The sequence below is a fragment of the Aplidium turbinatum genome, chromosome 12 (genome assembly GCF_918807975.1).
Source record: "Aplidium turbinatum chromosome 12, kaAplTurb1.1, whole genome shotgun sequence".
Taxonomy (NCBI): domain Eukaryota; kingdom Metazoa; phylum Chordata; class Ascidiacea; order Aplousobranchia; family Polyclinidae; genus Aplidium; species Aplidium turbinatum.
Window position 1 is genome coordinate 1,210,959 of NC_137483.1, and position 141,567 is coordinate 1,352,525.

The following is a 141,567-nucleotide window of genomic DNA, read 5'->3' on the forward strand; positions in this document are numbered from 1 at the left end:
GTAAATAAATAAATCAATTATTACGTCATAACATTGTTGCATTTGCACGTCTGGCACAGCAGCAGTTAAATCAAGCTTGCTGACAGCCTAAACAGCCTGCTACTGCGACTGTTTAAGTTAGACCCATGCTAGGTATTATAGTAGCTATTGCCGTGCTGACTAAACCCAAAGATCTAAACTCTTAAACCAGGGGTGTCTAACCAGTGGCCCGCGGGCCACATGTGACCCGAAGGAAGGTTCTGAGTGGCCCATGCAGTATTTTTCGAAATGACTTATATTATCAACTTGATCGTCCAATTAATTTATGGCGAACTTATATTCCAAAAAATTTGCATTTATTCTTTGCTTTTTTGTCCATTACTCTATACATAGTCTCTATGCAGGGATGCATAACTGTTCAAGTTACTTTTATTGCATCACAATGCACATTGTCACGTCCACATCCTTTTCAAACAATCGTGCTTGTGCTTTAAGAATCAAGAGTTAGTCAGTATTATTACTTGCTTCATTGAGGCTCATCTGATATCAGAGACTCGCACAAAACGTATCTAGCAGTGAAACATTTTCTGCACTCTGCGGTGATATTAAAAATATGTCTCTAAAGAAAAATGTCAGAGGATTCACAGATTGGCAGTTTTTGTGACCTCATTATTCGGCAGCACTTACTTGTGCGGACAAGTTGTTTCGCGGATGAACCACGTCCCAGACAGCCACTTTATCTGGTCCAGATCTGGTAGAGTCTGGTCAGATCTGTACCCGATCTGGACTAGGTGAAATGGCTGTCTGGGGTCAAATCCTCTGTGACATCACTAGTTTCTGACAGCCATGTGGAAAACTCGCTTCGTATTGCTACATCACCTACCTCACCACATATTGTCAAACTTCTTAGAGAAAAACAGTGCCAAACTTCACATTAAAATGTCGACGTATGACTTTGTTGACTTTAATATGTCTTGGTATATTTAGTGTTCTTATAATTTAAAAAAAGGATATTACACACTTCTAAGATTAGAATTTTGGTGTGAGGGCTTTAATTATAAATTATACCACAACCGTTTTTGAGATTACAAATTAGTAGGACTCAAGTGGCCCGCGCAATCATTCGGAAATTGCATGTGGCCCTTTGGCCCAAAAAGGTTGGACAGTTGGACACCCCTGCTCTAAACAAAGCAAATTAGGCTAATAGCAAGGTGTTAAAACGCAGCTTCAACTAACGGTATCATCGAATTAAAGTTTTAGTTTGTGTACTGTAGAGGTATATTCTATTGCATTCATTTAATTACTGTAGAAAGTAATAGTGGGCCCAAAATGAGTTGGAAAAAGATAAAATATTCCGAAGATTATCTGAAGTATGGCTTTATAGATAACACAGTGAGTGGTCAAGTCGTACAACATTGTATGCTATGCTTTGAATATCTGGGGAACGACGCTTTGAGACCAAGCCGTTTGCAGCGTCATGTTCAAACAAAGCATCCTGGTAAAAAATAACTATAAAAATATAAAAATTGCAAGTAATGAATGCTTTCGCCAATCGTCCACTGCGGAAGTAGTAGAAAAGTCTTACGAAATCGCTTACAGGATTGCTTAAGAGAAGAAGCCCCACAGCATTGGTGATAAAACCGTGTATGTTAAAAGTATCCAGTCTTGTGTTGGGGATAGACGAACAGCAAGAAGCTTGCAGAGATTTCTTTCTCTGATTTTAGTTCAAAACACGCATTGATGAGCTGGCAGAAGAGATTGAATGCCTAGTTTGCGAAAAGATATTTTCATCACCACTTTTTGCCATTCAGTGCGATGAGACAAGTGATGTTGCCAAATTGCCTCAGTTGTTGGTCTATGTTTGCTTTGTCGGATTTTCTTCAATTAAAAAGGAGGTGCTGTTTTGCAGATCTTTAGAAGCGACTAATAAAGCAGAAGATGTATTCCAAGTTGTCGCCACATTTTTTGATAAAAAGAGTATGAAATAGGAAAAACTTGTGGGTGTCTGCACTGACATGCCCGGGCAATGCTTAGATGTCGAAGTGATTTATTGCCAGGATAAAAGAGAAAAATCCCAATAGTGTGGGTCCCACTGCGTGATCCACCGTGAGGCTCTGGCAGTGCCGGATTAAGGGGGGGCGCACTGGGCTGAAGCCCAGGGCCCCCACTTTTGGGGGCCCCCACCTCAAAGAAAAAAATCTACTAATTTTTTTAGTTGCACAGCTGGAGATTACTGCTTTAATTCGTATCTCAAACAAGCAAGGGTGGCTCACCCAAATGTGCTGCGGTGCTGCAGCACCCCTGCTCAACCCCAGTTATTCAATTTTTCTTCGTTTTTTTAACAAAAAACATATTTATTTGATACTTTCATATCTGAAAATGGTACGGACTACGGGTCAAAGTTATGATAATGCTGCCAATATGAGTGGCAAGTATAACGGTCTTCAAGCTCTTCTGCGCGAGAAATGTAGTGTAGCTCATTATGTCCCTTGCACAGCACATTCACTTAATTTAATCGCCAGCCTAAATGTCTTGCAGAAACATGCCGTTCTGCCGCTGAGCTTTTTGAATTGTTGCAAAGCCTTTATTCATGGCTCGTCTCGTCTACTCATCGTTGGCAAGTCCATCGAAAATTCCTAGATGGTTTGCCTGTTTTGAAGACATTATCTGATACAAGATGGTCAGTTAGATATGATGCAGTTCTTCTTCTATCGAGTCTTCTAAAGTTCGTTGATAGGCTACACCACAGATTGACACATTCTTCCGCAACGGAGTTATACACTGACAGGTCCCACCTACTGCACCGTGTTGCAAGCCGAGGGCAAACAAGAAGGTGATCCGCTGCATAGGCGTAGCCAGGGAGGGCGAAAGGGGCCATGCCCCCCCCAAATTTTCCAAGTTTGGATTCCAAAGTTGAGCCTTTTGTTGAAAATTTAATAAAGTTTGTAGAAATTTATATCGTTTTCCAAGACATCTGGCTATTAACACCCCCAAGGACTTGTTTTAGACACACAGAATAACATCAATAAATTTTGCAAATCGTAAATCGCACAAAATTTACGCGATTTACGTTTCTTTGAACTAATTTATGGAAGCAATTTCAGAATGGCTTACTCTGTTGGGTTTTTGTGTAGCTGAGTTTTTAGTGTTCTCTAATTTTAGCCGCAGTTTTTGCCCGTTCGTGTGTAAGAGTTATCTTTAATAAGTTAATAGCTGTTTATCTGCTAACAAATTTCCTACAAATATTACTCTAAAAGTGTTTTCAGAAAGCGCTATAATCCATTATTTGAGTGTAATTTTTCAAAAATTCTCCGGGGTGCATGCCCCCGGACCCCTAGAATACGCGTGCCTTCGGCACGCTCTAACCCCCCTACCACTTTTATTGCTTCAACCCACCAGGATACGCCACTGCACATCAAGTGGCGATGGCTTTAAATCAAACACTTTGTCGTTCTCTTCAATTCATCAAATATTTGGCTCCACCCAAAATTTTTTCTGGCTACGCCACTGGTCCGCTGTTTGGGGCTCGGTGCCACAAATACATGCAACTGGGCCCGTGTTGTAGCCCCACTCCACCATTCATTTTTAGCGAAAAATGTCACTTAATAAGGGCCCCCACTTTCAGCTCAGCCCAGGGCCCCATACACCCTTAATCCGGCCCTGGGCTCTGGCTTCCCGTACTCTGTCTACTGCCATGAAAGATAGTCGTGCAATAATCATACGAGCTTCGTCAAAGCAAGTGCTGTGAACACGAGATTGTTTGCCTGCTGTGCAAAGACATGGATTCCAATCATAAGAATCTGCTGTTTTATAGCCTACATCTGTTCGATGTCGAAACGTAATATGTCAGCACACGTCAGGGGCGTATCCTCAATGGAAGCAAGGGAAGCATTGCTTCCCCTGTCAAAATTGAAAAAAGAGAAGCTGATATTTTTCAGTAAAACGATTTCGTGATTTCTTTACCTAAATGGGATTTAGAACGGTTTTTAACTCATGCCCCCCGTATGATTTTGAACTCGGTTTTAATTTTAAAAAAGTTGGAAGCCAACGGAAGCGAAGATTCGTATTGCATCCGTTGCTCTCGTTTTTGCAATAAGAAGAAACAAGTTTGAAAGAAAGGAAAAAAAGCAGCGCAAAGTTTTCGCAATTTACGTTTCTTTTAACTAATCGCTGGAAGCGATTTAAAAATTGCTTCCAGTCGCGGAGTTGCCAGATTAGCCAAATTCCGCGAATTAGTTTTTTTTTTAAATAACTTTTCAAAATGCATAATAATCAATATTTCTCTAATATTGTAACCTTACCAGATGAAAACATATGCAACATTGTTCAATACATGTTTTATACTTGTTTAATACTCGTAATGTGGCGGATCAAAACTCATCTGCTACTTTTATAGGCTAACTTGCTATTTTTTGGGCTACTTTCAGAATTATTTTTGCTACAATTTATTAAAATCCACTACAAGTTATAAAATATATATGTAAATTTTATTATTTTTGATAGAAACAGGTAAATATATCCATTTGGCCTTTTTTGTCCAATATTTTCCTTGTTTTGGCCTTTTCTTTGTATTATTTTGGCTTTAAGACTTTTTCATAGTCTGGCAACTCTGCTCTGTTGGATGTTGTGCCAGTGAGCTCTGTAATGAGAAAATCTAGGGCACTGTTATGGTTATAATATCGGCCTTGTAAGCAAAAGTTTGAGCCAAATGTTGGCTTTACACTGTTATCCTGGCTGGATAGACTTTGGAATAAGACAGGATATGTGAGGTCTAAGCTAGACTTGACTTTGTAGCTGAGTTTTTGGTGTTCTCTAATTATAGTCGCATTTTTGCCCGTTTGTGTGTAAGAGCTACCTTTAATAAGTTAATAGCTGTTTATCTGCTAATAAATTTCATACAAAAATTACCCTAAAAGTGTTTCCAGAAAGCAGTATAATTCATTATTTGAGTGTAATTTTGCAAAAATTTTCCGGGGGAGCATGCCCCCGGACCCCCCTAGAAAACACGTGCCTTCGGCACGCTCTATTCCCCCACCAGTTTTATTGCTTCCCTTGCTCAACCAACCAGGATACGCCACTGGCACACGTGTATGAAATGAGAGATGAACTGAATTTATTTCTGGAAGCTCAGGGGAAGCGAGATCTTCTTTTGAAGGATTTAAATCAGATGATGGTTTCAACTGGAGTTAGCATACCTCTTGGACATTTTTGAAGCCTTTAATAATTTGAATTTGCTGTTGCAGGGAAGAAATCTAATCAGACTAATTGCTATGATACCATCCAAGTTTTCATAACAAAGCTGGGGCTGTGAGATTGCCGAGTACAAAAGGAAATTGCAGCTTCATTCCCTAACCTAGTTGCTGACCTAGACAAAAAAACAAATTGAACCCAAGGGTAAGCTATAGACCAAAGTAAAGGAACATCTTCGACTTTTGTACTTGGGTGACACCAAACGTTCAGAATGGAAGATGGCAAACAATCTGTTTCGTCTTAAAAAAGACATTGGAGAAGTTAAAAGAGTTGCAGAAGGCCACTGCCCGTAGTTACTTTTTAGACATTACTTTTAAACAAACATAAAAGATTCAAAATGTCACTTTAGACATTATTTTTAAACAAATAAAAAAAGAGTCAAAATTCATTTAAGTTTCACTTTGTGCTGTGGAGCTACATGTACTTGAGAGGTTACTGTTATTCCTTTATTCACTTGTTGATTTATGCATATCAGTTTGTATCTCTGTGGATCCTTCTCTAGTATCATGGGCCAATCCTATAGATGTTTGCTGGTAAACCTCTTTATTTTCTTTAAATCTGAAATAATTTGTCAAGAAATGTCATGTAGGAAGGCATTCATGCATCATAATGCAAATTGTGACGTTGCTTTCGTAACAATCAAACCCCAATTACCATACTTGCAGTTCAATGACGCATTTTTATTGTGATGGTCATTCTGTAAATTTTGAATTGAAACAACTTTCTAAAATCCACGAACAACAGAATATTCACAAAGTTTACAACTGTTTATAAATCACACTCTGCAAGTAGGAATGAGATTACTTTTTGTTTTTACCTAGCCCTGATATTAGGATACACCAAGATTTCAAGCTAAATCAAATCCCACGTCCAAGTTTTCATGTTACATATCGCGATTTTGGCTTCTCTGTAGCACCAGCTTGTCTGTTGGGCGTGGAATTGTTTTCTAATACGTTAAAATTGCCTATCGCATTGTTATATATTATACATTTTAAGACAGGGGTGTCCAAAGTCAGGCCTACGATTCGTTTTTGCATGGCCCGCGCCTGTTGTTTCCAGATGTGTTATTTTTGGCCCGCAAGCACACAGAAACCATATCAATTTAATTTAAAAAAGTTAAAGAAGAGAGCATTTTCTCACAGACAAGAGAAAAGCTAATCTAACATTTTCATTCTCGATTGAAGAACTGAAGAAATATTGAATCTCTGAAACAAGGTAAATCTGATGGATTAGATGGCATCCGAACAGAACAAATTAAACATTTCGTTAAAATAACTGTCTCGGCTCTCACCAAATTCCTAAGCTATGAGGGAAAGCCAAAATTATTGCATTGTTGAAACCAGGAAAAGACCCAACTGACCCTAAAAGCTTTCGTCCTATATCTTCGCTGTGTCATTTGTTCAGTTTGGAAATCAGATATTATACCGATTGCAATCTTTCATAGAAGACCATTTCATTAATGAACAAGCAGGCTTCCGACCCGGTAAATTCTGCACACGACAACTCCTAAATCTGACTCAGCATATAGAAAATGGGTTTGAAGAGGATTCCGTCACTGGAGCTGTCTTTGTAGATCTTTCTGCAGCGCGTGACACTGTCAAGTTGACAGTGTCAACCCAGAGGCGCCGGAAGCGGGGCAAGGGGGGCGAATGTCCCCCCTGCCCTCAATTTTTCTGTGGATGGGGGGAAGGGGGGGCAATGGTGCCCTTTTAAGATCATGTAAGCTACTGCACATTTTGCAATACGATATAACAATTTCAGCTATTAGCTTTTAGCTTAATTATAATCTTTCATTTCTGCCTCAAAATAATATTCACGACACAAAATTCTGTATCCCAGTAGGTGATTAGCCTACATCATCATAACATAGCGTGATGCCCTCCCGTGCCATTGTTCTTTGTATACCGGATACTTTGTATCATTACTCGATAATGAGCTGATGGATGAGCATTATCGCTATATCTTATCTTGAAACTTTAAAAAAAGAATTGGCCTTTCAGCAACAAAAGTGCCCTTTTTTCATAATCCTGCCCCCCCCCCAGTCAAAAACCGTTCCGGCGCCCCTAGGTCAACCATCCTTTCCTAATTTCAAAGATCCTCAATATCACTGTGAATTTTCAATTCTTTAAGCTGATACAATCGTTGCTTAGCAATCGCCGCTTCTATGTTTATTTTTGTGGCAAAAATAGTAGATGGAGGCAACAGAAAAATGGTCTGCCACAGGGGAGTGTTTTAACCGCCATCTTGTACAACCTTTATACAAACGACCAACTAATCCATCCTCGTACAAAAAGCTTCCTATACGCTGACGATATGTGTATAACAATGCAACACAAACACTTCACTTCCACGGAGAAAATTTTCAGCGATGGTCTGGATGGGCTGACAACATACTACATGGCGAACTACCTGCGTGCCAACCCCAATAAAACCCAAGTCTGCGCATTCCACCGCATTCCACCACCCGGGATGCATCACGCCAACTAAACATTTCCTGGAATGGAACAAAACTGACACATTGTATCAATCCCACATACCTCGGTGTCACACTAGATAGGTCCCTCACATACAAATCCCTTATCGAAAAAGTAACAACTAGGATGGCTTCTCGAAATAATATCTTACAGAAACTCGGAAACTCTGATTGGGGTGCCCTCCCTGACACAATACGGTCAACTGCTTTAGCCTTATGCTATTCGACTGCAGAATATGCCTGCCCAGTGCCCAGTTTGGGAATGCTCGGCATATGCCAAGAAAATCGATCCTATATTGAACCAAAGCTGCCGTTTGATTACAGGCTGTCTCAAACCAATCAACATCACGTCGCTACACATTCTGTATTGAATTGCTCTTCCCAACATCAGAAGAAGCGTGACCAGAAAAAAAGAAAGGTCTTGTTAGGACATGGATTTGAGACACTCAATATGATTATGGCCAAACTCCAGCACGCATGCGATTGAAGTCAAGAAAAATTTTCCTTCCTTCAGTTGTCTCAGTGATTCAAGATGAGGTTGCCGCCAATGTGCGGGTTCAACTATGGAAGGAGGAGCTGACAGCAGAGCTGACAGCAGAGCTGACACCGGCCAATATGGAGCTCACTCCCACAGAAGGCCTTCCTCCCAAAAGCGTCAACCCTGTGACTATTGGCGATGCCTCAACCACTTAAGAACTGGTACTGGAAGGTGTAAGACATTGATGCGACGCTGGGGATATTCTTTGGGACGCACAAGTTGTAAATGTGGACAAGAGCAAACGATGCAACATCTACTCGAATGACTTGTTCTAAATCAAGATGCTCTAGACAGGATTTAGCCGAGTTCAACGGTAGAGCAGAGCTTGCGTGATGCTCTGGGCCTACGTTATTGTGACACACGATGAAGAAGAAGACTGTCAAATTCACTTTCTTTGAAATTTAAGAAATATGGCTTAAATGAAATCAAAAAAGGCTTAATTTGCTACAAATCGAAATAATACAATTAAAAAAACACGCCAGGAAGGGCAGAAGAAAATTGTTCTTTTCCACCTCAGGGGAAACTGACAGGCTTATTTGAGATTCTCAAACTAGTAGCATAGCCTGTAGTTTTGAATAGTATAGCTCCATACGCTGAGCTGGTGATCTCATTCATTAAAGCGTCAAACGTGTTAGGTCAAATTTAGCCGGGAAGTTGATTGCGTTTTGAGATTCTACAGTTTTTTTGCTTATGTTTCGAACCCCTAACAAAATGAAATTGTTTGGGTTTCCAGAGCATAAAAAAATAGTTCGAAATGCCAAAATGAAACGAAGTAGGATGTTTCTGTTTCAAATATCGGTCTATCATGTCATCCTTATGCTGACATGAAACAATGATAAATCATTTCCTATCTAGTTTAGAGTTTCAACACAGGCAACGTATTCCTTGTACTGTAATAATTCCTGACTACTATCAGAAATTGCCACAACCAACAGACCAATTGACTCCGACATGGCCTTTGCGCAACACTTTAGTTAAAGTGTCTAGTGCCAGAAAGGTCACAATTGGACGGTAGCCTCTTATAACATGTTCTGATTGGTTCGAGGATTCAGTGGCAATGGATGAATTTCTTCACGATAAACTGGCTTCCTGAATTCAAAGCACAAATCATTCGACTATTGCGGGAAACATCAAGCCACGTTGATACAGATAAGAGTGGCAATAACACCAGCCACGACTCGGAGAATGAATTTTGGTTTGTTTACGTTTAATTTATGTATGTTGCTTTCGTTTTTTTTTTAGGTTTTCTCTTTTGCGTTGCGTTCGTCTACATACTTTCCTAATCATCACCTTTCGCTGTGGTCTACTTTTTGGTGTTTCATAGTATATCATGGTAGTACGCTTTTGAAAAATAAAAACAGAACCTTATAGTAGCCTATAACTCGTTGAATGAAGTGAAAAACACAACAGTACTATCTACTATCAACTATCTACTATCAACAGTACAGTACTATCTACTACAAAGATTATTGCTACTTGTCTAAAGTGGTGAAGTGCATTGCAAAAGAAAGCTCAAAACTATCTATGCCTGTTAAAAGTCAATTAATTTGATAAAACAATACATTGAGTTTCGCGTTTAGCAGCATAATCGTTGCTTACTCACAATGTATATATTAACGACCTATTTTAGCCTGATGTTGCACGCATTCGCAGCATCAGGCTAAAACAGGTCGTTAATATCTACATTTCGAAGTACTTTAATGAACTTCTGCTGAAATTATGCATGGCTTCTCAAGCAGCCACTTTACCTGGTCTAGATCATGTAGCCCTTCGGATCAAACTAGATCTTCCCCATATAAAGTGGCTGCCTGAGTATAGTTGTATACAATAAGTTGGGCCTGACTAGTTAAACTTTTCACAATCCAATCAAAAGTATGATTTTTAATTATTTTTATACCTAAGCAAGACCCGTCAACATTTAATGCAAGTATCTGCGAATAAATTTGTTATCTAAACAACACTGTTCTTAACTGCCATTACACGTGCCTTAAACTTTCATGAAGCAGTGGGCTGACTTGTCGAGCATTGAAGAAGCAAAATGAATAGCGGAAAAACGTGACATGTGGAAGCAATTGACAGCCAACACTCGATTCGAAAACGGCACATGATAATGAGGATTGGTGGTAAAGGAGTTAAATTCAAAGGGACACAAGTTACCACAGATAGTAGCCTACCAATAACCTAATCGTGGGATGACCTTTTGATGAGGACTGTCACGAAATTTGGCCGTTTGGCATTAAAACCCAGCACAAGTTTTCATGTTTAAGAGTTAGAGGGATTATTTTATGCAAATATACAACATGATTATACAAATTATGAGTAAATCTGAGCTTAGGAGATGACTTTCCAAGCTATTTTGCTGGCGACCCCTTTCACGGTTTAAATTATTATTCACTGTCAAGTTCACTTTCTTTGAATTTTCAGAAATATGAATTAATGGGAAGTCGAAAAAGGTATAATTTGCTACAAATCGAAATAAAACAATAAAAAAGCACGCCAGAAAGGGCAGAAGGAAGTTGTTCGTTTTCTAACTCACAAAAACTGATAGTCCTGTTTGAGATTCTCAAACTAATAGCATAGCCTAGTTGTTTTGTATGTTAGTCTCAAACGCTCAGCTGGTGATCTCATTCATATAATAATAATAATAATTTATTTGCATCAGACAAAGCTGTCCATATCCAAAACAAAACAACAAAATAATACACAAACTGCAAATGCACAAATAACGAACAACAACAACGAAATAACATCAAAAAATAACAAAATAATACACAAACTGCAAATGCACAAAATCTCAATAAATAGGCTATCTACTGTTACAAGTTTACAGACAATGGTACGGTAGCGTTACAAGTTAGAAGAACTGAAAGTATTGAGAACGATAAAAACAATCAGATGACATGGCAGCCATCAAAACTAGTTAATAGCATACATATAATTATTATAATGAAGACGGTAATTTGATATACCCAGTCCTTAAGAATGAGATTCGAGATGAGATACATATCATAACATATATCATTTCCTATCAAGTTTTGAGTTTTAACACAGGCACCGTATTCGTTGTAGGCTACTGAAATAATTCCTGACTACCATCAGAAATAGCCACAGCCAACGGTTTTTTACGGGGTCAGAGCGGGGTATTGTGAATATTTTTCAGCTAGCTTTAGCAATAATCACGTCTCGGATAAAGCTAAGTTTAGACTACATAGGCTACGTTTTCCATATGTTTTTGTTGCTTTGCGATTTTCGTGCGTACTGTGTTAAGTTATTTTGAAAATAGAGGGTATTCCCCTACAATGTTGTCAATCAGCCTGCTGATGTAGTTGACAGCACATCAGTTCTGTCAATGCGATCCTTGCAATGCATTTTGAGTTTTACTTCCTCTCCACAAATCACTTTCACAAAAAGAAACAAGCTCATATCACAAGTAATCAAACTCTAGCCTGCACTAGCTATCAGCACACTATGATATCAAAGTAGAACACTTTTGATGGTCATACACTGCAAATGGAGAAGCCAAAAAATATATTTTATTAAATATGGAGTGCAGAGTGATTTCCAGATTTTTAAAGCAATGCCAGAAACATTTAATTGCGCCGAGTGGGTTCTTGTGTTAAAATAAACTTTGTTGCCTGTGGACCAACACCAAGACTGTGCCACTGTAATTTTTGGACAGGTTATGTTTTTAGATTATTTTTTGAATAAGATTGCATTCTAAACTCGATGTTAGCAAACATTTCGAAAACTAAACTGTCTGTTTCTGGGCTCGATATTTTTTGATTATATTGACTTCGCATTCCAACCATTTTGCTCTTGACCTTGGTATCTTTGTTCAACAACCTTTCTTGTTTTCTAACCTTTGTAGAATAACTTTGAATTCTTTGTTTGCTTTTAAATAGATTTGTTTTTTTATTTAAATGTTAAAACTAGACCACAAGTCCTCTACTAGAAATGTGGCCTTGTTCATGTAGGCTACTGTAATGTCTATATAAAACAAGTCAGTGAAAATCATTAATAGCCTCCCTCTTAGGGTCATTGAAAACCTTATCAAAATTGCTTTCCTACTTTGCACTCAGCATAAAGAGCACTGAAAATTCCAGCATTGTAAACCACTAAGCAATGCATATTGATGATAAATACAGTATACAGGGTGAATGAGATCTCACAGATCACTATCATTTGTGACGGACTAAATTCTCTGATAATATTATGATAGGCTATAGTTTAATAGCTGTTTATTTTCTAATTTCATAAAATATTAATAGGCTAATACAAACAAAAACTGAATGTAATTCAATTTTATTTGTCACTAGCGAATTAAAAAGATAGAATTTTTGCATGTTGGCAGTTTTCGGTAGGCTATGGTTGTTTATACCCACAAATAATGAAAAAAGTGGATGCTATAAATTTGATAGAAGCAAATAAAATAGCACGAATAAAATTAAAAAGGTTGCAAAGTCACAACAATGAAAAATATGGACAAAGAATTCTTCGTAATAGCAATGTTTGTAATAATAAACCACCATTATAGTTGACAATTTATGGCTGGTTATGAACAAACCTGTAGGTTAGCTATGGCAGTTATTCACAACAACAAATCATTTTCAGCAAACAAATTTTCTTCCATTAAGTTGTATTTTTTCGTGTGAGACAAGATTGTTCAAATTGCAGGGCAAGTGATGGAAAGCCAGGTGAGCGTACAGTGCTGTTATAGGCAACCATGCATTCCATTTGGTGCTTTGTACAAGTTGTACGTGCGGATGTTCAAGAATGACATGGTCAGCAGATTTTTTCTCCTTGCCGCATTCGCAGACCGATGAGGGAGTCGAAACCCCACTTGTTGTAGGACAAGTTATCGTAAACAGTTTATCTCTCACTTATTTAAACGAATTTGTCTTGTTTTTTTATTAAACTTAATTGAATGATTTCATACTTGACCTTGCTGGATACAAATTTTACTTGAATCGTTTCACTTGTAACATATACGGAGGTAAATGAATCATTTTATGAACCTCCTCAATTTACTTCAGATAAAACCAAGCAACGTCGTAGACGCAATTACTCATTTAAATAAAGGCTAAAAGCACCTGGTAGATCTCAGTTCACGTGCAATGACTTTGAAAACCTTTTTACGTCCAAACTCAATAGTTTCCTGTGAGAGTTGAATTCATGACACGAAGAAGCTACTTCGTTTATTCTCAACTTCAACTTCCTTCAAAACAAATTTAATATTGTGAGCAGACAAACAACTTCGTTCAATAACTCCATACACCAGGGGTGTCGAAACGTTTTCCCAGGCGGGCCAAATTTCATCACGCGGAAGTGCCCGCGGGCCAACAATCGCTGTTAATCTTGTTTCGCCATCATTCAAGTAACGTTGTTTTGCTGACATTGTGCTGCATTTCACCTTTACACCTGGGTTCGAAATGAACTCGAACGTGGAGCATTGAAGATCGTGTGTCCTGGTCGGTGGTCACCCCTCGCCACCATCGTAGCTTGTCCAGGGGGGTGTCGTCGTGCCGAGGGCTATATGTGAGCGGGCGTCTCGACATGTAACGCGCTTTCGCGTAGTCTCGCAAAGACATTTATAGGAATCAATCCCCAAGCTACCATCAATGCAGCAACTTACAAAAAAATAGCTTTATTTTCAACGATCAACCTCAGTAGACCTACGTCATAAAACAATTTAGCCAACTTCAGAACTTTCTGACCTTGCGTGGCAACAGAAAGATCGAAGACGAACAAAAGTTCAGCAAGGTCTAAAATATAATGATGTCACAAACACGTTTGTTAGCCTTACTTGATTGCTAACAATGTGTTCTATGATCACAAATTCATTAGTGTCGTATTCGTGAAGAATCGTTACGATTGAGTTTTAAAAACAAGAACGGGACAAATAAACAAATTAAGTATTTTAAGTGTGGCTCTTCAAATTTTTTTTTCTGCTTCAGAGATCAACAACAGTCAAGACAATGTTCAATGACAATGACACATGCAAATGTCGACGATTAATGGGCCGCTATGAAGCAGCGTAACTCCGATGGCTTGGTCCTGCTGCGTCCGAAGAAATAAGGCTTTCTTGTTCAACCCTGAAAATTAACAATAAAACGTTGGTAAATTAACAATAAAACGAAAATTAAAGTACAAGAAAGGTAAAGGAGAATCCCGTACATAATCTAACATCGGGAGATAAGATGAGGTTATCATTATACTAAGACTTCGGCACTAACGAGAGCAAGGTCCCAGCTCACTTCCTTCAGTAATTACACCCATGCAATTTATTACACTTTGGGTAGAAGAGAACTTTGTTTTTCAACAACCAGCATAAGTCGGGAGTTGAACCAGGATTGCATGATTGGAAAGCGAGCGTCTTATCCGCTACGCCATCCCACAGCCCAAGACACAAAAACTGCTAGCAAAAATAGATGAACTCATTTAAACTATTTTATACTGGCCTCTTGATGTCGCATGCTTCTCGAACAGAAAATCGACATCTTTAACAAATATCTATCAGTTTTTAATATTTGTTATTCACCATTTAAACAACGTCAATCTTTAAATGGTTCACATCAAACTTTGAGATGCAAGTTGTTTGTAGAGACTCTGCTTGCTATGCGTTGAAATCGTTTTGTTTTATGTTATAAGTCAAGTTTTCAATTATGCCACACAGTGGACCTACAAGGAAGTTTAATTTAATCCAATCAACTCACGTGTTTGCTGGAGGAAGGCACGGTCTTGTTCCTCTCACAACGTACCATAGCATCCACATGAAGGTGCTAAAGAGGACTGACGTAATCAAACCGAGCAGGAGAATAGAAAAGAATTCATCAATAACAAAAGGACCACTAGGTGGGGCTGCAAAGGTGAAAAGTTAAGCAAAAAATATTGGATTTCAATTTGTGTTCACGAGAGGAATTCAAAAGTTTCCACATTTCGATTATTTTCGTTCATTTGCAGCAGGGGTGGTCAAAGTTGTTGGAAACCCAGGTGACGGTAAAAAAGATGCCCAAAGGCAGAATCGCCTTTCTGTTCGACAGTCTGCAGCCTGTGGTGGTAATTCAACAGAGTCAGTGTGATTTATTCAGCTATAGCTATGCAACGATTGTCACGTTTGGTCGTTGCAAGTGAATGGGTTGTAGAAAAAAACTCAAAATTTCCACAAACTTACAAAGTTTCAATATTTAATCTTTTAGAAATAGCTGTGTTCAAAAGATTTATTTGTTTAAAAGCAAGTCAAAAAATTAATTGTTTAATGAATGTCTTCTGCCTTTTTTCAACAAGTTAGATCTACAGTTTACAATGGTGCTTGAAAAACATGATCAAAAGTAAGAAAAGCGATCTTAACAAATCCAATCCGGCAGAATATAAAGCAAAAAGCATGCATGCAAGTTACAGGAAACCAAGACCAAATTTTAGTTTTAACAAGAAGCATATCACAGTGACTATCATAGGTAGCCTATAAACTGAAGTAAAATATCAAACAAAACCAGCATTTAGCCTACACTTCCACAAACAATCACGTTAAATTGTTCTTACTTGAGCTGGGTTCTTGTGTTGTTGATCTGTTCATTTCGCTTAGGCTACATCTGAACTAATGCTGTTGTCTACTTCCACTCAATGAAACAAAATTTGTAAACCTATTTTGCATTTTGAACTCCATCCACTCACTTCACAGCTGGCAAATCAGTTCTTCTTTACATTGATTGAACGTCTTCAGACGTTGCTGATTGGGATGTTAAAAAGTCGCAAAATGCTTGAGGCACAACAGGTCTGGCACAAAATAATAAAAACGCTTTGTAGGCGTTTTCTCAGTGGATGATTTGGTAAGCGCTTATATAATTTATTTCTCTGCTGCTGGTAGATCTGAGATCGATTCCAGGTCGGGTCAAACCGAAGACTTTAAAAACGGTACCGATTGTGTTCTTTCTTGCGTAACGCAGTGAGAATAAATCAGGTAATAATGTGATAACATCGTAAAACCTGATAAAAATTAAACATGAGCCCTGTCGCTAAAAGACCTTAGCTGTTGTAGAGCGACAATAAATAAAACTATATAACATTATTATTATTATTATATAATTTATTTCGCGTTGTTTCTCCTTGCGTTGCTTTGTCCTATCCTGATGACGAGACTCAACCGAAAACGCGCGACTGAAGTCTAACCTAGCATTGGAGCATCCCCACATGAACGAACTATGGTATTACATAGCCATGTGGTGTCGTCGTGATAGCGTGCAATCGACGTTCAGAAGAAACTTTGTTTGACATCCTCGCAAGAACACAGCTGTGTCAAAACACTTGCTGGCATGATTGAAAGCAAACACAAGGATTGTCATCTTAACTGCTTAATCTAGTTCTTTAACCACGGTCCACAATGCAGATTATTTTATTGACTTTAATGTGCTGAGAACGTGCCATATTTTAAACTGATTGTTCTGCTTTGGTAGGCTATCATGCTCGTCATAATTCAATTCAATTCAATTCAATTTATTTTTCTTTGTCAGAATGCAAAAGAAATGATATTGTGAAAAAGAAATACAGTAACAAAACTAACAAAAGGAAAAGGTGGCAAAACCTTAATGGTTTAAGACGTGCATGAATGGATCTAATATTTCGGTATATGCATCGATAAATATAGTTAAGCACGGCCACCAAACCTGATACTTTAAAATAAGTTGATGAATTAGTTAAGAATCAGTCGCCTCCTCGTTCCTGGAACAACTGGAGCGCCAATTCTTAAAGCAATGAGAACACGACTGAACCCAACATCACAAAAACAAACTAATATACACAGTTACACACACATATTGAAATTACGTAACGGACTATCAAAACAAGGACTATTTACAGATTTCATACAGAAATAAAGTGTTCGCAGCAACGATATTAAGTAGCCTATAGATTGCAGAACAAATACATAATATGGCAGCTCATTATCAACATAAAATAGTTAAAAAAGCTTTGTTTTTTTAAATTAATTTCCTGCGCATGTAAGAGCATTAGAAGCATGATGATATAGCAGCGTGTTTTTGGTATTTATAATAAGAGTTGAATCATCTTTTATAGCGTCAATGAGGGATGGAGTGTTTTTGGTATCGCTAATGAGAGGTGGAGATTCTTTGGTAGTGCCGATGAAGGATGTAGTGTCTGAGTTGTTTCAAGCATCTTTTCCAAGCCAACCTAAATAATAATCTTACGAAAAGTCAAGCGATCCTCTGAACAAACATAATAGCTTATAATAATAATAACACTCGCGTTTTGTCGCTCCTACCTTTTTCTAGACCTCTGCTATGTTTTTCATATACTGTTTTTTTGTTGTGATGGTCAGAAATAAAAGCAAGCTGAACTGAATTGAATTGGTTATAAAAGTTAAACTTGGTCATTAATTGTAAAAAACAAATTGGCAACTTCAGAAACCATAAGAGGTTTGGCGCGAAACCTAAGGCAACCAGCCAAAGCCAACCAAACCAATTACCAATATCAATATGCCAAAAGCGGAGCAGTGAGTACGTCTGCTTGGTTCTTTTTGCAAAAATAAACAGGAAGTATTGGGTGTTTTGAATTGTTTTAAAAAATGAGATATACAATAAATTATCTCATGTACTTTTAGGCTACATTGTTTGTTTGTTTATTGGCCGCTGCGAAAAAATATGTATTGTACAATAAATCAAAACACAATGTACAGTAAAACTGTTGAAAAGTTTACAATAAAAAAAAACGAGTAAAAAATGATGGTAGCATCACAGCAGCAGGAGGCTGCGAAGTAACCGTTCAAGGTCTTCAAGTCAAGCAGCCACCCTTAACTCATCAATGATAATTATAATTGAATATTTGAGACAAAGAGATAATAGTACATAAATAACAGTGAAGCTGTCCAAGATGATAAGAAATCAAAAAACTGATTAGTAGGTTAATTTAGCATTTGTTTAATATGAGTCAATAATTTTCTTTTTGTACATTCTTTTAAAAGTTGTGAATGAGGATTTGCGAATTTCATCTGATATATTATTCCAAATTTTTGCGCCAGAGTATTTTATTGAGCGTTGTAGTTTTGTGGTTGTGTATCGATAATAATAGTAATCTAGGTTGGTCGAGTTTCGAGTAGAAAAGTTGTGAATTTGGTTACATTTTTTAAAGTAGTTTTGAAAAGTGTCCGGTAATAAATTAAAACTAAACTGATACATAAACTTAGCAATTTCAAAGTTGTACAGATCTTTTAACTTTAGGATATTTAGTTGTTTATAAAAGGGTGTGACATGGTCAGCCCATTTGCCATTCACAACAGCTTTGACTGCCTTATTTTGCAAAACACCAAGCTTTCCAATATGTGTTTTGTATGACGACCCCCAAATTGTCAGTCCGTATATGAGGTAAGGATGCACAAGATAATAGTAAAGCTGAAGCATAGCTTTGTGCTTCTTTGTGTTGTGTCATTTTTTTACATTGGCATACACATTACCTTAGCCTATATTGTGAATATAACCTCTGAGGCTATAAGCCAGTGGTTCTCAACCTTTTTCAATTTGCGACCCACTTTTCATGCAAGTATTATTGCGCGAACCACAATGAGATATGACATTTTTATTATGGCATCTTTACTACTGGCGTACATACTGAAATAGTTAATGCGACACAACACATCTATTTGTTGCGGTACATTGTTGCATAATTGTTACGTAATGATTATGCAATAACTTCCCAATTTAATAGAAAACAGGGTGCACAATTCATGAAAATGGAAAGTCAACAAACGAAGTGAAAATAAGAGTGGCAAAGGCGCAGTACTGTTCAAGACCAAACTGCAGCTTGTGAGATCCATAGTAATGTCGGTATTTTTATAAAAATTTTAACATTCAGTAACATTTAGAAATGCTTCGCGACCCACCTGAAATAGCTTCACGACCCACCGATTTGTAGGCCTATACATGTCAGCTCTGTATTTTTTTGTGAAAGGTCAAGCCACACTCTTGACTCTTACATGCATCATGGACATAATGAAGGCAACAGCCCTAAAACAAATTGTAAAACTAAAACTCTCACATTAGCCTATGCATTAGGTGTTGTGATCGTGCCATATTTGAGAATTTCCAAAATTATGAACAAAACTTCTTTAGTCAGAGGTATATAAGGACTTCCAGATTTAAAGAAAAAGCTAATGACCTGTGTGAACACATTCCAAAGTTTCATCATAGAGTGCATTGAGGTCATTATGGATAGAGTTTAGTTGGTTACATTACAATAACTTGAAACTAACATATTTTTTTACATAATTGTAAAATGTTAAAGTAATGTTTTGCTAAGTTCCTTCTTTGAATCTTAATTTGTTTTTATAAGAAATTGCATTTGTTGATACTGAAGATATTAACAGCAATGTCAAGCAAACCAACTCTCCGCTATGGACACACAGAAGGCCAAACTGAAGTCTGTTGTGATGATACTGGCGAGTAAGTTGTAGAATGTTTTTTGACTGCAAAACCAAGCACAATTTATTATCAAGCAAGCCTCTATGCTCCTGGCGGCCATGGCTGCCGATAAGTCGTTAAATGGCCTCTGAAACTACCAGGCCGGTATGCCATATTTGGTCGCTGGCTTCCACAAGCCAACATTTCTCCATTTGCAACCTTTTTTCCACAAACAAGGCAAAGTATGAGCATCGTTGTCGACCTACAAAAACTCAAAGAGTAGCTCTACACCTTCTTGAGAAGCAGTGCATTTAAATACAACTGCAAATATGTTTCAGGTTCTTGTTTGTGTTGTTCTTATCTGAGTGAATGCAGAAACATGATATCAACTGACGGATTTTTTAAAGCTCAATTTTTTAAACGGATTTGTTTGTTTTGGCTGCTAGGAAGAAGTTCTGGTAGGCCATGTTTGGTCGCCTAATAAATATACGAGCTTAGAGGCCTCATCATGTAAAAATAGTTGTTTTTAATGTTATTGCAATTCAGTTTCAAATCAAAACATTTTATCAACATTCAATCAAATCAATCATTTTATTTTTCATCATTAACGAAAAATAAATTCAAATGGAACGATTTTCGAAAAAGAAAAAAAAATTCCAATGGAACATTTTTCTTGTTGTTGAAGGAGGCCTGTTGTCTGAAGTTTAATTTTCTAGTGACCTCTCGGTTGATGATTTAATTCTATGTTTTACGGTAATGTTTGTGCAGGTCATTAATGTATGCACTTGAAATAATGATCTTTGTGATATACAGTATATAACTAAATACTTTTAATAGAGTAGTTATTTCTTTTAATAAAAATTATGCATATAATCATTCCTTTGGTGCTGTAGATTTAACATCAATATAATGCTATTTATCCTCAAAGTGAGTCTATCCAATTTCATCCTCCTATTCTCACTCAATCTTATCGACATTATCTTGTAGGTATTTAATTTCCTGTGGGCGAGACGGAGAAGTCCGAATATGGAAAGGCATCGATGACGATGATCCCACAACTGTCACTGCTGGTGGGGAGGCGTACAGCGTCACAGTGAATGTAAGAATCCCCAGTCTGTTAGATTTTTAATAAAAAGCTACTCGTAGGGATACTGCTTCTACCTTCATTTTTTGCGTTTGTAATTTGTGCATATACCAGCACTCCAGCAAGGAATTGCTTAAAGTAGGTTCATTGCTGCTTGATTTAAGTTTTTATTGTGAAATGTTATTAATGTGGTGGTGGAACGGATCCTTTAAAGCCTTTTAAGTTTGTAAATAATGTTTAATATCTGCTTATTATACCCCCTTGTTGAATCATTCAGTTATAAAGATGTTTTGATTTGGTGATTTTGTAGAATATATCTATGCTATTTAGGTCTTTTATGAAATTTTTGCAGAAAAACATCATGTATGTTGCCTCTGACAACAATTCTGTGGACAGATACTTGCTCCCTGATGGAGCGCAGGATGGAATCCTTGCTCGGTTCACTGGAAATGTTACTCACTTGTGTGTTTCGGAATCCAGAAAGTTTGTTGCTGCCGGATCCAGGTATCATCCAGAACTTTCTGTTGCGGCTTCATTAATTTATTGTTGTTCACAATCAGAAAATTACTTGCATTACTTGTCCTGATTGCCTCAGGAAGTGACTGTTGATAGCAGCTAGCCTAGGCATTCAGTATCGGGTCTGCTACTATTCGGTGAGTCCGATTCGGTGAGAGCCTTTTCGGTGAGAGCCTTTTTCGGTAAAGAGCTCTATTCGGTGATTTTTTTGAAAATTATCGGATACCGTAGCCTAATTATCATTGCCGCTTTTGCATCGTTTTAACGTTGAAATAAGACCCTAACCACAACCCTAACCCTTATCAACTAACCACTAGCCCTTAACCCCTAACTCTTATCCACTAACCCTTAACCACTAACCCTTACCCACTAACACTTACCCACTAACCCCTTACCCCCTAACCACAACCCTTATCCCTAACCCTTATCCCCTAACCCTTACCCCTAACCCTATAACGGCAATGATAATTAGGCTACCGTACCCAATAATTAAAAAAAAATCACCAAATAGGGCTCTCACCGAATCGAACTCACCGAAACGGGCCATTCCGTTCATTATCATAGCTTTTTGCTTGTACAAAGTACTTTGGGCTACTGGGATTTTAGGTTTGATCTTAAAAAATGATGCAAAATGTTGCAACATGTTTTCAATGTTGCATCATAAACACTGTAATTGATCAGAAATGGTTGGAAGGTTAAAGGGTGAGTTAATTTTTTGTCTTTACTTCAGCACTTGAAGAAATCTATTTAATGTTTACTGAATTGGGATTTTTTGCAAAACAATGAACTTTGGTGAAGTGGCGAGTTAACGTTACTTTAATTTTGCAGTGACTTTGAGATAAAAGTCATGGATATTCAAACAAAGAAACAAAAATGCTTTCTTGGTCACCAGGCTCCGGTGCTGAGCGTAGCGATCGATCCAAATGATGAATATTTGGTGAGTTGTCATTTTAATTATCATTGTTGTGTTTGATATTAATTGTTAGTTATTTCAAAACTGTCGGCGCTATCTTTGTTTTGTAGTAGTTGGCAGTAAATTTAGTATGAAGTGGATACTAGCCGAGGTACAATGTACCAGCATATCTTCAGTGGTACAAAGAATTTGTCAGAAATTTCATAAATACTGTAGTGAAATTCTGACTTAAATTTGAATTAAAAAAAATCTTTGATCAAGGGTAAGCCTACAGAAGAGTTACCAATAGCTTGTTCCGTAGCAAAGTTTAGAAACAAACGTAGTTGTTTGAATCACGAAAACTACTCTTCTGTTTAATTTGGTTTCATTTGCTCAGGCGTCAACAAGTTGTGATGGGAAGCTGAAGCTATGGGACATGAATAAAGAGGTGAACGTGTGAGGCTACGTTGTCATGACTGTAAATATGAATATCCTTAGTTTTAGTTGAGTTCATATTGACAGACAAGTGCTGTGCTCAGTAGAGAACTTTGCAGACGTGCTAACCCTGTTTGAAACAACATTTAAAGACCAAATTTGATAATTATGCTTTATATGTATTTGGTTTGTTGTTGGTTATTAAACGACATGAGAGCTTGAAAATTAAATGACTTCATTTTTTTACTTACTGAAGCATTCAATTTTCAAGCTTTCATGTCGTTTTCACTTTTCCCAGTGTGGCAACCCACCACGTTTTCAGCAACGCAATGTGAATGGCTGCCCACCAACACAAACTATTGTTGTAACGTGTCGCGTTCTTTCTTGTTGGCTTATTAACTTTCACATGACTATTCTTCAGACTTGCATCCAATCTATAGACGTTGTGGCTCCATCAAATGATGTTGGAAATTCATCCAGCTTAGCCAGGTAAGGTTTTGACCAGGCATCAGTAATCCACTTCCGTTGTGGAGTGTGTGACACAAAGTTCCACGAGTTAAATACGGTTGATATATTGAAATAGATTAAACTCAAAATCCGTGATAAACATTACATTTGTATTGCTCGAAGTGAAACAGGTTGAGTTTTTAAAGATTGCGACAGAAAGGCAATTTTTATAAAATAAGATATGAACCAATTGTGGACACGTTTATTGATTTCATGAACCACTAGGTTGTGCTGGAGACCTGCCACTGGGGAGGATATTGCGGTTCCTGTGGATAACGGAGTCAAGATCTACTCTCGAGTTACTTGGTCACTTTTCCAGTCACTGACCACAACAGTAACAGACAAGGTGGGTCTATGGGCGCTGAATTTTACTGTGGCGATGAAGCAAGTCATGCTTTGAATTTAATATTTTATGCGTGTACAACTCCAAGTGTTCCGGTTGAACCTGCCAGTAGATGCCGCGAGAGAACAGCAAGTTACATGGTATGACGTAATGATGACGTAATTGCAGGCGTTTCATTGTTGTTCGTTCTCTCCGTGTGGTCGGTTCATTGCTGGATCATCCATCGATGGCTGGATCGTTGTATGGGACTCAGAAACACAAGACGCTCTGAGAACGTAAGCGACTTGCTCTTTCCATTGTTGCCATGAACCTTGCGCGCTGCTCAACGGCGCCGAAGTGCAGAGATACAGAACCTCTGAAATATTCAAGCCGGTTTTTAAAAGTCTAAATTTAAATTAGAAAGATTTCTGTGCGTTGCCTCACTGCAGCAAGTTAGTGGGTAATGGTAACATGTCGTTAGTCGTTGACTTCTGCTTCCCACCATTTTCGCACAACAAATTGTATTCGCCATCTCCTTCACAGAGTACGTCATCCTCTCCGAACTCCCATCTCATCGCTCATGTGGAATCCGAAGGAGAACAACTCCCTTGTTTTCTCTGACGTCCGAGGACAAGTTGGGGAACTGAAAAGCGTTGTCCCAAATGATGGCCCAAATGACCCGGCAAGTGGTGATGGCCCTTATAAGGCAACGTTGTCAGTGAAAACGTTGTTTTGTGAAATGAAGACAAGGAACAGCAGTTTAACTTACAGTATTTTACACTGAAAATGGTGCCACTAAAAGTAACCACAATTTTGATGTGATCGCCGTATTGTTTTTGCGTGAGGAGCCACATAGTTATAATTGTTTGCTTGCTAGAGAGGCGTTTGCTTAAGTGGCATTTTTAAATGGGAGCTTACAAAGTTTCACGACTTTGTAACAGCGCCACTTGTAGTGAGCACAACTTGGGTGCGCGTGCAAATGACGAACTTATTTTGTAGAAGACAGCCAACGAACTTGATGCTTTGTTTGATGAGGAAGATGACAACATGATGGTGGATTTGATGGCTGAAGAGGATAAAGATGTTGGGGTATGTGTCCCAGGACGCTTTTATTCCACCGCATGCTATAACGTTTTGACACTAACGAGTTAGTTTCAAACATAAATGTTTCTCTACCCCCATCTTGTAATTTCGTCATCCGATTGTTGATGACAGAGTTGGGCAAGCACGCTCCATGAACTTCTATGATATTGATGCTGATTCTGTTACTTTGCAGAATGATGGCGATCTTCCAAAGATGAAGAGAAAGTCTAAAACAGCTGTATTTGAGAGTGATGATGAAGATGGTGGCTCAGCCAAGAAACAATTTCAAGATGAAGATTTTCGTAAGTTGGTTTGAGGTTGTTGGTTGAAGATATTCGCCAAATATGCTGAATTATTCTCTTGAGGTTAGGAAGTTTATTCCTCACGATAGCAGTTTATTAGCGGCACCTTCTGATAATGTCTCTCTGGTAACATAACAATCCAAAACAAGTTCCTACACAGACAGTAAATCAACCATTTAAACGGTTAATTTGCTATTTGGGAGTGTATCTTGCCATTAATCTATTTGGGACGATAAAGAAATACCAGCTGCAACATACGCTGTACCTTACAGTTTCTGTTTTTATTTTTTTACCAGCAGCGTGTTTGCGGTGATGAGATTTGCAACTGGTAAACAACACGGCAAAACCGCTGCATTTAATGTAACACTCTGTGGCTTTGGTGATAAATATCAAGTATATGTTACAATCTTCAGCCCCAATACCATCGACACTGGAAGTTCTTGCGCGGGATGATCTGGATGCAGATCTTGCTCCTCCTTCCATCCCTCCTACAGCTCCTCCAAAACTATTTGAAGATGATGACGCCTCATCAGTGGCCACTGGAGGGGGTGTGTTGCCTAACCATAGGACCCTCCCCACAATCATGCAACCCCCCTTTCAACCAGGATCCACCCCTGTCCACCTGTCACACTGGTTCATGGTACGATGCTGTTATCGTCATTGAGTAATTGCAGCGTAATTAACTCAGCTTCAACCCCATTGAGGGTTGTATCTAATCCTGCTTTTGCGTGGTAAACCCAATTGACTCATTGGAGCGCTGGGGACACTGCCGAGACTGGTTTGCCACTTATCATCATCATTGTCAGCCATTGTTGTTTCAATGCAGGATGAAGGCCTTCCCCATATCTCTATAATTTTGTCTGTCTTTGCACGTTTGTGTCCAGTGTTTGTCGAATTGGTAGAGTTCGTCTCGCCATCTTGTTTTCTGTTTCCTTCCTTTGCGTTTATTGTCAAGCGGTATCCATTCAGTAGCTCTTCTTGTCCATCTGTTGTCAGTTGTTCGCATGATATGTCCTGCCCACTTATACTTATAGTGGTCGTCAACTATACTGACGACACAGCCATGATAAGCAGCTGACTTGAAACCACCAAACCAAAGAGAGGTTGCTGCTGAACAGAGCAACTTTCAGAAAATAACATTAAACTATTGTCAAGCAAAATATGCTGTTGAGACAATCCAGCGGAGATTTTATTTGTTTGTTGACAAAAAGATCTTCCATTGTTCCCCTGCAGGTGTGGAATGGTGTCGGAGTGGTGCGTTGCTATAACGACGACACTGAGAACGCGATCGACGTGGAGTTCCATGACGCGCAAACTCACCATTCCCTCCATGTAAACAATCAGGAGGGGTACACGATGGCCGATATGAATGACAAAGCTGTCATTCTGGCTGGGGATAGCTCGGATGACAGACCAAGGTGGGTAATCGCGATTTTTTAATTTTCATTTGTTTCAATTTAATTTTGAGTTACGAACTCAGTTCATTTTATTTGTCCATATTTTTGCGTTTCACGGACGTTTCACATTTGATTATTACCTCATAAAGATGTTTTTAACCATTTTTCAGCAAATTAAAGTGCATTCACTTTTCCTCGTGGGACACCAACAAGGAGTGGTCCATTGGAATGCCAGATGGGGAAGAGATCCAATGCATTGCCATTGGTTAGTTCTCTGGTTGCAAGTTTTGTTCGGTTTGTCTATGAAATTATTTGTATTATAATTGCAAACATATATATCTCCATTTCTTTGGTGCTAACTGAACATCGCCACTTGCCGCAGCATGGTTTCAGTCACAATTAATCTTTAACAAAATTTTGATAGTTTCCCAGAACTACTGTCATAAATGGTACGCGCACTTCCAGGTGACTGCTGGATTGCGACATCTACCGACGCCTTGTTAGTGAGGATACTATCACTGGGTGGTGTTCAACGACAGATCTTCAGCATTCCTGGTCAGGTGGTTGCCATGGCAGCCCACACAGATCAGCTGATCATCGTCTACCACTCTACCCAAGGTAATCCCTATGATGTCATAATGTTTGATTGGATAAAATGATGGTTTTTAAATTTAGACATTTCAATTGTTTTACTCATAATCGCTCTAGGTTGCCAGTAGGTTATCGCGCCTTGTGCCAGAGAGTTTAGTGTTTTTTCAATTAAATTCGTCTTTTTTGCCTGAATTGGATTTCAAGTGTTCTATGTAACTACTTTCATTCAGGTTTCGGGAGAACTCAATGTTTGGGTTTCATGCTGCTCGAAGTTGGGGCCGGTAGTGGGTGCAAACCTCGACATATAATTGGGGGTCAGCACTTCCCCATCAGTCGGGACTCCACTCTCACCTGGCTTGGGTTCACAGCTGAGGGGACCCCAGGGGCTGTGGATTCTTTGGGAGTGGTTCGCCTTTTCAACCGAGAATTCTGTAAAACCTGGAGCCCTGTTGCCAACCTGAAGAAGCTGGTGAGCCTTGTGCAACACTCTTCTCGTTGTGACGCGTTTAGCAACTGACAATTAGAGCAACGGTATCCGTTTACAGCTGAGGGTTTTGCAACCCAGTTGTATTTTTCCTTCAATTTCCTTGGAATCAAACGCTTTGCGGCTCACAAATGGATCGCGGTTCCACCGGTCTATCCATTTTTCAACCCCAGTTGTCGGTCTGTAATTGTCACGGCAACGGTCATTTGCTGCCTTTTTTGAAATATAGATTAGCATTCGTAGAGGGAAGTATGTTTTAAATTTGTGAGCTTGCCAGCCACAGTACCAAGATGTGCTGATCTTTATTGATAAATGTTCAACCTTCAACTGTGATCGCTCTGTATTTAGAAATAATTGTTTGCAGACGAAAAGCCGCCACGATCACTACTGGGTGGTGGGCCTCCACGAGAGCCCTCAGCAGATACGATGCGTTTTGTGCAAGGGGTCATCCTTCCCTTCCACCCTCCCCCGGCCCACAGTGACAGTCCAGCCCTTCTCCATCCCTTTGTGCGACATGGATGGAGACAAAGCCAAACTTGAGGTGGGGATCCATCATCTAACGGCACGCCAAGATCGAATTCGCTCTCGTTGGTTTCCGCTTGGTGACTTGGAGTTTGTATGAGCGACTGTTGCGGTGTTGCCATGACAGCTTCTTACATTCAATTGTGACAATTATCTTGTGTTGGCATTGTCACTCATAAAGTAAATTACGACGTCCACAAATGTTTTTTTTTTCATTATGAATTTGCGTGTCCTTGAACTCCACAAAGAAAGGTTCAACTCTCTTTAAACAATCACATATTTCATTACTGGTCTTGGTTTATGTGGACATCGTTATCTGAGCATTGTGCATATGAACCCACCCGTTGTTATCTTGTGATGTCACAATTACAGGAAGAGTACTGGAAGACGAAGCTATTTTCCTCATCCGGGGATTACCTGACATCGCGCGGTTACGAGCCGGATCCGGAAGGGCAGCGGAAGGCCAGTCTTGAGATCCAACACATCCTCATGCGACTGTTTGCTGTGAGTTGCCTGATGAATTCTATACGTCTAATTCTAGTCGTTATTCTATGCGCCATTGTTACGTCTTCGCTCATAACAATACGTCATCGCTCATAACCATGCGCTATTGTTACGTCTTCGCTCATAACATTACGTCATGGTCATCGCTCATAACCATGCGCCATTGCTTGTAACCATGCGTCATTGTTACTTCATTGCTTGTAACCATGCGCCATTGTTACGTCATTGCCAAAAACGCTGTCATTTCACAAAATGATCACGGAATCGCAATGGAACTTTACTGAGAGCTTAATCAAGTAGTTTATAATTATTGTCATCGGTTTACTGGGAAGGATTTGTGCTTGTCACTTATTGAAATGTCATTCTTTGAACTGATATAATTTGTGTAGAAATTTCTATCTGGCAGTCTCGCAAACTTATAGAGGATTTGAACCACTGATTCAGATGGAGTCACCGAGGTTTCAAGTTTAGTAAAATATTGGAGGTTAACTTCTAGCAATACTAACAACTCTCTCCTTGCAGCTGTGTTGCAAGTCCGACCACGAATTCCAGGCTATGGAGGTCTCTTCATTGATGCCGTCATCCTCATCCGTCCAACTTGCCGTCAAGTACGCTTCCCGTGTGAGGAGGATTGCTCTAGCTCAGAGACTGCAGGAGGTTGATTTATATGTGATGTCACACTTAACGTTATGACGAAATAAGTAAATTCTTGATGGAAACATTTAATTGATGATGTTGTGTAGTTACATGAAGTTTAGTGAAAGGCTTCGGATAATTTAATTTATGTCAAGGTGGCACAAGATAAATTGGAAGAAGAGCAGAAGGAAGAGGAAGAAGTTGAAGATGAAGAGGACTTCAGGGAGGAGATGCAGGCTGGGTCAGATGAATGGTTATCATTTAAGTTTGTGTTGACCAATCAGGTCGCTTGGCATTGTCACGTGGTACGCCTCAAGTGTTACAACGCATTACAAATCAACTAGCGATGATACTAGGGTTGCATTGTGGGAAGTGTTGTCTTCTGAATGACATCAACGTCACTTCCTTACCGGGGCTCGTGAAATGGAACCGCAGTATAAGCCTGCAAGGAACTTCCTTTCATCGCGTTGTTACAAACTAAACATCAGACGATTGTTTTTATATTGTTTGAAAATCGTAAAGGCGCAAATTGTGAATATATTACGTTAAACAAGGAAGTACTTTGGCCGGTCCCCAAACTCGGAACCTCCATTTTTCAGCTTGTTGTTAACTATTGTCTGTGATTGACAGTTATAGTGCTACCGCCACCGAGTGGTCGCCTCGTGCTTCTCAACCAAGCGCAACCAAACTCAATCAACCGTGCAAAGACGACGACGCGCCAACTAGCGAGAAAACAGAAAAAGGTAAAACAATTTGTAGTGCGCCAGGATGCGCGATTGAAGGAACGGTAAGAGCAAACAAGGTTGGTTCAACTCTCGGGTGTGCGCTTGAGCAACGCATTTCAAGAACAGCTCCCCATTCAGCGGCACCTCAATTCAGCAGGCCATGGCCTTAGGTATATCTCTCTAGACCAGTGCACTGCTCATAACCATGAGAGATATCAAGAGATGTAGGCGGCGCCGCTCCACGATCGACGGCGTGCCTTTAAGTGTCTTGTCCAAGAAACAGCCGCATGCTCTTCAGCGGTGTCGAACCGACTCCCTATTCAAAGTCGAACCGTGACTCTCACCACTCGGCAATGCAGCCGACTAATTTACAGCATTAAGCTTCAATGGAGTCTTTCTCAAGCCGTGGAGGGAGATTCATTCACTTGATGGCATGTTTGAGTCTTCTACCTGTCTGCTTGTCAATTTCTTGAACGAATAAAACTTGTTTCAGAAAAGAAGACCAAGCCAGCAAGATCTCTCTCCTCGCAACTTGCGGGAAGTAGAAGGAACCCGTTCAAGGTTAGTTGTGGAAAGATGGTGATCATCAGGGCTGGGAAAGCTGAAAGCTCATTCCTGACCGTGCCATCTGGAATAATCCCAAATCGGGTCTTAGTTTCATTTCCGAAACTTCTAATTTTTGAACGGTTTAATTGTTAAGTCACAACTACTATGTTTGTTTTAGAAGATTCAAGTAAGTGAGAGTTCCCTTAGAATTGCTTTTAGGCTAATAAAGAATGGCCAACCCGTTTACAGCCAGGGCTGTAGAGTCCGAAGGGTTTTGGCCAGAAGTCGGAGTCGTAAAAAATGGCCGAACGTTAAAAAATCTGGCAACACTAAAGTCGTAGTCGGCCAGTTTTAATTTACGAGTCAGAGTCGTGTACTTTTCGCCTAACTCCACAGCCCTGTCGGCAACACGCGACGGATCAGCTCATTGCAAGCTGTTGCAGAAGTTGGACTAAATCTTGTTTGTATGTGGCAAATCTTTTTACCGAACCCTTCTGGTTAGTGCGACTACTGGTGCGAATCGGGCGCATTGTGTCGTCAGTGATGTTCAACATGGCGTCATATTTGTTTAGAAATCTGTTGACACTTCGTCGAAAGCAAGCGGCTCTATCGTGCCACCCGGCGGAAGCGTGTTGGACGAGATGAAACGCTCCACACCAACCACTATGCGGCGCACCCCCATAACTTCCGCTGAGGTGACCAAGAGGATGAAGGGGAGCGCGCAAAAGAAGGTGGGAGAATGGGAATGATTGACATAAGTTTCTAATGTTCAGATAATATGAAACCTTCAGAAATAATTGATTAAACTACCATTCAACGTTTTAGAGGCAGAGAAAACTTTTTCTCGAACCGTAGAAAATTTCATTATCAGATCACCGCTTCAATGCGTGATGGAAATCTACAGATAAATCTGCATCAGGCATTGCAGAGTGCAAAAAACAGTGTTGCAGAACGCGTTTTCGAATATTAAATTCTCATCAGTGCATCTGAACAAACCGACGATGGATTATGATGATGATGATGATGATGTCATCAGGCGGTGATTTGATAATGAAATTTTCTACGGTTCGGGAAAAAGTTTTCTCTGCCTATAAAACGTTGAATGGTAGTTTAATTAATTAGTTTCTAATGTTTTGGAAGCGATTTCTTCATAATTAAATGAACCTATGGTCGATGCTGGCAAAGAATTGTGCAATCCTTTTAACAGTGTTATTTATTTCACATCATTTTCTAACTCTGATGATGTCACACTCCACTTTGATGACGTTGTCGAAACATTTCCAAACATATTTTCATCAGACGAATGCGTTTTCTAAAGTTAAAAACGCTGTGCAGGACAGTGGTCGCCCTTGAAGAGGCCGCACCAGTTGCAGCCCACACATTGTTTCGGCTGTACTCGCTGCCCTCTAGTGGTGTTATTGTTGTTATTCAGGCCACCCAATCCACACTGAAAGTGACCACCGCCCCCAAGATAAACTTAACTTCAACCCCCAAAGGCAAGAAAGCTGCAATGGTTGACGATAAAGACGATGACGTCATAGAGACAGGCGTGCTCACCGAAGCCGACACGAACGTCGAGAAAAAGTATGTTGAGATACGAATCTGGTAAAAAAAAAAATGCTGTCAAACAGATTTCATTCCTCACCATGCATGCCCCACTTTCCCCTGTCTCTCTGCAGCCCGCCTACACTTACGATGGAATCATTGCAATCAAATCCTCATGTTGTTGGGATAGCATCTTCCTCATCATCATTGAAAGATTTGAACTCCTCTCGTGTAACATAATGAGGAGTCATCGTTTTTGTAGGTTGCTCCTGGGTCGAGGATTTACATTTTCAAATCATCTTGCATATGTTTGGTTTTTCATTTGTTTGTTCGCTCGCTGACCGCGCGATGTTTGACGCTATCTCTTGTCTTAAGACCGATGAGCGGAGTTCTCCTCTTCATGGAGGAGCACCTCCAGTCGGTGAGAGATGAGGATCCAGATGTTGATGGAATAGAAGCAAGGAAGGTCATCATCAACAGGTTCCGGTCCCTCCCACCTGAAAAGAAAAAGGTGCGTTTCAAATCGATCCGAAATTGTTTGTTCTTTGTCCGCTGCGTCGTTCAGTCGTGAGATCACTTGCTAGAAAGGGCGTGGGTTCAACACCGCTCAAGAGTATGCGGCTATGTCTGTGGCAACACATTTAATGACATGCTTGAAGGTGGACACGTAGATTGACTTCCGTGCCACCTGCTGATTCTCCCACTAGATGTCAGCCTGGACTCTCACACCATCCCAGTCCACATCACGCGTAGTGGCCACCGCAAGTATGTGGGCCTGGAGGTCACACACTGACGTCGCATCAACCACACTTGAGATTTGCTGTGCCCTACAGATCGGCGATGTAGCGGTGCACCCCCTCATCCAGAGCGTTGGCATTGTCTCGATGCGTTCGTCGCTGCTTTGATACTTACGCGTCGTCCATGCCTGTACCCATCTTCCCCATCGTCCATCTCTTACGTCACTGAGCGGCAAGTCTGCTGGAGACGTGTCGCGTTGTTCGCGCGACCACCCACGTGATGGCGTTGTGGTCGACCGCCCGCGTTGTTGATTTAGTCGTCACGGTTATTTTGTCTAATGCGATAATTCAATTGCAACTTGTTTGCGAAACTGGTTTAGATGCAAGAACACTCCTAAAATGACGTCACAAGCACTTATAGGTGATAAGTGCTTTACAGTCCAACGCCTATTGTGACATCATCGTCACATTTGTGGTGTTATGGCAACAGTGAAGAAGGGGCCGCCTTGTCGAGAGTGGGCATCCCGGATGACTGCAATGAAGCGTTACTATTGTTCACGCTTGATCAGTTTGTGGCCACAGGATTTGCAACAAGCTCACAGGGTTGCTTGTGCAGTTTGTTAGCAAGTTTCTGCTTCGATTCGTTGAGGTTCTAAGACAGCCACAGACTTGCTTAAAATTGCCCCTCCCCTCCTCTTCCATCACAGACTTGCTTAAAAGTGCCCCTCTTCCATAATAATGATAAAGTTCAGGGGGGATTTGGGTAACATACTTTTTTCAATTTACTTTGAATTGAAGATTGGTTAGGGTTAATTGTATACACATAACATTCATGCTTGATACTCGACAGCTAAAGATTGAGTTAAGTGGACGGGAAGGCAAGGAAGTCAAGTGCCCATCATCAGGCATGTTAAGTATCCTGGCTGGACAGCGTGTGCTGTAGATAGGTGTCGAACCAAGAACCTTCGAACATTCCATTGCTTCACCTCTCAGCCGCGTTGCCTTGAACATAATCGCTTGAATCAACGCGGGCGCTTCATCAAGTTGAATATTACATGGCTTGATTGAAATTCTGTGCGAAAACGAACAAAAGATCGAATTCTCTTTTTTTAATTGTTGGTCATAAACAGAAAGATGAGGTTTATCGCGACCACAGAAACTCTTAGCTTTAAATTAAGCGCTTAATAATCAGCAACCGCGTCTGGCTTTGTGAGAAAGGTCGCTCATAATTATTTCATTGCAGCCTTAATACCTCAACTCTGGATTATGTCGTTATAATTATATCTGTAAACCGTGGAACTTCATCGCGACTGAATCAATGCGCGCTGTTCCACGTTCATATCAGGGGTGTGCAGACTGCAGACTTGTATGTTGCAGAGCACATTGCAAACCATCGGTTGGCAACCGCGTATGCTCTGCTTGCAGGGGCGATTTGTGAAATCCTTTCCACAATCCACTGACTACAGCAGCTAACGTTAAACTGTTTTGTTGTTGAACTTCCTAAAGTGGTAATGCACCCCCGCTATTGAGATACCGCCATTATCGGCTCAAGGACGAATGAGTCCACTGGATTGTTGGTTCAGTGTAACGTTGAAGCAATGTAAAGTTACCGAAATTTTTGTTAAGATGAAAAATATGACAACAACCTGCCAGCATCTGGCTTGATAATTTTGAAGCTAAAAGTGAACCGGTTAAAGCCAGTTATTACCGGTTTTAGTAATCGGATGTCGTCGGCATAATGGCTGCTCGATAGGATTGGTGAGCGAAACGCGGCGAGATCTTTCGACAAATTGTGACCAGATTGTATCTATTTGAAATGTTAAGTGAAGATTACAACAATTTTGGCTTTTCCAAGCTGAGATCAGGCAAATGCGAACGCGCTCACCTTTGTGCCGCTACATATCGTCTGTTGAACTGTGTCTGGATTTACTGGATTACGTTGCGGTTTGTTTATGCGAGTGACCGAATCTACTGCGAATCGGTTCGCTATCTTGAGCAGAGAATTACGATATTTTCCGTTTAAATCTGACGTTGATGGCATTTTAGCGTTTCGATGTCTGGCGTTGATGGCATTTCGCGACCACTGTGCGCTGAACAAAGGCGCTCTGGCACTTCTTTCCTTCTTGTGCCATCTCAATATGTCACGTGAGTGATAGGCTGTATGTTTGAGCGAGACGATTATTCAATGAACCATATCCTCATTTATGTTCACTTTGGTGGTAAATGATTTATATCAACCTTATTGCTTCAGGAGTGGAATGAAAGAGCGAAATTGGGATGTGGTGGTAAGCCCTCCAGTGGTCCGAAGAGGAAGCTTGAAGAGTCGACCAATGAGAATCCTTCAAAGAGCCAGAAGATTGAAGCGGACACTCCTCCAACGAACAAATCCAAGTCAATACTTTCGGCCTTTGCGTTCAGTGAAAACACTTGAGGCTATCATGAGATGACGCTGTTTGTCGCCCCCAAACATCGAAGTGTGACGTCACTTCACAGACCAGTCATCGCCCCCACACCATGTTTGTTGCATCCCCCCGGGTTGCAAGGTTTAGGTTTCTATGCTTCCTTGGCGCCAACATCTTTGCACTTCATGATCCTCTACTTCAGATGATCTTTCGCTCATGATGACGTCACTGGTAGGTATTCGGTCCAAAAGTCACGTTCCACGACTTACCAGGATTGCCAAATGTTTTTAGCTAATAAGTTACGTGACAAGGAATTAATGTTTGATGGACACTTAGATCCAACATTGACGATGATGTTTCTGTGTCACTTCACAATCGAAAAGCGTTCATTGCAATTTCTTGTATGCGATACTGGATAATTCTCAAATCGCTTAAGTTTATACATTACAAGCTTTGTACACACATCTGGCAACACTTTCGCTGCAAATGTAAGGTATAGACAAATAAAACCTAACAACCACATGGCATTTAACATAATGTAGTAGCATGGATATAAACTAAAAATTACAAACGTTTTCGGCCATGCTCATGTGATGTTTAGAAATCGTTTGTAGTTTTAGTTTATTTCAATATTATATTAATGACGTTTGGTTGTTCGGTTTATTTCTTTGGTATAAGAAAATTAACTCTTCACCAAAATTGTGAATGTGAGGTAACTTGCTCTGAAGTAGCTTTCGGACCTCACACCATATGCTCACACGCGCAATCCACGCGTCGCGGTAACTCATGGACCTCGTCCTTTTCGTTTATTATTAAAGTTTCTTATCAGGCTAATTATCGTAGTGCTGAAGAAATAGTTTAATTTCACCCACAACTGGTATCAGAAGTTGTAGTTTAGTAACAGGAGGTTCCAGTTGGCGAGAAATTTTAAGACTTTTGACGGAAATGTTACGAATATTGTCGTAGTCAAGCAGCCTGCGTCATATTGGCCACTGGTCCCCCCATGATGGCTTCGCATTTACTAAAATTGAACCTCTCTTTTGGGAAACTCCCATGGTCTGCTTGGTGCAAGGATCTGATCTTCCAACCGGCCTACATGGCACAACCGTCGCGAGTTCAACCCCCCCATTTCGGCTGATGGCGCATGGTCGTCATGACAACGTTTGTCTATTGTCTCTTACAAGCATAGTTACAAGCATGGAGTTAAACAGGGGCTCTTGCTTTATTTGGGCGGAAATTTTACCAATATATTTTGGTTTGTGTTTGGAGCTGTGGAGCTGCTCATTGTTATGGGGTCCAAACTATTTCTTGATGAGAAGATCAAGCAACGCTGGTTCGACTCGCGGGGTGTGCGGTTGAGCAATCCATTCCATTACAGCTAGCCTATCCATTCAGCGGCCTCCACTGGATAGAATAAAGATGTTCCAGTTCAAAGAGAGCCTTCACATGACGATTTTATCTTGTGCACTGTGGTAAAGAAAGTGCGCAGCCGAACTTGTAAATAATTCGTTAAATGAGGAAACTGATGCGTTTTGTGAGCTACGAATAGAGACTTCAGAAAGCGAAAATATATTTCACGTGTAGATCAGTGGCAAAGTGAAAACTTTCCGCCCTTCAGCAAACAATCGAACGAAAAAGAAAAACATTTAACATCTCTTCCCTTATACACGTTTCGAATACGTCGGAAAACTAGTTTTTTCCGACAGGATTACAATGCAAATGATCGGATCAAGGTTTCTCATGGGAAACTAAAGACATCTCAGATTAGCAATGGTTAAACAAGAGGCAGCCTTTCAAAACGTGCACAATCCTGTTTTGACTGGATTACGGTGGTTTAACCGAAGTTCCACATCACCTGTTCCCATAAAAAAGCTTTTCACGCTTTGATGATTTTTAAAGTCAAATAAAAACCGCCGACATTTTACAGGGGTGGTGCATTAAAAATGTGTGAAATTTTTTGGATCTGTGCTGTAGGCTAGTTTTAAGCTTCAATTGAGGACAAGGAATTAGCTGAAGTAACTAAAGCCAGTTCAATGGCGACAGGTTTGATGCAACTATAGTTACAATGCCAAATCACTACCGAGAAACAAACCCCAGGCCACATCATCAATGACTCTACCATAATAAAGCCACCTAATGGAGTGGAAGGTTTGCGTGTCTGGTGTCTTGGATGATAAAACCTAAAACTAGCAGTGTAGTCCGAGAACACCGCAAATCTGGGGGGTAAAAGGCTCTCGGTCAAGAGGCTCACACGATAAAGATGACCTTAAACTACATCGCATGCACGTCGTAAACTTTTGTTGGCTGTGTTTCCGTACTCTAATTTTAACTTTCATTGCTGTTGCATTCCGAAAAATAAATTTAATGAAGTTATTTTTAGTAAAGAAGTTGCTCGATCGCGCCATGGCTTGGTATGTTGCGAGCGATCCATCTGCTATTCGCGAATGGAGAGTGACTCATTACGTGAGACAGGGTCGCTTTCAGTTGAAGACATTCAATTCTGATTTGAAATGATTTATCTTTGTTAAATAAACGAGGAAATCTCAGGTAATTCGAAAAGACAAAAGCAGGTGTCCCATTCATCTCACAGTGTCGCGTCATAATAAGTATGTTATTACACGACAGTATGTTTTATTTAAACAACGGATCATCCCACAAGATTAGTCGCCACTCGAAGGGGGAAAGTTTGTTTTTTTGTTCTTATTCTATAATCCCAGTCAGGAAACGGGTGAAAGTTTTAAGGATTGCCAAACAAACAAAGCTTTTTATTATCAAATAATAGCCGCCAGGAAGGTTGTTTAAATAAAACCTTGTTTTTTTCTTTCTTGTTACTCAGCTTGCAAAATTTCTCCGTTGTACATTGACTCAACTTCTGCAGCAGACGTTGAACCAATGCAAAAGCAAACGATTTTGCTGCTTGGTGTAGATTGACCCCTTCTATTATTTCCCAAAGAACACAAGCTTACATTACGTAACGCAACCCATTCTCAAATTGTTGGGTTTCCTCACCGAAAGCAGATTATTTAAAAAAAATCAAACTTTGCAAACTAAAAACAAAATCTTCACAATTGTCTTTATTTGTTTCAGTTACTGACGTCACAACGACAACGTCAAATTTCAAAATATTCTGCGCAATTTTTGGGCAATACGATAACTGCCCAGACAGCAAAAATGACGGATTTGTTATCTGGGTGCCCATTCATTGCCATGTGACTTTGTTATGCCAAATGGCTACCGTGAACATTTCTCTTCAGTTTTCAGCAAGCTGATTGAAAATAAGAGTGATTACTCAAATGTAGGCTACATTTATGTGAAGGTTCAGATCCTATTGTAACCATTTACAAAATCGACTGCAAGTTTCTGAAAATGTCTTCATTTAATTTCTCCAACTTTTGTCTGACTCAACGCGAGCCACCAAAGTCAGCACAGAACAAGTTGATCCCCTGCAGCCTCCGTTTGTGTGGGAATGACACTTTGAACATCACTTTATTTACCCTGTGACATATTTGTATCAGAAAATCCAGTTCGCAAATCTATTCTTCCTTACATTTGTTCAACCTCTGCAAGCGTTAAATAAATGTAAAAAGGAACCGATTAGCTTGTCCAGCTTCTGGAAATGCTGGCTTTGGATTGTCAATAAGTTTGCGGCTTCTGTCTCAGATCCAAGATCTTCAAGCAACGTCTCACGCCGTAATAGTCGATTTGTTACTGGTGAGGATTTTCTGAAAAAATAAATTTGTTTACGTCCGTTCGTCGCCAAATTCTTTTGTAATATCGGTAATTTTTCTTTGGTATGGGCTTCCACTTCTCACAGAATACATTTCATTTTGTTTCATAGAATCTGACAGTACTCCTTAATATCCCACTTGCTAATGGAAGTAATCGGTAATGGCGTTTTCTAACAAGCTCAATTTCAAGTGCTCTTAAAAAGTTGAACTGTTTGTTTTCATAAAGGATGAGTTTGTTTAGTTTCAAGCTCAGCAAACAACTGAACTTGCGGAAGAAAGTTTAAAGCTTGCTTAACTTTATAGATCATCATGGATCACTTACGTCATAATAACTTAAAATTTTCGCTTTATAATCCCGTCCAGCCCACTTAGCGCCACCTGCCTGTGTTTGTACGATGCGAGTATTTATCGCAATTGTTCGTGTTTGCCCCTTGTGACGTCATAAAAGGTGAAACCATTTCAAGGTCCAAACTTGTGTCTTGGTGAAGTTATGAATTGGTATTGGATGGATGTCGGAAAATGTTTCGCTTGTAAAGTGAACAACTGAACTGTTTTACATCTCACGCTGTTTGCTTTTTATTAACGTTGGATAGGCTATACGTCGCAAACTTGCTTCAAATTTGCAAAACTCCTATCCGATGCTTGTCAAAGTGACCTTGAAAAAAGATGAACCCCTTTGACTATGAGTGCCAACTAGTGATGGGCCACTATGGGGGAGTACGTCATGCTTCAGTGAATTCAAATAAAAGGCTGAGTTTTCCATTGTGCAACAGTGACGTCAGGTAGGAGCAAAGCATCCTTGCAGAAGCAATAGATATGTAATCTGGGTCCCTTGTTTGACCCCCTCCCCCAATTTCAAACTTCTTACAATGCTTTTATTGGTATGTCAGCATTGGAAAGTTCAAGTAAGATAAGCAAAACCTTCTCTGCCATCAAATCAGTTGTTTTTGGAGTAAGTTTGGATTTGCAAAATAGTGCTGATAAAATCAAGCTGTGAATTATTTCATTTATTTAAAAACATATAAATGTTTTGTCTTTTCAAGAACACCCACCATCGCATAAGAAGTGAATAAAATCAATTGTTTGCGCATTCATTATCGTCACTTTTATTGCATCATAAGTGCTTGCTATGGTGCAACAATAAGTTGCAAGTTTTGCAACAAAGATCTCAGACCACCCTGTGGAACAAACCAAGGAATTGTAAACAATCCGACCACACTGAGTTACTCGGCTTTAATTGGTTCGTGCTTCAAGAAATTAGGTGTGGGTTGCCATTGGTAGAATGGCAGGCTCATCATGTGCACAAAACCAATGCGCAATTTCATTGTGTTGGTGCTGAAAACAAAGGTCAGTTCAATCTACAGAGCTAAAATAAAAAATACGATTTTTTTTTTTCATAAGTTCAACTGAAGACGATCTTCTTGCAAAATGAAATCGATTTTTAATCTATACAGCCTAAGATTGAATGGACGGGTGTGCAAATAAATTTACAACTTTACAAGACATGTAACCGAGTCATTGACATCAAGCATTGTTGTGAACTGGACAACTGACAGAAGATATTTCTTAACCCTTTTCTTGATTTTTGTTCTTCTAATCAATTTTCTTAGTGCTGAGTTTACGCAGTAGCCTATAGGCTACCTTTATAGCAGAAGATAACATGATTACTGCTAAGAATCCACTCCATTCCATGCATCCTGTCTTCCCATTCCAACACAGCCTATAGGCCTACTATCAAACCTGACAAGTTGTCAATATTTAACTGTTCTTGTGTACTGCTTGATTAGTGTGGGCTTTGGCTAGAAACTTTGAAATATATTTTCTGGAAAAGATGTTTGCTGAAAAGCATAAGAAACAAGTTTACAAACAAATAAGAACGTTTTCCAAAAAGTTTATCAAAAATATTAAAAATAAACTTTTGTTTAAAGAAAATTTCCCAGGTAGATACCTTGCTTCAAACAAGCCAAGCAGACGGGCGGTATAATTCGGTCACAACCCCAGCAGCAGTATGCGAGATTTTTGTTTCTACAAACAATCAGGAATCGCGCGTTCTTGAGCGAATTGTCGAAGCCCTCAACACGATTTTTTACTTAACTTTTGACGATCGGAGGTGAATGGGTTTTGCGGTTAATGGGAATTTAACGAGTTTACGTTGTCATACATGGACTAATCGTCGCCTGCATTATGTCGTTGTCATCAGCAAACACTTGAGTCGCGCAAATGGCCTCAGGATGCCACCTTGTTCATAGAAACCAAGCAGAATTAACAAATAAGGTGTGTTGGTTAGATTGTTGGAGCTGTACAGAACCTTGAACCGCCCGATACCCCACCCCAGCACGTCAGCACACAAATAGACGACAGAAGGAAATGTGAATAAAACTTTTGAATAAACAAAGTGATGGAATTTTATTCGACTCCATTATGGCAACATAGAACAGCAATTGTTAAGCATTCAAAAAACTAATGCCATTGATTGATTGCAAGCATGTTGAGGCAGTTGGTGACCTCCTTTGCTGACTGGCTAGCCAAATGTTGGAGGTTGGCTCCAGTTGCTGATATTTGGCTACACTTGCTTCAAGAAACATGGTCGGTAGCCACTTTTGGTGACGTTTGTGTTCACAGGTTCAGGAATCTGATAATCCTGGTTGTAATCATTATTATATTAATTATAGTTATTATTCAAAATATAAACTCAATAACTTAATTTTTGCAGAAAATCATCCAAGTCGATCAATAACTCAACAAATTCACCTGTTCTTTTAAAATGACGTTCTGGCACGGTTGGTTGCGCGTCACGCTTGATCGAGCCTCGAGCGAGAAACAATTGGAGCGCTCGTGGCAGCGACCAGGATCAGACCTTTCAGACATGAACAGAAGATAGAAGCAAAAATCGTTGTTTTCGTTTTTACCACAGAGCAGGACTCTTCGTGTATAAAATTATATTTCCGTTATTCAAGTGCTGGTCACAAGAATACGGATTGTTTTCTACACAATTTGTTCTTATTTCGTCACAATTGTTCAAAGTTGCATCAAGAATAGAAAAGTTCAGACTGTCCGAATCAAGACGTTATTGAAGTAAAGAACTGCAAAGAGAATCATCTGATTCCGCTTCGTGTGTTGTGAAAGTTTGAGATTAAAACATGGCTCTGCAGTTTAGCATCGACAATATTTTGTCGACAAAATCAGATTCTTCAACGGTTAACCCAATCATATCAGGTGGCTTACCAACATCGGAAGCAATTTCTCCTCATCTGCGGGCTTCACTGACTGCCGCTGCCGCCGCAGCAGCTTCTAATTACCCGAGCTCTGGACTAGCGGCTTGTTATTCTTATCTATATCCATACGTCGGTTCTCCACAAAGCTTGTACTCCACAGCTGCTGGTGAGTTGCAATATTATAAGAATTACTTTATTGCTAAATGGCCACTTGCCACAATTGTAGATAGCCAGACTGCCTTACTTTTAATTGGAAATAGAACTGTCCGAAACAAAAGTATTTTGGGTCTCGTTCTACTTTATTTTTAATTGCTGGCGCAAACATGTAGAGAACCACAAATTAACGAATTCTGTTTAAAATATGCATCAATAAAACAGCGTTTGGAAATCGCTACCTTTGCTCATCCACTAAACCTACATGCTGAAAGTTCAGTAGAAATCTTTTGAGGTGATAAAAAATCTGGCTCAGCCACATGAGCAATGGTCAAAGCAAGCGAACTAGAATACTGAACGAACTTAAATTATTGTCTCCACAGGTGTGTGAGCCTGACGGAGTGAATTGCTATGGACCGTTGTGGATTGTTTTGTTATGTTAAATCAAAGTGAACTATAAGTTTCTTTGCTTAAAATGTTTTTTTTAACAAAAGTCAGCAACAGCAATAGTAATATGACATCGTTTCTTGAATCGCTTTTGGAGTGTTTCTTTGAAAGTGCGTTTACGAAAAGTTGTGAAAGCTTCCGATAAACTTTGTGTTTGTGCTGCTTGTTATTCGAGAACAATGAAGTGTGTGCAAGCGATTGCGATTATGTACACAACAATCATGTATCAATTGTGCGGACATATTTCGCTTTATTCAAACATAGTGGGCTGTGAGTTCATTCATCGAGTCAAGGCAAGCCTGGTCATCACAAACAACTTTTTTGCCGATATTAAGACTTGTTGTTACCTCAGAGTGGCAAGTGCTGTTATTCCGTCCTGGCAACTTTGTAAATTTTATTTTGTATGTTATTCGCTCTGAGGATGCGCATTGTCATGGTGCGCGAAACGTCAGTGAAGCAATAAACCATCCTGTTTATTGTTGCTTTTACTTTCACTTTCATCAGATGAACATTGCAACTAGTGGTAGGAATGATAATTGAAACACCCAAACTTTTCAGTATTACAAATTTGTTCTTGCGAACCCCACCGCCAGAAGTGTGCGAGGGATAGCCTTGTTTTGGTTCTGATGCAACATAGGTTTACTGCGCGATCACAATTCACTTGTTGAAAGTTTTCTTTGAAGATTAATTACGATAGATGGAAGACATGAAAAGATTTTTCTGCTGTTGAATGTTGTCATTTTTGATGTAGATTCCGTCCTGTTAAAGTTGAACTCGACAAAGTTATTGGTGGAAAGTTCTGACATTTTAATGTGATTCTTCGCTTGTTTATTTTATCATGTGAAAGATTATTTGGGAGCCAATCATAGGTGATTGCTTCAAAGAGTTGATGCTGATGGCTATCGCGCCTAAGCAAACAAACGCGAATGTTCCCGCGATTAAGACAAATCTTCTACTTAAAAACCAGCCAGACGCCGTGTAGCGGACATTCCAATGCAAATATGATGTTCCCTGCTGCTATATCAATGCTTCAATAATGTGATAGGTTAGATCGATAAGTTGTTTGTCGTTATTTTCCTTTTCTCAAATGAGAGCCTTGTATGAGGAATTGAGCTTTGTACAAGAGAATTAACGGCACAACAAAAAGCATAAATCGTCATTAACACCGCGATTAAGACAAACAAAGACGCTTTGCCCTGGCCTGAAAGATCGTATTTCAGCGTGGACTAATGTAAACGTGTAAGTTGTGGTTGGAACAATGTAACGCCTTCCCAGGTAACAAACTAGTCCTTTTTACGTTCCATCAACGTCTGCAGATGTTGAATCAATGTAAAAAAAGAATTTTTTTTGCTTGAGTAGCAGAGATTAACAATCCTAAGCCCCCTTCCATTCACCCATCTTCATTACTAATAATAAGGTTTCCTCAGACTAACAAACGAGAGAAGATCATCTTTGAAAGGTTTATGTGGTTCATGCTTGAATGGATTTGATAAACCACCCATTAAAGTTTCTTTATTTGCAGTAAAAATTCCAGATTATTCATTCTCGCATTCTATGATTTGAAGTGAACCGGCAAATCCGTTGTTTGTCGAAAATGTTAATGGATCGGCTCGCATTTACCGCTCTGCAATACCTCCACCCAGTTGTATGAAGCCACTGTGCCGTAATGCAGTGCCAGGCGCAGCTCACAGCAAAAAAATATTGGACGGACACAATTTGGAAAGAAAAAATTCAACTATTTTTATATTTAAAAAAAAGTATATTTAGTAAATTAGAATTGTTTTTTCATGTGCTTGTAGAAATACCAAGCTTAAAACGATTAAAAGCGCTTTCCTATTGTAGTCATCATTCCCCGATGCACTCTCAATCAAGCGAAGAAAACTGCATTGGTTTACGAACAATTCAACGACAAAGTTATTATTGTCTGACGCGAATTAAAAAGATGATTTTGTGAAGCCTCCACCCTGACCCGGCTCAATATGGAAAGCGACAATTTCTGTGCGTTGGAAGTGAAAATCTCACAAACAATGTACAACATAGAAAAACTTTATTTGCGCTTCTGGCGCGAATATTTGACAAAATAAGTTGCCACGTCGAATTTTCTGTTTGTGGCCTCATATCAGCCTTGCAAATTACCCGCGACTAGATTTCGATTACGATATCGCGTTAAATTTAGTGTCTTTCCGCGTCGGTTTCCTTCGGATTAAGCGGATGAACACAAAAGAGTTATATGAATTAATGTCGCTTGGGCGGAGTTTATTTAACAAGCTCGTTATTGGGAATTAGAAATCGTGATTGTTACCACCCCTTGGGACATGAGCAAGTTTATTGGGGTTATTTGCAGGTTAAACTCTTGTTTCCTACTTTCAAGTGAGATTAGGATATTAGATGCTAAGTTTATCAATTTGTTCTCCGCAATTGCTTCTTGTATGACGTTGTTTTGTTTGATTTGTTACGTTACTTTTGCGTTTACAGAGGAAGATTTGTAGCTGGCCGCCCACGATTAACTTACAATTGCTTGTTGCATCACTATCCGAATGGGAAATTGAGGTTATTGCGTAATAATCAAAATTTGCACCTTGGCACGCATGGTTGGGTCAAGATGAGGTCACCATGGCATCATCTTCAAATATTGATGAAAAATTTGCAAATCGAAAAAGTTCCAAGAAGTTTCGCAAACAATAGGAGTTCTTTCAGGATCGCCACAAGCAGCGCGGCGGCTGACCTTTGTGAAGTCAAAAGCGGCCTCCCAATGGTTCTCACAGTTCTGGAATCTGCATTTCCACAAGGCAGCTTTATTACATCACAATGAAAGCAAGTTTTATCGCGACGCTATCGCCTAATCCTCCTCAGTTTTCAGCTCTTCCACGGCTTGTGCTAAATAAATTTTCATCTTTTTACATTGAATGTACATCACAATCTGAATTCTTTCAAGACAAACGTTTTGGTTTGGTCGACACCACCGTTCGTCTGCATCTGTGGGCGAGTGAAGGTTTTGTCTTCTATCGGAGCGCATCGCGTCTCAGACTACGCGGCGCCCAATGTCTTGGATTAATGACTCAACGAAAAATGTGCAAATATAATATTTTCTGATGTTAAAGAATTTTGATTTGAGTGAGAAAATTTTGAGCCTGCAAAAACAGTCATTTTTGCACGTTTGCAGACGTTTGATCAATGTACAAAATCGGATTTCGCTAGACTGGTTAGCTCATGCTTTTAAGTGTTGCAGGCATTGTCGGTGCCGCCTTTAATTTGATTATTATCTTTTAAAGTTTTATTGTTCTAATATTTTTTTTTAAAAGTTAATCAGAAAACAGGTTTTAAAACTAAGCCGATTACCCAAGCTTATAATTCACGACTTGAGCTTTGCAGCCGAACAATTTTTCGCCGCGATAATTCGCTAATCTTCTCTTGGCATGTCACAAAGTACAAACAAGTTAATGTCACGCATAAATTACGCGGCGGTTTGAAGGCATGGTTGAGCCAGTTTGGAGCGTTCGCCCAAGGCAAGACTGCAGGGGTCTGCTACTATTCGGTGAGTCCGATTCGGTGAGTCTGATTCGTTGAGTTCCTAACCTCTAACCCTAAACCCCTAACCCTAAAACGGCAATGATAATTAGGCTACGGTACCCAATAATTTAAAAAAAAAATTGAAAAAATCCCCCGTTAAGGGATCGGACTCACCGAATCGGACTCACCGAAACCGGCCATTCCGAGACTGCAGAGAGCATGAATTTAATCCAAAAACGTCATCCACTAACTTATGACGACACAATGCTTAAACTTGTTTCAATTGTTGATTTCGATGAAACTCTTAGCATTCGTTCAGCATTTCGAGCACTGCAGCGACCTTCCGTTCTGTGGAATGCGCATGGACTTGGTGGACAGGCAAACCAAAGACAAGCACTTTCAATCGATGTGAAAGTGCTTGTCTTAGTTTCAGGTGCTATGATGAAGTATGCGCTTGCTTGGGTTAGCGTGGGCACTGGGCAGGTGTTGGCTGTGTGGCGATGTTAGTTTATTTAAGCAAAGACAGAAGACAATCACTTTTTTGCATTTATTTATAATTTACAGACGTTGAATCAATGTGAAAAATGATTTGATTTTCTATCCGAGTTAATGAAAACAAACAATCATGTTATGCAGAATTTTCAAAATTTCAAATCACTTTGAAATGAAAGTGACTCAAATGTTTTCGTGTTCTGGTTTCTTGGTGGCCTCAACGAACGAGTAATATTAACTCCGCGGCTGTTGCGCGATGCGTCTCTCCACGCTTGGTCGCCTCCTCCAAGTGCCAGTCAGCAGCCATAACTTCACTATCAATGCAACGTTGATCCGATGTAGAGTTTTGAAAATGTTTCAACTTTTCCCAGTCTTGCGCTGCGTGTGGCGACTTTTAGCGTCTTCCACTTTGCTGCATTAATTAGTCAATCGCGGGATAAACGTGCAAAAGATTTCCTTGGGAACGCCAATAAATGAAGCAACTAATTTTCCATATTGACGATAAGTCATGCTTTGTTGAGCATTGGTCCCACCCTCTGATTGGTTACTGGAGCGTGACGAATGAAGCAGCAACGAAATCAAACAAACGACGCATGATCAGCGGCAAAGTGTCACAACCGATTTTGAGACGATGCAGAATCGTGACGTCATTGTTGGAACTGGCAGGTGGTGATAATAACAATTTAGTGTGGTTCCTCTGTTTTTACGTCTAATCAACCAAAATAAACACAAAGTCAATGTCCAACTCGCATCGATACAATTTGAGCATCTGCGTTTGGCATCTTGGGTGTACGGAGTAATTGGTTTCAAGAAATATTTTGCGTGTGAACATTTGAAAGTTGCCTGAAACTAAGGGAACGTTCAAATATTACGTAACGCTTTTTTTCCAAATTTTTGACCCCCCCCTCCCCCATGTAACGCCAACGTAACGCTTTTTTCAATCCCCCCCTCCCCCATGTAACGCTTTTTCACTACGAATTCAGCACAAAAAACTACCATTCCGTACTCGAAAGCGTTACGTAACGTTTTGCTTGAACCCCCTCCCCCCCGATGTGACGCTAACGTAACGCTTTGCATAAACCCCCCCCTCCCCCTCGAAGGCGTTACGTAATATTTGAACGTTCCCTAAATTGAATCTTGTTGCCTGGTAACGTCGCAAAGTGACGACATAAACCAACCAAACACTGTGACGTCATCATTCTCCCCCCGTTGAATCTGCCCACAAGCGTTTCCCAATCTATGGTCGGTGGACATCGCTGTCCAGTGGTACAATGCCTTCAAACTTAAACAATTCCCCAAACTTTTAAAAGTTGTAAACGCCATGTTGAATTACATTTGATTCTACTTGAATGTAGTGGTGGATGAAGTCATTTTCACGCCGCAAAAAACTTTGTTGACATCAACGTAGCAGTTGCTGCATTTGCAGTTGACTTTGAGTAAATGATCAGACAAACAAAATAATAATATTTCCAGAGTTCATTTTTGTGACTCATTAATATCATAGTTTGTTGCTTTCTGGCGGTTTTTATATGTAAGTTTTGCATGGAAGGGATTTAGATTTGCGGTTTAAACTAAGGTTCTTTAATGTTATTGGTCGTTCTTAGCCCAGACAACAAAATGCGTTATTTTCACATTGATTCAACGTCTGGAGATATGTATGTAAAATCTGTAAAAGTGACAAATTCTGCTGTGTGGAATGCAATCTATGTCAAGCAGACAGATTCTTTGTCCAATGTCATATGAAAAAGCAAAATAAAGAAATGAAAAATTAAAAGTCGAAAATAATTTACATTTTACCTTGCGCCATGAAGTCATTTACTCTTGTTCAAGATGATTGTGTTGTTTATGATAAAATAAACGTTGATGTTTACGGATGTAGCATGTGTCAAGATCGTTAATTGCTAAATATAGAACAATAAAGTCATGGCCTGGTTGACAGGAGAAATACCACTTTGTTGAAAACAAACGTTTCTTTAAATTCCGCCTGTTCAAACTCGCAACCCAGATAGTTGTGTTCTCCCCGTATGTCATCATTGACATTTGTTACGTTAAAACGTCTGTAATATTTATTATGAGTTATTTCGTTAAATGGAGGGAGCAGCTACCGCAGTTGGTCCTTCTTTGCATTTTCCTGTAATATCGAAACCACGAGGACTTTTCTGCTTTTTTTCTTTTCTGTGGTTGCTATTTTTGTTATCTTATTTTTCTCTACCATTTTTGTTGATTTAGTTTCAAACGTGTTGTCTCTACAAGGTTGGCAGCTGACTTTGTTGGCCCCGTGAAGCTTGTCCGCCAACCCGGTACAACACCACACTCAGCACTTTGTGGTGGTCTGTGCTATATTCTTATACAATGTCCTGCTGGACTACAATGAAAGATTTTAATTTTGGGATTAACTTTCTTTAGTCAAATTAGACAAATTGGGTTGTTCGCCCAGGGAACATCAACACTACAGTACAACCTTACCCTTGCAAGCTGATGCACCGTCAACTATAAAGTTGTTTAGAAATAAGCAAATTAATTTTATCTTCAATCGTTACATCAACATGTTGTTTATATTTATTTTGTTACTTTCCAGCGTGTCCACCCTCGTTACTGTCATCGTACGCCTTCGCTGCTGCTGCTGCCGCCGCGGCCAGTGGTGGATCAACAGGACACCTGATGAACCCAGGGTTCATGGGAGGTAGCACCGCTCCACCCCCTGCGTTTTTCTATCGACTTCCGTCAAAGCGGAAGAGAAGACACAGAACCATCTTCACCGAGGACCAATTGGAGGCACTAGAGAGCATGTTCCACAAGACCCACTACCCCGATGTCGTGATGAGGGAACAATTAGCGGAGAAGGTGGAGTTGAAGGAAGAGAGAGTTGAGGTGCGTTTCGGTTAGGTGGGAAACTATTGTCTATGTTTGCTGATTCGCGATGCTGCTCGATGTTACGCTGAGTTGCATCGCGCGAACGCATTGTCTGAGTTGAGAACACAACTGAACACACCGATTTCAATGCCAACGTAACAAAAATGTTTTACAATATCTTTTGTGTTTGAAAATCTTATCATTTTATTTTGCGCATTTTTAATTCAATGAAACAACTTCTCATTTTGTTGAATAAGTAGCCAGCTATAGATCAACAAATTTAACCAAAAGCCTTCATTATCTTTGTTGGACGAATCGCTAGCTTTGTTCATTGACGCTGTGATAAGTAGTATATGAACAATGTGTGGGCGCGATCTTAATCGAATACCTGCAACATTCTACCAGGTTTGGTTCAAGAATCGTCGAGCAAAGTGGCGGAAACAGAAGAGAGAGCAAGAGATCATGAAAGCTGAGACAGGGAGCAGTGGATCAGATAATGTCCCTTCCAGCCCCGAAAGGTGGGTTAATGGAATGTGGTTGGCAAATAAAACGTGTGATTCTGATTCTTGCTTGTGGTCACGGATCTAAGACAAGTGATGCAGCTCCGATCACAATGAAGAATACTTTGAAGACCCAGCTTCGATAAACGATCGGCACTTTACATCTCGTACAGTGGTTGAAGTTTCGAAATTTAAACTTCACATTTATCTTTGCAGGGCGAGAAGTGAAAGCCCCCTTCCGCGGTACAACGCAATGAGCGGAAACAGCAGTTGTGACGATCTTGACTATGACGTCATTCCGCGACGAAACGTCATCGTTTTATCTGGACAGAACTTAGGTGTTCCGGTTGAGTGATTCCACCCTTGGCTACCACAAGAACGTCGTTAACAAACCTGTCAGGGACATTTCCATATTTTTCTGTTATTTCAATTTTCAACATAAGGTGACGTTGTTTTAAGGAAAAAATGCTTCTGAATTTGGTGACGGTGTAGAAATGCAGCCGAATTGCTAAATTTTACAAACTTTTGGTTTGCGACGCGACCTCGGAAAATTGCAATTACGTCACTTGCAGTATCACGCTGCCATTGCGTCATCGATTTTCTAAGTTACACTTCGCCTGGCATTGACTGCTGAGTATTTTATATGAGAGCTTATTGTGAGCACCCTCTGGAAGGGTTGTCGCTTGTTTTGTGTGTAGCTGCCCAGTCGCCTCGGTCAGCCCTGGTGACTTCTGTGGAGCTGAAGTTTCCGCGCAGCGAGAAGCAATATTTTGACGTCATAAGCCGTTCTTTGCCAAGTCAAAAATGGTTGGCATCGGTCGCTATTCGAATGTTTGTGGCAAACAATGATTTAAGTGTTTGACAAAAGAGCAAAGTAAAAAACTTGCGTTTTTGTAAATCAACGACAAAGATTTGTTGCAAAACTGGCAAGTGTATTAGTAGTAGCTTGACTCGCAAAACTGGTTTTATTTATCCTGCTACGACGCTGCTGCTTCAACGGCTAATTATTTGAAAGAAGATACTTTTAATTGGAAACACTTTATTCCAAATCGGTAGAGTTTAAATCGCAGCAAATTTAAAGCACAAGATTGTGAAATGTAACAATTGTTTAGTTTGTACCAGAAAATATGCTCTATTTTTCATGATTGCAGCTTGCAAACATGTCACTTGACAACGCAGTAAATACGTCAGTGGTATGACTTGGTGTTAATTGCAGAGGTGGTTCGATTTGAGCTTTTAATCTTGTTCTTTGATCGTCATAATTGCTGCTTTGTTAAATCATAAAGAAATTAATTGCTGTTTTTGTGATTGTAACTGTTCATGGTCTTTCTCCTCACAAACAAATCGTCTTCATCTCGAAGCCAATGTTGCCTTTTTGCGTCCGTTCCCGCGTCGTGCATCGATGTAATTGTCCATATCGTGCAGGAACGTGATCACTTGTAGATTCCGCCGAGTTAATTGCAACTTACTAGACCTGAAACCATGGAATCATCTCAATGCGGTTGAAGCCTTGTGCCTGCCCGTGCTGGGCCTGAGCGGGGTTGGCAATGGTTTAATTCATAATTTAAGGACCACGAAAGATTAAGAAGAATTAAATCTTTTACTAAACATGACGTTTAAACTCTTTAGTTCAATTATTAAGCCTGGGAAAATATAAGGCAATCGAGAGAATTTTGGGACGGTCAAATTATTGTAATCTCATCGCCAAGATCGCTCAAGCGAAGTCACTCATGCACAACAAATTTTAAAACCAAGGCTCTGATAATGTGAAAATTTCCCTTTAAAATTTAGACAATTTGGAAGATATAAACACCCGAATTTTGTATTTATAATCCAGATTAGGTTTGTCTTGTCTAATTGCGGTAAACACGTGATGGCGGTAACTTACAATGCAATGAAAACTTTTCTAACGTTGATTCATTCCAGAAACTTTCCAAACCAGACAATTTTTGTTTTCTAGATAAATATAAAAATTATGCACGCCACTTTTAGGTAATATTACTCATCTGGTAGCAACACCAGAGTTTAAGTGCTGAAATGAAGATTGGTGTTTTTGTTTTTCGTTGTTAAAACAAACTGGTTTTGCTTCAGGACCTTATTGAGTTATAAACGAGGTTTGACCTTGTCGCTTGTAAGTGGATTAGAAAAATTACCGTTAAGATTTAATCTGAGATGAAAGAAAATTGCTTTCAAATTTGCGAAACATTTTTAGCCCGATCCGACCAAAGCTAATATAATTTAACAAATCTCCGTAAAACGGCTCGTTAGTCATTAGAAGGCAATCTTGTTTGTTTAGTCACAACTGCTTTGTTGCGTCAATCGCCACTTCCTTGTGATTTTCTTATCAAGCGATTTATTTCGAGCGTTGTCGTTATTGCCTTAAAAAATTTAACAATTGAAGTGATTTATTGCCAAAACAACATTTGGAGTAACTGGTTTGAGTCTCTCGAGCTTGCACGAGAATACAGCGATTCACCATCACTGGGATCGACGGGACTTGCAAGGCTGTAGGAACCCATGTAAGCGACTCGAGCGCCCTGAGACAAACCAAGTTTCGCGATGTGTCGCTGCCATTGTCTTGTGCACGTCACACGGCCTCGACGCTGTATGGCTTCAGCTCACAATTGACCGAACCTTACCAACATACAAAGACGCAATATAGAACGAAACGGGAAGGAACGATCGTGACTGGCACAGCGTCGACTTACTGCTTGATAAAATGGCGGCCAGTTGAAAATCAAACCGTTACGCTCTTTGTGATAAAACAATTACTGATTTACGATGATTTGACGTCACAGATGTTGTGCCATGGCATGCAAACAGTGTAATTTTTATGAAATCATTGTACAGTCGCTTTGTTGCTGATTATTTTGAACTGGGTCTCGTTTCTGTTTTCTGCAGTTTTTTGAACCTGCGCCTAGTGACGCTGTACCGCTCTCATGTGGTTGCTTGCAGGCTGTGCCTCGATTTATATTTTCACCAGATGAGTTGCCATACTTCGCTGTGCATGTTTGTATGAAGCGTTTGAGAGCTTTCGCTGCTTTTCTGCATGACACTTTGTGGCAGCCATTCGCTAACGTTGAAACTTGTTACTTATTTCATTGAAAACTATTTGCTGGCAAAATTTCTACCGAATATTGTCTGACACCATCTGAGATGGTTACCGACTCACCGTCTGGTTTACGGTAAAGCCTCGTTTACACGTTGTCGAAAGTGTGCAAACAGCCCTTATCATGTGTTTGTTGCAATCTCTTTGTTTTTATCCACATGAACAAGAATGATGTTGCTTGCCAGTTGCAAATAATTCTTTCATAGTTTGCAACAAATATTGTTGTTCACCGTTGAAACAACATATAAAAATGCTGGCGTTTGCTTACGTTGTTTCAACGTTGAACAACGACTTTGTAAGAAGATTTGTTGTATGATTGCCTCATTTTTTTAAATCGTTGTATGGAAGAAATACTGCATTACTTTTTTATTTTTTGTGACTTTATGTGACGTCATAGCACAATCATCGCCAGTGCCTTGAGCGTTTAGTGACGTCATTAAATTTTCAACTGTGATGTCACAGTAACCATGTTTATGTCACATTGGAAGATGTGGAAGTTGATCAAATCTCGATCGACGTCAGAACTAAGCCAAGCTGCTATTGGTCACCCGTGTGCGCGCGATATACTTATGACGTCTTACGATGTCACTGTTACGTCATTCGGAAAGCTTTATGCTGGTCATAATTACGTCAGCTGAGCTGATAATGACGTCACTTTAGCATGAGACGACAAGAAAAATAATTTGGGAAGATTTTCGAAATGATTTTGTTTCGAACAGCTCCAGTTTGTCGTTGCTTAAACGTTTGTACGTGTCGGTGTGTAGTAGTGAAACCACTGCCACTCCATCTCGTGTGCGATTATTTGGAAATTAATAAAAATGCATTCAACAAAGATGTTTGCTTATGGAGGTTGAATGCAACAAGCTCAGGAAGACTATACGCTTGTTTTCTAAGTTTTTATTGACCAAGGACAGGGGCCACCAAAATGAAAGATAAAAGGGTCATATGCGGCCCGGAACAGCAAATGAGGCAACCACCGTACGTTGAAGTGAACTTTCTGAAAAACAAACAAAGGAAACAGCGCAGCAAGCTATCAAGGAGTTCAAATCTCGCCAAAGCGTGATCGCGCTGTGAGGTCCCTAAATGATGTGACAACTAGCGTAATTGGAGCTGGAATGCGAGTGTTTTACTATAACCCCGATGTGATAAACTACAGGGTTGGAACATTAACAAAACTGTTTAGTTGCTATTATTCAAAGCTTCAACAAAAAGTTTCTTTTAAAGAAGTGACCTCACCAAATTCTTCTGAGTATAATTGCGCTCAGCAGACCATATCGCGCATTGTGACGTCATTTTTGCGACATAGTTGACCTTATTAAATCGATGTTGACGTATCAATTACAAGGCTTAGTTGGTATTGCTGACACGAAAACAAAGTTGTTGAGTTAGGGAGTTTCAACTCGCTGTCTAGGTAAATAATGACGCAATTTTGTGATGAACAACTTTTTGACCGCAATGATGGACTACATTGTCAATTCTACGTCACAATCCTAGTGACGTAGCTAGCAAGAAAATATTAATGGAGGGGACAAAAGCAACTGTTGGGGGGACAAGCATTTAGATATTTGAAATTAAGAGTTGCTTAAAAATATTGTAAAAAATAATGCAGCTATACATTCATTAAACGTCATTAACCATGAAATAAATCTCATTAAAACGTTGTAATACTAAAAACTCATGTTTTGGGGACCACGATAAATTTTGGGAGAGTGTGGTAGCTCCCCCAAGCCCAGATTGATTCAGCGCTGGACTTTGCGAACGAAGCGTTACGTCCTGGTAGCTCTATAGGCCTCCTATAATTCGAGTCTCGCTGTGCGCACTTGATGTGATGATAATGCAACTCAGTCAATTGCATCACATAGCCATAACATTGCTTCTTGTGAATGTGGTGTTGAGGAACAAACCACATCATCAACGAGTGTACCATCTTCAACCCACTTAATGAAGTGGAAGGATGATGAAACCAAAGACTGGCTGCTCTTCAGTAGCCTTTTAAGGTAGTCCGGGAACATCGTAAATCTGCGGTGGTAAATGCTTAAAATTTCACAAAAGGATAAATTGACAAAATAATAAAGATAAAGGCTACTATTTAAAATACAAACCAACATGAAAACTCTCAAATAATTAAAACAAGCAAATTGAAGTATTCTGTCCATCGCAATAATTTTATTCAAAGACAACTACTAGAAGACAAAATGAACACCAAGAATTTGGACTAATAGCCTACTATTAGACTGGTCAGGACTTGATTACAAAACTGCAGTAGAAAAATCTCACAACAGAGAAACTTGGCGCTTCATTGCCTCCAACCCTCGACGAGAGGAAGGAACTTAACGATGATGATGACAAGAATAGTGAGTTAACGGTAGTTGGCAGTGAGTTGCAGCGATGCAGGCAAAAACCAATCTAAGTTACTAGAATTGTCGATAAGACGATAACAATATTTTTTTGGTCGAAACGAAACTAAATTCTTCCAATTAAAACTTCGTCTAAAACAAAGGAACTTTCAGTCGAAACGAAATATTTTTGATCCAAACAGCCCTTTGGCAGAGTTCCAAATTTATCACATTTTTAGCTGCAATAATTAGTTCTATTTACATTAATACAATGTTAGCAAACGTTGAATCAAAATGAAAAATAACTAATTTGCTGGTTGGGTTGTTGGTACAGTGCGATGTGAAACGAAGTTCAACTTTATTGAACTAATGTTGCCATACTTGTCATATTGATGCATAGAGTCTATGTATTGATGGCAGTTGATTTTGACAACTTATCGTTCAATTGCATGAAACTAACGTAAATAAACGTAGGAGCTCTTTATTGGAATTCCCCGACAAAGTTTACTTGAATTCAAGAGGTTGAAAACTCCCTGTTGCTTTTTCCAGTTAATGATTACCCAAGGATTGTTGAAAACAACTCAGGTTTGTTTTTAGGAGCTCTTAAACGCGATGTCATAATTACGTGGCTTATGTGATGTCGTCATAATGCAATGGTTTTTAACGAATAAGCTGATTCAAACCTTTTTTCTTTTTCAAGAAAAATTTAAAACCGAACTTTTGTGAGATAACCTTTGAAATTTTAAACGACGCACCAGGGCATCGCGATGCATACTTTGAGAAACATTGTAAGATAATGCACAAACTTAGCACAATCAACCATGGCCACCTAAAGATGCGGCCTGATTTGTCACATTTTGCAGAAATTTTCAGGTTTTTCTAACTTTGGGCGAACGTTTAAATAAATTTTTCTAAAAATTAGATTTTTACGCTTTCTTTACTCTTTTCCCCAGATGACACAATAGGTTTTAACATCCTCATATGTTGAAAAACAAAGAAAATTTGATTTTGTAAATTTTAGTCAGACTGTTAATTTTCAATAACAGTCTGACTTTGCGTTTTTCAACTCACTTTTTCTCATTTGCTACTGCTTCCCCAAGGCAACAAAAAAGTTTTTTTCATTAGGAAACCGCAAAAAGTAAAAACCTCTCAAAAAATGTCATCAAAATGTGACAAATCACTACCGTCGGCACAGTGCTACAGCTTCGTACACCGGGCCACTGAACGAATGAACCTCGCATTGATAAATTTTATTTTAAAATATTTCAGTTAATAAGTTACGGTAACTAAAGTAGGTAGCCTAAACTTGTTATTATTTTATTTACAATCTACACATCATCATCATTTTCAGCCTGTGAGAGCCCACTGCAGAGCGTAAGCCTTCCCCTTTTCATGCCAATTTACATGATTATGTGCTAGTTGGTACCAATTGGTTGTATTGCATTGTTTGTCAATGTCGTCCCTCCATCTTACTTTTGGTTTTTCTTTCTTTCTTTTGGTTTCTCGTGGTGTCCATGTTGTTAATTTTTTAGTCCATCTATTGTCCTGATATCTTGCTATATGACCTGCCCAGGACCATGTTAGATTCTTGATTGTGCTCAATATATCTCGTAATTTCGTTTGATTTCTGATCCATTCGGCAGTCTTTTTATCTCGCCATGTTAAACCCATCATGATTCGTTCATGTGTTCTCTGCATAGTTCTTAGTTTAAGTGTTAATTTCTTTGTAAGGTTCCAAGTTTCTGCACCATATGTAGCGGTTGGAAGGATGCATTGATCGTAGACTTGTTTCTTGCGAGAAAGAGGCAGTTTTAACTTAAATATCGAACTTGCTCTTCCAAAGGCTTGCCATCCAAGTGATATTTTTCTTTTGATTTCATCTTCTTTATTAGAGTTGGTTGTAATTTTTTGGCCAAGATATATATAGTGATCAACTTTTTCGATAGTCGCTCCGTCCAAAAGAATATTGCTGTCGGTATCTGCCAGTTTGTTAACCATAACTTTCGTTTTGTTAAGGTTCATATGAAGGCCAATCGTTTTGCTTTCTGTATTGAGTTCACTTAGCATTGTTTGTAGTTGTTTAGGTTGCTCAGATATAAGGATGATGTCATCAGCAAAACGTAAATGGTTTATGTATTCACCATCAATTTTGATTCCTTTTTCTTCCCAGTTAAGTTGCTTCAAAATTTCTTCTAAGGTTGCTGTAAAAAGTTTTGGAGATATTGTGTCACCTTGACGTAGCCTACCCCTTTTTGAATCTGAAATGGTTCAGAGTCTTTGTGTAGCCGAATTATAGATGTATTTTCCGCGTAAATGTTTTTGAGAAGTTGAGTGTATGATTGGTCAATTCCCTATTTTTCCAGTGCTGAAATGACAGCTGATGTTTCAACAGAGTCAAACGCGTTTTTATAATCTATTAGTCCAAGGCAGAGTGGGATGTTATATTCGTTTGTTTTTTCAATTAATTGGTTGATAGTATGCAGGTGGTCCATGGTTGAAAACCCTTTCCTAAAACCTGCTTATTCTCTCGATTGGTGGTAGTCCAAATCTTTAGCAATTCTGTTGGTATAGCATTCTTCCAGTTGGTAGGAGTTTGTCTTGTTTTAATGCATTCCGTAAACAGATGGGCAAGAGGTGATGAAATTGTTTCTTCTGCATCTTTAATTAGGTCAGGCGTGATATTATCTTCACCAGGCGCTTTATTTCGTTTCATCTGACTAATTGCATGTTTTATTTCAGAGATATTTACTTCTCGAGTGGGTGCTAAATTTGAGATTTGTCACTGGAGTTGTCGACCGGCCCTTGACCCTGATTGCTAGCATAGAGATTTTGATAGAATTCTCTTGTTCTTTCTATTATCTGGTTTCTGCATTTTGTGATAGAGCCATCTTGTTCTTTTATTCCAGTCATATGAATTTTTCCCAAGCAGAGCTCCTTTTTGGCAACTTTAAAACCTCGACCTTTTCGGATTGTTTCTTCAACAACATCAGAGTTGTATTTTCTTATGTCTCTTCTTTGTTTTTTACTGATGAGTTTGTCAAGTTCTGCTTTTTCGATTTTGTTCCTTGCTGATATTGGTTGCTTGAGATCTCTACGCTTCTTCATAAGGTTTAAAGTTTCTGTTGACAGTTTTGAACCATTGTTAGGCTTTACTTCTTCATACTTTTCAGCTGTTTTTGTAAGATTGATAATGATACTGTTATTTAAATCTTCAACTGTATTTCCTGTGTAATTGATTGGTTGGTCTTCCAAGGCTTGAAACTGATTTTTCAAATCCAACTGGAATGACAATTTGTGAAAAGGATCTATTCGTAGTGGTTTGTTTTTTGACCGAAATAACTTTCTTCTTTCTTTCTGAATGTCTAATTTGACAATGCTCCTCAGTATTCTATGATCGCTTCCAGTATTTAGGCTACTTTGTTAAGAGTTTGAACGTTTTGGAAGATTTCAGGTTTGTTGGTAATTATGTAGTCTATTTCATTATGTGTTTCATGATTTGGGCTTCTCCATGTCACTTTTGGTGCGGTTTCTTTTGGAACATGGTGTTTGTGATGCTGAAGTTGTTGCTCAAACAGAAATTGATTAAGTTTTCTCCACGTTCATTTCTTGTTCCGTATGGAAATTTCCCAAAGCAACTTTCTTTTCCTGTACCAATTTTTGCGTTAAAATCTCCCATGATTACATTAAATTGAGTTTTTTGACAGTCTAGAGTTCTGTGCAAATCATCATAAAAAGCCTCAATCTCCTCCTGAGAGCTGAGGGTTGTTGGGGCATATACTTGGATAATCCTGAGATCATATCGTTTCGAAATTTTTATAGTTACACTGGCTACCCTGTCCGACTTGCCATGAAATTCTTTTACATTATTTACCAGATTTTTGTGGATAAGAAATCCTACGCCACTCTGCTTAACGTTTTCTCTTCTCTTCCTGTGGTAGAGCAGATGGCCATCCTTGATATTCATTAGTTTTTCTCCTTTTCTTCTGATTTCACAAAAACCAATCACATGCCACTTATTGATAGTTTTTATTTCTTCCATTAGGCTGGTAAGATGAACCTCTTCTGACAAAGTTCTAACATTGTAAGTTGCGATGAAAAGTTTTTTGTTGTTTGATGTAGCCTACCGGTACATTGATTTGTTTGTGCACAGTAGTCATCTTTACACACAGCACCCCTGTTCACTGCAGGTACTGAGGATGGACCTCTTTCCGTTGATCCACCGGGAACGGGTATTCCTGTTTGTACGCAGTAAGGCTTATAAGGCCCGCTAATTTTCAAACCTTAATATTTTTCTAAATACTGCATAATAGGCCCGGTTTGAATTAGCACCAAAAGTGATGGAAAAGGTGTATTTTCACTATAACAACACCACAAAACAAATTCTAATCGACAACACAGGCACATAACTAATAATTAAATACACAAGCAACAACTATTCCCTCCCCCGCCCCATGCTCCATTTTTTAAAAAGCGACATGGTGTTTTTAGATATGGTAGGGATGATAAAGTATTTTGATTCTGAAATTATGATATTTCCATTGCAATAACAAATTGAATTAATAGTGTAACAAGAATTGTTTAGATCACTCAAGTCTTTAACCCTCACTTTCTTAACCAGGGGTGCACAGCGTTACCCCAGGGGCCCATGGGCCTCATTACCAAAATTAGCCTAGTCTGATCATCATTATCAGTCTAGCTTTAATTAGAAAAAAAGTTCAAATTTATTGGTTGTACTGCATCAGCATGCACATATCTTTCACATAAAATGCAAAAAAACGGAAGTCAAAGCGGTTTGTTAACTGCAGAACAGTCTAAAATATGTGAAAATTAATAAAACCACTCAATTTCAGTCCCCTCAAACTTCAACTTTTTGTAACTCAAAAAGTTCTCAACTTTAGTCTGTGAAACTTTACCAGTTAGTGTCAATTCACCATAGCAGCAATCAGAGCTTCCAATTTTGTTTAAAAGATTTGTAACAACGGAGATCCAGGGGGTGGGCCTTATTACTGGCCGGGCCTTAGTAGCTGCAGGTGCCTTCGTCATCTTTGCACACAGCATCCCTGCGTACTGCAGGTACTGAGGATGGACCTCTTTCCGTTGATCCACCGGGAACGGGAGGTGATGTCTTTATTGGCATATTTTCATTGGGGAGTGTACACATTGGGGAATCTACACATAGGCTAGGCTAAAATATTTTCATGCAGCAGTTTGGTTTGTTCTTTTGCTCTTATAAAACTAATGTATTGATACAGAATCAAACAGTATTTGCATTTTTTGCAGTTATTAGGCTACTTTCTGTCGAAATAGAAAGAGTTAGCCTACATCACAAGTTTGCAACACACACACCTTCATTTTGAATTTGACTACAGCGCAGGTGGAACCACCCAATACCTTACTTTTTGGTTAGGCTAAACTACAATTTTATTAAATTATTAGCCTAGTAGGCTAACTGTTGTTTCATTTTTTAGTATACTTTTTAACATTATGAAACTCTTATTAACTATACAAACAATTTGTAGTAATGTAGCAACTGCATGGGTGGTGAGAACGTTTGCTCGACGTTCGCTAATGACATCGGTTTGACACCGCTTCAGAGTTTGCAGCTGTGTCTTGGCAAAGACATTTAATGGCATGCTAGAAAAGGTAGCAGCTGACTCGAAGACTAAGCTATATATCTCTTTGCAACTTCCTGTTGTGTTGCATTTGTGATCGCAGTGTAGGCTACGTAGCCTACTCTACTATATGTTGTCCCAATGCTAGGCTATTCGGCCATAGGCGTAGCCAGGGGGGGGGCGAACGGGGCCATGGCCCCCCCCAAATTTTCAAAGTTTGGATTCCGAAGTTGAACCTTTTGTTGAAAATATAATATAATTTGTATAAATTTATACTGTTTTCCAAGACATTTGGCTATTAACACCCCCCAGGACTTGTTTTAGACACACAGAAAGACACCAATAAATTTTGCAAATCGTACATCGCGCAAAGTTTACGCGATTTACGCTTCTTTTAACTAATCTGTGGAAGCAATTTCAGAATCGCTTACTCTGTAGAGTTTTTGTGTAGCTGAGTTTTTTGTGTTCTCTAATTTTAGCCGCAGTTTTTGCCCGTTTGTGTGTAGATAAGAGCTATCTTTAATAAGTTAATAGCTGTTTATCTTCTAATAAGTTTCATACAAATATTACCCTGAAAGTGTTTCCAGAAAGCGTTATAATCCATTATTTAAGTGTAATTTTGCAAAAATTTTCCGGGGGAGCATACCCCCGGACCCCCTAGAATACGCGTGCCTTCGGCACGCTCTAACCCCCACCAGCTTTATTGCTTCCCTTGCTTAACCAACCAGGATGCGCCACTGCACATCAGGTGGCGATGTCTTAAATCAAACATTTCGTCGTTCTCTTCAATTCATCAAATATTTGGCCCCCCCCAAAAAAATTTTTCTGGCTACGCCACTGTATTCGGCTAGACTACTATTGGACCTCAATGTCAACGTTACTGAGTAGCCTAGGCCTATATAAATCTGGTTAACTAACAAACTATCAAAATCCTTCTGTGGTCGGAATGAAAAACCATATATAAAATTTAACTTCGATTTTTTAATCACCAAACTTCTACGGAATTACATTTGATGAGTTTGGCCAAATGCGAAATTTATGTGTAGGCTACATCTTGGTCAACATGTTAACCCCTTGGGCCAGTGGTTCTCAAACGGTGTGCCCGGGCGCACTGGTGCGCCCCAGAGGTTATCTAGGTGTGCCCAACAGAATTCCTAAAAAAGTATTCTAATAAGAAAAATAAAAAGAATAGTTACCATATTAGATTAATTTTCTTATCTGCTCCTTCCGTTTAACATCATTATTACGATAATTTCAGGCACGGTCGCAGACATTCGGTAAAACTTGTACGGTCGGTCGCAGGTCGGTAAAACGGTTTTTATATAAAGTGTGCCAGAATTATTTGTAGTATTGTAAGTGCGCTTAGACTGTAAAAAGTTTGAGAACCACTGCCTTGGGCTGTTGAGCCCCAAAGCGGCTAAAACAAAGTAGGCCTATATGGTAACAATAACTGTTTGTCGGCAGTCGTATGTAGTACGACATGACGGCAATAGACACCGGTGTTTTGTGGTAACAATAATATGCACAGAAAAAAAACAAAGGCCCCATAATTGCATTCATGCCCAACTGAAAAAGTTAGGCTACGGTCCTGATTGAATGGCAGTTCAGCTCAATAAAACCATGGAAAATACTTCCTGTAGCCTACAGCTGTGGTAGCCTACCTCAAATGTAATTTTATAGCCATTATATATTGTTATTCTAAGCTAACTCAGCTAGCTTGGTGAATGGCTTTCTTAAAGTTGTGTGCGTTTCAAGGCTTATTAACCTACTCCAGTTGATTCATATTCAGTAGAAGTAAAACAATAATTCTTATTTAATATTATATAAACACAGTAATTCGGCTCCTGTTTTTGCCAAGATTCCAGAATCCTGCCAAAAACCCAGAGACTCCGGCTCCTAAATACTCTAACCAGAGTCACTATATACATAGTCTGGAAAGTCAATGGCAAATCTGCCTGAGCTTGTTGTTTACAGCGCCACCTAGGAGAGCTATGGTTAAATCACAGAATCTGCTTGGAAGGTATGCAAATACAGGCATATTGTCTACTATCAACGGTGAAACTGTGCATTATATTGTGGTTGCAGACTTGTTTTAAACTATTGTAGAATGTTTAGGATGTTAGTTGCAGTTATTATGTAGAAAAATTCGTTTGGTCTACTTTTCTGAGGCTTAGTTTAGCATGACTACAAGTAGTTAAAAGATGATGTGAGTTTTCAAATTACTAAGGAATTGATTAGTTTATAGTTTGAAGTAGTGGTCTTTAAAGTTCATAAGTTTCAATGTACCAAGTATATACATCAGCTTACTAATTGAAGGGGTTAATTACTAAATATTTGTGGAAGCTTTAAGCTGAAGTAGGCTTGAAATTAGTACCGTAATTGGCAGATGCTACTTAGCCAGCATCATTTCCAAAAACATTGATTGATCGATTAATTCAGTTGACATTTATTTTAAAAAGGTCTATAAAGTTGTTTTATTTAGTGATACAACAAAACGGTGATAGGTTTCAATCTGTGATACTCAAAATAGCCGCTCCCAAAAATAATTTATAAACAAAGAGCATTAGCAAGACAAATTTGAGTACCGGTAAGTATGTAGGTTCAGTAATTCAAAGCAACAATGTCACAAATATTAGAAGTCCTGAGATTTAACTTAAAACTAGTTAGGCTGAAGGAAGATACAGCAGAATCAGATACCTACCGTTACTTGTTCCATATTTGGGGAACCTGGTTTGCGACATAGCATCTTAAATTAATTGGTTATGTACAGACTGGAAATTTGCTTGAGGTTTCAGTGGCATGGCTGAAGTTTTTCTTGTTTAAGTGGCTACCGTTACTAATTGCTTGTGATCTGCTTGACATATGTTACAAAATACCTATAGGCTATCATAACGTGTCAAAATCAACAACTTGGCATTCGTCGGCAGCCGTGGCCGAGTGGTTAGCGCGTTGGGCTCGCAGTCGAGAGCCTGCGTGTTCGACTCCAGCCACTCGCACTTGCTGTTGTTTCTCTGGGCAAGAAACTTTACGATAATTGCCTCTACCTAGTGATCGATTTCGAGTAATGGGTAGTATCAAATTTAAGTCATAAGTTAAGTAGACAACCGGAAACAGACATTGCTGTCGGCTGCAGCGTGGGTCAGGTGTATGTCGGAAGGCGTACACCGATGCATAGCGCTCAAGTCCGCTTTCCCACAATGCAGGATAAAGATAAACAAACAAACAAAACAAACAGGTTGCATCCCAATTTCTTAACTAATTCACATATTTAAAATGAACTGCCAAGTTGTTGATTTTGACAATTAGAATATTTCGGATATGTTACATTTTAGCATGTTACTTGTGGGCCTGTCATTCCTGATTTTGAAAACAATTTATATGCTTAATACAAATAGAGAATGTTCATAAATACAGTATATAATATATATTTCTTACAATGCAGCAATAAGTGTACAAAAAGGTTTACAATTATACAATTCTTAAAAGTCATTAAAATGTTGTCACAATGCTTGGAAGCTCTTCAAGACATGAGTGAAGAACATCTTATATTTTTCGATGAGGTATGTTGAGCTTGACTTGTTTACATGCAAAATACTATTCAATCAAATATAGTTATTACTATCCGGATTAAAACTGGACTACTACTATCTAAACCTAAAGCTTACTGGTTAACAATTCTCCGCAACAGCATTATCTGTTAACCGGGTTATTATATTGTGATTATTCTTGTATTTTTTTTGTCTTTTTGCATGTATGTATGGTAATTAATATGGACTTATTCGTGTGATGCAAACAAATTGTAATAATAATATTATCAATATGAAATTTGGAAATCTAACCAATGAAATACTTAACTGCTTCAGGGCCTTCAGGTTAAAAAAGTTAGCTTTCAAAAGCATAATATGCAATATACACGATTATGCTGGTGCTACTTTAGAAGTGCATTAATTCAATAATTCCGAGCTATATTTACATTTTGAGGTACCAGTAATGAACGTTCTTCTTTGGATGCCATTTTTTTGCATACTATACATAGCAATTGAACGTGACTTATTTTACATTACTGGTATGCTAAAGAACAATGGCATCACATGGTCACCTTTGTTCGGAGAGATTAATGGCACTTGATGAAGATGGTGCATTACTGAATTTATTTGTATTTTACAGTTGAATGAAGATTTGGATGGTGGAAATTCGCCTATGAAGGGGGAATTTTCTTCGAAAAGTGGGGTATTACACTGACATATTGCTCAATGAAATCAACAACCTTAATCTGCCTAATGCATATCATGAGTATTGTAAAGAAAGCTTATTGTCGGACTTGGACTGTGGAAGGTATACAGCAATCCATTAACTGGAACCTCTACGATGGCGCTTTTGAAGAACTTTTGTAGATCCTTGCTATGTTGACATGTATTGTTTTCGCTGTGATGGTCAGAAATAAAAAAAAAAACTGAACTTATAAAAAAAAGTGCTGTATGCGTATTACTTACCACTACAAGACTTCTTACATGGTAGAAACAAAACAGCTAAACAATCGCATAAGCCGAACAGTGCACTTCGTAGGCCTAGCACTCCGAAAAGTATAAACAATTCTAAAAGCAAACATTGAAGGGGGATTCCTGTTGTATTTTGTTATCCGTTTTTGATTTGTACAGTAAACATCGTAGCATGCTTTTCAAGCTGATTTCACAGCACATTATACTTTAATAAAGAATAAAATAGGCTTTCTATTGATACCGTAACTTAAATACTGTAAAAAGTACACAGAAAGAAGGGTGCCAATGCGGCAATGATGTAGTTGCAGTGAAAGTACAGTAAACCACTTTTATAATCCCCATGTATTCAAATGAACTAAAAAGTATAAGAAACCATGCGGATTAAAATTCTCGTTTATATACCCATAGGGAACGTTCAAATATTACGTAACGCTTTTTTTTCCAAATTTTTGACCCCCCCCTCCCCCATGTAACGCCAAAGTAACGCTTTTTTCAATCCCCCCCTCCCCCATGTAACGCTTTTTCACTACGAATTTAGCACAAAAAACTATCATTCCGTACTTGAAAGCGTTACGTAACGTTTTGCTTGAACCCCCTACCCCCCAATGTGACGCTAACGTAACGCTTTGCATAACCCCCCCTCCCCCTCGAAGGCGTTACGTAATATTTGAACGTTCCCATACTGTATGTTATATGTGAGGTTTACTGTACCGGAATATACAGTATTATATGCATTGTAGATACGGAGTTCCTTCAATGTAGGTACAGATTCTCAAAGTGCCAATTTCAATCACTGTTTTATGCAGTCTTGAGTAAAGCGCAGTATGCCGGAGTGGTTAGTCTAATGTTCACTCTCAACATTAGTTCCCTTCACTGCAGAGTGCTTTACAATATCTAAACTTTTGGCGGTACTGCTAAACATTCGAACTGTAGACGCGGTATCACATGCAACTCTTTGATGCTGTCGACCGAAGTAGTGTTCAAGAGGATCCTGCTTTATTCTTGCAAGTATGGTACATAATCTGCGCCAGCAGCAGACGTTTCTCGAATTATTGCTGGTAAGGACGATACGAGAAGAGCATCTGAAGCTTTACTTAGTAGCATATTCTCTCTATTGACAAATCTGAAAATCAATGACCTATCATAAATAACATTTAGCAATGTATGTTACAATTAGCACACGTGTTCATCACTAATCAACTATACACAGGGATGCTAGATTAGTGAATCTTCTCAATATACGAGTAAAGTAGCAGTGAGCACCATATGCTTATTGCTTAAATTTAAAAAAAACATAATATGTGTGACACATTATGTGATTCACTAGGCATAAGCTCTTAATTTTTACTAATGTCAACCATCATGACATACAGCATAAAATTATACTACAGTAGAACTTGGTTAATCCGGATTCGATTTGACCGGCGATTCCATCCGGATTAGGCGAAGATCCGGATAATCCGAAGCCGTTTCTCAAGAAAAAGATTACAAATCATTTGTACTTCCAGTTTCATCCGGATTAGGCGAAGATCCGGATTAACCGAGTTCTACTGTATTTTATTGTGTTGATCTTACCTGATGAAACTGTTTTTCCCACTGTGCTGTTGAAACAGAAAACCTTTTCTTTTCATCACTTGGAACTTTGTACAAGTAACAAAATCCCATATTTGTAGTGTTGTTACATTGTGGTAAACAGCAGTTTATTCCACCCCATTTACGCTTAACTTGGGACATTATCAAACTAAATAAGCATAACTAAGATAATTCACAACCCTACATAGAGTACAGCATTTGATTATGAACTGTAATGCTAATAACAACAAAAGATAATTGCTAACAAAGGTAGTGGTTAACCGGTTAATGCATTAGTGTCTGCTAGTAGTCTCAAAGTAGACTAATTGATCTTCAAAGAACGGCATGCTTAAGATAATAGGAAATTACAACACAAAGGAAATAAACATAACCTTTGTCAGCATAACTGCCTTAACTGGTCCATTCAATCAAATTTCCAGTCTGTACGTAATCAATTAAGATGCTATATATGTCGCTAACCAGGTTCTTCAAATATAGAACAAGTTACGGTATCTGATTCTGCTGTATCTTCCCTCAGCCTAACTAGTTTTAAGTTAAATCTCAGGACTTGTAACCTTTGTGACATTGTTGCTTCAAATTACTGAACCTGCATACTTACCGGTACAGTAGCCTACTCAAAATTGTCTTGCTAATGCTCTTTGTTTACAAATTATTTTTGGGAGTGGCTATTTTGAGTGCCACAGATTGAAACCTATCAACTTTTTGTTGCATCTTCATACACTTTTTTTAAATAACTGTCAACTAAATTAGTTGATCAATCAATGTTTTTGGAAATGATGCTGGCTAAGTAGCATCTGCCAATTACGGTACTAATTTCAAGCCTACTTGAGCTTAAAGCTTCCACAAATATTTACTACTTAAACCCTTCCATTAGTAAGCTGATGTATATACTTGGTACATTGAAACTTATGAACTTTAAAGACCACTACTTCAAACTATAAACTAATCAATTCCTTAGTAATTTGAAAACTCTCATCATCTTTTAACTACTTGTAGTCATGCTAAACTAAGCCTCAGAAAAGTAGACCAAACGAATTTTTCTAGATAATAACTGTAACTAACATCCTAAACATTCTACAATAGTTAAAAACAAGTCTGCAACCACAATATCATCCACAGTTTCACTGTTGATAGTAGACAATATGCCTGTATTTGCATACCTTCCAAGCAGATTCTGTGATTTAACCATAGCTCTCCTAGGTGGCGCTGTAAACAACAAGCTCAAAACATGACTTTCCAGACTATGTATATAGTGGCTCTGCTCTAACCACGGCTCCTTTACACCTCTGGTCTGATTTTATGAATTTTGCAAAGCTGGCAACGCTGATGTAGACGATAATAGAATTTTCGATTTCCAGACTCCAGTTGGTTGTCGATTTCTTCGTTTTTGAGGTTCGGGCTTCGCCCCTTCGGCTATCTCTTTCCCATCAAATGAAATCATCGCAGATTTGCTAGGATGCCAGCAATGCATTGTTGTGGGCCAAAGTTTAGAATTAGCAGACCATTTGTTTATTCCAAAATAACAATATACAGTATTTTAAGCAGCTTACCAGCCTATCCCACATTTCACAGATTGTTAGCCTATCTTGAAATTGAAGAAAAAAAAGGAGGGATTCAGTTTGTTTTTATTTCTGACCATCACAACGAAAAATAATATGTATCAAACATAGCAGAGGTCTGGAAAAGGTAAAAGTCTACAAAGATCTATTTGATTCCACAAAGCAAGAGAAGGATATATAAACTGTCAAGTCATGTAGTTTTCACTGTGTGTAAAGAGCTACATGCGCTTGAGAGATTGTTATTTTAGTTTGACAAAGTTACGCCTAGAAAGTTAGTCTCTTGCTAACAAATCCCTGACTGAAAAAAACATAACTTGAGACCCCTACTATGATTTATTTCATAAACAAAAGAATAGGGTTGTTGCATTGACATTGTCTACTCTGCTTAGCATACAAATTTGAAAAAATAGAAAAGGATTGCTTAACAGTAGCAGAAGATTACTCAGGTTTTCATAATATGAATGTAGGCTAGTGGGGTGGTTTAAAAATCCAAGGGGGTACATACCGTTATAGCCTACCTACAGTTAATTATACTAACTTTTTCTGTGAAAATTGTTTAACAATATTATGTTCAGTTCAGTTGTTCGATTTCAAGTAATGGGTAGTACCCAATTTAAGTCATAAGTAGAGTAGACAACCGGAAACAGACATTGCAGTCGGCTGCAGCATGGGTCAGGTGTACGTCGGAAGGCGTACACCGATGCATACTGGTAGCGCTCAAGTCCGCTTTCGCGCAATGCAGGATAAAGAAAATAAAACAAAACAAAAATTTTTGTTTTGTTGGCAAAAAAGAAAGACACAAAATCACAATAAACACAAATAATTCGCACACCAAGGTTGTGTTGTTGTTGTTTTTTTTGAATATGGACAGGTTGTTTTGTTTTGGATATGGACAGCTTTGTCTGACTCAAATATATAAATAATAAAAATAATATAAGCAATTGAAGCCAATAACAGCATGGCATTGGCATAGTTAAGTAATGATGAGAGAAACTTTGGTCGCATTTTTTAATGAATCTGTTTTAAATTTTTTTAGATAAGCTCTCTATGCCTGGCAGTAGATGCTCCTTGTCTTGATATATTTCAGCCTATTTGGCTGAATTGCATTTGAGTCATGGGCATAGTGTAATGCCTAATTATCAATATTTTGTTCATGATAATTCATTTGCTCCAACAGTGGATGTACGAGTTCCATGTGTCTCTCCAGCAATATCTAGTTTGGATCTTCCGGAACAAAATCAGGATGCAGTACCTGACCCAACTTATCAAAATCAACAAGTTGAAAATCTATCACCAGCATTATCAAAGATAGAAATTCCTGTTCACAATGATCTTGCCAAACCTTCAGGTGAAGATGTGCAGGAAAACCTTGGAAACAATTTTGATTCTTTAGCACAAAATGAGTTGCTGACAAATAAAAACCATGCGTCTACCAGTCAACATTCTTCACTGTCAGAAAAGAAAAAGCTGAAGCCAAGTCCACCTGAAATGGACTTTGCAGTTAAAGATGCTGGCACCAACACAAGTCACCACTCTTTTCATAACAGGGAGAAGTCCGGATTGCATCTATCGCGTACAGATTTTGGTATGCTCCATTTTTCATACAATAAACCATTTCCTGAACAAGAACCATTTATAAATCATCCTTCATTTCATGACTGCACTTTCTGCCAAGATTTCGAGCCTCCGTCTCTTCCGAACGGGTAATTTATGTTTTCGAAATAACTAACTAAAAGTTTGTATCTGCTTGTCTTCTAGATTCCTAGCATTATTCCATGGAAGCAACATATCAGTGTGGTTGTATGCCATTAAAGTACGTAGCGTTTCTTACATAGGGCAGACATTGACAACCGCACAAAGTCATTTCTCATGCAACAATTTATTAACCTTATATTTAGCTCATACAACACATATTCAGGCTTCAGAGGCTTGTGTACTTATTCCAGGGTTGAGAAAAACCCGGTTTTTTTTTTGGTTTTATTGGTTGTTTTAAAAAAGATGCAAAAAAAGGTAGATTCATGCTTATTTCACCTCAAAACTACTTTTTACGAATGAAGTGCCTTTCACTCACAGTACATGCTTGCATAACTCAATAAAATAATGCACTAGGGCTGTTGTTGCTTGAATGTTGCATCATCCATTAATTTGAAGATCAAGTTGGATGTTGCATCATCCACTGATTTCTATACCAAGTTGATGCTACCTTGGTAGAAATCACATTATTGCATCATTTGCTTTAGATTTGAAGGCAAGGAGCATTTATGCCATCATGTTTAAATATTTTTTATCATTTATATATATATTATATATAGTATATAATGGATGAGCAATTGAGCGATTGCGTGGCCATTTAGGCAAATGCTCTGAAACAGCCATGCGTTAGAATCCAGAACTATAAGGCCTTCTTGCATAAATGAGTTTTAGTGTAAGTAGGCTATACACAAAGTGGCATTACTTGATTTTTGTGTACTATACAATATCCACTGCGTTTTCAGTTTATTCTTGGAAATTTACTTCACAATCACATCCAACTTGATCTTGAAATTAATGGATGATGCAACATTCAAGCAACAACAGCCCTAGTGCATTATTTTATTGAGTTATGCAAGCATGTACTGTGAGTGAAAGGCACTTCACTCGTAAAAAGTAGTTTTGAGGTGAAATAAGCATGAATCTACCTTTTTTTGCATCTTTTTTAAAAAAAACTAAAAAAATCCGGGTTTTTTTAAAAAAACCCGGGCGGGTTGGGCTTTTTTAAAAAAACTCGGGTTTTTCTCAACCCTGATCCTAACATTGTGTAATATGTGTAGACCTAGGCCTACTTCAATTTTAAATAGGCTATGAGTTATATACTCAATCGATTTGTATATAAAATATATAATATAGATATAATAATGCTATAAAACATATAAATTACTAAAGATGAAGACAGTACATATGATATATATAGTTTTCGAAACAATTGCTGAACCTGAGTTTAGTATCTACATTTTGGGCTCTTAATTTTTTGATTGCTTTGTATAGTTTTCTGAGTTTACATCTACACATTCACATCCATGTGTTTTATGTGAAACTAACGCGATTACCACTTTCCAGATGTGATTGTGCTGCAGAGCAGCTGATAAGCCACATGGCCTTGAAAGGTAAGCATCTGGTTATTGACATAACTTCCACAATGTATATACATTGTACATCTTCAAGTCTGCATTGCTGTCGTGGCTAAAATCAAAGGCATAATTATTTCGTAATGATGCTACAGCAAAGAAACAGCTTGAAACAGTCTGAATCAAGTGTCCCAATGTATACTATACATTGAGAGTTTGAGCTCTATCGTCAATGACAGATGCATTATTGCATGTATGTACAGTCGTACACTCTAAAATATATGAACCAATAAGCTTTTATAAGGATTTTTTTTGCTTGTGGATGGACTTTTTGCATTTAAACATCACATGTCCAACAACATGGGATGAAAGAATTCAACATTAGATAATGTTTAATAATTGGATTTCTTTGGTTCCAGGGAGACTAAGAGATGGCAATAGCAGGTGAGTTCTTTCAAGTTGGGTGATCCCCAACTGCTTCTGGCGCAGGAGTAAGTGTATTTCAACCAAGAAGCTGATTAAGGATTTAAATGTAAACCTTCTCTATTGAAAAGTGAGGTACATGTCTAGTTCTGTAGCCACAAAGTTTGAAATGTAGCGACTAACACTCTTCGAAATATTTTGTTCTATTTTTTTTTTAACTGAGCTTTTGATAAGCTGCTAAGTGCTAATGGTTGGTAGCGTTGAAATCTTGTGACATCAAAGTAGGATTCCTGTCAAATTGAAATATTGATGGAATTATCCTAAAATTAAAATATTGCAAGTATCGGCGGAAATCATTACATGACACTGCAAGCAGAGATCAAGATGGAAAAGGAGAAAGATTAGAGGAAATCTTTCTTTCTATATAACATAATTTCAATACACAGTTAGAAATCCTATACTCCATGTACTAAAATTATCTTTCCACAGTGCGCCTATGCGGCCTATCTTAACTGTTGAATCAAATAGTTATTGTGTCGTTTGGTGAAATCTTATATAAGAGTATGTCTATTTGAAGTATGGTCCTAAAGAAACGTAAAATAGCTACAAGCGTCCCAAGCACACATGACTCTGTCACTTGTAACGTCACAGTGGTTTGTGATTCCTCCACGCAGTTCCTGGGCTTGCTACATGAATCGCTGCTCATTCTTGAGACTCAACTTTTTTTTGCAGACCTCGTCGGATGCAAGCCTCACGCCCTCATCCCCCCACAACTCCTCTTGTTGCACTACCCTCCACAGTCCCATCAAGCGAAAAGTAAGTTGGGTATCACCGACTGTTACTAACTGGCGCAACAGTAGGCTACTGGGATTTTATCACTCCATAAAGATTGAGAAGGAACAAGCATCCCTTTGACCACAACGTCCACCGAAGTGACAAACATTGGGGTTAAATGGTATCTTCAAGAAGGCGTCTTTGCTGAACGAACTGAGTGACGTTTTTGACAATTTTTGTTTGCAATACCAAGCTTTAATTACTTTAATCCAAGGGTCTCAAACACGCGGCCCGTGAGAACTTTTGGTGTGGCCGTGATGCATTTTTAAACTTCGAAATAATTAACAATTACAGTAGCCTACCTACCTACATATTATTTTCATAGATTTAGAAAGGTAGAATTCACTTTAAAACTGCTGAAAAATCTGAAAATACCAATCAAACTTCACACAATCTTTTAGCACTACTGTTTAGTTTTTTCATTGCGTACGAGAAACTAGTATTGTTACATCACAATCGCATTGTCAAATTAACTTATTAAGTCTTTATCGCAATAGCAACCTTGGGATTTACTGAAGTCAGTTCTTCAAGGGTTCATTTTTTTCATCTCGCTTTTGAAAGTTGGTTGCAAGATTTTTACTCTGCAAGTCTCCAGGACCGTTGTTTCATTTACGTTCGTGCTGTGTTTTTCCTTCTTTTTGTTCCTTCCACTTTTTCTTGCGATCTAACGTTCTTGGTGTGTTTTTACTACCTTTTCTATCACGTTTCAATGGTTTTCTTTATTGACTTCTGATTCTGAAGGCCTATTTACAAATTTTTTAGGGTTAATTTAGGGAACAGGTCTGTTAGGCGCAGACAGTTAGGCGCTGGTCAAATAGGCGCGCACACTGTGGCGTCAGGATATTTAGGTATGGAGCACTGCGGCCGCCCGGTCATTTAGGTGCTGCTTTCTAGTAAAGTCTGCAGATTGTATCAGCTTGGCAGGTAGGGCAATCCTTTTCGCACAAAATGTTATATTGAACAGAAAAACATGTTGTTTTGTTAATGCGTGCATTTATTTGTTGTTAGTGTTGGTTTCAGTGAGTGAAGCTACTTTATCCACTAATGCTTTTCACACAAAATGTTATATTGAACAGAAAAATAGATTTTTTTTTAATGCACGTGTTCGGCATTTACTTGTTGTTAGTCCAGGTTTGCCTCGGCGAAAGCTTTATCAATAAATTATTCAAGTTTCTGCACATGACTGAGTTCACTTTTAGTTATATAAGTCAAATAATAACTACCACTAAACATCAGTAAAAAATATACTGTAGCCTATATTCAAGCGGGTGGTAGGCTTGAGTAAAGAGTAACTTAGTTTTCCGTCAAAACCTCGACTAGGTTTTGCCAGAAGCTGAGCTGATACAATCTGCAGACTTTACTACAAACACCACCTAAATGAACGGGCGCCACAGTGCTCCGCACCTAAATATCATGACGCCACAGTGTGCGCGCCTATTTGACCGGCGCCTAACCCTTAATTTACAAGTGTTCATTTGGCCCTGTTTTAATCAATATTTGATTGAGGCTGTTACACCCGGTTGTTCATGAGAGCATAGGTGGTTTGTTCATCCGCTTATGAGACCACAAATGGTTTGTTCATCCGCTTATGAGAGCACGAATGGTTTGTTCATCCGCTTATGAGACCACACATGGTTTGTTCATCCGCTTATGATAGCACACATGGTTTGTTCATCCGCTTATGATAGCACACATGGTTTGTTCATCCGCTTATGAGAGCACAAATGGTTTGTTTATCCGCTTATGAGAGCACAAATGGTTTGTTCATCCGCTTATGAGAGCACAAATGGTTTGTTTATCCGCTTATGGTAGCACAAATGGTTTGTTCATCCGCTTATGAGAGCACACATGGTTTGTTCATCCGCTTATAAGAGCACAAATGGTTTGTTCATCCGCTTATGAGAGCACAAATGGTTTGTTTATCCGCTTATGAGAGCACAAATGGTTTGTTCATCCGCTTATTGGAGCACAAATGGTTTGTTCTAATCCGCTTATGAGAGCACAAATGGTTTGTTCATCCGCTTATGAGACCACACATGGTTTGTTTATCCGCTTATGAGACAACAAATGGTTTGTTTATTCGCTTATGAGACCACAAATGGTTTGTTTATCCGCTTATGAGAGCACAACTGATTTGTTCATCCGCTTATGAGACAACAAATGGTTTGTTTATCCGCTTATGAGACCACAAATGGTTTGTTTATCCGCTTATGAGAGCACAAATAGTTTGTTTATCCGCTTATGAGAGCACAAATGGTTTGTTTATCCGCTTATGAGACAACAAATGGTTTGTTTATCCGCTTATGAGACAACAAATGGTTTGTTTATCCGCTTATGAGACAACAAATCAGGGTTGTTGGTATTTTACCCGACCCAAAAAAACCCGGGTGGGTTTTTTTAATAAAACCCACTTAAAAAAACCCAAAAAAACCCATAAAAAAACCCAGAGCATATATTTGTCCAGTTTTTATTAGAAAATTAAAAAAAGGAACAAAAACACTACAAGGCACTTAAAACAAACTTTAAATTAGGATGTGATTGTGAAGTAAATTTCCAAGAATAAACTGAAAACGCAGTGGATATTGTACAGTACACAAAAATCAAGTAATGTCACTTTGTGTATACTACATTAAAACTCATTTATGCAAGAAGGCCTTATAGTTAAACTGGTGAAAGTACTACTCTACTGTAGTCTGTATATATGATGTGCAATTGTGCATGCAATTTAGGAGGTTATTTACCAATTACAGATTCTGGATTCTAATGCATGGCTGTTTCAGAGCATTTGCTTAAATGACCATTGGCCACGCAATCGCTCAATTGCTCATCCATTACTATATATAATATATATATAAATGATAAAAAATATTTAAACATGATAGCATAAATGCTCCTTGCCTTCAAATCTAAAGCAAATGATGCAATAATGTGATTTCTACCACGGTAGCATCAACTTGGTATAGAAATCAGTGGATGGTGCAACATCCAACTTGATCTTGAATTTAATGGATGATGCAACATTCAAGCAACAACAGCCCTAGTGCATTATTTTATTGAGTTATGCAAGCATGTACTGTGAGTGAAAGGCACTTCATTCGTAAAAAGTAGTTTTGAGGTGAAATAAGCATGAATCTACCTTTTTTTGCATCTTTTTTTAAAAAAACCAATAAAACCCAAAAAACCTGGCGGGTTGGGCTTTTTTAAAAAAACCCGGGTTTTTCTCAACCCTGCAACAAATGGTTTGTTTATCCGCTGATGAGAGCACAAATAGTTTGTTTATCCGCTTATGAGAGCACAAATGGTTTGTTCATCGCTTATGAGACCACAAATGGTTTGTTTATCCGCTTATGAGAGCACAAATGGTTTGTTCATCCGCTTATGAGACCACAAATGGTTTGTTTATCCGCTTATGAGAGCACAAATGGTTTGTTTATCCGCTTATGAGAGCACAAAGCTTGTAGACATAACTAACATGTACTTTATTTCAAGGGAACCGGAGTTGGAGATTCCGATAGTTGAAGAGCTTCCTGAACCTGTCCCCCCTCCTGAGCCCCACCATATGGATGCTGACGAGGTGAGTTGGGACTTGTTTAGTTGGCCCCCTTTTAATGTGGATCAGGGATGAAGTTTGTAGTCATCAGTGCTTAAAAAATTATTCAAGTTCACTTTTCGTATGGTGGCTGGCGGGCTCACGAGTATGAAAATATATTGTGATGTCACTATCTTTTAGCTGAAGAAGCCTCTCAGAAGTTTTACTCGCGCCCAGCGTTTTTCCACAGTTTGATCGGACAAAAACAGGCGGTTTTGCCGGCCTCCTGTGACAAGCTCGATTTCTGATCGTTTTCCAGGATCTGAAAATTTCCCTAATTCTAATTTGTTGCCCCCAAAGACCTTGATTATCTCCACATGGTACAAGGCATTTTAAAAGATAAATGAAATTGCAGATGATTTGTTACAAAACATAGCTTTATGCCACATGTTTAAGAGCATCATTTTTAAAGATTGCTGGTTGCGAAAGATTTAATCCTGGCACTTTGGCAAAGTTGTCAGCATCAAACCTCTGACGTAGGCCTGGTTACCGAGTCACTGAAGTTTCCGCCTATTGCGGTGGTGCACTGTTGTGAAGTGTTGATTGCAGTCGCTGTTTGCGTTTTCGATGAATTTAACGTGGATGGAGACTACAAGTCATATTGAATTCGTATTGGAGATTATGTTTACTTTTGAAACTACGTTGAATGCAGGCTAACGAAAGTAAAGAACAAAGTTTGATTTATTTTTGAACGTGTTCATCTTCCGGATGTTGAGCTCCTCTTTATTGCAGATGAACTCGTACGTCCATGTTATCCTCCCTTGTGTCGTGGTCGGTTCATCTCTCCTCTTCTTCTGTGGACAGGATTTTATTCAGGTGGTTGAAAGAGACATTGAACTTCTCCTCCACCTCTTCCCAGGAGTTTAGGATTTCCAAGTGAGGATGCAGGGAGTGTTTGGTTTGGTTTTGAATCTTCCGACTAACAAAGCCTTGATAGGTTATTCCTGGTAGTTTCGCATACTTGTAGTGGCTCTTGACGCAGGGCCGGTTACCGAGATTGGCAGAGTGAAGTTTACGACTGTTGAAGTCTTGTTGCCGGGGAATTATTCCACTGATTAGGTGCAGACAGCAGTCCTAGAATGCGTTGCTCAAGCGCTAACGAGAATCGAACACGCTGCTTGATCCTGAATCGAGAGCTGAGGGGAGCATGATGTTATTATTGCAATGGACGACTAACTATCCATTCTATTTTATACATCTGACCACCAGGCAAACTACGAAAAAGACACGGTTAAAGCAGGTAGGAGTTTATTTGGGGGAAATGTATTCATGTAACTTTAGTCCTGATCACTTTACTTCAACACGTGGCGAGATCTAGTGGATCATGTCACCGCACTTGGCATTGTATTACCGTGCATCTCACAAACAATTTGTATTACTTTCAGATCGAGATAAACTTTTCTGCCTTTGCTTTTTTCGTGTCCAACTACGACTCCATGTCTGACCGAGGATGGAGGATGGTTATTCATCCAGCAAGGTCCCTGATGTACCCCGGGAGTCTTTTTTTAATGTCTTTACAAAGTTTTTACTTTTTACCCTTTCGAAAGGATGTGCCCCCGTTGTGAACCGTGGTTTTTAGAAAGCATCCACATGGAAAACATTTGGTACCAACGCACGATGCTGTCTGCACGCAGCAAGGCGTATTGTGAGGCAACACTAAGCTATTGACACAAGTACGAAATGCAAGATGATGGACAAGTTTGTTGCCTGCCATAGAAGCCACTGTTCAATGTTGTGTCGAAACAAGTTTTGTTTGAATGAAATTGCTCACAGATATTATCGTTGTGGTTTATTTCATGTATTGTGTAGGCTATGCGGAGCATGTAAAATTACATCCGCGTACTGCTTATCCGCTACACTGGAAGAGTAACATTTTTTTTTCTAATTTACAAATATTGTGGTTTTTATAGCCAATACACGAGTGATGAAGTTTTCACAGTAATTTAATTGTTTTGTTAACATCTATCTTGTAGCGAAGCGTAAAAATAATCGAATTAAGAATTGACCCTTCTAATGCGGCTGAAACAGTGGAGCTTCACGTTCCGTAATGTAACATTCCTAATGGGTCATTTGGCTGATAAACCTTTCTACAATACTGCTACGCCATATCTCACCATTACGCTACAATCAGTTGAGGCGTAACACCTTCAGTGCTGTGCAATGATTTCACAAAAACAAAGCAAGTTGTGATTGCATTGCTTGCTCCCATCCCAATATCACGCATACGTGTGTTAGGAGCAGGTTATGCTTTGACCATCAGGAATTATTACACTTGTAATGAATGAAGAGTCGACGTTCTATTCCAACAATAGCCTACTGAACTGATTTGGATCAAACTTTAAAACCAATCGTCGATTCTCTGGGCCTGACCTTCAGTCATGTAGCTCTACTAGTCTCCAACATCGCCTTTTCTTATGAAATATTTCGTTTCGAATCTTGGGTTTGGACACTGGAATGTACAAAAACCGAATAAAATATTGATCAATAAGCGATCTGTACTCGCCAGATGACACGCCAAATGTTTAAGCTACAATAAAGTCTTTTAGAGTAGGCCTATACTGTAGGTTAGGCCAAAGGTATAGGTAAGAAAAACTGTCTACACAAACAAATCCCCATTGCTTTTTGCAGTTTCCATTCAATAAGAGCTTGGCAAAAACTTGTATATTCTAATTAACACAGTGTTGCGGGTATTTTCGAAGCCTGCTTATAGCAATCGTCGTGCTCTAAACATGTATAGTAAGCATTTATTTCTATTTACCCAATTGCTTTCTTTACGCAAACGAGGAAAGCCAAAAAAGGAGATGGAGAGACGAAATTGACAAAGAATGCAGAAAAATAAACTGGTAGCCTACACAAACACACAAAAACGATTAGATTGGAAAGGGGAAGGCCTTCGATCAGCAGTGGGTAACCACAAACCAAGAGCCGATCGATGATTGGTTTTAAACCCACATCAAGCTACAAGAGTGAAGCAGTGGTTGATCTAGTGGGAAACAATTGGAGCGATCTCAATGAAGTAACTTTACTTATATTTGCAAGGTCGAATGAATGTAGACCTGCACATTAATGTGTTTTGCTGGTATCGCCTCCCCTCAGGCTATTTGCTGGATTCGTCCCTGGAAAGAAGTGGAAACTGGTTCCATAGTCGCGACTGTTTTATTGTTTTTGTTTGTTTTATGATGTTTCGAGCCAAACGAACAATGTCCACAGATTTTCACAGCGTTCTATTTTTCGAACACACAGTGCCGTAAGGTGGCGTGCGAGACGTAAATAGTGAAAGGAGTCAACACAAACAATCTATATTAGAATTAATTACTTCAGTTGACTTGTTTTTATTGGGCAATAAAGAGTATAAAGTTTTTTATATGACTTAACTAACACCGAACTTTGATTACTAAACATTACCGAAGCAACGATAGGCCACAATTGTGTTCTAGAAGTGAAGCTTTCTTCTATTTCAAGCATCGATTGCCTCTTTTATGAAAAATTTCCAAGATTCTCTGGCTTTTGCTGTGTGTGTTAGATATAGTTTGGTGTTATTTTGTTGGTTCAAGTCCCTGTTGGTTCCGCCCCTCCCGCCCCCCCTAGCTACGCCACTGGTTATTTGTTGGTTCAAGTAGGTTAATCTTTGTCTGCCTTGGGTAGCATACGTTTCTCTTCAATGTTGCCTGTGAGAGAAAAATATTCTAATTTTCCTTTTCGAAGCGTGTCCCAGAAATTGAAGTTTTTTTTTTTCTTCGATACTTTTCAGTAGATTCTCTATTTGCTTGACTTGATTTAAAACACTTTGTTTGGTTTTTCTGGCTGTCCAGGAAATTCTCTGTATTTTTCTGAATGCCTACATTTTAAACCTGTTTGTTCTTTTAGTCATTCTTTTGTTGATTGTCCGGGTTTCTGAATTATACAATTTGGGTAGAGAGGTAACTTTTTTAAACTATAAACAGACATAACCCAGCAACAACACTACATTTAAATTAACATTATAAAAACATTAAGCTAACGTTTTCGGCTAGTCATAGCCTAAAGCCCTTTTCAAGCCTATAGGAAAATATTTTTAAAAGAAATACTAAAGAATAATACACTATCACAGCAAAAATATGGACAAATCTAAACTTACTTAACTAGCTCACACAAAATGATAACTGAAAAATTACGCAGCACAACGGGTCAAGTATTTGAGAGGTAGGCTAATATTTTTATTTGTTCAGAAAAGGACTCAAGCAGATTACAGCACGAGATGTGGCACAAACAAAGTAAAAATACGAGAAGCACAAGACGTGACAATTCAATCAAAAACTGTTAAAAGATAGGAGACTCCGCCAGCAAATAATTGCCGTTGAGCCCTGGGTTGAAAGATTTGATGATCAGTGCCTCATGAATCTTGGTGTCGAACTCGGACAAACACTTGAACAATTTCGAAAGACTCCAATGAGGGTTTATTGTTTGAACACGATTGGCAGTTTCTAACATGATCTTTAATTGCGCTGTTTTTATCAAAATTATCCAAAATTAAAGCATTTGAATTTGTTTACCATATGTTTACTTATCAGTTTACTGCTGGCCTTGGGTGACAAGAAGGTCACAAGTTAGAGAATTAGAACCAACATGACAAATGCAAACTGTGGCAGGTTGTTCCATACAAAACTATATTTCTGCTTTGGGAAAGAATTTGGAGTCTTTAGTAGAATCTATGTTTGTTTGCGTTGATTTAATGTTAAAAGTGAATTTTATGGAAATAAAGCGAATGACGAAGAGCACACATTTTGGCGCGAAACCGACGTCTGTAGCTGCTGACTACGTGACGTAGATTCTCTACAAGGAAGCAAAACTCAATCACGTGAAAATTCAGGACAATGTCAGTAAAACGTTACCAGACATCCAGATAACGATAATTTTGTTATATGAATTGAAATTACAAATTTATTTTCAACACTGGGCCCAAGTGATAGCTGCACAACTCGTTTCATTCAACAGACTTGGAATGCTTGTGTTCCGGAGATGCAGGAAGGATAGGTCGACATCATATTATGGCCACTGCATCGTTGATAGGGCGCAATAGTGGAAGCATAGACTGTAGTCGCTACAAACCCCGCCATCATGGCGGTATATACTCGCATCATGACTTTTATATTTTAGCTGTGAAGTGCTCGCAGATTAGGTGGCTTTTGTGCTCAGCTGTTTGGAGGTTTAAATAATTTAAGGCTCACTGTCTCGAAGTGGTTATACGGTAAGTTATTGTTACACATCGGTTGTGTTATTTTTATCCCAAGCTGATGCTGGCCTAGTTGATAGAGTGCTCGCCTCTGGGTAGCTACACGTGGGCTCGATAACCTGTCGGGTGATCCTAAAAAAGCATTATCTCGTTTTAACTTGGCATTCAGTATTACGGGAATGGAGTCAGAGTGGTAATGTGCTCAGCTGCGCTTCCACGCGCCTTCCCTGAAATTGTCTGATTAGTATAACCAATTACAATGATCCAGTGTTACATGAAAACAGACATTGATGGGCACCGGTTTTTTCATGTCTAGTTGGCAATTTCAGTCAGTACTGATGTGGTTTCAGCTCACAGGTTGGGACGCACAGGTTTGAACTTGTGTTTGCTCAAGATTGAGTTGGTTGCGGCAGTGTTTCCCAAGACATATGTCGTCGGTGACGTTATATAACCATTTGTGATGTCATAATCACAATAAGCATCAAAGTTTTAAAATCATACGAGGATGTGTGAGCGACGTCATCAAATAGTCGTGCCATGACGCTTAAATGCAGTGCGCTACACTTCTATTGTGACGTAGGATGCAGACCAATCATGTGTGATTTCATCAAGTTCCGATGAAACGTCTTGAAAAAACAAAAAGGTAGAATTTCCATATCTTAGTTTGGAGTTGGACTGGAAGCTTTCTTACAATGACGTCACAATGTATACAGGAAAGGAGAACGTGAAAATGAATCGCTTTGCATTGGAAGCAAATTGCATTTCTTCCACCCTCGTTCCAGGCAGCGGACAGTGACCAGGAGATGATAAGGAAATAGTTTAATGAACATTGGTGGATTTTTTCTTCTAATGGTAGTAAAAACAGAGAGAGACTGTTCACCAGGCATTTTATAATAAAAGTAATTTGCGTTCTTCTGGTGAACCAGAAGAACGCAAATTACTTTTATTATTGGTGGATTGTTGCAGTGACGAAGCCAGACAGATAATGTATTTAACTGCTAAAAAAAAAACTTCGAAAAGTTGTATTTCTGCTAAAGCATTATTTTGTATCAGAGAAGGAAAGATGAACCATAGGGCGTGCAATCTCCCAGTAACATAATCCATAGTTGTAGCGCTTAAAATTTTACACTTTGAAGACTTTCTTTGGTTTGGTCGCCGTGCTCCCTCAAATTGTTTGACAAGACTTGTATTGTTGAGAAATAATGGCTTATTGTTTTCTGGCAGAAAGAACAGACAATGACAATCGATGTTTACAAAGCTGTTAATTAACTTTAGTGAAATGAATTCAAAAGATTTAATTTTTTTAATTATTGGGGGATTCCTGCTTCAGAAGTCAGGTAAGATATTGAATGACGCAGGGAAATTGGAAATTTCAAATAAAATGGTTATTTCGGCGAAACTGAACAAATACATTGTAGAACGTCGTTGTAAAATAAGACAAACATTTCAAAATAATTCTCCTTCAAACATTCTTGTTATTTTTTTGATTATATTATAAAACTCTTGTACGTTGTACTCGCATGGGTTAAGTTTTAGATTAGTTTTGTTTTATAAGTGTGTTTAAACTTTACATTAAAAAAACATGTATTTGTTGCTTTTTGTCATATAAAACCAAGAATGCTTAAAGATTTTGGGCATAAGAATAATAAGTAGTCTAAAAGTCTAGCACGGTACTTTTTGTATTTCCAACGAACGTACCAGTATGTGTTTGTTTTCATTTTTGTTGTGATTTGAAAGATCGTGGTGTTGCAACCGACTCCGTATGCTCGTACGCTTTCAGGGGCGCAATACGCATGTGGGACAACACCGGCCTTAAACTCAGTGAAGTTGGGGCGAATTTTTGGCGGAAAGGGTGTCAGGTACGGGGAATCCCCGTGGCAAGTGAACTTATACGAAAACGGGTGAGTGGGGAGTGGGGAATAGCCCAAACTAGTTTTCAATCAACTTTGCTTGACTCTCGGAAGCAACTTCTGAGATTACTGAGTTTGTGAACAATTCTATTTAAGAACAATTTATCAACGCAACAAAGCTTAATGTGACTTTACAAGTCAAGTATTATACGTTGCCTAATGCAGCTTGTTGGGTGTGTCGATTTTCAAGGCTTCATTGAGTAAGTTGAGTTAAAGCTTCAAGTATTTTTTGTTTCAGTGGAAGAAAGTGTGGAGCAACACTAGTCCACCACAAGTGGGTCATATCGGCCGCTCATTGCATCATCACAAAGTAAGTTTTATGACGTCACACCACTCTTTTCTAATAGTAAAGTGTCCTGATGAGTCGTGATGAATAATAATAGTGATTATGATCCTATCGAAATATGTTTGTTTGTTTCTTGTGCAGAGAGATTAATCCCAACATCGTGAAAGTCTACACGGTGGTCGCTGGAGACCATGACGTCACAAAAGAAGACGCTTTTGAACAATTCCGTTACGTCATAAGGACCATGGTGCATCCTAAGTACGTGGCGACGACTTATGAAAACGACATTGTTCTTCTAGGTTAGTCTCATCTTGTGTTATCTTCTTCTGGTGCTGTCAGATGCTTTAAAAGCAACTTTTCATATCATTTCCCAGTAAGCTTACTAAACAGGAACCAAGTCTTGGAGTTACCTTGTAGGAGACTTCGAGAGTAACTTCGGATAACAAGAAACTTAAATAAATCAAGACAGATTTGGCCTTGAAATGAGAATTATTTTGGTTTTGAATAACAACTAAGATATTCCGCTTCAAATCTTGCTAGCGCTTCTGCACTCCCATGCTGTGAAATGACATCACATGATATGACCGCCACGGTTATAGGCAAATTGTTCGTAAACTGTTTTTCGTAAAATGAAATCCGTAAAACAATTCGTCCTAAAGCATTTCTTCGTATACATCAAATTTTAACTGCATGCACGAAAAAATGCTTTAGAAAGAATTGTTTTACGAAGAATTAATTTTACGAGCAATTTTTTCACGAACAATTTGTCGGACACCGACAGCCACTGCTTTTCAAACTTGTTTTCAAATTGCATTTTTAAACTTAATTTATCCGCCAGAGGTCGACCACGAGTTCGAATACACGATGTACGTGTTGCCAGCCTGCCTGCCGTGGTACGATGAACTGCCATTCCCTTACACAACATGCACCGTCACGGGTACGTATGCTGGTTGGCTGTAGATGACGTCATGGTCGCTAGGCAACATTGCGACCAATCAGCTTATTCTATTGTATTATTGGTGTTGTTTTTCTGCAACTCTTCAATGTCAGTTTGATATTCTCTATGATCAGGCTGAAAAGGCATTTTGGAAGATCTTGACAGTTTTGCGCTCTTGTGATCTGGAGCCTTTGAACCACTGACGCATTCCTAGGTTTTGATATTGATAGAGTGATTTTTCCGCTTGTTCTATGTAAATTGTTCTGCCCATTGGTGTCGTTGAATGGAGAGCAGCCTTTTTAAAAGCGTTACTCAAGCGCACACCCCGAGAGTCGAACCAGTGTTGCTTGATCATGACAATTCTTTATTTACAAAGTTGATGCTCCTTTCTTTCCCCATATTGATTCCTCTTCAACTTTACAACGTCACACAGGATGGGGATTCGTATCTTCATCCAAGAAAGCGGAGGTTCTTCAGACCTTGGACATACCTGTGATGCTGCAAAAGGTTTGCGAGATCATCCATCACGAGGGAACAGGAACGGTCAACTTTAAGAACGGGATGATGTGTGCGGGATACTTAGAAGGAAGGAGGGACTCGTGCCAGGTAACCAAGGATTGTTTTGTGTTCTGTGTGAACACAGAGGAAAGAGTAAACATCGAAAGAAAAGGAGGGGTTTGGTTGGTTTTGAATTTTATCCTCGGACTGACAAAGCCTTGATTGGTTATTCCTGGTAGTTTCGCATACTTGTAGAGGCTCTTGACGCAGGGTCGGTTACCGAGATTGACAGAGTGAAGTCTCCGATTGTTGAAGTGTTGTTGCCAGGGAACTACTTCATCCACTAGTTGCCGCTGAATGGACAGCAGTCCTTAGAATGCGTTGCTCAAGCGCACACCCTGAGATTCGAACCAGCGGCTTGATCTTTAAACTTCTTCGTTCACGGAGTCACGCGCTGACCAATTGAGCTATCAGGGCGGACGTTAAACATCTGTCATATTGGTCCGTGAAGCAAGAGATGGATACACATTACACAAGGATACAAATTGATTTATGTAGGTTTAACAAATTAAAATAAAAAAGATCATCAACATCTCAAGAACATGTAGCTCTGTAAATGAAAATTACATGACTTTTAAAGCCCCTTTTTCATGATTTAAAAAAAAAACGACTTACAAGTACTAGTCTGTCTGCAGAATAGGTATTTTGTAATGCATGCTTTATATTGTATTTTCTTTGAAATCATAAAAAAGAGTTTAAAGTCATGTAATTTTCACTTTGTGTGGAGGTACACGTGCTTGAGATGTTGCTGATCTTTTTCACTTGTTGAATGAGCAAAAGTTGGGAAAAACTGATTTCTTCAAAAATACATCCTGTTACGATATTTATACTTTTACAACTTTCTACAAACTACATCTTCAACTTTTGCTACCTGTTCATGCATGATGTCATGTATGACGGTGGTTTCAATAAAACTTTCTGTAAAAATACTGAACAGAAAAAGTAGAAAGTAAACTCATGTTCAGCAAAAGCTTTGGCAACTAAACTCTGTTCATTGTTCACTACAAATTGAATTTGATTTCGATTCAAATTATTCGATTTGTAACACTGAAGATGAAGCCAGTTTTGTGTTCAACACATTTGCAAAACTTGGTTGAGTTTTTTTTGTTTTATATTTTTAATCAGATTGAACCGTCATTCCTCAGTTTCTGCAATTTAAAAATTATTTTGTTAGTTTCAAAAACAAAATAACTTTTGAGTGAACTAAATACTGGCAGCCCCAAGTTGAATATCCAAATAACCCAGGAGAGGTATTGGCAATCTATTTTCTTTTTTTAGGGGGATAGTGGAGGCCCGCTGGTCTGTCCTAGATACGGGAAGAAAGTAAACGCTGAAAAGGTGCTCACAGGGGTTGTGTCCTGGGGTAAGGGTTGCGCACAGAAAGGACAGGCAGGAGTCTATGCGAGCATTTCCTCCTACATGAAATGGATCAATCGGACACTAGGTGAGCTATTGAGCGAGGTCTTTACATTATCTGGGGTCGAAAAGAGAACAAATTTGGGAATTTTTTAAACAGGAAACATTTTTTATTTTAGCCTACTTCAAAATTTTAAACTGTTTTCTTTCTGATGAATAAACTTTTCAAAAGATTTAAAAACTTTTAAATACATTTCAATAAGGAGTTGATTTGTTTAATTGTAATGTCTCTTTTTCATGACATCATGTTTGCATCTTCATGTGATGAAGCCAAGACGGACTACATAGAGCCCATGACAACGTACAATGGGATTGTTAAAACTGGGGGCAGATAGTGACGTCATAGTACCATTGTCTTCAATTGAATCGACATTGAAGTGTTATACTGGACACCTAATTATAAATATTAACGTTCAATGTCGGTTCAATTGAAGACAACGGCACTATGACGTCACTATCTGGCCCCAGTTTTAACAATCCCATTGTACGTTGTCATGGCCTCTACATAGTTCGTCTTGGATTTGGATGAAGCTCAATGTAGGACTAAATAACTTGAGTTTAATAATATGGTATTGAAGGTTAGTGCAACAAAAGCCTAATTTAAGAAAAATTATTATATGTATTGTTATTGTGAAACGATATTTATTTCAAACAATTTTGCAGCGCTTGCCCCTATTTACAATGACGACCCCTGTCAGTTTGGAGGGGTGAGAATATCCGCGTTGGAGAGAGGAAAAATATCGAGTCCGGGGTACAGAAAGGATGGGACAGGGGAATACCCTCGCTCGTCAAACTGCGCTTGGGAAGTTGACGTAAGTTGTCACGAAACAATGACAGACTGGGTGGTCTGCTTGAGGATAATCGACGATTTTATCGAGCCGATGCCCGATAGACATAACTAGAAAAGTCTTTAAATCAAATTCACAGAAAATTAGTTTGCAAAACATTTATTTACACTATTTCAAGCAATTAACATGACCCGGACGCGAAATTTTTTTTCCCACGAGATTTCTGTCTCATTTACATATTTTGGTAAAAGTTTGTATTAAAACCGTGTGAATGCAATATTTTTTTCGTTGGCACGGTTGGTTCAGTGGTTTCATTATCTGCCTAGTGATCGTGAGAACGAGGGTTCGACGCCCGTCGAAGTCAAACTTTTTTTTCTTGAAATTATTTTTTGCAGTGCACAAGAGCTTTTCAAAAAAAGTAGGGTTAGGGAAAGCTTATATTTTATTATCATTGCAGAATTTCATTGGCAACTAGTTATTTCGCAATCTGAATCAACCAATCTCTCAAAACACTTTCGGAAAGTCTTACTTTTAGAGTGACTAGAATCAATGAGACAGAAATGTCGTGGAAAAAAAAATTTCGCAACCCGGACAATAACAAAACTAAAACATTACAAAATCAGTTGGTGAACAGTAAATCAGTTAAAATTGACGTTAAAGTGAGCGCATTACGTAAAGTGCCTATAAACAGTTTTTTGCTAATCAATGGTTACGTCACTATGACGAAGAAATGACATCATTACAATGATATGCATCATTTTCATCTTCAGCTTTCCAGCGTTGGGTCATCAGTGGTTCTGCATTTCAATGACTTTGATATCGAACAGAATCGCGACAAATCGTGCAACTACGACTACGTGAAGCTATACACAGGAGAAAACTTGAAGCAGCTAGTAGGTCCGTGGTGTTCACAAATACAAACTCTCTTGACTTATGTAAAACGTGCTATTCACGTCAAACAGTAATTTTTAGTTTCAGAGGAATATCTTCAATTTTTGATCATCAAAAATCGTCCGTCAGGAGACGTAGTCCAAGGTGATTATTTGTGCTAGCATTATGACGTCATACTTTTTCAGGCACTTACTGTGGCAATGTTGCGCCTGGTGACGTCACTTTGACGAGATCTCTGACGCTAAGATCCACGTTAAAATTTAAGATCGTATTCCAATCGGACCGAACTGTCGGTGACAATGGATTCCAACTGGACTACAAGACCGTCAACTCGTTGCCTTGACAACATGGGGACATATCCACTACTGGCACTTAGTGCCGTGGCACTGCTGAAAGATGTTACGTATTTTGAATGTTTGTTCACAATGTTACCACAGCTAAAATTAACGCGTTGTGACGTCACAAACCTTGCACAATTTCGTGAGTGGTATTGCGTCACTGATAGCCTTGGATGTCAGCTGGTATCCTAGGAGGGAAATCACTTGCTACTAATCTTCACAAAGGCAGCGCTGGATGGCTACGTTCAACCATTGTAATGTACGAGTGCGCCCAACAATTATGACGTACAATGTTGATGCTTTTCAGTTTGTGTTGATTTGTGACCTTTTTTCTGCTCTACGGCTAAAACGAAAAACATGAAGAACATGAACAGTATGTTGTAAACAGGCCAAGAAATGAGTTAAACCATGACAACCCACGATTATCACCATATGAACCGCGGTGATCATTGCGTCACAGTTGCAAAGTTGCTACAGTCTCTACGTCCATCAAAACACAGAGGTGGACATCTGCTTTGAAAGTAGCGCGCCATCGCTACCACCACACTATGCCAAAATATCGCGCTACCGCTCCCGCTGCTCGGATCAAAAGTATTACTACGCGCTTCTTTTATTTTGAGCTTACACTGAAAAGCTTTATTGAAGTAAGCCACCTTGTGGAATCAAAATGACTTTGAAAATGAATGACATCACTTTCCAGTGCCACGCTCGGTCACGCTGCCATTTCAACATCGTTATGGAAAGCACGTTCAATGTGAAATTTTATTCTTATGCATCATTTTTTCATTAAAAATCTCTAACAATTTTTTTTCACTTTAGATTAGAATGTAGCAGGCAACGAAAGTAGAAATAAAGCAAATGTAACGCATATCCGTTACCACTGCATTGGAAAAAAGTAGTGTCGCCACTGCAGCCTTCACTACCAACAATGTAGCTCCGCTCCAGCTACCACAACAGCAACAGCTGTACTGCTACCTTTATCGAAATATCGTGTTGTTGAGCAAGATAGCGAGATAAGCAAGATACCTTGATAACAAACCATTGCTTTTTACGTTGGATTTGACGTCTGCAGAAGTTAGATTATACAAATGTAAGACTGATATTAACTGGTTGGGAAGCCACCGTGGTCGATAAGTGTCTGGTTGGTACGAGTCTGCTTAGGCTATGTGATACCATCAATACCATTCACAGAGAAATTGTTTGTTTGTTGTATTCTGGCTTACACCTGGTGGTTGAAGATTTAGATTAAGTGGACGGGAAGGCAAGGAAGCCAATCTTCGTGTCCACTTTCAGGCATGCCTTTTAAGTGTCCGGCCAAAGACACAGCCGCATGCTCTGGAGCGGTGTCGAACCGGCGCCCTTTCGATTGACGTTCCAGGGTTCTCACCGTTAGGCTATACAGAGAAATTAACAGATAACTGAAAGAGGAATTCTATTTTAACAAACATTGAGCCATCCCAGGAAGTGCTGAATCATCTGCAAATCTCTTGGATTTCCAGCATTATGGCAACGAAGTATAATGCAGTTTTATTTATTGACACGCAAATACATTACAATCGTCGCGCGATGATAAAACTTGTCTCAGTTGCGGTCTCTGAGGTTGGCGAGAGGAATCGCATTTCCTGGAGCCGGTTGTGGAACGTGTCCATTGCCGGGATGTGGTTGTAGACGTCCTAATATGCAATCGATTTGCTTGTAGCAGGTTATTCCCCACACCGCGATCACGAACAGCGCCGCCAAAGCAATTACGCAATAAATCTGAAGAGATTCAAACAGCTGAATTTATGACGACATCTCAATGGAAAGTAATGCACCATCTAGCGGGAGATTTCAACGCCTCAACTCAATAGCTGCAGGGATAGGATGGTAGTTTCATTATTGAAATACAAATTGTTAAGTGTTGTATTATATTCCTTAATAAAATACCACTAACTATGCAATTGATTGGTTTTGAATCTTTATCCTCGGACTGACAAAGCCTTGATAGGTTATTCCTGGTGGTTTCGCATACTTGTAGAGGCTCTTGACGCAGGGCCGGTTACCGAGTTTGGCAGAGTGAAGTTTTCTGATTGTTGAAGTGTTGTTGCCGGGAAATTATTCTATTCACTAGGTGCCGCTGAATGGAGAGCAGTCTTGAAATGCGTTGCTCAAGCGCATACCTCGAGAGTCGAACCAGCGCCGCGTGATCTTGACCCCGGCGCGTAACCACCGAGCTAACGTGGCGGACAGTAAAAGGTATGGTGCCAAGACCATGCTCCCACTACGCAATAGCAACCAAGGTTATGTTGACCCAATGTGTAGATATTTATACCCTGTAAAATAACTTTAAACTTGTTAAGACAAAAAGTACCACCGCGTTAACTCAGTGGTTACGCGTCGGGCACAAGATCACGCTGCGCTGGTTCGACTCTCGGGGTGTGCGCTTTAGCAACGCACACAGGACTGCTCTCCATTCAGCGGCATCTAGGGAATGGAATAATGCCCCGGCGACAACACTTCACTTCAACAATCGGACAACTTCACTCCGTCAATCTCGCCAGCCCTGCGTCAAGAGCCTCTCGAAGTATGCGAAACTACCAGGAATAACCAATCAAGGCTTTGTCAGTCCGAGGATAAAGATTCAAAAACCAAACCAACCAAGTACCATTTTGAATACGATACCGGCAAGTGCTACCTCCCATGTAACAAAAATCCATCATTAAAAACGATGGACATTGACGTTGCAGACGTTGGAATGAAAGGATTTTTCTGCAAGAGCTGCAACAGCCTACGTAATCACGGACAAGGAAAGGTTAAGTTAAATTGAGTCAATAGCAAAGTCGCATATTCGTAATCTTACGATTGCATGTTCTGCAGGCATCCCGCCAGCGGAAGTATGGTAGCCGGAGACCACAGTGACATCTAGTGGGAGATTGTCCTTGGGTGGCTGGAGTGTTGTTAGATTTGCCACCCGGAAAAACCTAAAGAAATGATTGATAAATTACATAAATCAGCTGATGTCAATATTGCCGTTGATTTGTGAACAATTGATTGATCATCTTCAACCCATCAGGGATGGAATGTTAGCAAGCACCGCATCGCTTCATACGGCGCGACCTAGCGGTGGTTGGAAAGTCCTAACAGTCAACCACCGGCTCAGCATTAGCGGTTTAAATCTTCGACAAGTATGTGAACATACCAGGAACAACCTATCAAAGGCTCACAGTGCGAAGATACATTCAAGTTTCAGAGAAAGGCTGCACCGCTTATCGGTGAATAAACACTTCAAACTGTCACCGTTGGTAGGTGGTTACAAATTATATGAATAAACGTTTAAGCTTCAGAACAGAGTTTCCCAATCTAACGTCAACATTTAACAATTAAAAACTTTCTCACGTGATATTGTCCGAAGCCATTCCAGAGATTTCAGAAACAAAAGAAAGCGAACAAAGGAATCGATTCTAGTTTTTTAACTTAAGCTGATAGAAGTCTTAGCCGTATAAAAATTATATAAAACACTAAGTACTTCTATGATGGTATATCCTGTAACAGCTAAATGCACAAGATCACGTCACTGTGCTTGTTAAAAGCAACCACAGTGGTCTACATATAATTTTCAGTTTTAGCATAATATAGCAGCTATCACTTGATTCCTCTCTTTACAACAGTTAGTTTTTTAGCGACCACTTTATCAATATGTTTCACACATACAAAGCGACCGCATTGTCATCTTTTCCCAGCAGTTCTACTTTGACAAACAGCAGCACACTACCATTATTAATAGCTTCGAAAGGACTTTGATGAACTGAACTTTGATGGGAGCCACTAACAGTCTTCAACAAGAATTCTATTTTAAATTTACCAACTGACCACAAACCTCTGTTTGATGCTCACCACGCTTAATCTGGTCTGCTTCTCTTATAAAGAACAATGTCATTTGTTTCAACCGCGTCAGAGCGTTTTGCCTCTCCACGCTCTCATTCTCCAATCAACAATCCTCCTCCGAGCAATCAGACCAACAGCTTGTGGCTGAGTGCCGCTTGCTGCCACAACTGGCGTTGATTGTTCCGGGTTCGGTTCCAGGCCTGATCGTGCTTGTGGAGATTGAGCTTCTATTGACGCTCGAAGCGACAAAGTGAACATCTCACCAGATATTGTTAAATAACAAGTGATGATGTGTTTTTATCGGGTTATACATTACTCTTTGCGCTTTACAAAGCAGACAGTGTCAGTGCAGCTAAATGATTGAATTACAAAAACTAGTTGTGAGTTGTAGATGAAATAATTTACTGCAAAAACAAACCCACAATAATAAAATAAAGGTTACTTTGAGAACTAGACAAATACCTGAAAACAGATTCTTTGTTTGCACGATAGCTCAGTTGGTTGAGCGACCGATTTTATTGGCAGAAACTTCAAGATCCAGAGACACTGGTTCGACTCGCGGTATGTGCGCTTAAGCAACCCGGTAGCTTTCCATTTAGCGACACCTAGTGGATGACAACAACCGGAAGCTTCATTCTGTAAATCTCAGTGACCGGGCATGCGTCAGTGCGTCAGTGCGTCAGGAAGGAGGGACTCGTGCCAGGTAACCAAGGATTGTTTTGTGTTCTAAGTGAACACAGAGAAAAGAGTAAAAATTGAAAGAAAAAGAAAAAAGAGTTGGTTTTGAATCTTTATCCTCGGGCTGACGAAGCATTGATGGGGGATTCCTTGTAGTTTTGACGCGGCGCTGATTACCGAGATTGGCAGAGTGAAATTTCCGATTGCTGAAGTATTGTTTCCCGGTGACTATTCCATCCAGTAGCTGCCGCTGAATGGAAACCAGTCCTTACAAGAATACACCTAACCACACCTCGAGAGTCGAACTAGAGTCACTTGATCTTAAACCTTCTTCGTTCACGAAGTCACGCGCAAACATCTGTCACGTTGATCCGTGAAGCAAGAGATGGATACACAAGGATACAAATTGATTCATGTAGGTTTAACAAATAAAAAAAAAAAGATCAGCATCCTCTCAAGAACATGTAGCTCTGTAAATAAAAGTTACATGACTGTTAAAATCATTTTTCATGATTTAAAAAAGCCTAATAATACATTTTAAAATACGACTCTGTCTACAGTTAGAGGTACTTTGTAATGCATTCCTTATATTGTATTTTCTTTATCTTAAAAAAGAGTTTTAAAGTCATGTAATTTTCACTTCGTGTGGTGTGACACGTGCTTGAGATGTTGCTGGCCTGTTTCACTTGTTGAAAGAGCAAAAGTTTGGAAAAACTGATTTTCAAAAATACATCGTGTTACGATATTTAAACTTTTGCAACTTTCTACCAACTGCACTTTTGCTGCCTGTTCATGTATGACGTCACGTTGTGGCTTCTATAAAACTTTCTATGAAAGTACTGAGCCCAAAAATCAGAAACTAAACTTTTTTCATGTTCAGTACAGATTGAATTCGATTTCGATTCAAATTATTCGATTTGTAACACTGAAGATGAACACAGTTTTGTGTTCAACACATTTGCAAAACTTGGTTTAGTTTTTTGTTTTATCTTTTTAATCAGATTGAACCGTCATTCCTCACTTTCTGCAATTTAAAAATAATTTTGTTAGTTTCAATAACAAAATAGCTTTTGAGTGAACTAAATACTGGCAGCCCCAAGTTGAACTAAATACTGGCAGCCCCAAGTTGAATGTCCTAATAACCCAGGGAAGGTATATTGACGATCTATTTTCTTTTTTTTAGGGAGATAGTGGAGGCCCGCTGGTCTGTCCTAGATACGGAAAGAAAGTAAACACGAAAAAGGTGCTCACAGGGGTGGTGTCCTGGGGTAAGGGTTGCGCACAGAAAGGACAGGCAGGGGTCTATGCGAGCATTCCTTCCTACATGAAATGGATCAATCGGACACTAGGTGAGCTATTGAGCGAGGTCTTTTCATTTTCTGAGAAACATTTTTTATTTTACTTAAAAATTAAAACTGTTTTCTTTCTGATGAGTAAACTTTTCAAAAGATTTAAAAACTTTGAAATACCTTTCAATAAGAAGTTGATTTGTTTAATTATAATGTCTCTTTTTCTATGATATCATGTTTACATCCTCATGTGATGAAGCTCAATGTAGGACTAAATAACTTGAGTTTAATAATGTTGACGGTTAGTGCAACAAAAGCCTAATTTAAGAAAAATTGAAAATTGAAAGAGGCTGTTCACCAGGCGTTAAATTAAATGATATGAGATGTTCTACTGGTGCAAATTGAGCTAAACTATCACAAGGTGTATACAGTGACAATAAAAGCAGTCGGAATAAAAGCAGATTGTCACTGTATACGTCTTGTGATAGTTTAGCTTAATTTGCACCAGTAGAACATCTCATATCATTTAAGAAAAATTGTTATTCTGTTATTGTGAAACGATATTTATTTCAAACAATTTTGTAGCGCTTGCCCCTATTTACAATGACGACCCCTGTCAGTTTGGAGGGGTGAGAATATCTGCGTTGGAGGGAGGAAAAATATCGAGTCCGGGGTACAGGAAGGATGGGACAGGGGAATACCCTCGCTCGTCAAACTGCACGTGGAAAGTTGACGTAAGTTGTCACGAAACAATGAGAGACTGGGTGTTCTGCTGAAGCATAATCGACGATTTTATCGAGCCGATGCACAATGGACATAACAAAAAATCTTTAAATCAAATTCACAGAAAATTAGTTTGCAAAACATTTCTTTACACTATTTCAAATAATTGACATAACCCAGATATTAAAAAACTAGAAACATCGCAAAATCAGTTGATAAACAGTGAATCAGTTAAAATCGACGTTAAAGTGAGCGCACAACGTAAAGGGCCCATAAACAGTTTTTTTACTAATCAATGATCACGTCACTATGACGAAGAAATGACATCATTACAATGATATGCATCATTTTCATCTTCAGCTTTCCAGCGTTGGGTCATCAGTGGTTCTGCAATTCAATGACTTTGATATCGAACAGAATCGCGACAAATCGTGCAACTACGACTACGTGAAGCTATACACAGGAGAAAACTTGAAGCAGCTAGTAGGTACGTGGCGCTCACAAATACAAACTCTCTTGACTTATGTAAAACGTGCCATTCATATCGAACAGTAATGTTCAGTTTCAGAGGAATATCTTCAATTTTTGATCATCAAACATCGTTCGTCAGGAGGCGTAGTCCAAGGTGATTATTTGCGCTAGCATTATGACGTCACACTTTTCAGGTACTTACTGTGGCAATGTTGCGCCTGGTGACGTCACTTTGACGAGATCTCTGACGCTAAGATCGACGTTAAAATTTAAGATCGTATTCCAATCCGATCGAACTGTCGGTGACAATGGATTCCAACTGGACTACAAGACCGTCAACTCGTTGCCTTGACAACATGGGGACACATCCACTACTGGCACTTAGTGCCGTGGCACTGCTGAAAGATGTTACGTATTTTGAATGTTTGTTCACAATGTTACCACAGCTAAAATTAACGCGTTGTGACGTCACAAACCTTGCACAATTTCGTGAGTGGTATTGCGTCAGTGATAGCCTTCGATGTCAGCTGGTATCCTTGGAGGGAAATCACTTGCTACTAATCTTCACAAAGGCAGCGCTGGATGGCTACGTTCAACCATTGTAATGTACGAGTGCGCCCAACGATTATGACGTACAATGTTGATGCTTTTCAGTTTGTGTTGATTTGTGACCTTTTTTCTGCTCTACGGCAAAACCGAAAAACATGAAGAACTTGAACAGTATGTTGTAAACAGGCCAATGAAGCCAAGAAATGAGTTAAACTAACCACAACCCACGGGCACGATATTAACTGTGATGATTATTGCATCACATTTGCAAAGTTACTACAGTCTCTACGTCCATCAAAACACAGAGGTGGACATCTGCTTTGAAAGTAGCGCGCCATCGCTACCAATCATAATAATAATCGTGTTTTTATTTGCGCCCATTGCGATACCATACAGTACACTGCGATCACAGATGCGATACAACAGACGACAGGAAGCAGCGAAGGGACATATAGTCTTCGAGTCAGCTGCTCCCCTTATTTTGGCTTGCCATTAAGTGTCTTTGCCGAGACACAGTCGCGTGCTCTGGAGCGGTGTCGAACCCACGTTCTTTCGAACGTCGCGCAGATGTTCTCATCACTCGGCTACGCAGCCGACAATACCACCACACTATGCCAAAATATCGCGCTACTGCTCCCGCTGCTCGGATCAAAAGTACTAGCCTACTACGCGCTTCTTTTGTCTTGAGCTGACACTAAAAAGCTCTATTCAAGTAAGCCACCTTGTGAAATCAAATTGACTTTGAAAATGAATGACATCACTTTCCAGTGCCACGCTCGCTTACGCTGCCGTTTCAACGTCACTATTGAAAGCACGTTCAATGTGAGATTTTTATCTTTTGCATCTAATACTACTACTACAGTATCATAGCGGATGCGACCTTTGATGAACTAGATGCTCAGTTCGTAAATTTTTCAGATGTTCCTTTTGTCGTGCAGTGTCCCAAAGTGTTCTTGGTTGGCTGATTGATGTGTTTCGTTGACAAATGTTGTTCGTTGTCTGCCACGAGCACGTCTCCCGAGAAGGCGCTGCTTAGACAAAGATTTTTGAATTCTTCTTTTCTGATGATGTGACTGAGAAATTTGAGTTGCCTTTGAGTTGTGTTATTCAATAGTTCCTTTTCTTGATGTACCTGGTTTAAAACTTCTGCATTTGTGATGTGATCAGTATATGAAATCCTGAGCATTCTTCTGTAAAACCACATTTCAGCTGCTTCAATGTTACCCTTAGTTTCTGTGTTAAAGGTCCATGTTTCACAACCATACTGGTGAACAGACAACACCAACACTTTGAGAAGTCGCAACTTCAGAGGAATAGAGCGATCCAAGCATCTATCTTTTGCATAATTTTTCCATTAAAAATTTGTAACATTTTTTTTTCACTTTAAATTGGAAAGTGGCAGGCAACGAAAGTAGAACTAAAGCAAATGTAACGCATATCCGTTACCACTGCATTGGAAAAAAGTAGTGTCGCTACTGCAGCCTTCACTTTAATGTAGGCTCGATGTTTAGTTACAATATTTTACTCGGAAGACCTAGCTTACAAACGATTCCATTTTACAATGGATTTGACGTCTGCAAAAGTAAATAAAAAAAAATATAAGACCGATGTTAACTGGCTGGGAAGCTACCATGGTCGATAAGTGTCCGGTTGCTGCGAGTCTGCCTATGTGATACCACCGATAGCATTTACAGAGACATTGACATTGACAACTAAGAGGAATTTCATTTTAACAAACATTGAGCCATCCCAGAAAGTTCTGACCAACCAACAAATCTATCGTGGATTTCCAGCATTATGGCAACGAAGTATAATGCAGTTTTATTTATTGACACGCAAAGACATTACAATCGACGCGCGATGATAAAACTTGTCTCAGTTGCGGTCTCTGAGGTTGGCGAGAGGAATCGCATTTCCTCGAGCCGCTTGCGGTACGTGTCCATTGCCGAGAGGCGGTAGTCGACGACCCAAGATGAAACCGATCTCGTCGAGTTGCCGCTTGTGGTAGCACATCCCCACCAACACCACGATCAAGATCAGCGCCGCCAAAGCAATTGCAGAATAAATCTGAAGAGATTCCAATAATAAATTCTTTTTTTTTTTTTTTTTTTTTATTACACAACAATAACAACACAGATAACAAACACAAAGATATTGTACTCATCAGCACATCAGCAAGATGCATGCAAGTTCTAGTTCACAAACTATCTATGTCATGTGGTTCCAAAATGATGACATCTCAATGGAAAGTAATGCACCACCATCTAGCGGGAGATTTCAACACCTCAACTCAACAGCAGATGGCAGTGATGGTAGTTTTATTATTGCAAAGAAATTTATTCTCACACGAGTGAGTTCAATCATATATAGCTAAAAATCGATTTAAATAAGCTTAACTGAAGATGATCTAGCTGCTAGCTGATCGAAATCGATATTTAGCAATATATGATTGAACTGACTTGTGTGAGAATAAATTCCTTTGCATTACAAGACATGTAACCGAGTCGTTCATATCAAGCATTGTTGAGGGTTTGACACCTGTCAGAAGATATTTCATTTTCTTAATAGTCTCGTTATTGAAACACAAATCGTGAAGTGTTATATATTTCTTAATGGATTGGCACTAAATATGCAGTAAAAGGTAGGCTATGGTCCCAAGACCATGCTCCCACTACGCAATAGCAACCAGAGTTATGCTGACCCAATGTGTAGATATTTATACCCTGTAAAATAACACTAAACTTTATTCTTTTTATGTAAGACAAAAAGTACCATTTTGAACACGATACCTGCAAGTGCCACACCCCATACAGCATTAAAAATGATGGACGTTGACGTTGAATCAATGTAAATTTATGGATTTTTCTGCAAGAGCTGCAACAGCCTATGTTATTACAGACAAGGAAAGGTAAAGTTATCAAATATGAAAGTCGCATATTCGCAATCTTACGATTGTCTTTTCTGCTGGCAACCCGTCAGGGGAAGTATGGTAGAAGGGGACCACAGTGACATCTAGTGGGAGATTGTCTTTGGGCGGTTGAAATGTTGTTAGATTTTCCTCCCGGAAAAACCTAAAGAAATGATTGATAAGTTACATATATCAACTGATTTCAATATTGCCATTGATTTGTGAACAATTGATTGATCATCAACCCAATGATGGAATGTTAACAAGCACCGCATCGCTTCACACAGCGCGACCTAGCGGTGGCCGGAAACTCCTGTCAACGTCGGCCACCGGCTCAAAATTAGCGATTTAAATCTTCAACAAGTATGCGAACCAGCCAAGAACAACCTATCAGAGCCCCACAATGCGAATATACATTCAAGTTTCAGAGAAAGGCTGCGCCGCTAAGCGGTGAACAAACACTTCAAACTGTCACCGTTGGTAGGCGGGTCGGCGGTTCTAAGTATGTGAATAAATAAGCTTCAGAACAGGGTTTTTAAATGTAACGTCAACATTTAACAATTAAAAACTTTCTCACGTAATGTTTTCCGAGGCCATTCCAGCAGAGATTTCAGAAACAAGAGAAAGCGAACAAACAATCTTGCCGATGCCAAACTCCATGTGGACGAATTAAAGATGAAAGGATCGAAAAGCGTTCTCTCTGTGTCCAACAAACGAAGCGTTCTGTATACGGCGTCACAAACGCAAGTGATATGATAAGCCTCCAAAGATCTCGAATCGATTCTAGTTTTTTAACTTAAGCTGATAGAAGTCTTAGCCGTATAAAAATTATCTAAAACACTAAGTACTTCTATGATGGTATATCCTGTAACAGCTAAATGCACAAGATCACATCACTGTGCTTGTTAAAAGCAGCCACAGTGGTCAACATATAATTTTCAGTTTTAGCATAATATAGCAGTTATCACTTGATTCCTCTCTTTACAACAGTTAGTTTTTTAGCGACCACTTTAGCAATATGTTCCGCACACACAAGGCAACCGCATGGTTATCTCTTTCCAGCAGTTCTGCTTTGACTAACAGCAGCACACTACCATTGTTAAGATCTTCGGAAGGCTATGAACTGAACTTTGATGGGAGCTACTAACAGTCTACAACAAGAATTCTATTTTAAATTTACCAACTGACCACAAACCTCTGTTTGATGCTCACCACGCTTACTCGGATCTGGTCTGCTTCTCTTGTGACGAACAATGTCACTTGCTTTAACCGCGTCAGAGCGTTTTGCCTCTCCACGCTCTCTTTCTCCAATCAACAATCCTCCTCCGAGCAATCAGACCAACAGCTTGTGGCTGAGTGCCGCTTGCTGCCCCAACTGGCGTTGGTTGTTCCGGGTTCGGTTCCAGGCCTGATCGGGCTTGTGGAGATTGATCTTCCATTGGCGCTTGAAGCGACAAAATCAACATCTCACCTGACCCTGACAACAAAATCTCTCATTTTTACATTGATTCAACGTCTGCAGACGTTGAATCAATGCAAAAATGCGAAAATGAGAGATCGGCAAGCACGGATGTGCACTGGCCAGACGTTGAGTCAGGTTCGCCCAGCTGGGTCGGGGAGGCTAGCGATTGAATGAAAAAATTGATTGAAAAATTGGGGTAGAAATTTTGAGGCTGCAATGAGTTGATCAGGGGATCGTGTTGATCAATGCGTTGATAGCGGAGCAATGTTGATCCGAGCGGGCAAGAACAGCGTTACAAGGCGAAAGCAGCGTATGACAGTTCGAAACAATTGATTGATTAATACGTAGAGAATCTAATGATGATTGAAATTGCTTAATTGCTATTAAACCAGTCTCAAGTCACAACGTACATGAGGTATTTTATTTCCTTCCTTTTTACTTTAGAATGATTGTTTTTGATGAGACTGGAGTATCATATAAAAGAAATGGCGCTGGTTTATAGAAATAAGGTGATGATATAAGGTGATCAATTTTTAAGCCAATATTGTTATAAGGTTATAACGTCTAAACGGTTTGCTGTCTTGCGCGCTCGGATACTTACTGCAACGTTATTAGGGAATAAGTTTCTGATCGCTGATGTCGTCTTTTCTATGACGTAGCCCCACCACAAGTGAGCCCGGCGTTCCAAGCTTTCCAGACGAGGAAGAATCCTTCGATTGAGAGGGAGGCCACTTTTCTAGCCACCTCTGCTACCCCACGAGCAGGAACGCCCAAGGCCGTCAGAGCTCGAGAGCTCGTCGAGGCATAGCTCCCGAGGGAGCCTACGACGAACGGAAGTGACAAGACGTCCCTGCAAGGGCGCTTCCTGTCTTCCTTTATGTTGACACATAACTCGCCGTACTTGTCGTGTTTCCTGTCGGCGGCTTTTCGAAGAGAATCCGCGCCGTTGTCGAACGGACATGTGACGTCACATACGACCGTGACACCGTCAGGGCGTTGCAAGAGGTAGCCACTTTAACAAGTCGAAATTCTGCCACTGAAATTGACTACAATGCAACCTCCAACCAATCAGAACGTGTTGTTAGAGGCTACCGTCCAATTGTGACCCTTCTAGCACTAATCCACACTATAAGACGTAGTCTTGCTTAAACTAAAAGCAATAGTAGCCTACGTTTGGTCAGTTGCAGCTATAAAACGCAACCTATAATTTACTTCAGAATAAAAGCAATGTGATCTGCGGGTTCCGTAAATGGAATGTACTGTACAGTTCCACGTGAATTGTTATCATGATTTTGTTTACACAAATTTGTCATTTACAAACATTCACAAATGTTTTCAGGATGGACATAAAACGCATTCCTCTATATTACTTTGTTGAGGATATTGGGGGTTTGTTCGATAGCTTCTGAGCAGAGTGTAGAATTTTAAAGAAATGTTTTTGGCCATTAGTGAAATTGCTTTCCTTTACAATGGCAAACCATACTGAAATATAAACATTCATAATATAGTCCACACGTTCCACCAATACAGCTGACGCGTTAGATGCAACATATAAACGTAGAATTCTATTGGCTGTGTTCAACCATCTTGAGTGGTTCATCATACCTGGACTCCTATATGCGAAATGAATTGATATATCTCCAATTTTCACTGCTCTGTGCATGTGTAGAAGATATTTTTGGTCATTGCTGAGGTCATTTTCATCAATTTCAATCTTTGGTGCAGGAACTGCTTTATATTTTACAACATCTAGTTGTGTGACAGTGGCTAGCTGCTTTATAATGGGCCCAGTGAAGCTATCAGGTCTGCTAGTATTGCCATATCTTTCATAAGATGCCTAAGAGGCAATTCATTACTATGGAGTAGGCATATCAACCATTGAAGTGGCTTTTGAAAATGATCTTCCAGGAGCTTTATCACGACGCCTTTTTGACCTGTGTTTATTGCGGTTCCATCGCATCCAATTGCCATTACATTATCGTAGCTAATTTTATTGGATCCAAGATATTCAAGAATCCCGGTAACTATTGACACATTAGATCAGTTGGCTACAGTAAAATGACCAATGAAATGATAACTTGGCTCCTCAAGTAAAGTAATGTGTTCTTCAACTGCGAAATGTTTTCGAAGTCGCCCAGCAATTTCATTTTGTTTGATGGTTTAATCTTTTCGGCCATCAAAATATATGCTTTGCAAATTTATGCACATGATAGGCCTACTTTCCATTTGAGTTGGAAACCTCATTTTTTTCTCGTTCTTCTCACTTGCTTTTATCTATGACTGATTGAGATTCGCTATCCGTTACAACTCCCGCATCTTGTAGAAATGATGAAGCAATAAGTGCTGCAGACCTATCTGAAATACCAGTACGATCGCATGATTCAGCAAATACTACTAAACTGGAAGTAACCTTGCTTTTTCTGGGGTTTTCCGAGGCAAAACTGGGTTGATAGTCAAAATCTTCGCAGCGTTCTTCATTGGATGACAAAGTTTCTGAGGTTGAATAAGTTAAAGGTGTTTTAACCAAAGCGCTACTTGTGCCTGCTCCTGGATCTTCACGTAAAGAACGGAATTGTTCAGATCTTGCGACTCTCCTCGGAAAACGTTTAAAATTAGATTTTGTGGCCGATTTATCATGTTTATCAATCACCATTATGCTAGTTGTTCTTTGATCAAGAAGGAACTGTTGTTCTGTAACAGGAACACGATTTTCCTGCGGGCAAGTACATTGCAGAAAATTGGAACACTTAGGCTACAACAACCGATTTCAAATATTTTTACTTTGCAGGTTCTTTCATTTGGTCCAAATTTTACTGAAATTTAGGCCCACCTCTAGAATTTGACTTCAAAAGGTTATTCATTTTTTTTTGTAACTCTTTATCATAAATATGTACTGATGTTCCTACCTCATTCGTATCATCCTGCAAAGTTAATGGACAGAACATAAATGAGCGTACAGCGTTAACACCATCTCGCCCTTTTGCGACAAGTTTGTTTATTGAGCAATGACAAAATAGCATCTCAAATTGGTGAAAATTCAACATTTTGGTGGTCGATGCGGGGGCAGTAAACCTTAAGCTTCGAACATGCCTTTACATTGGAAAGTTCTGACTACATCCCACTTACACTTTATAACTAGCCAGTAGAAAAATTATAAAAAAAATTATGTTAAAACGGAAAGTGAAATTTTCCCTTTTTTTTCAAAAAATTGAAAGTTTGACCCCCCTGCGGGGGCAGAAGGTGCACCCCCAAACTGATGAAATTTTGCACACGTAATTTTTTCATGCATGTGCCACTTTTTATGACTAGCCGTTTTTGAATTTCGAAAAAAAGTCGAAAACGGCCCACCCTACTACCCATTACTCGAAACCGATCACTGGGTAGAGGCACTTATCGCAAAGTTTCTTGCCCAGAGAAACAGCAAGTGCGGGTGGCTGGAGTCGAACATGCAGGCTCTCGACTGCGAGTCAAACGCCCTAACCACTCGGCCACTGCTGCCGAGGTTAACTGGCTGTTAACTGGCTGTGAACCTACCGTGGTCGATAAGTGTCCGGTTGCTACGAGTCTGCTTACGTGATACCACCAATAGCATTTACAGAGACAGCGACAACTAAGAGGAATTTTATTTCAACAAACATTGAGCCATCCCAGGAAGTTCTGACCAACCAACAAATCTATCCTGGCTTTCCAGCATCATGGCAACGAAGTATTATGCAGTTTTATTTATTGGCACGCAAAGACATTACAATCGTCGCGCGATGATAAAACTTGTCTCAGTTGCGGTCCCTGAGGTTTGCGAGAGGAATCGCATTTCCTCGAGCCGGTTGTGGAACGTGTCCATTACCGGGAGGTCGTCGACGTCCGAACATGAAATCCATCTCGTCGAGCTGCCGCTTGTGGCAGCACATCCCCAACACCACGATCAAGATCAGCGCCACCAAAGCAATTGCAGAATAAATCTGAAGAGGTTCCAATAAATAAAGATAAATATGGATAATTCAAATAAATGATTCATGACATTGACATCTCAATGGAAAGTAATACACCACCATCTAGCGGGAGATTTCAACACCTCAACTCAACAGCAGATGGCAGTGATGCTAGTTTCATTATTGAAGCATGTTAGATATTTCTTAATAGATTGGCACTAAATATGCAGTAAAATGTATGGTGCCAAGGGTGCACGGTCGTTTGGTCGACAGACATTTGGTCGACAGGACGTTTGGTCGACAGGACGTTAGGTCGACAGAACGATTTATTTTAGGGTTAGGGTTAGAGTCAGGGTTAGATTAGGGTTATGGTTAGTTAACTAACCCTAACCCTAAAATAAATCGTTCTGTCGACCTAACGTCCTGTCGACCAAACGTCCTGTCGACCAAACGTCCTGTCGACCAAACGTCCTGTCGACCAAACGTCCTGTCGACCAAATGTCTGTCGACCAAACGTCCTGTCGACCAAATGACCGGGTACCGGTGCCAAGACCATCCTCCTACTACGCAATAGCAACCAGGGTTATACTGACCCAATGTGTAGATATTTAAGGCCTGTAAAATAACATTAAACTTTATTCTTTTTATGCAAGACAAAAAGTACCATTTTGAATACGATACCTGCAAGTGCCACACCCCATACAAAAAGCTACCATTAAAAATGATGGACGTGGACGTTGCAGACGTTGAATCAATGTAAAATTATGGATTTTTCTGCAAGAGCTGCAAACAGCCTATGTTATTACAGACAAGGAAAGTTAAAGTTATCAAATATGAAAGTCGCATATTCGCAATCTTACGATTGTCTTTTCTGCTGGCAACCCGTCAGGGGAAGTATGGAGGATGGGGACCACAGTGACACCTACTGGGTGACTGTCCTTGGGGGGCTGCAATGTTGTTAGATTTTCCTCCCGGAAATACCTAAAGAAATGATTGATAAGTTACATATATCAACTGATTTCAATATTACTGTTGATTGTGATCAACTGATTCATCAACAAATCTTCGACAAGTATGCGAACCAGCCAGGAACAACCTGTCAGAGGCTTACAGTGCAAAGATACATTCAAATTTCAGAGAAAGGCTGCGCCGCTTAGGGCTGAAGAAACACTTCAAACTGTCACCGTTGGTAGGCGGGTCGGCGGTTCTAAGTATGTGAATAAATAAGTTTCTGAACAGGGTTTCCAAATCTAACGTCAACATTTAACAATTAAAAACTTTCTCACGTGATATTGTCCGAAGCCATTCCAGAGATTTCAGAGACAAGAGAAAGCGAGCAAACAATTTTGGCAATGCCAAACTCCATGTGGACGAATTAAAGATGAAAGGATCGAAAAGCGTTCTCTCAGTGTCCAACAAACGAAGCGTTCTGTATACGGCGTCACAAACGCAAGTGATATGACAAGCCTCCAAAGATCTCGAATCGATTCTAGTTTTACAACTTAAGCTGATAGAAGTCTTAGCAGCATAAAAATTATTTAAAACACTAAGTACTTCTATGATGGTATATCCTGTAACAGCTAAATGCACAAGATCACATCACTGTGCTTGTTAAAAGCAACCCAGTGGTCTACATATAATTTGCAGTTTTGGCATAATGTAGCAGTTATCACTTGTTTTGTCTCTTTACAACAGTTATAGTTTTTTAGCGACCACTTTAGCAATATGTTCCGCACACACAAGGCAACCGCATGGTTATCTCTTTCCAGCAGTTCTGCTTTGACTAACAGCAGCACACGACCATTATTAAGAGCTTCGGAAGGCTATGTACAGAACTTTGATGGGAGCCACTGACAGCCTACAAAAAGAAATCTGTTTTAAATTTACCAACTGAGCACAAACTTTTGTTTAATCCTCACCACACTTAATCGGATCTGGTCTGCTTCTCTTATGACGAACAATGTCATTTGTTTCAACCGCGTCAGAGCGTTCTGCCTCTCCACATTCTCCTTCTCCCATCAACAATTCTCCTCCGAGCAATCAGACCAACAGCTTGTGGCTGAGTTCCGCTTGCTGTCACAACTGGCGTTGATTGTTCCGGGTTCGATTCCAGGCCTGATCGGGCTTGTGGAGATTGAGCTTCCATTGACGCTTGAAGCGACAAAGCGAACATCTCACCTGATAACAAGTGATAACAATGATGTGCTTTTATCGCGTTATGCATTACTCTCTGCGCTTTGCAAAGCAGACAGTGTCAGTGCAGCTAAATGATGGAATTACAAAAACTAATTGTGAGTTGCAGATGAAATAGTTTATTGCAAAACAAACCCACAATAATAAAAAAGGTTACTTTGAAAACTAGACAACTATTTGAAACCAAATTCTTTGTTGGCACGATAGCTCACTTTGTTTTCGGAAAAATCAAGATCAAGCGACGGTGGTTCGACTCGTGGTACGTGCGCTTGAGCAACCCGACAGTTCTTTATTTACCGACACCTAGTGAATGACAACAAGCGGAAACTTCACTTTGTCAATCTCGGTGACCTCGCTCGCGAAAAATTTTTTCCCACGAGATTTCTGTCTCATTTGCATATTTTGGTAAAAGTTTGTATTAAAACTGTGTGAATGCAACATTTTCTCGTTGCCACGGTTGGTTCAGTGGTTTCATCCTCTGACTAGTGTTCGTGAGAACGAGGGTTCGACGCCCGTCGAAGTCAAACTTTTTTTTTCTTTAAATTAATATTTGCGGTGCACAAGAGCTTTTCAAAAAAAGTAGGGTTAGGGAAAGCTTATATTTTATAATCATTGCAGAATTTCATTGACAAATAGTTATTTCGCAATCTGAATCAACCAATCTCTCAAAACACTTTCGGAAAATCTTACTTTTAGAGTGACTGGAATCAATGAGACCGAAAGCTCGTGGGAAAAAAATTTAACTACCGGGCCTGCGTCAGTGATTCAAAGCCTCTACAAGTATGCGAAACTGCCAGGATTAAGCTCTGCAAGAAGCTTTCCCAGTCCGAGGATAAAGATTCCATCAAGCCATCAATGCTATAAATTACATAAGAATTTTATGTTTTGGACATAAAGCCAAGAAAGCAGGAACTATAAGAAGGAGGCAAAATTACAGGTAAGCCGCCAAAGTCATCTCGGCAAAAAACTAAATAAATTTCAGGCCGCAGCAGCAAAAGAAGACGATGATTTAAAGATTCAGAAAAGATTTCATCTGAAACTTTTTATTGTTTCACGTTTTTAAAACCGCAAAAATTTATTTTCAATTTTTTTTAACTTTGTAGCTTTAAATATTTTCACAAACTAAACATTTTTTGCAATCGCACCAATCTTGTTTTCTTGTTTTGTTTAGAGTTTGGTTGAAAATTCTTCGAGTACTTTGTTTATCGTCCGTCATTCTCTCATTGTTTGCTTGAACTCCGCAATATTTGACTAATATTTTCACCCACAACAACTCATTGTATGAAGTACGTCATAAAGGCTTTTGTTTATACTTGTCCAGATTATCATGCTGCATTCCATTCCTGTCTGTTTACTTGATAGCATCGCGTTTGAAAGCTAAATATCGCTGCATATTGATGACAGAACAAAGGCCATGTTGATCAGGGTTGCCATAACGCAGCATTGTTGGTGCAAACGTATCTGGATCAATTTGAGGACAAACGTCGCTGTCAAGTTCGATGTTTGCAGCACTTGTGGTCAATAGAAGACGACAAGGAAGAGTTGCAAACAATCCGCTATCTTGGTTCTCAATGCATTTGTCGAAATCGAAATAAATTCAGAACGCAAAATGCGTCATTCAATGCAAACGAACAAATGTGTTTTGATTCGTTTTTATATAGAATAAACCTTCGTTTAGCTCGAATCTTCGCAACAGATCTTCTTAAATCAATCTTCGTGAACCTAGCTTCGAACAGCTCGAGTGTTTTATCTATCCTTCTAACAGATGCATCAATTAATTTTCAATAAATCATAATTTGAAGCGAGAACTTTTTGTTTTCCGATGCAAAATTGAAAAATGCACTTTAATAAACCAGCTCGTTTTTCGTGCAAAATCATAAACTTTGTTTCAACTGGAATTTCAAAAATTCCAAATAAAAAAGTGGGAAGCCTTTTCGTATATAAGGTGGCGGTAGCGGGAGAGAGCAATGCAGGTACGCTCTGGCAGTTCGCTAGTTTGAGGAGAAATAACCTAAAACCTTTTATTGTCAAGCGGCCAAGGGAGTCCTATACGGCCAAGTGCATTGATTGGGGGCTTTTCGTTCATCTTCAAGCATTAGCAATGCTGCCATTGGTGAACCGGATGCTGATGTCACAAAGCCCTTGTTGCTCTCGACGCCGCGAAGTGTCTCAAATTGTACTCGGTTGTTTTGCTTTAAAAATCGTATGAAATGTTGCTCGCTGCTTGCCATGGGCAACCCTCTCAACGGAGCGACCATCTCGGGCCTAGGCAGAGACCCCTTGTCCATCTTTTTGTCGATGTATTTTAGAAGTTTTTAGAAATTGAAATGGTCTTTAAATCATGCTGTTTAAAAGTTTACTGTTTTGTTCAAAAACGTTTTATAGTAAAGTCTGTGCAGTAGCGGACTAGGAAAAAAAATTGGAGAAAACTGGAATCTAAACAAATTTTAAACTCTAAGAGAAAATATGTAGTTGAAAAGTTTAGTGGTCACTGGGGTCTTTTCCCAATGCGGCCTGTTAGATGAATGAAGCGAAAAATTTTTATGAAACATGGAAAAACTAAGTTTTTTAACTTCAGAGGGAACTTGGCCAAGTGTCTCCTTGGATCTGCTTCTGGGTGTGTGTAAGTATCAAAAGTTTTCTTCCGCCACACAATTTTTCGATGCCTCAGTATTGTGGGGTGTGCGTTTGTTAGCTACTTTGATGACCCCATTGGCTTTTCTACTCAGCTTCTGAGCATGAGTCTGTATGTCATCTTGCCTGCTTTGAAGTTGCTCCCATTCTTTGTGAGTTAACAAATGCTATCTTTGTGAGGTGACGTAAATGATTGATGTCACAATAGACTTATCTACAACCTTCCCAGTAACAAAATTGTAAACACTGCAATGCTTTTTGTTTTGTACAAGGATTTCATACAAAATGCAAAGTAATCTTCTGATGCAATCAACGGAGTTTAGCTACAACTTTACGTTATTATGATGCAAATAAAGATATTTTTTGAAGTATTATTACTTACTATTTTTGTTTGTTTTCATTAGATGGCTTCGGAAGATCGAAGTCAATTTGTGTAGATTCTAATCAAAGTCTTGAGTTATTCTCTTTGTTTATGTTAACAACACAACAACACATTACACCTTCTATAAACTCGTCAGCCATTTACCTTTGTTGAAATAATGCAAAACAAACGTAGTTTTCGGCAACCATGGTTCTCTCAATGAGCTCATTCGGAACCTTTGTGCATCACGGCACTTGTAGCTGCAGCACTTTTGCAAGATCTCATCACCGCGGTAGAGAGCTGTGACGTCACAAGAGCAACACCACACGCACCATCCACGTAACTTAAAACTTGAACATCATTTCAAAAACGTAAAGAAAAGTTTCAACTTGAAAATTTAAATGAAAAATGTCGGATATGTTTATTGTTTGGATTGCTTCAATAGCAGCTCAACAACTCATGAATGTTCAGGGATATGTTCTGAGGTATATCCACTGAAACGCTTTATCGGAACATCGTCTTCAAACCTCCGTAAACCAGCACAGTACCGGTACTTGTACGTTTGTCGGAGGAAATCCGATTGCTACCATGGAGTTGGCGGAAGAGAGAACAATGAGGTTGTTGAGACTCTTGTTGGGGATATGCAAAATAGCAGAACCGTCTTGTTGAGAATGAGATTTCAAACGATGTAACAGTTAAATATCGGGAGAAAACAACCCCAAAAACAAAGATGGTAAAAACTTTCGTGGAAGACTTGGGTACTGATGATGTTGATAGAGGAGAAATCTTTAAACATAATGAAGAAGTCAGATCTTCACCAGTGGCTCCAAGTAGAAATGATAATTGAAGCCAGAAATAGAACACAAGTTCATGCACATTCATGTGCAAGATCCAGACAGAAAAATGCGTTATTTTTACATTGATTCTACGTCTGCAGACGTTGAATCGAAGCATGCATCACGAAGCACGCACGAAGCTGCGTTGAAGTTTTAATTGCGATTGTTTGAATCCAATGCGACACTTTTCTTCAATTTGCTTACGTAATGTGTAAGTTTTATCGCATCCTTGCAACGGACGTGGATCAGTTGCGGAAACAATTTTATTTGTTTGGCAACTCTGAAACAAAAACATGTCCATATCCGCCTGAGGCCAGTATGTGCCATGTTCCTCTATACTTGCCGGTATATAAGCGAGCTCGGTTAAGTAGAAGCCATTGATTCGAAGTACAATCAAACTGAGTCTTGAAGGAAATTTTCATCTATAGATAAAGTTATACTTAGGAAAATCCGTTTGTGAAGTTAAACTCAACAACATTATTATTGCAAATTACTCATGCAAAGAATTTTTTGTTGAATTTGTGAAGATGTTTTTTTTGCAGATAATTCTTACAATAATAGCTTTGATGACAGAATAATTTGGTTAATTATATTTATCAACAACCTTGTATTGTTTGTTTTTAGATTTGTAATTTAACTGCGTTTAAAGTTTGAAATTTGAAACTCAGCTTATTTCAAGCAAAGACACCCTGCATCACCCAAGCATCCTCAGCAGCCAGATATATTCTTACATCACAATGGATTTCAAGATATTTTTCGCCGCCATTTTATTCTTGTCCTTCGAAATGGGGTCCGCCTACCCAGGTTTGTCAAAAATCGATTGAAAGTTTATTTTCTGCTACTTGTGTTGCTGCTTGTTCTGTCTTGACGAACCTTAAGGCCGACGAACGAACTTAAGTTCGAAGACTCAAGTAACAAACATTTTCTTAAATTTGAAAGATTTCGCATAGTATCAACAAAACATTCTTGTAAAATAATCAAAATATTACAAAGTCATTTATAAACTGCATGACTAAATTGCTCCACTGAAGTGTAATTATTGAAATTTCAAGAATGCATAGGCTAATGTTTGCGTCAAATAAGTAAACTTTTATGACGTATTTTTTTCAGGAAACATCGTAAAATTTCAATATTCTTCAACCCACAAGATGTCGCTAGGAGACTACGTCAGTCAAATTATGTCCAATTATGCGTCACAAAAGCTCATAGCGATGCGCGGAAAGCCTGTTATGTCGCATCAATCCAGCATCGCGGTGCGAAAGTTTCTGAACAGGCTGATGAGTCTGCCAGCGACAAATGAGGCAAGACGGCACAAACGCGAGATGTCGCCTCCTGATGGTGAATGGGGGAGGTTGAAGATGATGTTTGGGCAAAAGTTAAGACAAGTTCAAGGTAAAACTAGTTGACGAAAGCAAAATAAAATAAAAGTCGAGAAGCAAACTCAATTTAATGATAAATCTTTCAACCATCCATAACTTTTATTCTAGTTCTTCACATCCGAACAAACGAAATTAAAAACAATGTGATTTTTGAGTTTTGTGGTTTTTCTGAAAATCTAACTTGACGTCTTGACATCAATCTTAGCTGCCAAACTTTTATTTTATATTTTCATAATTTTTTATAGAAAGTATTTATTTAATTAATTTTTTTCTTGCAGAGCCAACTGCATTGCCTGAGGACAAGATGGAAGTTTATCCAGACGAATCCTTTCCTCATAATATCTTGGAAGAACCTTTCTTATTTCCAGACTTTCATCCAATCTCAGATTTCCTTCCAAGTACTGATGAGGAATACCCAGATCTGTGGCCCGGTGACGTAGTTGAAGGGAGCATCGGCGGCTAAACTACGTCATCAAAGGGAGATTGTTCTAACAGTCTTAATTAAAGAAAACATGACACGAAGCGCTCTCAGGAAGTTACGATTGCCTCAAAATCGGAAAGTGTCGTAACATATCGGAGAATGTCGGATGAAATCGGAGAACATCTGAACCCCACCGAAATTTTCCAAAGCATCAAAAATCACATCAACCTGCAACAATATTTTACCAAAAAAAACGAGAATATCGCCTAAAGCTCTGAACCATACACAATGTTCAAAACACCAGCAAACATTTTACCAGTTCGTTGTCTAGTTGAATTGGTTTTGTCGATTTGTTTGCTTTGCCACACAAGATGAAAGAGTCTTTGCAGGCTTCAATTTAAGAGATTTTTACGAAACATCATGCAAATGCTATACAGACATGCAGTCTCATTGTGCAGTTCAGTTGGCAGCAATGTGTATCTACCCGCGGACACAAACGTTGTTTTTAGTGTTGTGTCATATTTGCGAGATTGTAAGTGTTTTATTTACTTTTTATGATATTTTATTTTTGTATACTGTATATTGCATTGAATAATTTTAATAAATTTTGTAATTTGTGATTCGAACATTGAACCATTGTATTTTACAATTAAGCGTTTTTGTAACTGGTTATGTTGCAAAAGTTGGTTTTGTAGAATCATTTTCTCAGCTTGTTAAAACCCAAATACGATAATAAAAAGCAACTTAATCAAAAAACAAAGAGCCCAAAATGTAGATACTAAACTCATGTTCAGCAAACAAACGTTTCGAAAACTATACTGTCTTCATCTTCAGTGTTATAAATGTGTTAAAAAGTGTTAAAAAGCAACTTCTTTTACATATTATTTTTGGCGTGTTTCTGGCATTAAACGTTAATTGGATTCCGTCAACATTCATTAATTCAGCTAATAATCGATTTTCTTCAAAAACGTTTTGATCGCTTACTTAAGAGTCGAACTCCGGTCCATCGATGTAGTTTCTTGTTTTCTCAACAAGTAAACTTTGACGTGGGAAACGTCACAATGACGCGCTGTTTGCTCCAGGACTCGCAGCATTTGCTGGAACCTCAGCATTCCTTCCAAATAAAATTATTGGGGCAGGCGAAGCTTCAATAAATTGCCTCGGACAAACTCGCAGTGGAGTTAACAATTTCTAACAAAGCTCGCAATCCTAACATCGTTTCAACGTAACTAGGTTTTGCAGAATAATTGGAAGTTTGAGTTGGATGTTTGATTCCAAATTGTTGAGTCACTTTCCTCATGAAACCATTGGAGTAGCGTGGCAGGAGCAGCCCGGTTAAAGAACGTTTCTTCTCTAAGGTAGCAGTAGAGCGGTTTAAAAGTCGCATTAAACGACGTTTTGCAATTGATTGAGTTTTGCTTTTAGCAGCATGATCGTTGCTTATTTCACAGTGTAGATATTAACGATCTGTTATGGCCTGATGCTGCGAGTTCGCTGTGGCAATATCGAATTGCACTAGCTTTTGGAACACAGTTCCCTGGTGGTGCGCTATGAAGATAGAGACTCATCATAGCACACAACTAGGAAACTGTGTTTCGAAAACTAGTGCAATTCGATATTGCCACAGCGAACTCGCAACATCAGGCTAAAACAAATCGTCAAAATCTATACTGTGAAATACTAAGTTTTAGTTGACAACACGTTTTGTTTGTCAGTGAAAAGGTTACAAAGTAATTACGATGCAAGTAAACTATTCCAACATAAAAATTTTTGGGCGAAGTTATGAAGTTACCACCACTAATTTTTTTTCTATGGTTAGCAGTAGCGCAACAAGTTTATGTTCGAGGGGAAGATGTAGCTGCAAGGAACCACCGGTTATGTGAACCATAGGAAATAAATATCAAGTGTTCTGATATTCGAGGCTCATCTGCAACCATCACTTAAATGCGCCACAACGCTCTTTGTTGCAAATGTTTGGAAAGATGGCGATCAGAATTTTTTGAACCACCTGAGCAATAAAAGTTTGCGACAATGCAAGTAACTGAGTTGTCGAGCAATTGTTGTGGGTTCGAATCTGACAAAAAATATTTCTTTTTCTGTTTTTAACAACATAAACACAGTATTTACATTTTGCTTATAAGTTTAACAACCAATTGGCAACAGACAAGCACAAGAGGTAAAACGCATGAAACTTGAACGATATTTTTATATAGACAAGTAAGCCAATGATTTTTCACATCTAGTAAAAAGTATTCAAAGATATTTAAAGTCCAATGTTTTTATTCCTTTCCAATACTTCGCGGTGAACATATAGACGAATTAACGCTGGGGTTGGAGTGGAGCTTAAACTGTGACATCACTAAAAGTTATTCAGTTATAAGGAAACCCAAATGAACCCATTTGAAATCTTTTTATGTGCAACATGAGTAACGAGGGGATTATGGTTTGATCATCGAATACTCCGATAATTTCCTGGCCCCCATATCAGCTTCAGAATTGAATTGATTTCTTGCAGTTTATTGCAGGTATTATTTCAAGTTAACTATCAAACATGGCTATTCCGTTTAAAGTTATTCCCACTCCCTTGTTTCTGGCTTTTCTTTTATCAGTTGCTGCTGATTGGTGAGTGTACTAGTTGCTAATAGTTTTGGCGCATCTCCGAAGTGGAGGCATGTGACGTTGTGTGAATTTATTAAGACACCATTTTCAGAAATTTTATATACATCTGAACTAAATACAATGATGAAATATGATATTTATCAACAGGAAGAAACTGCACAGTGCTTCTGACTAACTCATCGCTCAACAGTATGCACGATATTCCACAAGTAACTGCATTTAACGGCGTTAAACAGATCACATGATGTGATATAGCCTACACAGATAACAAAGTGCGAAAAACTAATTTGAAAATACGGGGAGAATAAAAGACATTTGAAAATTAGATTTCGAGCTTTGCTTATCAGTATAAACCACATCATGTGATTTGTTTAAAGCTGTTTAATGCAGTTCCCTTTGGATTCTCGTGTATATTGAATATTGATCCAGTCAGAAGCACTGTGCTGTGTTTCTTCCTGGCGATAAATTCAATGTTTAACCATTGTGTTTTGTTTAGATGTAGATAAAATTAATGTTATTCCTGAAAAGAACATCAAATGATGTTGAAAACGTTTGATGTGGCAGTTGTTTCAATGTATATTTTGTTTTCTGAAAATTTCAAAGACGTGAAGATATTGAATCTAATAAGTTACTTGGCTTCGCATGCCTACAATTTAAGAAAACTCTCTACAGAAAGTTCCATTTTCAAGAATGTTTTGGATGGCTTGTTACTTGCATGCAACTGCACTAAGGCAGTTAATGAAACAACAGTTAATTGAAGAACAGTTCAGCGAACGACAGCGGAGGAGTCGGAGATTAGGTTTTGGAAAAGTTTTCTGGAGAATATTATCGGAAGATATTTTTCCAATCCCTTCATTCCCAAAATCCAAAATTTAAAAAAAACTTGACTTCGCAAAATAACAACTTCAATTCTCCCATCGTTCAATACAGCATTGTTTGAATAAGTGTCCGATCAGAGTAACCTATGCAGGAAAGACAACCATTGACGTCGCCAATCATGCCAAGCTACTGCAAGTTTTACCAATTGTGACTTTGTGGTTGTAATATTTGTAAGTACTTGGATTGCAATCTAATTGAATCAAAATGCGGACACTTATTTTAATCGCTACGACAATTTTCGTTCCAGCGACGAAACCATGGTTACAAAATAGATTTTATTTTGTTAAGCTTTCCAATCGGAACAAACGATGCGCATTTGGAAGTTTATGGATCTGGAGAGAGCACCGAGACGGTCACGAGTGATGGAGGTTCGATTCTTCAAGCTTCAACCTCCTTATCTTCAACAACCACTCATATCCCGGTGAGATAAATTTAAATTTTTATTTTTGGTTGGTACAATGTTTGCCTTACAGGCCATCGCCCACTTAACTTTTTCATCAACAATGCTATTAAGAATTAATTGATTTCCAGGACGGACAATGGAAAAGCTGATTTACTTTCTGGTGACATAACTTTGGTTATGATGGTAGCAACCATGTTGACAGTTGAGCTACTTTTGGCCCTCGGTCCGGTTTTTTAGAGGCCAGGAACAAAGAAACCATAGTACATTTGGATATAGTGCATTTATTTTTTACAAGTATCTTAATTTTAGGCCGAAGATTTCATTGGTACAGGGCACAAATTATCCTTTGAACGGCCTGATTATGTCTGTCCACTCTAATGCTTAAAATGAAGATTTTCAATGCTGACGCATCGATCTGTTCTGGATTCGAACTCAAACCCCCAGCACATTGCAATGAGCCAAAAAAGAAACCAGCCACAATTTTATTTAAATCAAATCTATTGTTTCACAATGCCCCTTTGGTGATGTCGCAGTAGATATCATGACACTTTTAATTAGCCATTGTTTGGTGTCTTTAATGGACATCGACCTTTGTCATGGAATGGTTTGATGGCAAAACCTTTAATCTTCAATAGCAATGAAAACAATAGTGACTCGAAGATAGAGTAATTTAATATATTTAGTTTTTAAATCATTTTTTAATGCAGCATTATGTGCCGTTCTAATTACCTTTGTTATACAGCAACTACACAGATCGCAAATTAACCAAATTTTCCATTGATTTCACGTCAGCAGACGTTGTCCTCTCATAGCTATTGAGACTTGTCATAGCCTGCGAGAAAGAACTGTTGGTACAGCTTCAATCATCAGACCCACCAGAACTTAAAACATTAAAATTAGAAATCAAGAGAGTCGTAGGAGTGCGGTTATAAAACCTCAAGACTTGACAATCAGTGTCAGGAAAATTTGATTACATCATAATAGTCATAATTTTCAGTGAAACTATTTAAATCTTTTTATTTCAGTCTGATTCCACATTTATCCTTGTGAACGTGTTTGGAATTCTCGGATCCCTCATATTTGTGCTCAGTATGTTTATTTGCTACTACTACTGCACCGGGGCGGCAGCTGAGCCAATGAGTTGTTTGCAAAACATCAGACACCGACACAGACAAGAAGATGAAGAACCAATTATACGTGACGTGGACAATGATGAAACCACAAATGAAGCTTCCGACGGTCGACTCGAAGATGGCGGTGCCGAAGATGGCGGTCTCGAAAATGGCGGTCTCGAAAATGGCGGTCCCGAAGATGGCGGTCCCGAAGATGGCGGTCTCGAAGATGGCGGTATCGAAGATGGCGGTCCCGAAGATGGAGGTCCCGAAGATGGCGGTCCCAAAGATGGCGGTCCCGAAGATGGCGGTCCCGAAGATGGCGGTCCCGAAGATGGCGGTCCCGAAGCTGGCGGTCCCGAAGCTGGCGGTCCCGAAGCTGGCGGTCCCGAAGCTGGCGGTCCCGAAGCTGGCGGTGCCGAAGCTGGCGGTCCCGAAGATGGCGGTGCCGAAAATGGCGGTGCCGAAGATGGCGGTGCTGAAGATGGCGGTGCTGAAGATGGCGGTTCCGAAGATGGCGGTTCCGAAGATGGCGGTGCCGAAGATGGCGGTGCCGAAGATGGCGGTGCCGAAGATGGCGGTGCCGAAGACGTGAGTTTCGACAGTTCTGAAACAATCAAGGGAAGTGACGTAGATACCAGCGCGACGACTGAAGACACTGCTTCTGGAGATGATTAAATACCAACGTCATCTCCGGACGAGAGGATGCAAAGTTTGCTTTGTCGTGAAAATCATAACCTTATTTTGCTGTTTGTCATTACTTGAGCAATGTATAAAAGCTGAAATATACCATCAAGCATTCACATGACACGTGCATTGACGCATCTATGGCACCTTTACGCTACGCAACAATGCTACTGGTAGTTACGCTACAGCTGGTAATGCGCGTTTGCAGCATTGGTATCTTAACCTTGCCTGCTGTCACGTGCCAGGAGTTTTACTCAGATCAGTGGTTCATAACTTTTGTATGTCATGGCACAAAATTGAAATCAGCAATCAGTTCTGGCACTGTTAGAATAACTAGAATGTAATGATATGCAAGTCAAAGCTCCCTGTCCGAACTTAATGGTTGCTCTTTGTTACTGATCACCAACAGTGGGGTATTCAAGTTAAAGTGCGTAATTTTAAGACTAATTAACTTCATGCACTAACTGTAATCCTCTGATTACTAATCCGCCGATACTGACACGACAACAATTTGTTCGAGGCAGTGTTTGCAAGGTTGACTGCAATCAAACGAGTTGATACCAGCAGCAAACATTGAGCCCCGGCTGGACTTGCTTTGTAGCAGAAAGCACTCGCACCCATCACACTGAGTAAATGTGTTTGCATGTTGGTTGCTTTCAGAAAGTTACGAGTAGCAGGCTTCGAGTGCCATTAGCTTGTTTTTAGTATTCAGTCAAATTAAACTTTTCCATAAATATAAAGAAATGTATATTTTGCACTGTTAATCATAGTAACGGTGAAGGGTAGAGAAAAAGTTTAAGAGATTAAAAGGGGCGGGGAGCGAAAGTTTTGAAGCCTTGTTTTATAACAAAGGCATTTAATGGATCACAATGTGCAGTGAAAGTCAATTTCAGAATAATGATACTAGTTTGTTTTAAATTATTGATAACGATCAATTACTCGCTTAAAAGATCCTCTGCTGGTGCATGTGACTCTGTGTCTTGCCAAGAATTTGTGTGCTCCCCTTGAGTCCCCGAAGTGGTTTCAAATCAGACTCCTTCACACATCACTCTAAAACTCACCAAATGACCGCGCAAATGATTTTAGATCAGAATCCTACCGCATGGTTTCTCAATAACAATGGTTGCAATGACCACCCTTCACACGTGAGTGTTTTATGGAAAATCGTGAAGTATTTCGGTTTAGAACACACTATGTCCCATTGCCTAATTCAATACTTTGACAATTCCTTAGGACTCTGCTGCAAAAATCAATTTCCATCCAAAAAATGACATTAAATTAATTTTATTTAAATCTTCTTCTTCTTGCGTTTGAGGCCGCCACAGATCACGTTGTTACATCCAGACGCAGAAGCCAATGGATTGTTTATTCATCGAACGTTGTTAGGTCCATATGTCTATCTTGTGATCGGTATACAGGACATTGATAAATAATGTGGTGTGCAGTTTGAAAATCTGAGCCACACGCACAAGATGGTGAATCGGCAAGGCCCTACTGGAACATGTTGCTGCTGAAACGGCCCACTCCAGTCCGCAGGCGATTGCGCTTCACCCATTCCTTCCGGGGTAGTTCTGCTCCAGGTGGGGTGTTGGCATAGGGAAGGACTGTGAATTGGGTTGGTTTCGCAACTTCTCTCCATTCACGGTTCCAAACTTCGGAAATGTGGAAGTTCGATTTGCAGATAGCTGCAGCATGTCGGGAGAACGTGCGTCGAGATTTTAAGCGCTGGGGCTTTTGGGAGTGCGAGTTTAGAACAATCTGGTTGAAGAGGTGGTCATCCCTTGACATAGCTTGTAGGACCAGACTACGTACGTGGTTTTCCCTACGAAGTCTGCCTGGAGCGATGTCTGATAGTACCGACAGAAAGTCAGTGAGAGTTGGAAGCAGGCAACCAGTGATTATTCTCATGGTGGTGTTGAGGGCAGTGTCAATTTTGGAAATGTGTACGCTGCGGCACCAAGTGGAGGAAGCATATTCGGAGGTGCTGTAAACAAGTGGAAAAGCACTTGTACGGAGTGTGGATGTACTAGCACCCCAGGATGTTCCTCCAGATTTAAATCAAAGCGCAACAAACGCTTCAAATAAAATCAAGAGAATAAAGAGTTGAAACCCGACATCGATGTATTTAGAGAATGCTGATTTGAGATGAATCATTGTTGACAACCCCCGAGGTGAACGTCTTTGTTTCCGTTGCTTTCTGTTCCGGATGATTCTAATCACTTTCATTTGTTCCTTATTTAACAATGGCTGAAAAGTATGATGACCTGCAAGTCAAAATGTTGCGTGCGATACGTGCACCCCTGTTTTTTTATTTTTTTTATTTAAGCTTACGCCCGGTGGTTGAAGATTTAGATTAAGTGGACGGGAAGGCAAGGAAGCCAATCTTCGTGTCCACCTTCAGGCATGCCTTTAAGTGTCTTGCCAAAGACACAGCCGCATGCTATTGAGAGTCCTAAAAATATACAGTCGCGTGCTCTTAAAGGGGTATTAAAGGAAAAACCTGACTTGGCGATTTTCCACGTTCTTTGTGTTTAACATGCTACCATAAAACGATTTTCAATAAAATTTTGCCCCATTGCGGTCTGACCACCATTGTGCGCGTGCTTTTGTCAGAGCTTTCAAAACGAGATTGGCCTGAGCAACGAAGCGTGCGACTGTAAAGAACGTCATAAAGTCTACGTCATAAAGTCTAGCAATCAACCGATCACGCAATAATTGTTACTGCGGGCGATTTGACTGTAGGCTATGTATGTATTTACATCAAAACAGCACATTTTAACATCAAAACAGCAGACAGTTTGCTGAAAACATCAGATTGGTAACGTGGTTTTTGTTATTGCTGGACTTTATGACGTATTCTTGAGCTGTGTTTGCACGTTTTGGTCATTTTGAAAAAAATGAAAATAAATGAAACACTGGACTTTGGGCCTTGCCAGCGCCATTGAAAACAAATTTTTTTGGGTAATTGTTTTTGAAATGTATTCTTGAATGTTCAGTTTACTCATTTTAATGCTTAATTCCGGTTTGAAATTTTCCTTTAGTATGCCTTTAAGCGGTGTCGATCTGTCGCCCGTTCGAACACTAAGCTCAGAGTATTTATCCGCTATGCATCCGACGCTTCTGGTCAAGAACCCCTGACTTAGAGTCAAAGTCTTATTGCAGCCCAAGCTCTCTGTCCCGCTGTCTCGCTTTTTAGCTTCTGCCCCGACAGTGGATTCACCGATGGAGCATATCAATCTGAAAATTGATAATTTTCTTTTATGCAACGTCATCTGCTGAATACCGAAAAGTTTGGGTGTTCATCAGGACATTTATAATCGCCGATTAATTATTAATCCGCTGATGTATGTGCGCAAGCAAATCTACTGTTAACTTATCAGTCACTTAGGTCAGGGTGGTCCAAACCCTGGCACGCGGGGCGCATGCAGCCCGCGTGAAGCTTTTGTGCGGCCCGCGAACACTTTGCGCATGCCGGAATTATCAGTGCTAAATCCAAGGTTTAAAAATACACCTACTTTTTATAAATACATTACATTCGCCACAACCCTAAATAAGTCGCGCATAATTGGGTCAATAGGTAACTATGAGGGAACAATGTCGGTTTGTGACGACACAAACGTGCGTTGATATCTTGCTTTTGTTGCTAGCACTTTCTCCGTTATGAAGCGATTAAAAAGCGACACACGGAACAGAATGGTTTGCTAATTTGTTGACGTGTTATGTATCGTATCTTTTTTACTAGCTGAAAATCACTTTTTGAGTCGCAAGCGGAGATTAAAAAGTGAGTTAGGCGTGCTGCAAAATATTAGGTTGATTAAAACAGCAAACTCAGTCCTTTCATTGCAACTGTATTTTGTCAGCGACAAGATTTGTTAATGTTCATAGCCTGCGAACAGTAAGAATGTAGCTAAGACAGATCGAAATCTATAGAAAAGAAGTTCAAAATCGCAACCTAGTTAAGTTTTTATTTAACAACGTTTCTACTTTCAGCAACGCGTTGTCATTTCTCACTATGCAGCCCGTAAAGTTTTTCTCAGACCCTAATGTGGCCCTTCATGTTCGCAGTCTTGGACCACCCTGAAGGTTAATCAGCCCCTATTAAAGGTTTCGCTGTTAGAGCATCCAACTCTAACTAACTGAAGTGGCCGCATGTTCTCGGTCTCGAAACGATCACAATCCAATCTAGTTGTGAAATCTATCAACCAATTCAGTTTCAAGCACACAAACCTTAAATTACGAGCAATAACATTTCTAACTGAAAGCTGTTAAGCGACGGACTTCATGTTCGAAAAAATCTCAATACCAAGCGGTGACAATTAGACTGTGGGGGTGCGCTTGAGCAACGCACTTTCGTGAACAGCACTTCAGTGGCACCCAGAGAACGGAATCCTTCACAAACAAACGGACACCTTTCAATTGCGGTCATTAGGCCTACGTCAGTAGTTCAATGCCCCTAAGAAATAAGTAAACATGCGAAGCTGTCAGGATTAAGCTCTAAAACACAAATCAGAAGAAATAGTTTGACAGTTCCTTCTATGCTTCAAAAAGCAGCTTCTAGTCATTGAATAATATAAAATCAATTTTATTTAACGCAAATAATTCAAACCATAAAAAATCAAGAAAATATCAAGTTCGTGCAATGATTTCCAACTCAATGGTCTTTTAAACAACAAAACTTTCTGCTTGAAAATCTACACACTAGTTTCATTAACGTCCAAGCCTTCCTGAGGAATTTCCTCTTCTAGTTCTTCTATGTTCTGGGCTTGAGGCTCCTCAGCAATGTCGATCTCATCATGAGGATGGTATTCCATAAAGTAACAACGGAGTAGACAAACAAACGGGATTATCCAGCCAAAAATTACCATGAGCAAGCCGGCAAAAAATTCCTTCGCGTCCACCTAAAAAATACAAAGGTTAGTTTTGTAAAGTTTTGAAAGCTTTCTCTTACGACATCGATTCATTCTTTTGTTGCATGAAACATATTTTCATGTTGAAAATGTTCATCCTTCAAAACATTCTGAAAGATGCAATTGATGCAACTAACACTTACACGTGCCCGTCCACCAGTTAAAAGGCACGTGACCAGACACGGGGCCAGGCATGTGACCAGGTACGTGGCCAGTGATGTGGCAGCAAATGTGACTACATCCGACTGCTGTGCTTGCTGTCATTCGTTCCAAGTCGCATTCGTTCCCATCTGACTGGAGACATAATGGTTGGGCTTCGTTCAATTGTAAAGCAAAGTTCGATTGCATTGATCAAAATATATTTCACGTTTTAAGAAATATAAAAGACTTGTAAGTCTGATTTTTACTATCAGAGTCTTGAGATGGTAGTTCCGAAAATTGCATATTGCAAAAAATAAAATTAAAGAAACCTCTTTATGATGTATCGCCGTTTCGGGTGAATGCAAGTCGGTTTCGCCATCCATGTGATGAATGCCGGGACGAAACACGCCGTGACGACGATCGCGATTGTGACGACGACGATCGCGATTGTGACGACGATGATCGCGATTGTGCTGGTGATTGAGTTGACGATGGTTGTCGTGCACGAATTGTTCATCTTCAGTGAAGCGCTTCGTGACGGATGCTTTATCATGCGAAAGTTCGCAAGGGCTGTTTTAAAAATAAACGTTTTATTAAAGTTAATTATGATCGGTTAGACCAACTCCGTAAGATCCAGTTTTTCTGTATTTTAGTATTTATTTTATCCAAATTTATATTTTTCTTTTCAATCGTTTTTAATGGTCACTCACTGCCGACAAAGTAAATCTGCAAGATAAGTGACCGATGATGCTTAATCATCATCTTAAAACCCTTTCATTGCCACGGACCCTTAAGACCACGAGCCTGAAAAATATACACACTGTTTGCAATCACCATAACTCTGGTCTTTGTTTGCCAAACTGCATGGGTGTTACTTGTTTAGAAAGAAGAAGACTCGTGTTTTCTAAAAGTTGAAAAAAAATTGCTAGGTTTGTATTTGTATTTGTATTTTTTCTGCAATTTTCAATCATTTACAGAGATTTTTTATTTTTGTGCAAAGTGAAGTTAATGCGGTTCTTTCTTCGCATAACGCACAAACATCACCGTGACAACGTTTGTCAGGAAAGTATAACACTTGCCTGACATCTATCGGTGAAGTTTGTCGCAGTTTGAAGTTTTTTTTTAGATATTTAAACAGAAACGAAAACAAAATGAAAAATCGCAAAATGTTTGTATTTTGTCAGAAATTTTAGTCATTTAAGGTACTTAAAAAAAATACACAAAACTTGTTAACATATTTCTAAAAACTGTTCAAAATACAGTAGTTCAAAATCCAAGCTTTGTTCAAGTTAAATTATAAAAATGCATCGAAAAAAGCGTGACAGTTAAAGGGTTAAACGTTCCGTTTACGTCTAAAAATCTGCAAAGTTTTTTGTTGTTTTTGACATTTCATTTCAGGCATTGTTCCATCGTTGGTTGGTAATAGATTTCCTAACTTATAAATTTCCCCACGGTGCTTGGTTTGGATATGGCGGTGGGCATAAAACTTTGTAAAGCTGCTTACCTGCACATTGAAGAATGCAGCAAAACTCCAAAAAGGAATCCCAAAATAAAATTCATCATTCACTGAAAACGAAACTTTTAAAACCAAAACCTGTAAAACTTTAACCACAATCGTTGAAGACCAAACAACGCCTAGCAGTTTAATCCTATTTTTAAGTTCATCTGAAATTCAGTCTTTTTTTCAGCACAACAAAAATATCTCGATCCTTCGTTGATAATCAGAATTAAAGAAGTTAATGTAATAATACATTGTGAGCTTGGGAAAATTTTTGTTTTTGTTTTATCGCAAAGCAAACGCCCTTTCAGTGCACTATCAGCAACAATGGTCCACCATAAAGTAGCCTACTCTGTGACGTAATACACGTTTACGTCCCGGTCAAAGTCTTACGAACGTCTTTGGAGCTTTGTAAAAAAATTAAGATAGAAGCTGCAAACCTAAACATTTAACAACATGGTTTTCGGTAACAATTTCTTTTGGTGACGGCACAAATGTGATTGACAATTCCAACCTCCTTGCCTTACAATTACAAAACTTCAGTACCGGCAAAAAAAATTAGAAACTTTAAAAAACCTAAAATACAAGCCTGTTATTGTTTTTTTCAAATTATCACAAAAACATCAACAAATTTTATAATATTGATCAACCCTTCATGATGTACTAATTGAGTAGTTAGAAGTAGTACATAGTGTGGTAAACTTTGTTTTTTTATTACATATTGGGTCCGAGTAGGCATAAACTCGAAAAGGTTTTTGTACAAAGTTTGGTCAATATTCTGGCACCAAACCTCTTTCTCTTTGTTTCTAAACCTTACTGACATTGCATCCCTTCTCAACTTGTTTCACTGAACATTTCTGAAGACTTATACATGCCAATGCTTTGCCATACTATCACCATCAAGTCTGAGGAATCATAACTCCGTTCAGTCACTTTGTCTCCTGCTTCTGGTGGTTGAGGAATCTTGTTTTAAACCTCTCTCGAAGTTCTCGCTCTATAAATTACTAATTAACTTTTTGCAGCGCTTCTGCAGTAATCACAATTGGCAAGGTCCATCTTTTCACATTGCGTTAACGTCTGCAGACGTTTGCTAGCTTTGGATGAGTTGGTTTTTTACTTTGCCTAAAGTTGCAAAGTTACCACAGTGTTCCAGCATTTCATCCAGAAGCATAATAAACAAGAAAAAACGTACAATCGCGTGACGTCATGTTAAACGTCAAAGAGTTGTGACGTTTAAAGAAACTACAATTTGATGAAGTTTTACTTAAAAGTTCACCTGCTCTGTGACGTAACGGTTTGTGTGCTCGCCTCTGAGTCGGTAGATGTGGACTCGACACCCGTAGGATCATATCAAAGACCTCAAATAAAAAATGATGTGAATCTCGTTGATGCTTGGCACTCAACATTGATGAATGGATTCGGGGTGATGATGTATTTCTGCTGCAGCTCTTTGTAGCTGCGTTGAAGTACATTACGTCTTGTCACGAATGGATCGATCTGTTGTTTCACTGACGTGACGCCAACAAAGCTTTTGCTGAGACGCTGCCTTAGGAATTCCAGTGGTTTTTTGCTTTCCAGTAGAGAGTCTATGCGGATCCCGAAGAAAAGGCATTCTTTCATGATGTTAAAGCATAATATTTTTTTGCTCCTCCAGCTTCTGAATACAATGCTGCGATAAAGTTACATTTTGTTTACATTTTTAATAACACACAGAAGCAACATAATCTTTCTTAAATGCTTCATGCACGTTTTAAACCTTTCAAGGTTCTTTTACCCTTCCTGCACCATGCCGGTGTATAGTTTATTGTAACTGGTACCGTCTTTTGTCTCAAACAACTTAATAGTGAGAAATGATAAAATGATGCAATAAGTGAGCACAAATTTTCGCTTTCAAGCAAAAGTTGCTGCTTTATCCTTGATCACTTTCAAGAGAAGATTGATGCTTGATTCTGCATCGCTTTCAAGAAGAGATTGCTGCTAGATCCTGGATCGTTTTTAAGAGGAGGTTGCTGATTGATTCTGAATCTCATTTCATTCGTTATTCTTTCGTGTCTTAATGTTCCTTCTTCTTACAAACTTTTGAAGGAAAAATAATCTTCCTCAGATCTTCGGATAGCATTTTCCTTCCTATTTCGCAACTTCCATTTTCTTCTACACTGGTTGTGTCTCTTTCTTCACATCCTTTAAGGTTAATTCAATTAATTTCAATTTATTTAAAAAATTGCAAAAAATCAAACAAGGAACAAAACGATGCAACAAACTACACAGTTCAACCGATCGAAATGACCAAAATAGCTTCCACTGTAGCTCGGCTGTGCTCTCGCACTTCTGACGTCATCTTCCTCTTGCTTTCTAGCTCCATTAAAGCATAACGATTGAAAGTAGATTTTATACACAGGTTTTTATTGGGTCGAAATTCACAGTGAAAGTCAATTTCAGAATAATAATAGTTTGTTTATATTATTGATAACGATCAATTGCTCGTTTAAAAAATCTGCTGCTGCTGCATGTGACTCTGTGTCTTGTCAAGAATTTGTGTGCTCCCGAGTGGTTTCAAATCAGACTCCTTCACACGTCACTCCACAACTCACCAAATGACCGCGCAAACGATTTTAGATCAGAACTCTTCCGAATGGTTTCTCCGTAGCAATGGTTGCAATGACGACCCTTTACATGTAAGGAGTATGGAAAATCTAAAAGTATTTCGGGGGAAGGCATTATGTCCCATTGCTCAGTTCAATAGTTTGGCAATGTTTTAGGTCTCTGCTGCAGAAATCAACTTCCATCCAATAAATGACATTAGTAGGCATCCTTCCATTTTTTCAGATGAACAAAAGTCTCAAATCAGTTTTATTTAAATCAAAACGCAACAAACACTTCAAATAAAATCAAGAAAATAAAAAGTTCTCACAACGGACTCCAACAAACGAATTGAGCAGACTCTTTTGCAATATAGCTGTAGTTGATATGAACGTTTAAGGTTAGTTGAAATAAAATTCACACAAAATAAATAAATAAAACCCGACATCGATATTTTCAGAAAATGTTGATTTGAGTTATTGCTGAAGACGCATAGGTGATATTTCTTGGTTTCGGTTGCCTCCTGTTCTGACATTCTAATCACTTTCGGTGGTTTTTTCTTTTGAAAACGTTAAAGTATTCAGTTTGAAAAATTACACACGAGATTCATGAATATCCTGTTTTTCCTGAGAGAGTTATTCTTCTCTTTCTCTGTTCCGAGAGGTCACATCATAAGCATTCCTGATTGCATCAAACTCATTCTCAACACCGTCGGGGATCAGCAGGAAAAAGGCCACGAAGACAATACAAAGAAATATCAAGGCGAATTTTATGCATCTATAAATGATTGCCAAAAAGGCAAGATCCAACTTCGACGGTACCTAAGAAAACACAAAAACAAAAGTCTTAGAAGAATGTTAAAACTATAGTCTTTTGCGTCATAATTAAGCTGGCAATGAAATACGCTCTTTCATGTCATGAAGTTTAAGTCATAACAAAAAAAAAACGTAAATAGACGTTTTTATCCACGAAGTCATTCTGAAAGAGCAGGTTAATGTAACTAACCCTTCTCGCACAATTATCCACCATTTATAAGAAATGTGGCCAGGGATGTGGACATGGATGACGCCAAGGATGTGGACAGGAACGTGACATTTCAATAGAGTTTCGTTCGAATGTAGAACAATGTAGATAGCATTGAATAAATAAGTATGTTTAGGAAATATAAAAAACGTCCAAACCAAAACACAATAATGCTATAAATTGTGGTCAAAATGTATCGTATAAGGTTGGTTCCAAAAACTTGCATCAGTTGCAAGAGAAGGAAATTAAGAAAACCTTGCTATGGCGTGAGTACCTTCATTGCGAACGAGTGGTGGTGATGGTGATGGTGATGAGTGTAACTCATGGCATCTTCACCTTCAGCTAAGTACATCATTGCCGATGCATTGTTGCGCGTACGATCTTCAAAGCTGTTCAAAGAATAAACGTTTAATTGAGTTAAGTTTAGATCTGTTGACTGTAGTTCTTTTTAAGTTAAACAAAGTAAATCTACCGAGATGCTTGACTATCAATTGCTAAATGAAAAAAAAAAGACTTTTGTGCCACACAAACTTTTTAGACATGTACCGCAGTATTAACTAAGCAACACCACAATTACTTTATTAGCTTATTTTAGATGCGTATTGGCTTCGACATCTATTATTCTGATGAAGTTACGGAATGTCTTTAGCCAGTGCTTAAAATCTGTGCCTGCTGACGGTGAATGCGGGTCCACCTCTAAACGATCAGGTTTCAGGAACTTGTCCATATCAATGAATTAAATTGTGATGAATGTATCGTCGTCGTCGTCGTCGTCGTCTGAGCTTCTGGGGCCGAGGGTCTATCCTTTTACCACCCCAGATTCACGATGTTCCCGGACTACACTGGAAGGCTGCTAGAGAGCAGCCAGTCTTTAGTTTTATCATCCATGACGCGCAGACCTTCCACTCCGTTAGGTGGCTTGAAGATGGTACAGTCATTGATGATGTGGTCTGCGGTCTGTTCCTCGGCACCACATTCACAGGAGGAGGAAGAAGCCATTCCCCATTGGTGCATGGTTGAGCGGAAAAGCCCGACGCCCGTACGGAGACGGTTGAGGCGCACCCACGCCTGTCTCTGTAGTGTCAGGCCGATTGGGCGTGTGTCGGCGTCGGGGATGAATGAATGGAGTCTGGTGGTGCTTGACCTCCATTCAGAATTCCATTTATGGTCCGCCCAAGTAGCCGCAGAGATGTCTTGTTCATCAGCTTCGTTGATCAGAAGCCGAGCGGCTGGCACGAATGGGTGTCTTGATTTCAGTCGGCGGGGGTGCCCGTTTGGGAAGGCAGAGATCTTGTGGTGGAGAAGATGATTAGGCTCCAGTGCCCGTCGACCGAGGGACAGAGTGGCTTCTTCGCGACGAAGCTCAGCAGGTTGGATGCCAGCGAGAATGGGGAGATTGTCCAATGGTGTGGGACGCAGGCATCCGGTCACTGTGCGCAGGGCGCTGTTTATGGCAGTGTCGATGTTGTGGCAGTGAGCACTGCGGCACCAGACAGGTGCACAGTACTCTGCTGAAGAGTAGATGAATGTATAATATGTATTGATAATTATTCATAGACCTTAAGAAGGTTTTAATTCATTGAACCATTGCTATGTCTAAATTCAAATAGAATATTAATTGAACTATCTTAAACATAATTATTACAGAATTAAACGCTATAACTTAACATGAAAATCTTCAACAAAAATGCTCTTTAAAATAACTGCCACTGCTCACTACTCTACGACTTCAGATGAACAATTGGAATGACACCAGCAGTGCGACAGAACTACCAAAGGCACACACACACATGCAATTATGACGTAAGCAATTATACAGGGCTTCGACCAGACAGCAGTTCAAACACAGTACATCACATTAGCTCTGCAAGGTTTTGTATTGTTGTTGACATTTGTAGCTTTAAAAACATTATTCTTCATCTTTCGTTGTTAAGTATCGAGTAGCTTTCCTAACTTTTAAACTTCTCGTCTGTGCTTGGGTTGGATAAAGCAGTTAACGTATAACTTTGCAAAGCTTACCTGAAAATTAAGGATTGCACCAAAATTCCAAGAAGCAATCTCCAAATAAGATGATATTTCATCATTTGCTAAAAACAAACTTTAAAAAACGAAAATCTGTAAAAGTTTAACCACAATCGTTTTAAGATCAACTAACACTAAGTGGTTTAATTTATTTTAAATTTTATGCGAAAATTAATTTTTTGTTTTGCAGAACAAGAATTTTCTTGATGCTTGGTTGCGATGCGTAAGTAACGTTCGTCGTCGTCGTCTGAGCCTCTGGGGCCGAGGGTCTATCCTTTTACCACCCCAGATTCACGATGTTCCCGGACTACACTGGAAGGCTGCTAGAGAGCAGCCAGTCTTTAGTTTCATCATCCATGACGCGCAGACCTTCCACTCCGTTAGGTGGCTTGAAGATGGTACAGTCATTGATGATGTGGTCTGCGGTCTGTTCCTCGGCACCACATTCACAGGAGGAGGAAGAAGCCATTCCCCATTGGTGCATGGTTGAGCGGAAAAGCCCGACGCCCGTACGGAGACGGTTGAGGCGCACCCATGCCTGTCTCTGTAGTGTCAGGCCGATGGGGCGTGTGTCGGCGTCGGGGATGAATGAATGGAGTCTGGTGGTGCTTGACCTCCATTCAGAATTCCATTTATGGTCCGCCCAAGTAGCCGCAGAGATGTCTTGTTCATCAGCTTCGTAAGTAACCTTGTTGGTGTAATACAAATCACTAAACATTTATAAAGCTTGAACAAAGGTCGATTTTGTTTCATACCGAAGCAAACGCTTCCTTCTTGCAGTATCGGCAACAAACCTTAAGTCCTACGTTATGGCATGTAAGCTACATTCCTAGATAGAGTCTTTCGAACGCCTTTCGAGATTAGCAAATAAACAATGCTGCTAACCTGAACACTTAACATGGTTGTCCATGCTAAATTTTCTGGACTACAAACGTTTGACATCTCAAACAACCTTAACTAACAATTAGAAAACTACCTTGCTGACATCACTACCTCTCCCAGGTAGACTATTTGCGATGAGATAAGATGAGCAACTTCTGTGTTTGGAAAATCGAGTTTACGGAATTTTCTTCGATGTCCTTAATATATCACTTATAATGCCACTTCAGTCAATTTACTTTGCCATGTCTGGTGAAAATCGCATTTTACAATGGCATGCAATTATATTGTTTCTGTCAAGCTATTTTTCTGTAGCAAAAAATTGAATAATGTTATTGTTGCAATATGTAAATCAAAAGTTTTTTCGTTTCGGTATAAAAAGGGACGATATTCAACAGAAAGTATAAATTAGTAAGTTTGGTAATTGTTGAACTATTTTTACTTTGGTTGCAAACTCATGATGGGGTTGAGTGTGCAATGCTGATTGAAGTGAGTTGCTTGACTTACCAAGAAAAATACTTTTAAACTGTTGAATGTGTTTTCAGCTTCATTGGTTAAAATAAGTATGGTTTAGTAGTATGTATGTAGGCCTAGTATGTTTTAAACAAGCAATGCCTTGCAATTATAAGTATAGTTCGATTGGAGAATGCTTCAACTTAATCGCATTGCTCAAATTACCTGAGGTCATTGCTCGATTTATTACAGAAAATTTTGGTCAGGACAAGTTGAGCAATGTGCATATAAATATTATTAAGAAAAAGTATCCAAATCACAAGGCGATCAAATCCAATCTAAATTGTAGTTAATTTACTAGTGCTTAAAGTCCACCGTTTTAGAATGTTTTAGAATGTTGAGCAAAACGGTGCTAATCTTAGACCAGTTTTTTCATACCCTTCTTTCAATGAATGTCTTTAAGAACTTATACATTCCGATGCTTTACCGCATCATCAAGTCTGTTAGTTATAACTCTGTTCAGTCACTCTGTCTCCTGCTTCTGGTGGTTGAAGCAACCTTGTTCCAAACCTCTCTCGAACTTCTCGTTCCATAGATTGCTAATTAAACTTTTTGCAGCGCTTTTACTCCAATTTTAACAGGCAAAGTCCATCTTTTTACATTGATTAAACGTTTGTGAACGTTTGTTAGCTTTGAATGAGCTGTTTACTTTTACAATGCTTGAAGCTGCAAAGCCAACACAGTGCTCCGGCATTTCATCCAGAAGCATAATAAACAAGAAGAAACGCACAAAGCACGTGACGTCATGTTAAACGTCAGAGATTTGTGACGTTCAAAGAAACTACAATTTGATGAAGTTTGACCTAAAATGTCACCTGCTTACTGGCGTGGTGGTTTGTGTGCTCGCCTCTGAGTCAGTGGACGTGGAATCGATTCCCGGTCAGGTCATAACAAAAACCACAAATATGAAATGGTACTGAATCTCGTTGATGCTTGGCACTCAGCATTGAAGAATGGATTCGGGGTGATGATGTATTTCTGTTGCAGTTCCAGCTTTCGAATACGAAGCTGTGATATAGGTACATTTTGTTTGCGTTTTTGATGACACACAGAAGCAACATAATCTTCCAAAAATGCTTCATGCACGTTTTCAACAATTCAAGGTCCTTCTACAGTTCTACCCTTCCTGTACCATGCTGGTGCATAGTTTATTGTAACTGGTACTGGCTTTCGTCTCAAACATCTTAACAGTGAGAAACGATGCAATGACGCATCAATACGTGAGCACAACGTTTCGCTTTCAAAAGGAGATTGCTGCTTGATTTTGGATCGTTTTTAAGAGGAGATCGCTGCTTAATTCTAAATCACTTTCAAGAGGAGGTTGCTGCTTCATCCTGGATCACTTTCAAGAGTGGATTGCTGCTTTATCCTGGTTCGTTTTTAAGTGGAGATCGCTGCTTAATTCTAAATCACTTTCAAGAGGTGGTTGCTGCTTCATCCTGGATCACTTTCAAGAGTGGATTGCTGCTTTATCCTGGTTCGTTTTTAAGTGGAGATTGTTATTTGATTTTGGATAGCTTTGAAGAAAAGATTGTTAGTTGATCTGGGATGTTTATTTGTTCGTTATTGCTTTATCTCTTAACCCCATCTTAATAAAGGCGAGTCCCATACTTGAATCCTAGCATCCGGGGATGAGAAGATAAGGTTCTCATTATTCTAAGCCTTCGGCACTAACGAGAGTAGGGTGGCCAGTTCCTTTCTCTCGGCCACCTTTCCTTCAGCAATTACGCCCACCCAATTTACTACACCCTGGGTAGAGGTGAGCTGTGTTTGTCAGCAACCAGCATAAGCCGGGAGTCGAACCAGGATTGCATGATTGGAAAGCGAACGCCTTATCCGTTGCGTCACACCCATCTTAATAAGAGCTTTTTTCGTACGCGGAAAGTACGTCAAGGCTACCTTAGCCCTGTGCTAATTAATCGCTAATAACGGGAACTATGAAAGTCACAAAGCCAAAATATTTTACAAGATAATAGCCATGTGTATTGTGCGTATAGGAATTAAATGTTTATCCAACAAATCTATTGAAATAAATCGTTTGAGATGAAAAAACGTCAGAAAGTTGGTTTTTATTCTAATTTCCCGAAAATAGCTTCAAAATTGAAATTTTTGAATTATAACATAGAGTAATGCTAAATTAAACAAAAAATTACTTTTTCTCATAAATATAAGGCATTTTTGGGCGTTTTTACATTTCAAAGTAATTGCACTAACGTTTATATTGCACTAACATTAACATATATATAACTAGCATTGCACGAAAATGTCTAGCCACCTGAAACGAAACGCTTATTGTGAAGCGCAGGAAGATAGAAAATTGACCGGTTTAGGTTTAGAAAATTCGCAAAGAATAAAAACTAAAAGTTAAGAAATTTCACATTTTTAGCACATTTCTTTCTGTGGAATTTTTCACTACTAGAGTCTGGCGTCCTCATAAAGCCCGTGTCACTACAGATAGGGTTAAGGTCCTTCTTCTTCCAATCTTTTAAAGGATAACTGTTCTTTCTCAGATAATTCGGATCACCTTCTTCATCTTTCATTCTGCAACTTCCAATATCTGTTGTACTGGTTGTGTTTCCATCTTCACATCTTCTAAAGTTGATTCAATTATATTCAAATTTCTTTAAAGACTACAAGGAATTAAACAAAGAACAAGACGATGCAACAAACTACACAGTTCAACCGATCGAACTGGCCCAAGATCGGTTGAAGGTCTTCCACTGTAGCTCGGTTGTGCTCTCGCACTTCTGACGTCATCTTTCTCTTGCTATCCAGCTCCATTTAAGCGTGACGATTGAACGGAGATATTATACACAGGTTTTTATTGGGTCGAAATTCACAGTGAAAGTCAATTTTAGAATAATGACAGTTTGTTATATATTATTGATAACGATCAATTGCTCGCTTAACAAATCTGCTGCTGCTGCATGTGACTCCCACTGTCTTGCCAAGAAAAAGTTGTGCTCCCGAGTAGTTTCAAATAGGATTCCTTCACTCGTCACTCCAAAACTCATGAAATGACCGCGCAAACGATTTTAGATCACAATCCTTCCGAATGGTTTCTCAATAACAATGACGACCCTTCACATGTGATTAGTGTTTTATGGAAAATCTTAAAGTATTTCGGCTTGGAACACATTATGTCCCACTACTGAATTCTATAGTTTGACAATTTCTTAGGTCTCTGCTGCAAAAATCAACTTTCATCCCACAAATAACATAAAATCATTTTTATTTAAATCAAAACGCAAGAAACACTTCAAATAAAATCAGGAGAATAAAAAGTTCTTACAACAGATTCCAACAAACAATACATCTTTACAGTTGTTGATATTAGCGTCTAAGGTTAGAAAGAATTCACACAAAAAGAATTAAAACGCGGCATCGATGTTTTCAGAGAATATTGATTCGAGATGAGTTATTGTTGACAACCCAAGGGTTGAACTTTCTTTGTTTGGTTGCTTCCTTCCAATCGCTCTCAGTTGCTTTTTCTATTTTTAGCTTTTGAAAACGACAAACATTTAGTTTGGAAAATCACACAAGTGAGCCATTACTAAGCTGTTCTTCCTGGCGAGGCTCTTCCTCTCGATCTTCTTCAGCAGAAGAACGCTCACAACGCAAAAACAAATAAATACCAATGATGCAAAACGCGATCACCGCGCATGGAATGGCGACATACTTCGAATGCCCATCATTCGAATGCAACGGTACCTAAAAGCGCAAAAGCAAAAGTTTTAAAAAACGTCATAACCTTTGCAATATAACCAAGCGTGCAATGAAATCTTTCATGACATGAAGTGCAAGAGCGAACAAAAATTTAAATAAGGCTTTTTGTCTTGGAAGGAGTTCCTGAAAGAACACGTTAAAGTAAGTAATCTTTGTTACATAACTAGGATGTGGCCTGGAATGTGGACATGGATGGGGTCAGGGATGTGGACATGACATGGACGTGGACATGGACGTGGACGTGGCCAGAGATGTGGACATGGACGTGGCCAGAGATGTGGACAGAGATGTGGTTGGTACCACTTTCTGAGCATGTCGCGACACTTTTGACTGAATCAAATCAAAACTGCAGTAAACTGATTTATAAGTTATTTAGCAGTTATAATTTAATTTCTCTTTTGCAGTTCTTTATTATTGGGGGGGAAGAACAAGCACCTTCTCGTGGTCCCTCCCGTCAGTACCATATCTTTAAGAAAAAAGATATGCGAAGCGAAGCTTGTCACACTCGAGCAAAACTCATACGCCATCATCATCATCATCATTATGATACGAGCAGGGTTGCTCCTTGAGAAAACGTATGAAACGATTAGAATTAGCACACACAAAAAAACAATCACTGAAAAAAACGTTTTTAACACCCCTAATAGCAAGTGACTTAGCTATCATCATCATCATTATCATCCGGTCATGCCACTGCTGGCAGATGGCCTCCACATATGTTTCCACACCATTCTGTCTTTTGCTGTTCTCATCCAGGTGATGCCAATCTTTTCTGTGTCATCTCGCCATCTCCTTTTTGGTCTCCCTCTAGTTCTTCCTGCATATCTGGGTGTCCATTCTGTGGTTATCTTGGCCCATCTGTTGTCTGTCATGCTTGCTAATGTCCGCCCATTGCCACTTTAGGTTTGTTGCTGTTTCTATGACATCTTTGATACAAGTTTTGTTTCTGATGATTTCATTTCTAATCTTGTCTTTTCTATTTATGTTTATTATTCTTTCCATGTTCGCTATCGATGTTTCTCATTTGTCGATTGACTGCATTCTATCCATTGTTTAACAAACTTGCCTACTTGGAATGTGGATGCGGTACAGTGATCTAATAATTCAGAATAATGCATCAACATATTGAAGTAGGAAATCAATTCCCTAAAACACAAGGAACGTCATCTCGCGAAACCTTTTAAATATACGGAGCTCCACTATATGTTCCGCGGAACCCCTGCTGAAGAGCACTGTACTACAAGAGAAACTACAAGTACTACAAGAGAAACGTACTAAGAGAAACGTACTAAGAGAAACGTACTAAGAGAAACGAACTAAGACTAAGAAACTAAAACTAAGAAACGTACTAAGAGAAACGAAAGAGAAACTAAGAGAAACAAGAGAAACCTACACTGTACTACAAGAGATACTACAAGAGAGTACTACAAGTACTACTTGTACTACAAGAGAAACGTTCTTTGTGACGTAAGTACTTTTGTAAGCTTACCAACTCTGGGTGGGGCACTAATCCACAAACCCTCAGAATGACCGCATTGGCTTTGTGCTACTCCACAGCAGAATATGCATGCCCTGTTTGGAACAGGTCCTGTCACTCATCGAAGCCTCGGTACTCAATCATTCTTGTCGTCTTATTACTGGGTGTCTGAAGCCCACAAATACCAAACTTAATGTGCTTGCTGGTATTGCACCACCACACATAAGAAGAGATGTTAACAGTCAAGCTGAAAGGCTAAAACAAACATGTGATGAAAAACATCCTCTATATGGAAAAACTGCTGCACAAACCCGGTTGAAATCAAGAAAAGCTTCCTAACACACGTCCAGCCACTAACCTCAACAAAAGAAGAAACAAGAATTAAGCAATGGAAACAACAATTCGAAAATGACCCATCATACACTGAAATGAAGGTCCCACCATCAGAGTCACTCCCCCCAGAAGAAAACGCTCCCTGGGCAAAGTGGAAAACATTAAATCGACTCCGAACCGGTGTTGGACGCACTAAGTCTGCAATGGTGGAGTGGGGCTACGACACGAGCCCAGTTGCATGTATCTGTGGCACCGAGCCCCAAACAGCGGACCACCTTCTTTTTTGCCCTCGGCTTGCCACTGGTGCAGTAGGTGGGACCTGTCAGTGTATAACTCCGTTGCGGAAGAATGCGTTAACCTGCGGGTGTATCAACGAACTTTATCAACGAACTTTAGAAGACTCGATAGAAGAAGTACCTTTGTTGCATCTTTAAAGTTTTTGTAATGAATGGTTTCAGCAAACGAGTGGTGATGGTGATGGCGATGATGGTGATGGTTGTAACTCCTGGCGTCTTCAGATTCAGCTGAGGGCATAATTGGCGATGCATTGCAGCACGAACGATCCCCAAACCTGTTCAAAAAATAAGCGTTTGATAAAGTTGAGATCTGTTTACTTTTTCGTTCAACAAAGTAAATGCATTAAGATAGTTGACAGATACTCATCAACAATTAAGATGAAGAAATAAATGAGAACGTTTCAGTTGAGTTACCACAATAAATCTTTAAACATGCATCACGCTGCCAACTAAACAACACTTCTGTTACGTCATAAGCTCTGTGAGGTTTTCTATTATTGACAATTGTAGCTTCAAAAACACTTTTCTTCATCGTACGTTGTTCAGTATTGAGTAGCTTCTCGAACTTTTAAAACTCCCGATTGTGATTGTGTTAGATGCGTCAGTGGCCGTATAACTTTGGAAAGCTTACCTGCAGGTTAAGAAACGCAGCGAAAATCCAACAAGGTATCTCAAAATAAAATAATAATAATTCATCATTCGCAAAATAACAAACTTTAAAAAACTAAAATCTGTAAAAGTTTAACCACAATCGCTTTTAGACCTAATAACATTGCCACTTTAGTTAATGCATTTATAATGTCCGATAGAAATCGCATTTTACAATGGCAAGCAGTTACTGGATATTTTTGAAATCAAACTTGTTTTTGTGACAAAAAACTGGACAATGTTATCGTTGCACTGTGTAAATCAAATCTGTTTTTGTTGTTTTGGTAAGCATAGAAAGAAATGATATATATCATTGAATATATTCAACAAAAAGTATAGATTAGTTAGTCTTGCAGTTTTTAAACTATTCTCAATTTGGTCGCCAAATTCAGGATAGGTTTGAGTGTGCAAATGCTAATTGAAGTAAATTGGAGCAATTGCTCAAGTTACCATACGAAAAATATCCTTGTAACCTACTTAATATTTAAACCGTTGAGTTTGTGTTTTTCAGCTTCATGGAATAAAATGAAACACACGGGGTTATGTTTTAAAATAATGCCTCCAAAATTATAAGGAAAATTCAACAGGGAAGTGCTTGAACTTAATGGAATTGTTCAATTTACCCCAGAAATTTTTATACAGAAAATATATACATATATCACAGGGTAATCAATCTCAATCTGAAATGGAACTAATTCACTAGCGCATAGAGTTCACTTTATTAAAATATTCCAAAACAAACGTTTCTTTTTGTTGCAAAAACAACTTGAGCAAAAAAGTCCTCATCTTTATGCTTGTTCTTGAGTAGGGCTATTTATTACTAATAGTAATTGAATGAATTTTTAGACTTCTTCATTATGTAACAAACATAGTAAGTAAGACTTATATTTAGTATGGTAACCTTTGTTTTATTTTATCATGTATTGCGTTTGAGCAGACAGAAATTCTGTTAGCTTTTATTTTACAAATTTTAGTCAATATCCTGACACAAATCTGTTTCATCTTGTTTCTAAGCCTTGCTGAAATTGCTACCCCCCTTGCTTTCTTTCAAAGTGCTTTGAGAACTTGTAGGCTACATTCTTATGCTTTGCCACATCATCACCACCAAGTCTGAGAAACCACAACTCTGTTCAGCCACTCCGTCTCCTGCTTCTGGTAGTTGAGGAATCTGGTTTCAAACCTCTCTCAAACTTTTTGTTTAATAAATTACTGATCAAACTTTTTGCAGCGTTGCTACGCTAATCCCAATTGGCAAGGTCCGTATTTTTACATTGATTTAACGTCTGCAGACGTTTGCTAGCCATGAATGAGTTGGTTTATTACGATGCTTGAAGTTACAAAGCCACCACAGTGTTCCAGCGTTTCATCCAGAAGCATAATAAACAAGAAACGTACAAATCACGTGACGTCATGTCAAACGTCAGAGATTTGTGACGTTCAAAGAAACTACAATTTGATGAAATTTGACCTAAAATTTCCGTGAACGGACATTTTGCCGAAAGGACATTTTGCCGAAAGACATTTTGGCGATGGACAAATTGCCGAAAGGACTAAGGTTGTGAGCGATAGACTAAAACACACTGTGGAGAATATCGATACATAACACAAAAAGGAGTTTGGGCAAAATGTCTATTCAGCAAAATGTCTTTTCGGCAAAATGTCGTTTCGGCAAAATGTCTTTCGGCAAAATGTCCGGGTACCAAACGTTCACCATTTTTGTGACGTAGTGGTTTGAGTGCTTGCCTCTGAGTCGGTAGACCTGGACTCGACACCTGTCGGGTCATACCAAAGACCTCAAATAAAAAATGATGTGAATCTCGTTGATGCTTGACACTCAGCGTTGCTGAATGGATTCGGGGTGATGACGTATTTTTGCTGCAGCTAGTTGCGCTTACGCTGATGTACATTACGCCTTGTCGCTGATGGATCAATCTGTTGTTTTATTGACGTCACGTTAACCTGCAGTTTTGAAGCCTCCAGTTGAAGACGCGGTTTCAGAGATTCCAAATGTCTTTTCCTTGCCAGCAAGGAGTCTTGCACATCCTAAAGATAAAATGATTTCTTCCGTGGTGATAAAAGATCATCCACTGTAGCTCTTTAAACTCTCAAATATGATGCTGTGCTTCTTGCTTTCGAAATTGAACAAGTATTAGATAAAATAATATCTGAAAATTATGCTTTCTTTTGTGAAATGGTCGTCTACTCTAGAACATGCGCAATGCATCACATGCTAGATATTAACTACAATGATATATTTTGTTTATAATTTTGTAACACACAAACAACGTACAATTCCCAACATGCTTCATGTGCGGATCATAAGATTCTGCCATAGTCCTCCGCACCACGTTGCTGTATTGTATGTTGTGGCTGGTACTGTTTCTTTGTCTCGAACATATTTAAGACAAAAATGATAACTGATACAATGACATAACAGAGCGCACACCTTTTGCTTTCAAGAGATTGTAGCTCAATTCTGAATCTCCTCACGTTTTTCATCGTTTCATCTTTAATGTATGTTCTTTTTCCAACCTCCTGATGAAGGATAAAAGTTCCTCTTCACACGTCCAAACTGAATCCTTCTCACGGTCTTCAACTTCCACTTTTTTTCGAGCTCGTTCTTCTATAAATGGGATGCATTTTAAGCATTTTTATTTGAAATAGACAGAAATGTTTACAATTACAATTAGACAGAAATGTTTACAATTTCTATCAGGGATGTCTAGAGTACGAGATATCCAACCACCTGTCTAGAAGAGGGTGTATTAATATTCAGTGTTGCCAAATGTTGTTCAAACTTTTCTAAATTGGAATTAAAAAAATCATCCGGCAACACTTCGTCTTAACACCTTCTTCTTGGCAGTGAACGCCACCTAGTTGGGAGTTCCGTTTTCCTGACTCCCTGATTTCTATAAAAGATTGCAAGGATTGTCAAACAGAGGACAATTGAAAACAATGCGACAAACCACATGCAGCCGATCGAACTGATCCAATATCGTTTCCACCGTGGCTCTGTCGTGCTCCCGCACTTCTGACTTCACCTTCCAGCTTCATTTGCGTGACAACTGAAGTTAACTTTTATACAAAGCCATTATTGGATCATGATACGCAATAGGAATAATCTTTTTCATAATTCTGATACTTTGTTTATAGTTTGATAGCACAATTGCTATGATTGAGTTGACTCGGACATAAATCAATCTTTCAAAGATTTTGAAAGGAACACAGAGGAGGGATATCGGACGATAACTCCTTGGGTCATCTGGTGGTTTGTGATGCTTAGGGATCGCAAGTACTAAAGCTCTTCTTTAGTTTTTTGGAATTGAAAGATGGTTCAGGTAGAAAGAGAGGAGTCAACGT

The 141,567-nt window shown here is 39.1% G+C and overlaps 12 protein-coding genes and 1 long non-coding RNA gene across 14 annotated transcripts; 7 read left to right on the forward strand and 6 right to left on the reverse strand.

Annotated features, from left to right (window-relative positions):
- Positions 1–14,243: 14,243 nt before the first annotated feature.
- Positions 14,244–15,851, reverse strand: LOC145780907 (uncharacterized). Its single transcript, XR_014290681.1, has 3 exons — positions 15,780–15,851; positions 14,954–15,098; positions 14,244–14,332 (listed from the first exon to the last, which is right to left on the reverse strand). It is a non-coding gene; the product is annotated as an uncharacterized LOC145780907 (long non-coding RNA).
- A 3,684-nt stretch (positions 15,852–19,535) lies between these two features.
- On the forward strand, positions 19,536–35,448 carry LOC145780865 (WD repeat and HMG-box DNA-binding protein 1-like). Its single transcript, XM_082592515.1, has 26 exons — positions 19,536–19,687; positions 20,633–20,744; positions 21,082–21,233; positions 22,074–22,182; positions 22,535–22,585; positions 22,994–23,061; positions 23,305–23,425; positions 23,591–23,697; positions 23,945–24,083; positions 24,401–24,490; positions 24,678–24,786; positions 25,200–25,426; positions 26,020–26,204; positions 26,354–26,448; positions 26,649–26,801; positions 27,005–27,243; positions 27,623–27,799; positions 28,153–28,284; positions 28,807–28,941; positions 29,076–29,161; positions 29,551–29,663; positions 30,139–30,206; positions 30,764–30,922; positions 31,624–31,775; positions 32,112–32,247; positions 34,725–35,448. The coding sequence occupies exons 1-26, from the start codon at positions 19,614–19,616 to the stop codon at positions 34,902–34,904; spliced, it is 3,369 nt and encodes a 1,122-aa protein (XP_082448641.1). The 5' UTR covers positions 19,536–19,613; the 3' UTR covers positions 34,905–35,448.
- A 6,034-nt stretch (positions 35,449–41,482) lies between these two features.
- LOC145780966 (uncharacterized) lies at positions 41,483–53,708 on the forward strand. Its single transcript, XM_082592651.1, has 4 exons — positions 41,483–41,984; positions 48,999–49,291; positions 49,679–49,791; positions 49,990–53,708. The coding sequence occupies exons 1-4, from the start codon at positions 41,744–41,746 to the stop codon at positions 50,126–50,128; spliced, it is 786 nt and encodes a 261-aa protein (XP_082448777.1). The 5' UTR covers positions 41,483–41,743; the 3' UTR covers positions 50,129–53,708.
- A 4,273-nt stretch (positions 53,709–57,981) lies between these two features.
- LOC145781255 (uncharacterized) lies at positions 57,982–59,182 on the reverse strand. Its single transcript, XM_082593032.1, has 2 exons — positions 59,090–59,182; positions 57,982–58,497 (listed from the first exon to the last, which is right to left on the reverse strand). Exons 1-2 carry the CDS (start codon positions 59,180–59,182, stop codon positions 57,982–57,984), a joined length of 609 nt encoding a protein of 202 aa, XP_082449158.1.
- Positions 59,183–69,521: 10,339 nt separating this feature from the next.
- LOC145780937 (uncharacterized) lies at positions 69,522–78,362 on the forward strand. Its single transcript, XM_082592613.1, has 7 exons — positions 69,522–70,184; positions 71,578–71,624; positions 72,005–72,029; positions 72,741–72,824; positions 76,332–76,416; positions 77,164–77,307; positions 77,817–78,362. Exons 1-6 carry the CDS (start codon positions 69,610–69,612, stop codon positions 77,296–77,298), a joined length of 951 nt encoding a protein of 316 aa, XP_082448739.1. The 5' UTR covers positions 69,522–69,609; the 3' UTR covers positions 77,299–77,307; positions 77,817–78,362.
- A 4,504-nt stretch (positions 78,363–82,866) lies between these two features.
- LOC145781289 (serine protease 27-like) lies at positions 82,867–89,597 on the forward strand. 2 transcript variants are annotated; one of them, XM_082593062.1, is made up of 10 exons: positions 82,867–82,980; positions 83,424–83,544; positions 83,792–83,863; positions 83,981–84,138; positions 84,678–84,776; positions 85,210–85,382; positions 86,613–86,778; positions 87,414–87,562; positions 88,309–88,435; positions 88,615–89,597. In XM_082593062.1, the coding sequence occupies exons 1-10, from the start codon at positions 82,890–82,892 to the stop codon at positions 88,770–88,772; spliced, it is 1,314 nt and encodes a 437-aa protein (XP_082449188.1). In that variant the 5' UTR covers positions 82,867–82,889; the 3' UTR covers positions 88,773–89,597. The 2 variants fall into 2 exon arrangements, with proteins under 2 accessions (XP_082449188.1, XP_082449189.1); XM_082593063.1 differs by having other exon boundaries at positions 88,309–88,431; positions 88,615–88,792.
- A 453-nt stretch (positions 89,598–90,050) lies between these two features.
- LOC145780525 (uncharacterized) lies at positions 90,051–92,269 on the reverse strand. The gene is made up of 3 exons (XM_082592151.1): positions 92,143–92,269; positions 91,607–91,727; positions 90,051–90,525 (listed from the first exon to the last, which is right to left on the reverse strand). Exons 1-3 carry the CDS (start codon positions 92,160–92,162, stop codon positions 90,349–90,351), a joined length of 318 nt encoding a protein of 105 aa, XP_082448277.1. The 5' UTR covers positions 92,163–92,269; the 3' UTR covers positions 90,051–90,348.
- A 1,020-nt stretch (positions 92,270–93,289) lies between these two features.
- Positions 93,290–96,144, forward strand: LOC145781256 (ovochymase-like). The gene is made up of 5 exons (XM_082593033.1): positions 93,290–93,334; positions 94,493–94,658; positions 95,184–95,332; positions 95,682–95,808; positions 95,987–96,144. Exons 1-5 carry the CDS (start codon positions 93,290–93,292, stop codon positions 96,142–96,144), a joined length of 645 nt encoding a protein of 214 aa, XP_082449159.1.
- A 15,637-nt stretch (positions 96,145–111,781) lies between these two features.
- LOC145780497 (uncharacterized) lies at positions 111,782–113,053 on the forward strand. Its single transcript, XM_082592113.1, has 2 exons — positions 111,782–112,056; positions 112,322–113,053. The coding sequence occupies exons 1-2, from the start codon at positions 111,813–111,815 to the stop codon at positions 112,504–112,506; spliced, it is 429 nt and encodes a 142-aa protein (XP_082448239.1). The 5' UTR covers positions 111,782–111,812; the 3' UTR covers positions 112,507–113,053.
- A 1,924-nt stretch (positions 113,054–114,977) lies between these two features.
- Positions 114,978–118,285, forward strand: LOC145781198 (uncharacterized). Its single transcript, XM_082592976.1, has 3 exons — positions 114,978–115,086; positions 116,251–116,383; positions 117,391–118,285. Exons 1-3 carry the CDS (start codon positions 115,016–115,018, stop codon positions 118,153–118,155), a joined length of 969 nt encoding a protein of 322 aa, XP_082449102.1. The 5' UTR covers positions 114,978–115,015; the 3' UTR covers positions 118,156–118,285.
- A 4,486-nt stretch (positions 118,286–122,771) lies between these two features.
- On the reverse strand, positions 122,772–124,789 carry LOC145780728 (uncharacterized). The gene is made up of 3 exons (XM_082592350.1): positions 124,717–124,789; positions 123,542–123,782; positions 122,772–123,062 (listed from the first exon to the last, which is right to left on the reverse strand). The coding sequence occupies exons 1-3, from the start codon at positions 124,773–124,775 to the stop codon at positions 122,856–122,858; spliced, it is 507 nt and encodes a 168-aa protein (XP_082448476.1). The 5' UTR covers positions 124,776–124,789; the 3' UTR covers positions 122,772–122,855.
- Positions 124,790–127,587: 2,798 nt separating this feature from the next.
- Positions 127,588–130,429, reverse strand: LOC145780524 (uncharacterized). The gene is made up of 3 exons (XM_082592149.1): positions 130,333–130,429; positions 128,588–128,702; positions 127,588–128,111 (listed from the first exon to the last, which is right to left on the reverse strand). Exons 1-3 carry the CDS (start codon positions 130,395–130,397, stop codon positions 127,926–127,928), a joined length of 366 nt encoding a protein of 121 aa, XP_082448275.1. The 5' UTR covers positions 130,398–130,429; the 3' UTR covers positions 127,588–127,925.
- Positions 130,430–135,060: 4,631 nt separating this feature from the next.
- Positions 135,061–138,277, reverse strand: LOC145780751 (uncharacterized). The gene is made up of 3 exons (XM_082592377.1): positions 138,191–138,277; positions 137,681–137,834; positions 135,061–135,438 (listed from the first exon to the last, which is right to left on the reverse strand). The coding sequence occupies exons 1-3, from the start codon at positions 138,256–138,258 to the stop codon at positions 135,262–135,264; spliced, it is 399 nt and encodes a 132-aa protein (XP_082448503.1). The 5' UTR covers positions 138,259–138,277; the 3' UTR covers positions 135,061–135,261.
- Positions 138,278–141,567: the final 3,290 nt, after the last annotated feature.

Excerpts from the sequence above, each read along its gene's own strand:
- LOC145781256 (XM_082593033.1), top strand. The coding sequence starts at position 93,290 with ATGCGTCAGTGCGTCAGTGCGTCAGGAAGGAGGGACTCGTGCCAG. Across the intron at positions 95,333-95,681 it reads ACTGCACGTGGAAAGTTGAC|CTTTCCAGCGTTGGGTCATC; the intron begins GTAAGTTGTCAC and ends TTTCATCTTCAG. Across the intron at positions 95,809-95,986 it reads AAACTTGAAGCAGCTAGTAG|GTACTTACTGTGGCAATGTT; the intron begins GTACGTGGCGCT and ends CACACTTTTCAG.
- LOC145781198 (XM_082592976.1), top strand. The coding sequence starts at position 115,016 with ATGGCTATTCCGTTTAAAGTTATTCCCACTCCCTTGTTTCTGGCTTTT. Across the intron at positions 115,087-116,250 it reads TTATCAGTTGCTGCTGATTG|CTTTCCAATCGGAACAAACG; the intron begins GTGAGTGTACTA and ends TATTTTGTTAAG. Across the intron at positions 116,384-117,390 it reads CAACAACCACTCATATCCCG|TCTGATTCCACATTTATCCT; the intron begins GTGAGATAAATT and ends TTTTTATTTCAG.
- LOC145780728 (XM_082592350.1), bottom strand. The coding sequence starts at position 124,775 with ATGATGAATTTTATTTTGGGATTCCTTTTTGGAGTTTTGCTGCATTCT. Across the intron at positions 123,783-124,716 it reads CTGCATTCTTCAATGTGCAG|CCCTTGCGAACTTTCGCATG; the intron begins GTAAGCAGCTTT and ends TTTTTAAAACAG. Across the intron at positions 123,063-123,541 it reads CGGCGATACATCATAAAGAG|GTGGACGCGAAGGAATTTTT; the intron begins GTTTCTTTAATT and ends TGTATTTTTTAG.
- LOC145780966 (XM_082592651.1), top strand. The coding sequence starts at position 41,744 with ATGGCTCTGCAGTTTAGCATCGACAATATTTTGTCGACAAAATCAGAT. Across the intron at positions 41,985-48,998 it reads CTTGTACTCCACAGCTGCTG|CGTGTCCACCCTCGTTACTG; the intron begins GTGAGTTGCAAT and ends GTTACTTTCCAG. Across the intron at positions 49,792-49,989 it reads GTCCCTTCCAGCCCCGAAAG|GGCGAGAAGTGAAAGCCCCC; the intron begins GTGGGTTAATGG and ends TTATCTTTGCAG.
- LOC145781289 (XM_082593062.1), top strand. The coding sequence starts at position 82,890 with ATGTTTACAAAGCTGTTAATTAACTTTAGTGAAATGAATTCAAAAGAT. Across the intron at positions 83,545-83,791 it reads GTGAACTTATACGAAAACGG|TGGAAGAAAGTGTGGAGCAA; the intron begins GTGAGTGGGGAG and ends TTTTTGTTTCAG. Across the intron at positions 84,777-85,209 it reads CACAACATGCACCGTCACGG|GATGGGGATTCGTATCTTCA; the intron begins GTACGTATGCTG and ends AACGTCACACAG.
- LOC145780497 (XM_082592113.1), top strand. The coding sequence starts at position 111,813 with ATGTCGCTAGGAGACTACGTCAGTCAAATTATGTCCAATTATGCGTCA. Across the intron at positions 112,057-112,321 it reads AAAGTTAAGACAAGTTCAAG|AGCCAACTGCATTGCCTGAG; the intron begins GTAAAACTAGTT and ends TTTTTCTTGCAG.
- LOC145780865 (XM_082592515.1), top strand. The coding sequence starts at position 19,614 with ATGTCAAGCAAACCAACTCTCCGCTATGGACACACAGAAGGCCAAACT. Across the intron at positions 24,787-25,199 it reads ATTTCAAGATGAAGATTTTC|CCCCAATACCATCGACACTG; the intron begins GTAAGTTGGTTT and ends TACAATCTTCAG. Across the intron at positions 30,207-30,763 it reads GTAGAAGGAACCCGTTCAAG|AAATCTGTTGACACTTCGTC; the intron begins GTTAGTTGTGGA and ends ATATTTGTTTAG.
- LOC145781255 (XM_082593032.1), bottom strand. The coding sequence starts at position 59,182 with ATGAATATCAAGGATGGCCATCTGCTCTACCACAGGAAGAGAAGAGAA. Across the intron at positions 58,498-59,089 it reads TTCTTATCCACAAAAATCTG|TTGGATTTGAAAAATCAGTT; the intron begins GTAAATAATGTA and ends TTGTCATTCCAG.
- LOC145780524 (XM_082592149.1), bottom strand. The coding sequence starts at position 130,397 with ATGATGAAATATCATCTTATTTGGAGATTGCTTCTTGGAATTTTGGTG. Across the intron at positions 128,703-130,332 it reads GTGCAATCCTTAATTTTCAG|CTTTGAAGATCGTACGCGCA; the intron begins GTAAGCTTTGCA and ends TTCTTTGAACAG. Across the intron at positions 128,112-128,587 it reads ACCACTCGTTCGCAATGAAG|GTACCGTCGAAGTTGGATCT; the intron begins GTACTCACGCCA and ends GTGTTTTCTTAG.
- LOC145780937 (XM_082592613.1), top strand. The coding sequence starts at position 69,610 with ATGCCTAATTATCAATATTTTGTTCATGATAATTCATTTGCTCCAACA. Across the intron at positions 71,625-72,004 it reads AAGCCACATGGCCTTGAAAG|GGAGACTAAGAGATGGCAAT; the intron begins GTAAGCATCTGG and ends CTTTGGTTCCAG. Across the intron at positions 76,417-77,163 it reads ACCATATGGATGCTGACGAG|ATGAACTCGTACGTCCATGT; the intron begins GTGAGTTGGGAC and ends TCTTTATTGCAG.
- LOC145780751 (XM_082592377.1), bottom strand. The coding sequence starts at position 138,258 with ATGATGAATTATTATTATTTTATTTTGAGATACCTTGTTGGATTTTCG. Across the intron at positions 137,835-138,190 it reads CTGCGTTTCTTAACCTGCAG|GTTTGGGGATCGTTCGTGCT; the intron begins GTAAGCTTTCCA and ends TTTTTTGAACAG. Across the intron at positions 135,439-137,680 it reads ACTTTAAAGATGCAACAAAG|GTACCGTTGCATTCGAATGA; the intron begins GTACTTCTTCTA and ends TTGCGCTTTTAG.
- LOC145780525 (XM_082592151.1), bottom strand. The coding sequence starts at position 92,162 with ATGGCTTCGGACAATATCAC. Across the intron at positions 91,728-92,142 it reads ATGGCTTCGGACAATATCAC|GTTTTTCCGGGTGGCAAATC; the intron begins GTGAGAAAGTTT and ends TCATTTCTTTAG. Across the intron at positions 90,526-91,606 it reads TGCCTGCAGAACATGCAATC|ATTTATTGCGTAATTGCTTT; the intron begins GTAAGATTACGA and ends GAATCTCTTCAG.